Below are 127,092 nucleotides of genomic sequence, written 5' to 3'. Positions count from 1 at the left end.
AGTAGAATATACTTGACTGATCTATGTGAAGCTCTAGCTTAAACCTCCAATAAACAAAGGAGAGAGAGGGAAGGGATGAGATCAGTCTTTAAAAATGATATTATTGATCTCTGTGTGTGTTCGCATATGTGTGAGGACAAAGAAAATCACGGACTGTAATCCTCCGTGGATGGCTCCCTGACTTACCTCCTCCAGACAGAGGATCTCACTGAATCTGGAATCTGTGATTTGCTTAGCTAGGCTGGCTGGCCAAGTCCTGAGGATCCATCTGTCCCTGCCTGTCCCCACCTCTCCTGCAAGGATTACAAGTAAGGAGAGCTGCAGACAACCACACTAAAGAGGAGGCACCAAAGATTTGAACTCCTGGTCCTCATACTGAGGCAGCAAGCATTTTTTTTACCACCTGAGCCATCTCTCCACCCTGAGTCTTTTGTTATCACGTGACCTCGGAAATGATATCCTATGGCTTTCATACATTCTGTCATTTAGAAGGTTGTCTCACCAGGTGGTGTAGTGTGTGCCTCAAGCCAAGCACCCTTAAATGCCCATGATGGCAGTTCTGAGGAATGACCTCTTCTGACCTCCATGACCCAGACACATATGTGCATCTCCTCTTCCTCCCTCCCTCCCTCCCTCCCTCCCTCCCTCCCACCTCCCACACACACACACACACACACTTTGGTAAATTTAAAAATGGAGAGTATTCTAGAGATTTAAGTTCATTTGCTTGCTACCGGAAAGCTAATACTGGAGAGAAATTTGGTTGAAGGAAGTCAGGTTTAAGTGCAGAAGAAGATGACTCTGTCCCCTGTGGGCATGGGGAGGAACCATCTGAAGGGACTGAGTACTGCAAAGAGGCATTTATAAGAGAGAGGAAAAGAGACATTGGACAGAAAAGCTACAAAGATATCAGAGTGTTTCTCTTACTGGGCATTCCCCCACTCCGCTAAGACTCTGTTCTAAAGCTTTCTAGCCCAGCTATGGTTATACTTCAGAGTTCTCGCTCAATCCTTGCTGGGATTATTTTCAAAGTACTGGGGGAAAGCACGGAATTCTAATTCAGCAAATCAAGTCCAAGGTCATTGAAGGCGCTTGCAGGAAGATTTCCACCATCTGGAAATCTTTAGGCAGACACACTGCCTCTCTACAGGTTAAATTACAGTCACTCCCTCAAAGGAACAAGAAAGTGCTATTTCCAAAAAGCAGGAAGAGACAACCAAAGAGACAAAGCAGAAGACTCTACCAGGGCTGAGGTAGAGTCTGTGGTAGCAGACTTGACCAGCAGACGCAAGGGTAAAATCATAGGTGTACACAGGTGTGCTTCTGAGGTCTGTCTACTTTTCTTCTCTTTAAATCAGGTCTCACATACCCTAGGCTGGCCTTGAACACACCAGAAAGCAGAAGGTGACCTTGAAGTTCCGACTGTCCACCTCCACCTCCCTAGTGCTGAGATCATAGGTATAACACTACCATACCCAGTTCATACCATACCTAGCCTTAGCTAGGGACTGAAGTGAGGGCTTCCTGCATGCTGAGAAAGCATTCTGCAATCTGAGCCACATCCTAAGCCCCAGGTCCCGTTTTCTGACAAACTCAGCTTTCTCTTCAAAACAGTCTTCTTGCCGAGCAGTGGTGGTGTACGACTTTAATCCCAGCACTTGGGAGGCAGAGGCAGGCAGATTTCTGAGTTCGAGGTCAGCCTGGTCTACAGAATGAGTTCCAGGACAGCCAGGGCAACACAGAGAAACCCTGTCTCGAAAATTAAAAACAAAACAAAACAAAAACAAAGCAAGCAAACAAACAAAAAACCAGTCTTCTTTTCCATGGGATATTTAATCCAATATTCCCGTGTTTGTACAAAGAAAGAGATGGCTCAACTCTTCCCCAGAACAAAAATCCCAGAAGCTTCCTGCAGGCACCTTCAATGACCTCAGACTTGATTTACTGAATTAGAATTCCGTGCTTTCTCCTAACACTTTGAAAATAATCCCAGCAAGAACTGAGCCAAAACTCTGAAGTATAACAATAGCTGGGCTAGGAAGCTTTAGAACAGAGTCTAAATGTCCAAGGCTGCCCCAGGTCCTTTCAGGAAAACAGCCTATGGAGAGGGAATAGGTGTTATTTTCATACTTGAGAGATAATTCATTGTCATCATTCCATTAATGTGAGTAGAGCTGACATGCCAATATGTCATATTTAAACATAATAGGCATGATGGTTCACACCTATAAATTGAGCACTCAGAAGGGTTACGATAGGAAGATTGCAAGTTCAGGGCCATCCTGGGCTACACTGAGAGACCCTGTTTCCCAAATAAACCTCTTTAAGGAAAAAAGAAAAAAAAAAAAAAAAAAAGACAACCTGATACCATGATCTAATGGACACAAATTAGGATTTGACCACTATAAAACCAAATACCTATTATACTTATTTATCTTGGTTTCTCCTCCTTTTCTTCCTCTTCCTCCTCTTCCTTATCCTCCTCCTCTTCTTCCTCCCCACCTCTTCCTCCTCCTTCTGTATCTCCCCCTATGCTAAAAGTCCCCCAGACAAGGCTTCTTTCTCTGTTTTGTCCGCTGTCTTGACCACTATATAGGTCAGGAAGACAGGATCTAGCCAAAGGGTAGGGACCTAGTAGGTCGATTTTAAATGAATGAATGACTCCTTTAAAAGGCTGCTTTGCATGCAAGTAATAGATGAAAAGCCAAACGCAGTGGTTCACAAGTGTAATCTCTGAATGTGTCCCACCACTTAAGGACATGGCTTGGGATCCCGACGTTTCCCTAGCTCTGCGTCTGGCAAGCTTCTTGCTCCCTCTGCCCCATTGTCTTCATCTATAAATTAGGAAGGCTGCACTACTGACCTAGAAGGCTTAAGGAGGATTAATGCGTGGAGCCTGGCACATGGGCGTGTTCAGTAAATACTCCCTATCGTTACCTTAATCCTCTCCATGGGTGAAAACGAAACTCAGCACTAGGTGAGATTAAAATTGTCCAGAACCAATGGCCTAAAATAAACATCCGAAACTTAACTGATCTGTAATTCAGCAACTATGAGATACATAATTTAAAATGTGATTCCTAGGGCAGAGGCCTAGTGATGGTTTTTGTTCTGTTTTCTTTGGGTTTTTTTTTTTTTTGTTTGTTTGGTAGGTTGGTTGGTTTTGGGTTTTGTTTGGTTCTTTGGTTGCTTTTTGTTTGTTTGTTTGTTTGTTTGTTTGTTTTCCTGAGACAAGGTTTCTCTGTTGTAGCCCTGGCTGTCCTAGAACTCTGGACTCTAGACTGGCCTCGGACTCTGAGATCTGCCTACCTCTGCCTCCCAAGGACTGAGCTCAAAGACATGCAACCACCATGCCGGAATGCTCTAGGTTGTTTGCTTGCTTGGCTTAAAACAGGGTCTCCCTAAGTATCCCAGAGTGGCCTCGAACTCATGATCCTCCCGTTTAGCTTCCCAGTAGCTAGGATTACAGGATACTTTCAGACCAGTATGGTGGCTCAAGCCAGTATTTGGAAAGTAGAAGTAGTAGGGTCAGGAGTTCAAAATCATCTTCAGCCTCATCATGAGTTTGAGACCACCATGGGGGTGCATGACACCTTCTCTCAAAAACAACCAAAGTAAAAGAAAAACCATAACAAAACAGCAATAACAACAACAAAACCTCAGAGAACAGGCAAAACAGCTCAGTGACTGGAAATGACTCCCACGTATACCATGGCATGTGTATACCCACACATATACGCGTGCATGCACATGCACACAATAATAAATAAAAGTAAGTTTAAAAATACTTGCTGGCCAATGGTGGCACACATTTTTAATCCCAGTGCTTGGCAGGGAGACACATTCAGATCTGTATGAGCGATCTGAGGACAGCCAAGGTTACACAAAGAAACCCTGTCTCTCAATAAACCAAAACAAAAAACTCTAGACTCAAATATGGTCACATCAACGTTATACCTGTCATAGAATGATAGAATGCCACGTGATTGTGCAAGATTCTGTTCCCTTCCCTAGGTTTCCAATGTGTCATCCTCAAATCATCTGTTCTAAACTTGGTCATCCGGCCAGCTGTGGTGGCTTCTGTCTGTAATCTCAGCACTCAGGAGGGAGAGCCAGGAGGATGAGAAGTTTGAGGTCATTCTGAGCTACATTGTGAATTTGAGGCCAGCCTGGGCTACCTAAGACCCTGTGCAAAATAAAAAAATAAATAAAATAGTGATCTTATGGGCATTGGTCTCTTCAATCTCCCTGAAACCTAAACTCTTCAAGGTTTATGGAAAAGGCATGGTTCATCTCCCTTTTAAAAAATGATGGAAATGCCAGATACTTTGTTAACCTCAGTTCTGTTGGAGGAAGAAGGTGAGGAGACCCATAGACACTGTGTCTCTACAGGGAAGGAAGATGCCAGGGGCCACATCTATAGTGGGGTTCTGGAGGTGGCAGAGCTATTCAGAGGTAATGTGCCAGCATTAGCTTTTCATCAGTGTGCTCAAAATGCCAGACTTTATATTAAAAAAAAAAAAAAGATTTATTTATTTTGTATATATGAGCACTAGAGCACCCACGTGCCAGAAGAGGGCATCAGACCCCTTTTAGATGGTTTTGAGCCACCATTGTGGTTGCAGGGAATTGAACTCAGGACCTCTGGAAGAGCAGTCAGTGCTCTTAACCACTGAGCTATCTCTCCAGCCCCTCCACTCTGCCCCCAAATGCCAGACTTATTAACTTAAGGGAGAATGCATTCATCCAAGGGTCCCAAGGGTTCCACACATGGCCGCCTAGCCTCATGCTCTTGTGTCACGGCAGGAGGAGCCCACAGTAGAAAAAGAGATTCTTTCTTTAGACAGGGTTTCTCTGTATAGCCTTGGCTGTCCTGGAACTCACTCTGTAGACCAGGCCAACCTCCAACTCAGAAATCCGCCTGCCTCTGCCTCCCAAGTGCTGGGATTAAAGGCTTGTGCCACCACCACTGCCCAGCGAAAAAGAGATTCTTGACTTCATGGTGCCTAGGAAGCAAAGAGAAAAGACAAGACTAAGTTATTGGCATTTTCTTCAAAGGCACACCCCTGGTGACCCTTCATGTGGCTAGACCTCCCTTCTCAAAAATAAGTGGGGACCAAACTCCCAGAAATGTATAAATTACCTGTGTCCTCTGTCTCAGGGTCCCTCACAACACCACAGTCTCAAGGTCCACTGTAGACATACATTTTTGCAATCTACTTTTAATAAGGGTTCAACCTCTCTAGCCCACCACCAAGCAGAGGTAGTAGAAGAGAGAAGTTATTAGGATATGGGGGAAGTGGACCTGTTCCGCAGTAGTTCTCTGGGGGTGAGCGCCATCTTTCTCAGCAGTTCTGTCCTGTAGCAAACACCAAATACAATTCAGCAACAGCAGACCAGTCTTCTAGGCAGGCAGACACCAGCATGAACCAGCAGCTACAGGCCAGTCCTTTCAGCAAGCAGACACCAGCATGAACCAGCAACTGTACTTCAATCCTGAAGAAAATGCCAAGCTCACCACCCGACCTGAGGCAAGGCTGCAAAAGCAGCAAGCTGCCACAGGAACCTCTTGTTCTTGGCGAGTTTCTCTCAATGGCAGCATTATCACAAGTTGAGCTCAACAACACTATATATAAAGTGAACCAATACATTTGTGTGTCTTCATCAAAAAATAGCGAAGTGGAGCAAACCAAACCAAAGCTCACTGCTCATTTCCTACTGTCTATGGAGTCCTATTTATTCTCCTTCATCAAGTGTCCTGCCCCAGCAAAAAAATCATTTGATATAACTAACTTTCCAAAGAACTAGAAGTTTCCATTTCAGCCCACCTGCAGAAAAACCAGGTTCACATGCTCCAGTCACAGCTGCGTTCATTGGATAGTTGTCTCAGGGTTGTGATGGTGGTGGCCATGAAACTATCCCCTCAGTTACTTCCCAAACTGAGGAAGAAACTTGTCTCCTCAGTGTGAGCAAGGCAGGTGGTGGGGTGAAAGACAGACAGATGGAAGCCTCGATCTTTCATAATCAAATCATAGAAATGACATCCTATTCCTTCTAGATATTTTCCCCCTTTCCTCTCCCTCTCTCCCTCTCCCTCTCCCTCTCTCCCTCTCTCTATCCAGCTCCACTCACTCCAGCCCCACTTGCTCTGGCCCCATTCACTTTGGCCCAAGATTTTTTGTTATGTTTATTTATTATATGAAAGTACACTGAAGCTGTCTACAGACACCCCATAAGAGGGCATCATATCTCATGGTTGTGAGCCAACATGTGGTTGCTGGGATTTGAACTCAGGACCTCCGGAAGAACAGTCAGTGTTCTTAACCACTGAGCCATCTCACTAGCCTGGCTTCTGTTTATTTTGTTGCTTAGAGGTGAGTGGGCAAGTAGAGCTGACCTACACCAGTGAAGAAAAGAACACAAGAAAAAGGAACTCCCAGGAGGTAGAGGCTACTGGGAGCTATGTCAGAAGGTGACAACTGCAGGAGAATAGGAAAGGATCAGCACCATGGTTTGGACATGGGCTGTCCCCAAAGAAGGCTCATGTACTGAAGGCTTGGTCTCCAGATGTTAGTGCTAGTGAGAAATGATCAGATCTAATGAGAATACTAACTTTAATAATGGGTTAATCCACTGATAAACTGCCTGGGGTATAAAGAGTTGCAGCCGGCTTGGAGGCTACCTGCTTAATAGGTCATTGGAGGAGTATGTTTGAGGAGTATGGCTTGCTCCCCCCACCCCACTCCCATCTTCTCTCTGCTTTCCCGGCTGTCACGAGGTAAAACAACTTTATTCCATCATGTCTTTCCACCAGGGTGTTCAGCAGCCCCCATAGTCCAAAGCAATGGGGCCATCCAACCATAGTCTGCAACCCTCAAAATCATGAGTCAAAAATAAACCCTTCTTCCCTTAAGCTGGTTTCCTCAGGTATTAGGTTAGAATGAAAAAAAAAAAAAAAAAACAAAAACAAAAACACACACACACACATATGTACATATACATATATATGGACTACATGAGACACTATCTATGAGACCCTATGAAGCAGTAGTGCCTTCAATCCCAGCACTTAGAAGGCAGAGGCAGATGACAGGCAGATCTCTGAGTTTGAGTCAACCTGGTCTACAGAGCTAATTCCAGGTCAGCAAAAGCCACACAGAGAAACCCTGTCTCAACAACAAACAAACAATAATAACAACAACAAAACAGAGAAAAAGCAGGTATGGTAAAATAGAAGACAAGGAAAGCTTCCTTATACCTTGAACTAAGTTGAAGGAGGACACTTTTATTCAAAAATTCTGACCAAGGCAGGAAAGGTGACCTGTGACCTCGTGACCAGCAGAGAACACTTCAGCATTCACATTGTTGACGTTAGTCAAATCTGATAAATCACATTACTCTGCGGGTCACTGGTTTGACTCACAAGACCTGGCTCCAAGCTAAGGTCTCTCTAAAACTCAACTCTAGGCTCAAGAGACAAAAGGCCACAGGGCTAAAAGTATTCAGTTGCTAGATGTGGGGGCACACACGAGTCATCCCAGAATCAGCAAGGGAATAGGCTGGACGATCAGAGCCTCAGGACAAGGCTCTGCTAAAAAATGCAGGTTAGAAGTCAGCATGGATTACACCAGATCCTGTCTCATAAAAAAAGCAAATTAAGGGTCACTGAGATGGCTTAGTGAATAAGGGGGCTTGCCACCAAACCTGATGACCTGAATTTGGTCCCTAGAGCCCACACCAAAGTGTGAAGAAAAGTGACTCTGGCCTTTACATGTGCACTTTTGGCCCACATGTGTGCACACACACACACACACACATTACACATTATACCCAAACATTAATAATAATAACAAAATAGCTCTTAAAAATAAATAACTGATAAAGAAATAAAATAAAAATATTTGAAAGAAGGTATTTAAGGTTATTTTATTTTAGTTTTTGGTTTCTTGAGAGACAAGGTTTCTCTGTGTAGCCCTGGCTGTCCTGGAACTGGCCCTGTAGTTCAGGCTGGCCTCAAACTAAAAAATTTACCTGCCTCTGCTTCCATCCAGGTGATGGTGGCCTTCAGGATTAAAGGACACCACCACCCAGCAGTAATTAAGGTTATTAAAAGGTAATGAAGGAGCCAGCTGTAGTGAAACTGGCCTGTAATCTCAGCATTTGGGAGTCAAACTCAAGATTATGAGTTCAAAGTCAGTTTGGGTGTGGTGGCTTCATTGAGAATGCCATCCATAGGCCTGGGCATTTGAAAACTTGGTACCCAGCTGGTGGTATTGTTTACAGAGGCTTAGGAGGAGATATGTCACTGGAGGCAGGCTTTAAGAATAAAAAGAGGGTCCTGAAGGAAATAGAAACACCACAGGAAGACCAACAGAGTCAACTAACCTGGACCCTTGAGGCTCTCAGAGTCTGAACATACAAGGGCTGGACCTAAGCCTCCCTGCACATATGTAGCAGACGTGCAACTTGGTCTTCATGTGGGTCCCGAGCAACTCGGGGGGGGGGCGAGAGGGAGGGGGCTATCCCAAAAGCTGTTGCCTCTGTGTGGAATATGTTCTTCTAGCTGGGCTGCCTTGTCTGGTCTCAGTAGGAGAGGAAGAGCTTAGGCTCAAAGAGACTTTGATTTGTTTTTTTTTTTTGTTTTTTTTGTTTTGTTTTGTTTTGTTTTGTTTTTTGTTTTTTGTTTTTTGTGTTTTTTTTTGAGACAGGGTTTCTCTGTATAGCCCGGGCTGTCCTGGAACTCACTCTGTAGACCAGGCTGGCCTCGAACTCAGAAATCCCCCTGCCTCTGCCTCCCAAGTGCTGGGATTAAAGGCGTGCGCCACCACCACCCCGTTCAAAGAGACTTTGAAATGCCATGGTGTGTGTGGGGTGGGGGATACCCAGTGGGGCCCCCACCCTCTCAGAAGAGAAAGGGACAGGGATGGGAGAAGGGTTTGAGGAGGGGATGACTGGGAGGGGGGCAGTGAGCCAGATGTAAAGTGAATAAGTAAAAAAAATAATAATAAATTAAATTAAATTAAAAGAAAAGAATAAAAAGAACCACATCATTTTTCCTGTTTGTTCTCTCTGTTTCCTGTATGCAGTTCATGATGTGAGCTTTCAGTTTCTTCTCTCAGCCTCCAGTTCCTGCCTCATGGACTCTGACCCTCCCAAACCATAAGCCTAAATAAACTCTTCCACTTGTAAGTTGCCTTGGTCATGGTATTTTAAAGAATATTTAGCTAGGTGGTGGTGGTGGTGGTTCAAGCCTTTAATCCCAGCACTTGGGAGGCAGAGGCAGGCAGATTTCTGAGTTCGAGGCCAGCCTGGTCTACAGAGTGAGTTCCAGGACAAAAACTAATACCATAAAGTACATAGCAAATTTCAGGCCAGTATATATAGCATGTATCTTAGTATACTATACAAAATACAGTATTTATTTAGTCTGTTAGATTTTTTGAGAATGGGACCTCACTATGTAGCCCCAGTCCACCTAAAACTCATTATACAGACCAGGCTGGCATTGAACTCTAGAGCTTCAGGAGGGCTGAGGTTAAAAGGCATGCATATTGCACCTCTACACACAGCTAAAGCTTGTGACACACACCCTTAATCTCAGTACTTGGCAGGCCAAAGCAATCTGATCTCTGTGGATCTGAGGCCAGCCTGGTCTACATCGTGGGTTCTCTGTGGAGCCAGAACGTTTCCATGGAGTAAGAGGACCACAGAAACACCTAAAACTGAGTCAAACACCCTCCCGCTACCCCTTTTTTTCTTCATCTTTCTTTGTTTCGAGACAGGGTTTCTCTGTGTAGAGCTGGCTGTCCTAGAACTTGCTTCGTAGACCAAGCTGACCTGGAACAGAGAACCACCTGCCACCGCCTGGCCCCTCCCCCGATCAAAGGACTTCTATTATACAGAACGTCTAATTCGCCAAGTAGAGGAGAGCAGTTCTTACGTCCACTGTTACCACAATGACAATCTCACTAGAAGTCTAGTGAGACTGGATCCTGCCTTCGTTTTCAGGATCCTGCCTCGGCTTCCAGAGTTCAGTGGAAACTGCCCCCCTTCGGTGAAATTCCTCCCCTTCAGAGGACGGACAAGTCACCGTGTCCTTTGCCTTTCTTGCACTCTTTCCTAAAGTGCTATTTCTCAACCTTGTGTTTATGCAAGCTCTTGAACGGCCCTGCCTGAATGGGGAGACACTCTGCTTTGGTTTGCAATGGAGGCCAAAGGCTGGAATGGGTTGGCCACTCTCCAAATGGCTTCCCCAGAGGGCCGAGGTGATGGAGGCAGGGTTGGGGGAGAATACTTATTTATTTATTGTTTGTACATTGTAAGTGGAGGCTAGGTTCATCAAGTAAAGATAAATTTGCTTTACTCATTTTTGCCCCTCTGTCTGCCTCTCTGTCTCTGGATACGTGTAGATGTCCCCTCCCCTCCCTCCCTGCTTCCATCCCTGATGTTTTGGAGCAGGATTTCATAGAGTACAGGCTGGTCTCTCTGACTTGCTGTGTAGCTCAGGATGACCTTGAGTCCTGGTCCTCCTCCTGAATCATTCTGCCTCACCTCCGGAATGTTAGGATGACAGGGATGTACCACCACGCTGGGTTGCATTGCTCAGGATCAAACCCAAGACTTTATGCACGCAAGGCAAGCACTCTACCAACTAAGTTAAATGCCCAGCCTCAATTGTCTGGCTCATGATGTAAAAGAACTATTCAAAAGGAAGGGCATTGATTAAAAATATGCAAATAGCCTGGGAGTGGGAGTGTGTGTGTGTCTGTGTGTGTGCACACGAGTGTGGAGTGTGCGTGTGTGTGTGTGTGTGTGTGTGTGTCTTTAATTCTAGCATTCTGGAGAGAGTCAGGTAGATCCTGACAGTCAGGAGACAGAGTTTGTGGCCAGCCTGGTCTACAGAGTGAGTTCCAGGATAGCCAAGGCTACACAAAGAAACCCTGTCTCAAAAAAAAACATCCAAACAAACAAACAAGCAAAAGCAAACAAATAATAATAATAATTAAATCAAAACAATTTATTTTCCTTTTGCTTTAGGAATCCAATAACAGTCAAAGCAGCAGATGACTATTATAGCATTCAAGAGGCAGAGGTAGGATTACTGTGAGCTCATGACTAACTCGAGCTACGTAATGAATACAAGGTCAGACTGGGTACAGTTTTGATAACATGTCTGAAACAATTAAAAAATAAAAGGAAGGAAAGAAGGCAAGAGGGATTGGAGAAGGCAAGGGTGGAAAAGAGAGTCTAAGAAATATGTTCTACACGAGTGATTCTCCACCTTCCTAAGGCTGCAACCCTTTAATACAGTTCCTCATGCTGTGGTGACCACCAACCATAACATTATTTTCGATGCTACTTCATAGCTGTAATTTTGCTGCTATTATAATTTTTTATTTTTGTTAAAAGATCTATTTATTTATTTATTTATTTTATGTATGTGGGTACACTGTAGGTATGTTCAGACACACCAGAAGAGGACATCCAATCCCATTCCAGATGGTTGTGAGCTACCACGTGGTTGCTGGGAATCGAACTCAGGACCTCTGGAAGAGGTGTCCTTAACTGCTGAGCCATCTTGCCAACCAGTTATGAATCTTAAGGTAAATATTTGTGTTTGCCAATGATCTTAGCCTCTCCCTATGCCCCCCATAAGGTTGTTCAACCCTCAGGTTGAGAACCGCTGTTCTACACAAAAGAGAAAATTGGTGAACACAGCAAGAGTGCTTGCTGTAGTAACAGTGAATTGAGAGAACAAAAGAAACAGAGGAAGAGACTGAGATGGACCAACAACTGGAGAAAGCCGGCAGGGCAGGGCTGGGGTGTTCTTCACTGGCTCTTGTCTACGGTGCACCAGGCCCTGTGTTTGATGCCCCAAATCACAGAAGATCAAACAAAAAGACTCTTTAGCCAGGTGTAATTCCGTATGCCTGAAATCACAGCACTCTGGAGACAGAGGCAGGAGGATGGAGACTTCAGGATCATCTCTAGTTTCATGCTGAGCTCAAAGTTAGCCTGAACTACATGAGACCCTGTCTCAAAAACCAAACCCAAACCCAAAACCCTGAAGCTGTAGGAGAGATATGTGGATAGTGGAAAGAAATATGCTCAAGATACATTGAATATATTTATGAAATTGTCAGGCAACAGATTTTAACATTACTATTTGTATTTGTTTTGTTTTGTTTTCAGACAGGGGTTTTTTCTGTGTAGCCCTGGCTGTCCTGGAACATACTTTCTAGACCAGGCTGGCCTCGAACTCAATGATCCACCTGCTTCTGCCTCTGGAGTGCTGGGATCAAAGGGGTGCACCACCACCACCTGGCTAAAAATAAAATTAAAAAAAAAAAAAAAAAAAAAAAGTAAAGAAGAAATAAATTAGGTAAAATTGGGATTGTTATTTGATCACCACCCCCCCCCCCAACAGTAAGAGAACCTAAAAACCAATCAGGAAATTTCAATAGAGCTATAGAAGAATAAATCCTTCATCAAGGGACATATCATATGCCTGTAAAAATTAATACAGGATTGGCTTAGGCTTGGTGCTTCTAAGCTTTTCAACTGGAAAGATAAAGGCAGCGTTTCCCGAACCTTTGCACTTGCGTGCAGGTGATCACGGAGGCCCAGTTCCCGTGGTGCTGGATTATAGGCAGTTGTGTGCTGTTTAATGTCGATTCGGAGAACTGGTGTAGGTCCTCTGCAAGAGCAGCACACACTCTTGGCCACTGAGCCGTCTCTGGGGCCTCCTTAATTTAGTTACTATTTTATTCTGTGTGAGTCCGAGTCCGTGAGGATCGCAGTACAAGTGTGGAAGCCAGCGGATAACTTTCTGGAGTTAGTTCCGTCCCTCCACCACAGTCCCAGGAGCTAAACTGAAGCTGTCAGGCTTGTCCTCGGTTGAGATTGGTTGTGTATTTGTTTTGTTTTTGTTTTTGTCTTTTTGGGTTTTGGTCAACGTAACAGAAACCCAGCCATATATAGGAAGCACGACTCTTCACTGAAGAAATGCCTTCATCAGACAGTTTGGCTGCTCGTTGTGGGTGGTGCCGTCCCTGGCCAGGTGGTCCTGGGATGCTGGGAGCTGAGCAAGTTACCGAGGGCAAGCCAATAAGCAGCATTCCTCCTTGGCTACGGTTAAGGTGCTGTGTTTTACTGTTTATTGTGATGCTAAGTGCTGGCCTCCAAGATTTGGAGTCTACAGGGAGCCTGAGAGACCCTGCCCCCAGTTCATTCTGATTGGTAAATAGAGATGCCTGTAGCCAATAACTGAAGAGAAAAAACAGCTGGGGGTTTAGGTTTCTTGGGCTTGGGACCATGAGGAGGAGGAAGGAGAGGGAAAGAGAGACAGAAGGGCTGCCATGGGATAGAGGGAAAGAAAAAGCGAGAGCCACCATGGGCTAGGAGGGGCCCAGAGATCGTGGCATAGAGGGCTGCCTCACTGGAGCTTAGAGCAGCCCAGATGAAACATACTAAGTAATAACTTGGGTTATGAATAGGAGGTAGATTCTAACAGCACGGAGGGGAGGGTCGGCAGTTGCCCAGCTATTGTGCTGTCTAAGGCATAGTAAAATATAAAGGCTGTGTGTGTGTTTCATCCGGGAACATAAATGGTCAAAGGCAGAAAGGAATCCCGCAAAGGGATTTTTTAAACTCTTTAAACAAACAAACAAACAAACAAACACCAATAGCTTCTGCCTCAGTTCCTACCTCCAGCTTCCTCTGAACTTCTCTCCCTAGTGGACTTTAAACTGCAAGGTGAATTAAAGCCTTTCTTCCCCAAGTTGCTCCATGTCTCATTACACCAACAAATACTCTGACTAAGACACCAAGGAGGCATTTTTACACACTGAGGCATCTCCTTGGTCCCATAAAAAAAAAAATTATTTTAGCAGAGTAGTGGTGGTACATGCCTTTGATCCCAGCACTCGAGAGGCAGAAGAGGCAGAGCTTCAGGTTCGAGGCCAGCCTGGACTACATAGTGAGTTCCAGGACAGCCAGGGCTACACTGAGAAACTCTATCTCAAAGCACAAAACATTTTAAATTAAGCATTTATTGAGGATAAACTAAAAAAAAATTAATAGTTGTTCAGTTATATACTAGATATCTTGCATACAATGGATCGTCTGATCTACATATCAGTCATTGAAGTACAGGTTATAATCATTTCCTAGAATAGGAGACTGAGGTTCATGAGTATTTATTTATTTTTTGTTTGTTTGTTTGTTTGGTTGGTTTTTGGTTTTTGGTTTTTGGTTTTTGGTTTTTGGAGACAGGTTTCTCTGTGTAGCCCTGGCTGTCCTGGAACTCACTTTGTAGACCAGGCTGGCCTCGAACTCAGAAATCCGCCTTCCTCTGCCTCCCAAGTGCTGGGATTAAAGGCGTGCGCCACCACCGCCTGGCTCATGAGTATTTCTTTAAATTTTTAAAAAATTATTTTATTATTTTATGTGTATGTTTTGTCTACATGTATATCTGTACACCATGTGTGTACAGTGCCTTTTGAGGCCAGAAGAGGGTGTTGGATGTATCTGGCATTGGAGTTCTAGATGCATCTATTGGGTTCTAGCCACAATGTGGGTTCTAGGACCTTGTTCTCTGAAATAGTAGCCAGGGTTCTTGATCACTGACCCATCACACCGGCCCTCATGACTACTTCTTAATTTTCTGATCACACTGTAAGTAAGGGCAGAGTTCAGACTTTGCTTGGGGCCCAGACCTCCTGCCAGCTTCATTAAGTTCAACCCTCATGTGTATGCTTCTGTGCACTCATGTGCCTTACCCACCTCTCCACAGTATCACTTCTGCCCAGGGCAGGAACTAGCTCCGGCCAAACAGATAACCATACCCACCCACTTCCTGACCCAATGTTACTCAATAGCTCTGTGTTTGGCAAATAGCTGTTGGATTCCACTCTGACGATGGTCTTAAAAGGAAGCAGTTAACTGCAGGGCCTCTTGCTCTGCGTGGAAGGATATGACACTCAGGCATTCCAGCCCTTTGCTCTGCTGGAAGGTGAGCAAAAGGCAAAGTCCTATTGACTCATAACTTCCTTCAGTAGCCTTTCATTAGTAACAGAACATTCTCTTTACTCAGGATAATCTCATTCTCAGTAGTAACAGTACATCAGACTTAATTAGTTTTGGTTTTGTTTATGTTGTTTGTTTGTTTTAAGGCGAGGACTTACTCACGCTGTAGCTCAAGCTGGCCTGGGACTCACTACTGAGCCCAGACTGACCTCAGATTCATGAAGTCCTCCTGTCTCAGCCTCCCAAGTGCTGGAATCATATATTTGTGCTACCACATCTGACTGTTAATGTTTTTGCTGATAGTGATTTCAAAATCCCACGGGAATGTATCAGTCTTGCTATGTGTTTAAATATCCTGTTACAATGGATATATAGTGTGTGTGTGTGTACATATATATGTATACACACCTACATATGCATGCACACACATATATAAAACCTTCCTTCCTCCCCTTCGTCCCTTGTTATCCATGGGGGATGGGTTCCAGATCAAAATCTACCGAAGTTCAATTACCTTAATAAAGTTGGAATAGTGTCTATAAAATTTGGGCCTACGGGATGGCTCCATGAGAAAATGCACCTGCCAATAAGCGTGACGACCTGAGTTCAGTCTCTGGAGCCTTCATCATAGAAGGAAATAATTGAATCCTGCAAGTTGTCCTCTGATCTCCATAAGCATGCCATGGCACACATGTAGATACACACGCACACACGCACGTGTGTGCAAACACACACACACACACACTTACACAATTCTGTTGTATCTCATGGTACTGGGATTAGAGCTGCCAGGCAAGTACTCTACCACTGTACTACATTGTCAGCCATGTTTCAGACTTTGAGATTGGTTCAAGCTAAATTGCTCTGATCGTGGTTCATCTTGTCAACTCAACAGGGTTTAGAATCAACCTGGGGTGGGGGCTGGGGTTGGGCTGGGGTTGCTGAGATGCCTCAGAGGTTAAGAGCACTGTCTGTTCTTCCAGAGGTCCTGAGTTCAATTCCCAGCAGCCACATGATGGCTCCCAACCATCTGTCATGCGATCCGATGCCCTCTTCTGGCGTGTCTGAAGACAACAACAGTGTACCCACATACATGAAATAGAATCATCCTGGAAATATACCTCTGAGGGTATCTATGAGGCTATTTCTAGAAAGGGTGAACTAAGGACTCAACCTGTATGTGGACAGTATCATCCAAGAGCCAGGATCCTGTACTGAATTTAAAAAAGGGGGGGGGGGCATGTGTCAAATATTCATCTTGCTCTGCTTCTTGACCTATAGACCTGCCTTCCCCACTGGATGGACTATTTCTTCAGACTGTGAACCACAATCAAGTCTTTCTTCCTTCAGTTAGTTTTTGAAGGCCTTCAGCCATAGCAATAAGAAACATGACTAATAGCTGGGTGGTGGTGGCGCACGCCTTTAATCCCAGCACTTGGGAAGCAGAGACAGGCGGATTTCTGAGTTCGAGGCCAGCCTGGTCTACAGAGTGAGTTCCAGGACAGCCAGGGCTACACAGAGAAACCCTGTCTCGAAATAAACCAAAAAAAAAAAGAAAGAAAGAAAGAAAGAAAGAAAGAAAGAAAGAAAGAAAGAAAGATGACTAATATAGTTATGAAGACTGGTCTTGAATGTGACATCCTCATGCTTGAGACTCCTAAGTAGCTGAAATTACAGGCACACATATGTACCGTGCCTGATCCCACCTATGTACTTTACATCACCTCTAGATACCTACAGAACTTGGTACCATCAGAAGTAATTTTTTAAATTATCTTTATTATATTGTTTAGGGAGCAATAAGAAAAAATATTCAGTACACAACTCCCCTCAAAATAGATACATAATATTTTTGAAGATTTTTTAATCACGTATACTGTGTATGAGAGTGTATGTCATATATGTACATGTATGTGTGCTCCCTCAAAGGCTAGAAGTGTTGGAAGTTGGAGTTATAGGCATTGTGAGCTGCCTGAGAGGGGTGCTGGGAATTGAACTCAGGTCCTCTGGAAGAATAATATGTTCTCTTAACCACTAAGCCACCACTCTAGTAAATATTTATTTACATTTGTGTATATGAGTATGTGATTATCAACATGTAGGTATACCATGTAAGTGCTTGCAGAGGCCAGAGAGGGCATCAGATTCTGTGGAACTGAAGTTACAAATGGCTATGAGCCACCGTGTGGGTTTCGGGAACAAATCCTGAGCCCTCTGCAAGAGCAGCAAGTGCTCTTAACCACTGAGCCATCTCTCCAGCTCCTTCCCAAACACTTTATTTTTTTATTATTTGTTTCCATGTATGTATGTATGTATGTATGTATGTATGTATGTATGCCTGCCTGTGTGTGTGTGCCTGTGCAGGTGCCCGAGAAGGCCAGAAGAGGGCATTGGCTACCCCAGAGCTGAAGTCAAAGGGTGTCTGTGTGTTTTGTGGGTGCTGAGAATTGAGCTCTGGCTCTCTGCATGAGTAGGAAGTGCGATCAACCACCGAGCCCTCTCTCTTGCCCCGGTCAGGATTATTTTTTGATCCATGTTTGATTGCATTTACAGATGCAGGAGGAGGATAAAGAGAGCCACATACGTGCACTCTGACTAGTAAAAGCTTAAGCCACAGATAATCCGGAAATATCAAGCGACAGTAAAGGCAGAACCCACATCTCCCGAAACGCCAGTGCTAGGTCAGAAGTCAAAAATGAGGACCCAGTCATAATCATAAAGGAATGTCATTGGTCCTGTCTCCATTGTACTGACCTTCTAGAAACACACTAGGGCATGACTCACACATTTCTTGGCTGTCCCCAACTGGATCTTCCTCAGATATAGCAGTTCCCTTTTCTTTTCTTTTTTTAGATTTTTAGATTTTTTTAGATTTTAGTCTGTGTATACACTGTCACTCAGTCATGAACTACCATGTGGTTGCAGAGACCTGAACTCAAGACCTCTAGGAAGAGCAGTCAGTGCTCTTAACCACCGAGCCATCTCTCCAGCCCTATAGCAGTTCTTTTATTTATTTTTTGTTTTGTTTTGTTTTACTTTTTTGAGACAGGGTTTCTTTGTATAACCCTGGCTGTCCTGGAACTCACTCTGTAGATCAGGCTTTCCTCGAACCCAGAAATCCACCTGCCTCCGACTCCCAAGTGCTGGGATTAAAGATGTAGGTCACCACTGCCCAGCATAGCAGTTCTTTTAAATTACATTTTAACTTATTTACTTTTGGAGATGATGCACACATCATGGCGTGTGTGTGTGTGTGTGTGTGTGTGTGTATTCTAGTGTGTGTGTGTGTGTGTGTGTGTGTGTGTGTGTGTGTGTGTATTCTAGTGCCCTGGAGGCTGGGGCAGGTGTCTCTCTGTGAGTTTAAGGCCAGCCTAGTCTACATAGAGGGTTCTAGAGCAGCCAAGACTACAGACTAAGACCCTGTTTTAACAACAAGAATATGGCCTTTTCAAGAGACAGAGACAAGGCTAGCCTTTGTAGGTTTGAGGCTAGCCTTGTCTGCATAGTAAGCTCCAGGCCAGGGCTACACAAAAATAAATAAATAAATAAATAAATAAATAAATAAATAAATAAGAAAAAAGAAGGAAATATAGCCTTAATAGCCTTAGAGCTTTAAAGTAGACAAGTAACACATATGTTTATCATCTCAGCATTTCAGGAGTCAAAAGAAGATAAAAAGGTTTGCCGAGGATGTGCCTCAGATGGAACACTCATGTATTAGACCCTGGGTTAATTTCCAGAGCCACAAATTAATTTTTAAACACATGCATCTACGCCAGTGTATCTCAATCTTCCTAATGAGGCAAGCTTTTAAGACAGTTCCTCATGTTGTTTTGATCACCCCCCACCTACAAAATTGTTTTTGTTGCTATCCCCTAACTGTATTTTGCTGCTGTTATAAATCACAATGGAAATATCCGATATATAGAGTACCTAATCTGCAAGCTCTCTGAAAGGATCATTTGACACAAAAACAGGGTCGCGACCCTCCAGGTTGAGAACCAGTGATTTATGCTCCTACAAGAAGCAGCTATTGTTCCTAAACTGAGAAAGAATGCCCGGGAAGAGATTCATCTCGCGGAGATGTCCACATCACCTTGGGGAGGACTCAGCCCTAAGGATGTCGGAGAAGAGTCACTATGAGTCAGGGAGGTCATCCACCCTGTGAAATTTTACCACAAGTCTGCTCCCAAAGATGCCAGATTAAATTGTGCAAACTGTTCTTGGTTTTGAGACAGCCTTGGCTGGCCCCATCTTGCTATTACAGCTGAGGATGACCTGGAAAACCTGATCCTCCTGCCTCCGGAGCTCTGGGATTGACAGATATTTGCTACCACACCTGACTTCTCTCTTGCAATTTTTGGCCTTGAATGTATCTATTACTATAATGTTCCCTTCTGTTGTAACCAAAGGCCAGGAGGAGGTGGGGGCGTGGCTTAGCGGAAAGACCTTGCCTAGCCTATTAAAGATGTTTCCAGCACCCGGTGTGTGGATGTGGGAGGGGATGCAGGTCCTCCCCCGGGGGTCTCCTCTTTCTGTGCCTTCTCCTATACTCACTAGTTTTTCTTTCTGCTTTATCTTTAAGCACCCCCTCCCCACCCAGTAGTTCTTTCTTGCCAGCATTTAAACTACGCTTGTTACTTCACATTTAAAAGCCATTCCTAATCCCAGCGTACTCCCGAGGTCTCCAGCACACACACTGAGCCATCTGCTCCTGATGTCTTTCTCACACAGCCTGAGTGAGGAAAAGGAACATATCAGTCCTCATCGAAATAGCAAGAGGGAAGAACTCCAAACTCCTTATCCATCTCTGCTCTGCCCTGACTTCATAAGAGCGCGTGTGAGAGACGGCCCAGCAGTTAACAGCACTTGCTGCTCTTGCGGAGAGACCAAGTGCAGGTTGTGGCACACGCTCTTATGATGACCTAAACTTCTACCCCCGGGGGTGGGGGTGGGGGTGGGGTGGAGCCGACGCCCTCTTCTGATTCCCTCGGGAACTTTCACATATTTGCCTAGACACACCTACACATGAATTAAAAATAAATCTTAGGCCTAGAGAGATGGTTCAGCAATTAAAAGAACTGGCTGCTCTTCCAGCGGACCTAGGTTCAATTCTTATCATCTACATGGCTGCTGCTCACAACCCTCGGTAACTCCAGGCCTTATTTCATAGACCAGGCTGGCCTCAAACTCACAGAGATCTACTTGCCTCCACCTCCAGAAGGCTGAAGTAAAGACCTGCAGCACCAGACCCGGCTGAAAGATACAGTAGAAAAGCGTAGTAGACTGGTCTAGAGACGAATAGAGGAGCAGCCGTGTGGGTCTCAGTTCCTAAGACCGCCAGAAACATGTGTTTTCTAATAGTCTTAGGTGACTTCTGTGAGAAAAAGGTCATTCACTGCCCAAAAGGGGTTGAGACCCACAGGTTGAGAACCTGAGAACCACTGCCCTTACACGTTACAAATAAGGATACACACACACATACACTCACACACACACATATATCATATATCATGTGTGTGTGTGTTTATATATAATTACTGACGTGGAGTATCACAGTGCTCAAAGCTGAGAGCAGAGATGGGTTTTGTTGGCACTTCCAGAGCTTGAACCTAGGGCCTCACAAATGCTGGGCAGATGCTCTGCCACCTAGTGCTGTCCACAACTCCTGGGATTAATTTTGGTTTTATTCTTTGCCATGTGAATGTGTTTCCCAACATGTGTGGGGAACAGAGATCAGAGTTGAGTGTCTTCCTCAACCCACACCTTATATATTGAGGTAGGATCTCTCACCTGAACCCAGGGCTTGTTGATTCCACTACTCTAACTAACCTACCTAAGCTAACTCTAAGCTAACCAGCTAGCTCCCTCCTAGCTGTCTCCCATGCACTGGGGGATAAGAGGAAGGCCAGTTTGCCCATCAGGAATTTATGTGGATACCGGGGATCAAAACTCTGGTTATCAGGCATGCAGGGCAAAGATTTTAGTTTCCACTCTAAGTACTTTTAAAAATAATATGGATTCTGTAAAATAAATTCACACAAAACAGTTTTAGGCCTAAATTTGGAGTTATATATGTGTTTCTCTTGTCTGTGGATGCAGTTTTAAAGTTAAATTAAGACAACTTTCATCTATCACGACCGTTTTAGTTCCTCTTTCAACACAGGGTTTTGTGGAGAGCTCTTGATGCCGCTTCAAGAATATTGGCAAGAATTTGACATGGGGGGGGGTGGCTCAGAGGTTAAGAGCACTGTCTGCTCTTCCAGAGCTCTTGAGTTCAATTCCCAGCAACCACTCGGTGGCTCACAACCATCTGTAATGGGATCTGATGGTATGTCTCTTCTGGTGTGTTTGAAGACAGTTACAGTGTTCTCATATACATAAAATAAATCTTTTTTAAAAAAATAATTTGACATCAGGCTGGGGGAGGAAGTAGACTGGAGGTCTTCATCATCTTGATGAGTCCCTGAATCCCCTGGGACATTTGTTTAAGCCTTGCTTATTCCTTGACTATTTTGTCCTTGACCTGGAACTGACCCTATTCTTCGCACGTACCGAGAATGATATAAAAGCAGACAGGGTAGGGGGGAGGCCTGGGGTCATAGTATAATGTTGTGTAATTGTCTTTCTTCTTTAATCCTCAACCCCCACCCCCTCGAGACCCTGTTGATTTGAGCTGGCTTGTTCAGGATGTGTGTTTCCAGTTGAGCTAGTATCCATTGATAATTTTAGAAGTTTACTAAAGTCAGGTGTGTTTGTAGTGCATATGTGTAAATCCAAGCCCATGGAAGGCAGATACAAACCCTGTCTCAAAAAACCAAAACAAAAAAACCAAAACAAAAACCAAGGCAGATACAGTTCACTACACGTTCAAGGCCAGCCAAGGCTATATGGTAAGCCCCTGTCTTAACTATAAAAACTTTTATTGGATGGCAGCTGTGATGATTTCGAGCTACAGCAAGCAAATAAAACAAGATTATTCCTATACAATTTAAATTTCAAGGTAGGATACTGTATGATTTTTTTTCCCCCGTAGGAAGTCTGTGTGTCCCAGATAGAGAACGTAATGACATGGTTTGGTGAACTAATCGGTTTCCTGGAGTCACCTGGAGGAGTATAAATGAGACATAAGAGGGACGGACAAACCATGACACAAAAAGCCCACTGTAGCCGGGCATGGTGGTACACGCCTTTAATCTTTAATCCCAGCACTCGGCAGAAGCAGATGCATCTCTGTGAGTTCGAGGTCAGCCTGGTTTACAAAGTGAGTCTAGGCCAGCTGAGGCTATTACACAGACAAACTCATCCCCCCAAAAAACAAACAGAAAATAAAAAGCCCACTGCAGTGCGAAGGGTGGTATAGGAAAGCTAAATTTCTGGGATTCTCCGAACAACTTCCTGGCATCTCCTCCACCCAAGATATCCACCACATTGTTTTTCTAGCCCCCAAGTATTGACTTTTTTTTGTTCCAGATAGGGTTCCCTTTGCCCAGGGTGGCCTCAAACAAGCATAACCTTGAGCACTGGATCTTCTGGCTCCCAGCTGCAAGCACTGGAAGGAAGGGGGATTATTAACCTCAATTATTAACCTGTTGAATCTTGTGTTTGGGCTGCCTTTCATGAGACTTGTAAACTTCCCTCCTTCCTCCAGGAGGGGATGCTTTAGTTCAGAGGAAACAGCTTTGCAAGGGGGTGACAAACGCTGACATAAATCACATGGTGATGACTTGGAGAAAGAGCTGCTTGAGGTGAAGCTTTTTTTTTTTTTAAATAGATTTATTATGTATACAATGTTTTGCCTGCAAGTATGCCTGTACTCCAGAAGGGGGCACCAGACCTCATTATAGAGGGTTAGTAAACCTCCATGTAGTTGCTGGGAATTGAACTCAGGACCTCTGGAAAAGTGCAGCCAATGCACTTAACCACTGAGCCGTCTCTCCAGCCCGAGGTGGAGACTTAAGAGAGTAAGCCAGGGGGCTGGATGTTCTTCCAGCGGTCCTGAGTTCAATTCCCAGCAACCACGCGATGGTTCATAATCATCTATACTGGGATCTGAAGGCCTCTTCTGGTATGCAGACAAAATAGAGTATACATAATAAATAAAAATTTAAAAGAGAGACAGAGACAGAGACAGAGACAGAGACAGAGACAGAGACAGAGAGAGAGAGAGAGAGAGAGAGAGCGCAGGTCAGGACTCTTAAAAATGTTAGCTGTAAGCCAGGAGGTGATTGTGTATGCCTTTAATGCCAGCACCTGTCGGCAGGTGGCTCTCTGAGTCACGCATGTGTAGACAGTTCTTGTGGATGTCATTCAATCATGAGGGTTCCAGGGATTGACCTCAGGCCATCAGGTTTGGCAGCAGGCACCTTTTTCCCCTGAGCTGTTCATACCTCCCCAGGGCAGGACTCTTCAACAGGACCATTTGAATAGAATCCTCGAGAAGCAAGCCACGTCTTTGCTTGCTTGCTTTAGTTTGTTGTTGTTGTTATTGGTTTTTTTTTTTTCCAAGACAGGATTCCTCTGTGTAACAGCCTTGGCTGTCCTGGAATTCACTATGTAGATCAGGCTGGCCTCGAACTCACAGAGGTCCAACTGCCTCTGCCTACAGAGTGCTGGGACTAAAGGTGTGCACCACCACTGCCCAGCTTCCCAGACTCCCTTTTGAGGCTTATTTTTATTTTATGTGTATGAGCAATCGTTCTAAACCTGTGGGTGGCAAACACCACTGCCTGGTTGCCATGTTGTTATTAAGGACTTGAGCACTTTAGGGAGAGGGAACACAGGTTATAAAGACTCCCAAGGGTCTGTGATTTAGTAGTGACAACTGGGATGAAATGCTCGTCCTGTTTTTGGTTATGTGGTATTGGGGATTGAACATCAGGGACCAAGCACATATTAAATAGCACCATACCTACCGGCTGTGTTGTAACCTTGATTCCGGTGATATGCTTTTAGCATACCCACAGCTTGAGAACCGCTGCTCATACACATAAAAATAAATAAGCCTTGTGGGAGTTGGGGGGTTGCGGGGGGGGGGGAGCAGGTGAGATAGCTCAGTGGCTAAGAGTATTGGCTGCTCTTCCAGAGGTCCTGAGTTCTACCACATGGCTAGCCATGACCAACTATAAAGGGATCGAATGCCCTCTTCTGGCAGGCAGGTGTACAAGCAGACAGAGCATTCATGAAAAGTGTAGGAAGCCGGGCGGTGGTGGCGCAGGCCTTTAATCCCAGCACTTGGGAGGCAGAGGCAGGCGGATTTCTGTAAGTTCCAGGTAGCCCAGTCTACGGAGTGAATTGCAGGACAGCCAGGTCTACACACAGAAATCCTGTTTCGGGGGAAAAATAATCTTGAAAAGGGCCACATTACCCACTCACCTGTTGGCATGAGAAAAATGAGCCTCTGTTAAAATTTTTCATTTTCAAAAATATTGTTAAGCCCAGCCTGGTGGTGCATGTCTTTAATTCCAATATTTACTAAGAGATAAGTGGGTCTCTGTGAGTTTGAAGCCAGCAAGGGTTACGTAGGGAGGCGTGGCCTTAAAACAAAACAAAAAGTGAAAAGTTGTTAAAATATGGACTGGCTTAAGCATACTTTTTATCATACGCTGAAGATAAATCCTAGGTATAACTGAACATGAAATCATCACTGTTTCCCTGAGAACGGGAGTGTAACTGCTACATCATTGCTAGGACCAGGTCACTTGGTTTACTTCTGGCTGACCTCTGCGTGTTACTTACACCGTATTTGTTCTAGTTTCCTTTCTGTTGTGAAAATAATCTGGAAAAAAAAAAGCAACAGGAAAGGGTTTATTTGGGTTACACTTACAGGCCACAGGTCATCTCTGAGGGAAGTCAGGGCAAGAACTCAAGCAGAAGCTTGATGCAGAGGCCACAGAGTAACAATGCTTGCTATGTCACTTCAGCTACCTCTTTGTTACATTTGAGGGTTTCACTATGTAGCCTTCGCTGGCCTGGAACTCAGTATGTAGGATAGCCTCAAACCCATAGTAATCTTCCTGACTCTGCCTCCAGAGTGTTGAGATGAAAGCCATGAAAGACACCAAGACAGGTTCAGCTAGTTTATACAGTTTAATGCCACCTTCCTGGGGAATGGTATCGCCCATAGTGGACTGGGTTCTTTCTACTCAGTTATCAAGACACCTTCCCACCACCACCCCCACTGCCTTTGTTGGTGAGACAATCTTACCCTAGGGATTCCTCGCTTTCTTTCTCACCTAACTCTAGAGTGTGCCAAATTGAGAGTTAAATCTAACTAGAGGACTGGAGAGACAGCTCAGGGGTTAATAACACTATGTTCTATCCTTTCAGATGGCTTGCCCTTGGTTTTGAGCATCCACAGCAGACAGCTTATGACTGTAATAACTCCAGCTCCAAGGGATCCAGCATTCTCTTCCAGCCGCTGGGGTTACCAGAATACACATGACATATAAACAGACACACACTTTTTTTTAAAAAAAGCTAACTTGGATATTAATTAGAGTATCTTTTTTAAAGATGGGAATAGCAGCACCCATGTCAAAGAACTGTTGTGAAACAACAGAAGAGAACCTAGTAACTGCTGAATATAGCCTACTGTTAGTGTTGGCACAGGGTCTCACAAACTCCAGCCTGGCCCTCAACTCACAATCAATGACCATACACTTCTCATCTTTGGATCTGTAACTCCCAAGACCTAGAACTACAGGCACATGCTACCTTCCACATGCCCAATTCATGCAGGTTCTGTGGCTTGAATCCAGAGCATCATGCACGCTAGGCACGTACTCTACCAACTGAACTACAGCTCCAGTTCCCACAATATCTTATTGTAATGCATAGTAAAACCTTCAGCCCGATGCCAGGCAGTGGTGGTGAATGCCTTTAATCAGAGCACTTGGGGGGCAGAGGCAAGGGGATCTCTGAGTTGGAGGCCAGATCCAGTTCCAGAACAGCCAGGGCTACACAGAGAAACTCTGTCTTGAAAAAAACAAAACAAAACAAAACAAAACAAAAAAAACAAACCCCAAAACAACAACAACAAAATAAACCTTCAGTCTGGCGTGGTGGTGCACACATTTAATTTCAACACTCAGGAGGCAGAGACAGAGGCAGAGGCAGGCAGATCTCTTGAGTTCTTGGCCAGCCTAGTTTAATAGCAAGTTTTAGGACAGCTACAGCTATATAGAAAGACCCTGTCTCATCCCTCCCCTAAACCAAAATAAAAACCAAACTTTCAAAAATGACATCTGGGTAGAATTCTTTCTTGTACAATATCCTATCTCAGGTCTCCCCATTTCACTGGTGGTGGTGCTGCTGCTGCTGCTGTGTGTATGTGCCCCTAAAGTGTTATGTATGTGTGTGGCACCTCCCCCCCGCCCCCGCATGCTCCCCCGCCACGTTCAAGTGCATGAGGGTGCACAAGTAGAGGCCAATATCAATTCAGGTATTGCTTCCTTAGAACACATCTATCTTAAAGGCAGTGTTTCTAACTGACCTGGAACACATAAATTAGGCTATGCTGTCTAGCCAGTAAGCCCCAGGAATCTGCCTTTACCTCCCAAAGGATGGGATTATAGCGTGGACCATTACACCCAGCTTTTCAAAAACATGGCTTTTGTAAGGATCGAACTCGGGTCCTCAAGGCTTTTTTGTGGCAATCACTTTAGCAAACCAGTTACCTCCTGAGCTTGTGGTCTCTTCTTTATATGTCAGAGCCCAGGTACTTGTGAACTGGAGACCAGTTACGTCTACAGTAACTTGGGGGTGGGGTGGGGGAGGGGAGGGAGAAAAAGTCAGAAGAGTTAAATTGCTGTTCTCTTTTAATTGAAACACCCTAAAAAGGCATACCCTCTAGGAAACTATTTACTTAATAATTAAATTAGTGAGGAAAAAGACTAGAGCAGTAAACTTAAAACACTGTCAAAAAGTCCAGTTGACCAACACGGAGGACCGAGGTTACAGTTGGAAAACACTTTTTAACAGGTCTTTCAGGTTTCCTGTAGGGAATAAGACAGAAACAAAAATCAATGATCCTCCCAAGTCTTAGGAAGAGCACTAGACACTAGAAGCCATTTGTTTTCTCTCCTCTGGAGATAAGGTGTCACTCTAGCCCACGGGATTCTGAAACTCACAGTAATGCCCAGGCTGGACTCCAACTCAAGATCCTCCTGTCTCAGGTTCCTGAGTAAAAGGAAAAGAGGTCAAAGTCACTAGTAGTTTTATATATATATACACGTATATATACGTATATATACACGTATATATATACGTGTATATATATGTATGAGTACACTGTTGCTGTCTTCAGACACACCAAAAGAGGGCATCATATCCTATTCCAGATGGTTGTGAGCCACCATGTGGCTGCTGGGAACTGAATAGAGGACCTCTGGAAGAACAGTCGGTGCTCTTAACTGCTGAGCCATCTCTCCAGCCCATTTTGTGTGTGTGTGTGTGTGTGTGTGTGTGTATTTTTTTTTTTTAAGACAGTGTCTCCAGTAGTCCAGGCTGGCCTCCAACTATCCTTACTAGGGGTAAGGATAACCATGAACTTTTGGCTCTCCCTCCTCTATCTCCCTAATACTAAGGTGTGGGTCCTATTTACACAGTGCCAGTGATTGATCTGAGTCTTATGTTTACTTAGTATAAGTAAACACTATCAACTGAGTTGTGATCTCAGTCTCCTCTTTCCTGTCTCCTGTAGCTCAGGCTGGCCTCATAGTATGTAATCAATGATCCTGAACTATGCTTTTCATTTTTATGTGTATAAGTGTTTGCCCAAATATCTGTGTGTGATGTGCATGCAGCGTCCTCAGAGGACAGAATAGGGTATTGGAGCCCCTTGAACTTGAGCTATACATGGTTATGGGGCATCTAATACAGGTGCAGGGACCCCCTGCAAGAGCTGCAAGTGCTCTTAACTGCAGAGCCATCTCTCCAGCCTCTGACCTTGAACTTCTGACCCCCCTCTTCCACTTTGCTAGTTTAAAGAGACAGAGGTGTGCACTGTCATATCCAGTTTCTGTCTGCTGGCTTTTGGTTCTGTCAACTGGAAACAAACTACAGTCATCTTCGAAGATATCTCTATTGTCAGATTGGCCTGGAGACAAGTCAGTGGGGGCATTTTTCTCAATGGCTGGTGTGGGAAGAGTTCAGCCCCGCTGTGGACGGTATCACCCTTGGCTGATGGTCCTAGGAGGTACAAGAAAGGTAAGTGAACATGAACCTCGGTGGACTGTGCTTCTTTTCCTGCCTCTAGGTTCCTGCCCTGACTTCAGGAAGGACTGTTGCATTGTTGTTGTTGTTCCGGTGTTTATTACAGCAATTGAAAGCAAACAAAGAGGGGGCATTTTTTGTTTTGGGACAGTGCTTGGGAGGGTGTTCCTGGTTAGCCTCAAACTCCAGCAGTCTCTTGAGGCTAGAGGCTGGAGATGGATTACAGGTGTGAGCCACCAAGCCAGGATGTATCTCCTCAGACATTTCCCTGTATTTCCAATGTAGACCTTTCTCACACAATTGCAAACTTCCAAATGGTAGAAACTTTCACCAGCAGGCAGGAAAACCCTGGGTCGGAGTGGAGGAGCCTGTACAGTCATAACTAATGCTAGGAAGTCTCAGAAGCAGATGACAAGTGAACATGGTGGTACAGACCTGTCATCTGGGACTAGAGAGGTTGAGGATTGCCACAGACACCATGGCATCCTGGGCTACACCGGGCATCATCAATAAAACAAAACAGCAACACAGCCCGAGCTTGAAATTTCAGCATTTGGAAGTAAACACTGGAGAGTGACGAGGTCAATTTTAGGAGATAGTGAAAGAGAAGAGAAGAGAAGAGAAGAGAAGAGAAGAGAAGAGAAGAGAAGAGAAGAGAAGAGAAGAGAAGAGAGAGAAAAAAAAGAACTGATCATTGTGGCGCGTGCCTTATCATCCCAGCCCTTGGAGGCTGGACAATCTGGGGTTCAAGGTAATCCTCAGCTAGGCAGCGAGTTCGAGGCCGGCCTGTGCTATACAGTCTATACTCCCTATCCTCCTACCAATGGGCTCGGACTGCCCATACCGGCTCAGGAGAGGCTTGTGCTCAGGCGAGGCGTGTGCGCGGTCGCGGTTGCAGTTGGCGCTGGCGCCGCTTGCGCTGCCCGTTGAGTAGTATCTGCGCCACCTTGCGCTCGTGGCCGCCGGGCACCGGATAGTTGGTGCGGAGCTGCTGCTCGCGCCGCGTCCGGCCCTTGCTGCGTCCAGCCCCGGAGGCCGGGAAGTCACGCAGGTAGTAGTAGTCCAGGCAGTCGTACAGCTCCTCCTCGAAGCTGACAGTGGGCAGCACCTCCGGCGGCGGCGGCGGGCGGGCTCGAGTCCTTGGGCGGGAGACAGAAAGACGAGCTGGAGGGTCCATCGCCGATGCGCTCCGCCCGCCGCCGCCGCTGGCTACTCCGGCCGGAAGGCCCCGCCCACTGCTCCTATTGGCTCCGCGGCTCTGTGACCTCACAGGGGCGTGGCTTCCAAGCTTTCTTTGTTCCAGATCAGGAATTGTGTTTCTGCGGGGGTCCGAATTGTAAACAAGTATAATAAACTTTCTGGTTACGTTGGTTAAAAACCTGAAGAGACGGAACAGGGGAATGTGACTCAGTGGGTAGGATGCTAGCATGCACAAAGGCCTGGGTTCCATCCCCAGCATTGTGTAAATCAGATGTGGTTGTGCACACCTATAATCCTAACACGGGTATAAAAGACCAGAACCTTTGGACAAAAGTATTTGCTAGCCCAGTTTGGGCTCATTTTTTGCAAAAGAAAACTGGCTTGGTGAATTACTTTCGCTTTGTTCATGAGACAAGAAAATTCTCTTCTCGACATTACTTTTTCATTGCTATAACCAAATGCTTGGCACTAATCCGTTTAGGAAAGAGTATATTTGGCTCACAGTTTGAGAATACAATCAGCTGGGAAGGCGCGGTGGGCAGGATCCTGAGGCTACTTAATCATATATGCACTAATCAATCAGGAAGCAAAGAAAGGGGAATTCTAGCTTCTTGCTTGCGGTTTTTTCTTTTTTTTTTTCTTTTTTTTTTCTTTTTTGTATCCCCTCCATTTTTATTCAAGTTCCCAGCCTACTGGATGATGCTGCTACATTCAGAGTGGGTTGTCCCACCCCAATCTATAATCTCTGGAAATTCCCTCAACAAATTCATCCAAAGGCATACAAGTTGAGAAGACAGACTTATTAGACATCACAAGTAGTGTCTTAGAACCAAGGGACTGAATAGGGTTCTTAGTGGTTATGCCCACTGCTATCGTAGAAGATCTGAATTCTACACCCGACACTCCCATGGTAGCTCACATATGTCTACAACTCCAGACCCAGGGGATCTGAAGTCCTTTTCTGGCCTCCTAGGGCACACATACATGTAGGTAAAACACTCACTCACACAAATAAATGCATGTAAATTATGCAAAAAATGCATGTATGTGAATGTCAGAGGATAGGTTTATGCAAATCTAGTCTCCTCCCTCCCTATGGATCCTATGGGTCGAACTCAAACCCTCAAGCTTGGCAACCTACACCTTTATCTGAGGAACTATCTGAATGGCCCCCACATAGCTGTTTTAAAGAAAAACAATCATTAATAGATGTCACCCTTAAAGAAACATGGCTACTGGACTTAACAGACAAAGCATTTTGAGGATTAATCCCACAATCTCAAACGTACTAAGTACTACCACTTTGCTAATCCTCAGGCCAACAAAGACCAGCCAGGTTTAACAGTGTACAGCTATAATCTCAGCATTCAGGAAGCAGAAGCAAAGGCAGGCAGGTCTCTGTGTATTCAAGGGCAGCTTTGTTTACATAGTGAGCTTCAGGCCAGCAAGGACTACATAAATGAGACCATGTCTCAAAACAAACAAACACATAAATGATATTAGTTAGACTCAGTGTGGTGGTGGTGGTAGTACATGCCTGTGGTCCTAACTCTCAAGTAGTTGACACAGGAAGATTACCTCAAGTTCCAGGCTAACCTGGGCTACAAGGTTAGATATTGTTTCAAAAAACAAACAAACAAACAAAATGAACAGTCCTCTACACACACAATCAAACCCCAAGAATGCTGACAAGGCTAAAGTGAAAACGTGGACAGAGAGTTACAGGTGGAGCACTGAAGAGGGAGAGGCAAGTGTGTGTCTGTGAGTTCAAGGCCAGCCTGGTCTAGAGAGTTCTAGAACATCCAGGCCTACACAGTGGAAACCCTGTCTTGAAAAAAAAAAAAAAGAAAAGAAAGAAAACAAAGAAATGACAAAAAGTTAAAGGGAGACCAATGTATGAGTTTCTGTGAGGTCCATGACAGCCAGGGATACACAGGAAAACTGTCTCAAAAACCGCAGTGAAATGACACGTACCTGTAATCTCCAGCATGCATGTCAAGAGAATGAGTTTAAGTCATTCTTAGCTACATATCTTGAAACAAGTCGGCAGAGATGGCTAAATGGGTAAGTGTATTTATTGTTAAGCATGTCTGTGTGTGTGCGTACACACACACACACACACACACACACCCCAAAAATAAAAACAGCTGTTCAAGGGCTAGCAAGATGGCTTAATGGATCTGGAAGCACTTCTATGCAGATGTGATGACCTGAGTTTCATCCCCAAAATCCCCAGATGGCATATGGTGGCAGGACACACACCCACACCTATCAAACTTGTTTACTCTAAGTGGTACTTTGATTTGAATGAGATTTTTAACTCCCAAGAGCTTTCCTCAGAGCTACAAACACAGGTGCACAAGTACGCAGACTCACTTATTCACGGTAGTTAAAGTCTTTCAGTACAAGTTTGTCTTTTTTGTTTTTTTGAAACATGATTTCTCTGTGTAGCCATGGAACTGGCTTTGCAGACCAGGCTGGCCTTAAACTCAGAGATCTATGCCTACCTCTGCCTCCCAAGTGCTGGGATTAAAGGTGTGTACTACAATGTCCAGGCCTTTTTAAAAATTTTGATACAGGGTCTCACTATGTAGCCCTGGCTGGTCTGGAACTCTATAAGACATGTCATCACATCTGGCCCTGGAGGTGGCCTTTGATTCCTGTCCTTTCTTGGTTTACTGCCTCTGCTTCCTACTCACTGTAAAGGCTGTGAGTTCTCAGCATCCTGATCTAGGCACTCTGCCTACTGCTTGCTGCTCCCAAGTCATGACGAACTTAACCCTTTGAAACTGTAACCCCTAATAAAGTCTTCTCTAAGTTGCTTGGTCATGGTGTTTTATCAGAGCAACGGTACGTAGCTAATACAGTTGTCTTCTAGACAGGGTCTCACTGTACGGCTCTGACTAGACTTGAACTCAGAGGCCAACCTGCCTCTGTCTTCCAAGTGCTGGGATTAAAGATGTGGAACACCATACCTGGCCCAAATAAATGAATAAAAAAAATTAAAACTCAGCTGTTTAAACAAACAGTGTGGTTACAGTTTTTGATGGGATGTGACATATACAAGGTCCTCCCAGTGCAGGAAAGAATCAAGGCTGACACAATGTGCTAGCTAGTTTTGGTCAACTTGACACCAACAAGAACTATCTGACACAATTGAGAAAAATGTCTCCAAAAGATTGTCTGTAGGAAAGTTTGTAGGGCAAGATTTATTCGGATTTATCTGCTGGAGAGATGGCTCAGTGGTTAAGAGCACTCAGAGATCCTGAGTTTAATTCCCAGCACCCACATGGCCGCTCAGACCTGTCTGTGGCTCCATCTCCAGTTCTGACACTTTTACACAGACACAGATGCAGGCAAAGCACCAATGAACATCAAATAATTAAAAAGATTTAGTTCATGTGTTTTGCCTGCATGTGTATGTGTGTAGCACGTGCAAAAAGATTTAGTTATTTCACATGTATGACTGTTTTGCTTGCATGTGTACATGTATAATACATGCATGTCTGCTGCCTGGAGGTCAGAAGAGGACAGCAGATCCCCTGGAACGGTCATGACAGATGGAACAGTGGTTCTCAACCTTCCTAATGCTGCAACCCTTTAATACAGTTCCTCCTGCTGTGATGTCGACTTCTAGTCCTAAGATAAGTTTTCAGTGCTACTTAGTAACTGTAATTTCGCTATTGTTATGAATTGTGTCAATATGGTATGCAGGATGTATTTTTGCTATTATAAATTGAACATAACCAAAGCAGCACAGTGGTTAATCACAAAAACAATTATGTACTTCTATATTGTAAAAACCTTTTTCTGTTTTTTTTTTTTCTTTTTGAGACAGGGTTTCTCTGTGGAAATATTTATTACTAATAACAAATACGTGAAATTTTGTCTTGAAGCATGGTGTGGCACGGGTAACAGTCTTATTAAAATGTAGATGGTAAACTACATTGCTACGTTTCCGGACAGCATTCTTAGTGTCAGAGTGAATGTCAGTGGGAAGGTTGAGACTGCTTCTTTCTCACCAGATCAGGAATTCGAGGGGTGGTCTTTGCAAGGGCACAGCGAAGATCGTCCTCCACGACGAGCCTACTTCTGTATTTAGACTTGATAACTAACAAGCTGGAGAACCCAGTTTCACAAAGATACGTTGTTGGGAATGGAAGGAGGAGGCGCAACACCATCTCAGACAGAACGGGGTACGACTGCAAACACTTGACCCAGAACTGCGTGACTGTCATTGTGGAGAAATCGGCTCTCGCCACAGCGCTGTTAGTAAGCTCAATGAACTCCCCCTGAGCTGTCTCGGGAACATCTTCAGCTTTGACCGTGAATGGGCTTCTGGCAAGTGCAAATGGAACCTCGGGTAGATTTGGAAAGTACCATGAAATTTCACCTGCAAGCATGTCCAAGTGTTCTTTCACGGAGATTACTGTTGTAATCCTACTGTGCGGTTCAATGTCATGTTCCTCAAAGAAAGCGGATAAGGTAGGCAACATGTACATTTTATTTTCATCCAATTTTTTCTGCCAGAGCTGAAGTTTCATTTGGAATGACTGGATCTTTTCAGACACATCGAGGCATGTTGAGTTTGGTCCTTGCAGCGATAAATTCAACTCGCTCAAGATGGTAAAGATATCGACCAAATAAGCGATCTTCTGCAATTCGCTTTTATTGCTGAAAAGTGCTTCGAACTGCCGTATGGCTTTCTGATTGAAAAACGTTTTGAGTTCATCACGCAGCTCAAAGATACGTTTCAGGACTTTTCCTCGTGACAACCATCTCCCTTCAGTATGAAGTAGCAGGGCTTTGCTCGGAGCATCTAAATCACTGCACAGTTGCACAAACAGTCGACTGTTCAAAGAGCTCGCCTTTATGAAATTGACAGAACCCAGGACACTCTTCATTGCTTCCTGTAAGTCTTGTGGCAGCGTCTTCATTGCTAATGTCTGCAGATGAAGCATACAGTGAGCTCCAATGGCTTTTGGCGACTCATTTAGGACCAAACGCTGAAACCCAGACTGACATCCCAGCGTAGCTGGAGCACCGTCTGTACAAACACCGCAGATGCTTTCCCAAGAGAGCTTATGCTGTTTCAGAAATGAGCCAACTGCCTCAAATACATCAAGGGCAGTAGCTGTCCTTTCAAGAGGTTTGCAGAAAAGAAACTCATCTTTCAAGTCGCCATCGTTAATATACCTCACATAAACCATTAACTGTGAACAGTTTGCAACGTCTGTCGATTCATCGAGCTGGATACTGAAGATTGGAAGCGGAGCAGATTTAATTTCCTGGATTACCTGATCAAGAATATCAGCAGACATGTCATGTATTCTTCTTCGGACAGTGTCATTAGATAAGGAAACCGCACTCAATTTCGTAACAAATTCGTCTCCGATCATGACTTGAACACTGTCTTTGGCCACAGGGAACAGTAAATGCTCTGCAAAGGTGTGAGGTTTCATATCTCTGGCGATTCTGAGGGCCACCAAATAGGAAGCTTCCACGGCTGCCACGTTCTGTTTGTAGGACTTGCTGCCAGTGTCAAGTCTGGCTTTCTTGAGTCCATCAGCTTTACTTCTGAAATAGCTGGTATCCTTGCCGGCGAAGCTGGAATGCTTGCTTTCAAAATGGCGTTTCAGTTTGTTTGGCTTCATAGATTCCGCTGACAGAACCACGCCACAAATGACACACTGCGGTCTCTCAATTCCTACTGTGATGGTTGAGGTAAAGCCATACTGTAAAAACCCTTCATTATATTTTCTTCGCTTAACGTTCCTCACTCCATGATCCACTGTCCTGGGATGGTCCACTAATGAAAACGATACATAATGAGAGCTTTAATAACAAAAAAGACGACACATAGCATAGCTCAGCCAGTGCAGTACATTAAAGTTTCCTATGATTCACCATTTTCTCTCTATGTGTTTCTGTGGTTTTGTTTACACAACTGTTATTATCACAGGGGGGATGTATTCAGCAACCACAGCTGAATTTTTTTTTTTTTTTTTTTAATTTGTGCCAGGTAGTGACGGCTACCTTTAATCTCAGCACTCAATTCCAGAGGCAGGCTGAGCCTAAGGCCAGCCTAGTCTACAGAGTGAGTTCTAGGACAGTCAAGGCTACACAGAAAAACTGGGTCTCAAAAACCAAACCAAACAACAACCAAGAAAACTTCAAACAATCAGCATCCAGACTAAGTTCCTGTGACATAAATTGTTTTTTCTGCAATACTTGATGACTTTACATTTACCCAGTAATTACAATTCAGGAAGTGTCCTTTTACCTCCAATATTCCTGCTTTCAACACAAGTAGCTGCTCTGTACATGAGGGACTGGTCCACTTAGCACATACAGGGCCAACCCTGTCACATGCACCTGTATGTGACAGGCTGATGAGCTGATGTCACCTCACTGCTGAGGTAGATCAACTCCTATGAAAAGGTCTTTCAACCCCAAAGAGGTCTCAACCCACAGGCCGTAACCCAACCACTACCCTACAGGGTTCAGGACCATCACAATGAGCAGAGGGACAAGTCACCTACTGTTTGCAATCCTGCACTGCCGCAGCACCTCGTTGAAGCCCTCACAGAGCTTCACATCACTCTGGTTCTGGGCACACTCCAGAAACTGCTTGATCTCCAGAGAGCAAGGTCCAAAAGACTGCTGGTTCTGCAGCTGGGCTCCCTGCGGCTCCTGCAAAGACACCACATCTTGTCTTGAGATGACAAAGCACAGGGCACCACACAAGGGCAGGGCTCACACACTGGGAGCTGGGAAACAACTGGAGAAGGGTGTGAATTTAGTGCCACCCAGGAGCACGGCAATGAAAATGACTTAAAGAACAAAGATGTCCCCTCCAACTCAAAAACAAAAGACAAAACAAACCAACAAATGACAAATCACACCATCTGGAGCATACTCAAGGCTCTGAGCTGGGTCCTAACATTGTAAACAGAAGACCAAAACTTTAAAAAACAGGCTAGGAACTCCATAGTTAGGTCTGTGTTCCTTGCCCTGGGTTTGATCCCAGCACTAAAAACATATGTATATACAGAAACATACGTAATAGTGAACCATTCCTAAGGAAAACTGGATTATAGGAAAGGATGAGAAAGTGAGAGATGAGAACTTCAGACACACCAGAAATACAAGAGAATACATGCTCCTTAGAAAATGCATCTATCCTAGAGAAAGAAATGGAAACAAACAAACAGAAGCCCACCAAACCAGGAAAGGGGTCATAAAACTGCAAAAGGGACTGTGATTATGTAAGGACAGCTGACTTGAAAGGCCAGGCCTCAGGGCTCAGCCTGTGACACCAGCACTTGAGAGGCCAACCAAGAAGATTGCTACAAGTTGGAGGCCAGTCTGGGTTTGAGACTTTGTCTTCAAAAGCAGCAACAGAAACCCAACTGAGTGTATCCAAGATAAGTACTGAAAGCCAAGGCAGGAGGCTTGCCAGGAGTTCAAGGCCAGCTTGAGTGACATCCTCTCAAAAACAAATATCACCTAAAGGGAACATGGCTCTTGTACAGTAAGGCAGACTGTCCTGTTGTAACTGAGACCAGGCTATATGGCTTTGTGTGTGATGCTCCCACATGTGTGGACAGATGTGTCCACGGGGAGACTGACCAAGCATGGCTGGCTTCCCTCTCCCACTCTCTCTTATTTCCTGGAGACAGGGCTTCTCTCTCACTGAACCACAAACTAAAACTACTTAGTTTATCTCAGCAGGCCAGCCAGCCCTGCTGTGGGACCTGCCTGTCTCCACCCCATAATGTAGGAGATACAGCTATGGATGGCTATGCCTGACTTTTTGTGGGTTCAAGGGATTTGAACTCAGGTCCTCATGGTATCAGAGGAAATGCTTATTCATCAAAGATGCTTGCCAGCCGGCAGCTCATCTCAGAAGAATAAGAGCACAGGAAGGAGAAGCTGCCCCAGATCTCACCTGGTAAGTGATGTCAGGCTTTGCAGGCTCAGCATTCCCACCTCCGCTCAAGCCCCCAGTGATGGCGTGACCCAGGGTGTGCCCCACTGCAGAGCCCACAGCCACACCGGCTGCAGTGGTAGCCATCTGGGCCATCAGGCCTGGCTGCCGGGGTGCAGCAGCAGGTGAGCCGACTGCAGATGGTGCAGCAGCTGCTGGAGGCTGAGCTGCAGGAGCTCTTCTGGGAGCAGGCCTCATCTGAGGGGCCCGGCTGGAAAAACAACAAAACTCATCAGTTCCCAGACAGGCCAGGGTCAGAGGCACACACCTGGAAATCCAGCACCGTGAAGGCAGAGACAGGAAGAAGCAGCAGGTGAAGGTCACCCTCAGCTACACAGTGACTCTTCCACGTGCTGTATTAGTAATTTATTGAGAATATGGTAACCACAGCACCTTTTCCTTTCCTATCATCCCTCCAAACCCCTGCGCATATACCCCTTCTTGATTGTTGATTTCAAATTCGTGGGCTCTTTTCTCGCTGTTATTAAATGCCTACATGGGTATACATACACATTCCTAAATGCAATCTGCCTCAGTGTGTATGCTATTTGCATGAGTATGTTTTCAGGGCTGACCACTGGGTATTAAATCACCAACTGGTGTGCTCTAGCTTGGGAGGACTATTTCCCCTGCTCTGGCGGGGGAAGCCTTGTTTTCTTTATGCAGGGCTGAGGGCTCTGGCTTTCTACTGTATACTCTGGCATATCTCCGCTCACACTTGTTCTCCTACATAGTCATTTTAAGGCCAGCCTGAGAATCAATACCCTGGTTTCAAAACAAAACAAGAACCAACCAACCAAAACAATACCTTTGATACTAGGATTCCTACGTCAGCCTCAACCAGTGCTGAGATTACAAGCCATTTGTCACCCTGTCTGGCTTAATTTTAACTCTTTTTATTTTATTGTCTTTTACGTGCTTGATCATTTGCCTGCATGTCTATCTGTGTACCACTTGCATTACAGAAGAGGGCTTTAGATCGACTGAAATTGTTGTTCCAGATGGTACTGAGCTGCCACGAGGGTGCTAGGAATCAAACCTGGGTCCTCAGGAAGAGCAGTCAATGCTCTTACTGTAGAGCCAACTTTCCAGCCTCGTTTTTGTTGTGGTTGTTGTTGGAGATGGGGTTCCTCTGTGTATATTTGGCTTTCCTTGAACTCACTCTGAAGACCAGGCTGTCTTGGAGATCAGAGATCCTCCACCTCTGCCTCCCAAGTGCCCCAGAAGCCTGTGCCCTTAAATGTCTGTGCCACCACCTCCTGCACACACACACACACACACACACACACACACACACACACACACACACACGCAGATATACACATCTTTAATCTTTTAAGGTTTTAACAACCAAACACAAACTATTTTGGCTTTTTTTTTTTTTTTTTGTAGCTATTTTCATGACTCCACATGGTCCACAGCATCTTTAGAGGACAGTTATTCCAATACTTCATAAAACCATAGACTATTAAAAGTTAGAAAGGAAGATGGAGACTTGGCTCAAGAGTTAAGACTGGATACTGGCTTCCACTGGGCCTATGCTCAGTTCCCAGCAGGTCTTAACCACCCATGGCTAGCTCCAGGACCTCTCTGGCTTTTTAATAATGACATCCCCACTTCATTTACACATACCCTCTCACAGACAATAAAGCTGGAAAGATCCCCAGAGGGTTTTTTTTTTTTTTTTTTTTTTTTTTCGATATTAAACAGCTACTTTGTGTACCAGAGTATTTGAGGCCACAGGAGGCAGAGGCAGGTGGACCTCTCTCTGTAAATTCAAGGCTAAACCTGTCTACAGAGTGAGTTTGAGGACAAGAACTCCAGTGTGAGCAAACAGCTTCATTTTATTCCTCTATCGGTATCAAATACAATGGCATGGTATTAAAGAATTATCAGACAGGTACTGCCATGGACTCCAGTGGTTCTCAACCTTCCTGGTGGTAAAATTCCTTTAATACAGTTCCGTAGGTTGTAGTGACCTCAATTATAAAATTATTATTTTTCTACTTTCAGAATTGTAATTTTGGTACTGTTATAAACCATCATGTAAACATTTTTTTTTTTTTTTTTTTTTTGGAGCCAAAGGGGTAGCAACCCACAGGTTTACACCAAGGAGTCTCCCCAACCTAGTAATCGTTGGAATTAACATTTAGGGCTGGGGGAAGGGGAAGAGGGATGCTGCTGCTGCAATGTCTCACTACAAGTGTCCTTGCAACCACTCCTGACAACCTGAGTTTGATTCTTAGAACTCACAAGGTGGAAAGAAGCAACCAACTCCCATAAACTGCCCTGTGACTTTCACACAGGCTCCTAGGTGGGACATCTGGAATCTTGACGCTGTCAAGAATTTCCTACTTATCTTCCTGTGAACGAGAAAGATGGAGATGGCTCAGTGGAGCAACGGTTCTGAACTTGTGGGTCAGGACCACTTTGCCGGTCGAACGACCCTTTCACAGGGCTAGCCTAAGACCAAATTTACAAAATTACATTTATGATGTAACAACATTTTCTCCCAAGGGTCACCACAACATAAATTGTATTGAAGAGTCGCAGCATTAGGAAGGTTACAACTATCCATTATTATCCATTGCAATAACGTGTTTACAACTAAGTGGTAGTAGCTATCTTGGACCCGAACGCTGGGGAAAAAAAAAAAAGAAGAAGAGGAAGAAGAAGAGGAAGAGGAAGAGGAAGAGGAGGAGGAGGAGGAGGAGGAGGAAGAAGAAGAAGAAGAAGAAGAAGAAGAAGAAGAAGAAGAAGAAGAAGAAGAAGAAGAAGAAGAAGAAGAAGAAGAAGAACTATAAACTCTCGACCCTCCACACACAAATAACGGGTATTTTCTTTCTCTCTCTCTCTCTCTCTCTCTCTCTCTCTCTCTCTCTCTCTCTCTCTTCTTTCTTTCTTTCTCTTTCTTTCTCTCTCTTTCTTTCTTTCTTTCTTTCTTTCTTTCTTTCTTTCTTTCTTTCTTTCTTTTTTCTTCTAAAGACATTCAAAACCTGTAATCCCAGCTCTGAAGAAGCGGAGTCAGGAAAGTCAAGGAAGGCCAGCCAGGCCCTATATGAAGTTCAAGGCTAGCCTGAGAGCCTCAAAAACACAGTAAGAAAAAACAAACAAACAAAAAACACCCCCAAGAGCTTGACACCTATCATTCATTCTTTCCCTGCCTCTTGGTAGACTATGTCCTCTAAGGTCCTTCCCCTACCCGGTCTAGGGAAAAGGCCGCATTTCAGAGTCCTCTCCCGGAGTGCACAGAACGTGTCCCCATTCTCAGGGAGTCTCCCCAGTAGCGGATCCCTTCCCTACCGCTCGCTCCATCTCACCAGCGGTCGCCTTCACAGCCCTCAAGCTGTGGAACCTTGCCCTGGCCGCCCGCGCTCGGTTCCCAGCCCCGAGGGTCTCACCAGGTCAGAGGGGTCACCCGGGATGTGCGGATTCGGCTTCCACGTGGCATCCTTGGTGTCTGTGTGTTCAGTGTCCAGACACAACAAACTCGGAAACGCCCACGGGCGTCCAGCAAGGAGGGAGGAAGATGGAAGGCGAGACCTACGCGCGTAGCCAATCAGAGCTCAGGAGATGCACAAGTCCTGAAGGTCATTGGACGAACAAGACATCTGTAACGGGGAATGCAGTGCCGCTGAGTCCCACGCCGGGAAGTTGCTTGGCGACGGGGCACTGTAGCTAAGGGGAAGATCCTGAGTTTGCTCTCTCAAATCTTGTCCTTTGATTCTGGGATCTATGGTTAGGTCTTATCTTCCGATGGACGACTAGCTTCCTCCACTACCAGGCTGTTCTTTGATTTTGAGATCCTTCTGCCTCAGCATCTCAAGTGAACTGGATTGAGAGATTACCTGCATGTGCCACCACGCCCACTGTGTTAACACGTGTTAAATCTGAAAATTGCGTGGATGAAGACTAAGTTCACTATTGTCTAATCAAAAGCAAGTTTTATTTTAGAGGTGCACTCGGTACTGGTATCCGGCTGTCTCATCCTGAAATGGGATTTTAGAGAACAGGCCCTTACTGGCCTTTTGGGGTTCCTTTTATGGGGATAAAGAGATAAAAGATTAATAAAAAAAAAAAAAAAAAAAAAAAAAAAAAAAAAAAAAAAAAAAAAAAAAAAAAAAAACAGCTGTAAGCGTGTTTACAGGGGCCAGAGTATTGACTGTTAGAGATTGTTAGAAAAATGCAATGAAACAGGAAGACAAGGATATACATCATATAAATGAGGTCACTTTTTTTTTGAGATACAAGAAACAGAAACTTAAATAGAAACCTAGTTTCATAATGTATAGGGGCTTAACATACTGGGTTCCTTCATTTTCAAGGTATGGGGAACTTAATACAATGTGGTCCTTAATTGCAAAGATATATGGACCTGACACAATGGACCCCTTCATTTACAGGTCTTATAGTCTCCTCATCTTGGCCTGTTTAACCCTTTCAAATCTTTGACAAGAGAGCAAGCATGGCTTGATGTTGTAGTTGGATGAACAGGATTCTGGTATGAAATATCTGGAGGGTGATAAGGCTAATAATACACTGAAAACATAGAGCTCAGATATTATGATTAATAGGAGAACCATCAGCAGCCAATGAAGGGAGAGACCCATCTTAACCGGGAGGGCCAATCAACCTGTGCCTTGGAGATATCATTTCTCTATTTTCTTTTTTGTTTTTTGTTTTTTTTGTTTTTTGTTTTTTTCAAGACAGGGTTTCTTTGTGTAGTCCTGGCTATCCTGGAACTCACTCTGTAGACCAGGCTGGCCTCGAACTCAGAAATCTGCCTGTCTCTGCCTCCCAAGTGCTGGGATTAAAGGCGTGCGCCACCACCGCCCGGCTGGAGATATCATTTCTCAATGTAAGTTGTTGATTTGGTCATTGATGGTGTTGGAGAAATCTGATATGTTAACACATTTCAGGAAATTGTTGACATCCAATATTGTTTCAGCAATAGAAAGACTATGTGGTACCTCTATTTTGTAGGATTGTCATTCTTTTTTGTTTGGTTGGTTGTTGTTGTTGTTTGTTTGTTTTTGTTTTTGGAGACAAAGTTTCTCTGTGTAGCCCTGGCTGTCCTGGAACTCACTCTATAGACCAGGCCAGCCTCCAACTCAGAAATCCACCTGCTTCTGCCTCCCAAGTGCTGGGATGAAAGGCGTGCGCCACCACTGCCTGGCTGAGGATTGTCATTCTTAATTCTTTAATTTCTTGGTTAATTTCTGTCAATATCTATAATGTTAGTAATTTTAGCTAGTGAGCCAGCTATTTTAGAAATCTCACTTTGCATCCCCACAACCCATGAGGGGCAGGTTGTGATCGCAGGCAGGTCTAGCAGGTGTAGGAAGACTCCACAGTTTTCAGCTCCCTGACCTCTTAATCTTATGAAAAGACTTTAGAGACTTTCAGAATAAAGTAGGTGTGACTCTTCCTGACCCACATATGCCCTTATAAAGGGGTGGGAGGGCACAGGAGAAGTGTTATTCTCACAGAAAAAAAAAAAAAATCCACCACAGCGGGTAATCGTTTTCCTTTGGGGAGTGCATGATTGGACATAGTGTTGCAGTGGGGAAGGAAACCAGTACAAACCATAGGCAGTGACAGAAAAAGGCATTATTTAGAAGGCTATCAACTCTAATCTTGGAAATGTTTATGCTGGGCAGTGGTGGCGCATGCCTTTAATCCCAGCACTTGGGAGGCAGAGGCAGGCGGGTTTCTGAGTTCGAGGCCAGCCTGGTCTACAGAGTGAGTTCCACGACAGCCAAGGCTAACAGAGAAACCTTATCTTGAAAAAACAAACAAACAAACAAAAAAAAACAAAAAAAGAAAAAGAAAGGAAATGTTTATGGAGGCATGTTCCGTTGAGTTCCCTGTTAGGTTGGTATACTGTTATAATGTTTATACAAGAGTTATTTATTTATTCATATAGATGAGTTCACTGTATCTGTCTTTATTTTATTTATTATTTATTTATTTAGATGAGCTCACTGTATCTGTCTTCAGACATGCCAGAAGAGGGCAACAAATCCCATTACAGATGATTGTGAGCCACCATGTGGTTGGTTGCTGGGAATTGAATTCAGGACCTCTGGAAGCAGTCAGTGGTCTTGACAGCTGAGCCATCTCTCCAAACCTATGTGTGACTTCTAGTCCATCTAGGTTTTTTGTTTTTCCCAGGAACCCAGGAATTGAAGGAGGGGATACTTGATGCTAGGCATCAGATTGGTATCAAATCAATTATCGACAAACAGTGGCATTGTAGGCTTGTTAACTTCAATGGAAGTGACTGGGAGTACTTTTCTATCTCAATACATTTGTAATTGCCATTGTTGGATTTTGTCAATGAACAGTTAGTCATGCTGAGGTCTGGATGTTCCCCTGGGACTGGTCAGTCAAATTAGACTATCCCATTTGCCTTCCTTCTATTTGGGTAAAAATATTTGTTATCCTTCTTTCAATGAATACTGGAACCTGGCAGGAGGGACTAGTCCCTGGCCTTACAAAGTAATATTAAGGTTTTTCCTATAACAGGTGTATTGCCCCAGTTAAAATGACAGTCAGGATCAGATCCAAAGGCAAATTGTAGCATAATTCTTTTTTTTTTTTCGGAGACAGGGTTTCTCTGTATAGCCTTGGCTATCCTGGAACTCACTCTGTAGACCAGGCTGGCCTCGAACTCAGAAACCCGCCTGCCTCTGCCCCCCAAGTGCTGGAATTAAAGGTATGCGCCACCACTGCCCGGCGAAATCTTAACTTTTAAGGGGCCACAGTCAGTCAATGTCCACCTCTTTTATTCTTCTTTCTTCTTTTTCTTTCTCTTTTGTTTCTTTGTTTATTTTTGGAGGCAGGCAGGGTTTCTCTGTGTAGTCCTGGCTGTCCTGAAACTTGCTTTGTAGACCAAGCTGGCCTTGAACTCAGAAATCTGCCTGCCTCAGCCTCCTGAGTGCTGGGACCCAAGGTGTCCACTGCCATCATCAGGCTTTCCTTTTCTTTTACTTATGGAAGTCAAAGGACAACTGTGCAAGCAGATTCTCTCCTACCATTCCTGTGAGAAGTCATGAGATGTTTTTCTGGAAACCATCTTATGAGAAGATGCTTTTGCTGAAGCAGATAAATGGGAGGGTGTTTTGCTGAGAACAGACATGTGGTGTTTTTCTGGAAGCAGCCTGGAAAAAGAGCATGTGACGTTTTCCTAGAGCAGATGCTTGAGAGAACATATGATGTTTTGAAAGGGTATAAATATAATCCAACAGAAAGTGGATAGTGTCTGGTACTGGTTCACCTTGTGACTCTTTGCTGTCCATCCTTTGTCATGACTTTGTAGACAAAAATGCACCAAAAAACTTCTGGTGGTGTTCCAGCAGCTTTTTTTTTTTTTTTTTTTTTTTTTTTTTTTTTTTTTGGTTTTTTTCGAGACAGGGTTTCTCTGTGTAGCCCTGGCTGTCCTGGAACTCACTCTGTAGTCCAGGCTGGCCTCAAACTCAGAAAGCCGCCTGCCTCTGCCTCCCAAGTGCTGGGATTAAAGGCGTGTGCCACCACTGCCCTGCTTCCAGCAGCTTCTTGCTGCTTTTGCAGAATAGGGCTGATTGGCAGAGCCTCTCAGTTTCTTCTGGATCAAACTGCTGTTGCTGATTGATTCATGAATGGAGTTTGCAAGTGGATCAAGCGACCACTGCTGACTTGTGTGACCTGAACTGCTGAGTCACCCTAAAGAACTCTAAACCCTGTTTAGAACTATTTCTAAACAGGTCCACATTCTCTTTTGCCCTGTTAACCTTTCCTTTCCACTAACTCTGGTGGGTGGTGGGCTCAAACTCAAACCCTTGGGATTGAGACAGGGTTTCTCTGTGTAGCCATGGCTGTCCTGGAACTCACTCTGTAGACCAGGCTAGCCTCGAACTCAAGAAATCCACTTCCCTCTGCCTCCCAAGTACTGGGATCAAAGACGCCGGGACACCACAGCCGGGCCACTTCCAGGTTTCTAAGGGCTTGTCAGAATGACCAAAATATCTGAGCCTACTTCCTTGTCCTAGCACACAGTCACATTCATGCCTGAGGCCTACTTCTTTGTTCTAGCCTAAGATGTAAATTCCTGACTGAAATTACTTCCCTGCTTTAGTCAAAAGTTAGATTCCTGCCTGAACTTACTTCCTCGTCATGACCCAACATCAGATTCCTGCCTAAAGCACACTTCCTTGTCCTTGGCCAATGTCAGATTCCTGCAGAGCAGCCCCAAAAGCTCTCCACACTCTGGAAAAGCAGCCGATGCTCTTAACTGCAAAGCCATCTCTCCAGTCATTCCACAGTATTTTTTGAGACAAGACCTCTCAATGGGAGATGAAGCTCTTCCATTCATAGGCTAGCCAACCACCCCCAGGATCTCTGCCCCATAGCATTAAAGTTACAGATGCATGCCACTATGCCTAGCTTTTATACAGTTCTGAGGATATGAACTTGGGTCCTTATGCTCAGAAAGGTGAGCCATCCCCCCAACCCCTGAACCCCAGTTTTGATGAGAAGGGAAATGAAATTGAGCCAATCACAAGAGCAAATACAGGTGGTGTGCTTAAGTAAAGTCAGGGAAGGGCAATGGGAGAGCATGGGCTCCAGTGGCTCTGTAAGACTCTTGCAAGCCTTAGCTTACCGAGGACCCCCTGAGTGAACCACGCAGAGCCGGGAATTGATGTAAAAAACAAGAGGAATTTATTGTTCCAACGTGTGGGGGGTCATCCTATACAGAAGGTGAAGTGGTGACCCCATGCAGGTCATTTAGTGAACTTTTTATACAGTTTTCAGGGCAGTAGCTATTAGGCACAATGTGATTGGTGGAACAGTTTGACTTTTAAAACTGATTGGTCCAGCCAGTCGGTGGTGGCGCAAGCCTTTAATCCCAGCACTTGGGAGGCAGAGGCAGGTGGATTTCTGAGTTCCAGGCCAGCCTGGTCTACAGAATGAGTTCTAGGACAGCAAAGGCTACACAGAGAAACCCTGTCTCAAAAAAAAAAAACAAAAAAAAAAAAAACAAAAAAAAAAACCTGATTGTCTTTAGGGAATGAGGTGGCAAGGACTTTCGTTGTCTGTTAGTGGCCAATGGTCGGTCCTGAGGAAAGGAACTTGTCACCTCAGGCACGTCTGTTCCCCTTCCTGTGGTCTGAGGAATGTTAATTAGCCTCTCCCTTCCGGAGGGACAAGTGTTCCCTGACCTTTCCAAAGTTCCTGAGCTGACCTCTCCAGGTCTTCCCTAGTAAGGGATGGAAGACCTGGATGGGTGGAGACAGTGCTCTTTCCAAAGCACCTTGGAAGGGAACTTGAGGTCACTGTCCTTCCCCCGTAAAGCAGCAGAGTAGAGTGACCCTGGTTTTCCTCTGGACAGGAGCACCTGCCTTGGGGCAAGCTGATAGATCTTTGACTTTCATTGTCCTAGTCAGGGACTGTTCCCTAAGGGTGACAGAGCTGAAGATGGTTTCCATGGACCATCGCCAGGGATTGCTTCCCACCCTACCCCCCATCCCAGAAAAAGTACTATGGTCAGACCTCCTTTCTGACAAAATGAAGGAGGAAAATTCTTCCCCGGCCCCCCCCAATCCTCCCCAGGGCATTCGGTGGATATGATAGAATCTCCTGCTTCTCCATCCAATGGCCTACTGTTACTCTGTAGGACTACACGACCTCATGGGCAATGTGTGGGAGTGGACATCGTTCATATACCAGGACAGGAGTTTTCTCCATGAAGCATCATAGATTGACACAGCAGATGGCTCTGCCAATCACTAGGCTCAGGTCATCAACAGCCTCTGCTTATGAGACCACAAGCCTCTGTGGCCACCGTTGAGGAGACATCTATATTCATTGATTTCCAACTTTCCTAATGCTGTAACCCTTTTTTGTTCGTTGGTTTGTTTGTTTCAAGACAGGGTTTCTCTGTGTATCTCTGGCTGTCCTGGAACTCACTCTGTAGACCAGGCTGAGCCTCGAACTCAGAAAACCCGCCTGCCTCTGCCTCTGCCTCCCAAGTGCTGGGATTAAAGGCGTGCGCCACCACTGCCCTGCGTTGCAACCCTTTAATATAGTTCCGGATACTGGAATGTGGACATCTCAGCATTTGGGCAGTCTTACATGGAAAAGAGCAGTCAGTGTCTCTGTTCCTAAATCAGTATCCAAAGCCCACAGGTTGAGAACCACAGCTTTAGAGACCTGTTGTTTGATATGTAAGTGGGTTTACTGGGTAGTATTAAATCAGGGTGGTGGTCTTTTATTATGGAAATAGCACCTAATTGAAGGCGAGCCGTGGTGAATAAACAATTGAAAATTTCCCCAGCTACAGAAACTTGAATTATGTGCAGAATTTTTCTTTCTCATAGTTTCTAACAAGCCACTTTAGTTTTACTATTAGTCTTCCAGACATGTTGGAAGCAGCGCTCCTTTATCTCAAGTCTACTTGTGTAATTTAATATTTCCAAGCACGTTTATTAATAAATCCTTTGTAACAGAAACTTTTTTTTTTCCTGCATGACCCCTACTATGAGGCTGAGACGTGAGATCCAGGCCAACATCTGTTACCTGAGGCCTGCCCCAAAACAAAACAGAGAAAGGTTAAGAAAACAGATTTACTTAACCAGTAAACAGGAACAGACGCCAGTAAACCCCTAATCCAAGCCGGGGAGTGGTGGCGCACGCCTTGTATCCCAGCACTTGGGAGGCAGAGGCAGGCTGATTTCTGAGTTCGTAGGCCAGCCTGGTCTACAGAGTGAGTTCCAGGACAGCCAGGGCTATACAGAGAAACCCTGTCTCGAAAATCCAAACAAACCCTAATCCAGTTTACTTCAGAGGCTGAGGCAGGAGAAATTGAAAATCAAGGTCAGCCAGGTAGTGGAGGGAGCCAGCCAGCCATCGGAAGCAAAAACCTAACCTCCACTATTGAATCGGAGGACAAGATTTGAGAGTGCAACCGCAGGAACTTCCGGTTAGCCTCAGCACCTCCTCTCCGACTCGTAACTTCCGGGCGTAGACGCTGAGCCAAGGCCTTTACCCGTTACTGACGTCTACTTTGTCCAATAACCTTTAGGCCCTAGCTTCTCCTGAGTTCTGATTGGCTACCCCGTGAGGTCCCGCCTCCAGTCTTCCTTTCTCCTTGGTAGAAATTGCTGGACGCTTTTGGGAGTTTCGCAGTTTGTCTTCTCTGAACGCGGAGACTACATAGCAGTTAGGATGCCGCGTGGAAGCCGTAGCCGCACTTCCCGGGTGACTCCTCCGGCTAGGTGAGACCCTCGGGGCTGGGGACCGAGCGCGGGCGGCCAGGGCGAGGTTCCGCAGCTTGAGGGCTGCGAAGGCGACCGGTGGTGCGACAGAGCGGGCGGTCCGGAAGGGATCCGCTACTGGGGAGGACTCCCCCAGGACAGGGCCACATTCAGTGCACTCCGGGAGCGGACTCTGAAACGTGACCTTTTCCCTAGACTGGTGGGGGAAGGGCCTCACTGGGCGTAGTCTACGAAGAGGCGAAGAAGGAAAGATACATGTGAAGCCTTCTTACTGTGTTTTGTTGGATCAAAGGCCGGCCTTGACCTTTATATAGTCTTCTCTGGCCTAGATTTTCTTAACTACGTTTCCCTAGGGCTGGGTTTACAGGCTCTATAGTTTTCTTTTTTAAAAAAAAGAAAAAAGGCGAAAGAAAATTACCCGTTGCGCGTGGAGAGCCGAGAATTTTGAGTTCTCTCCTTCCACCCCTTGGGTCCAAGATGTCTACCAATTTGTGGTAAACGATCTATTGAAACATCTTGCCGGCCTACCTAAAATCAAATAGGAAATTGTTGACAGCATCCAGATTCCAGAGGTCCCACTCTGGGGTAATAAAATCGTACAAAACTAAAGATTGGGGTCATAGTGGGAGGTAACCTCGGGACTGTATGTCGTAGCGGATGCCTCACCTTACCACCAAGATAGTTACTCGTGCCTCTTTCTCCCCGAAGGCAAGAGGGGGGGTTGCCACCAATTCAAGTGTAGAAAGATTACCCATGGAGAGACCCTGTTGCAGTTCATGTTACTTTCCCTAGCTTTTTCTTTTTGGATTGGAGTGGCAGTTTCCTTGAAGGGAGGTTTCATTGTGGCCCTGGATGACCCGGAACTCTAAAGAGGCCACCTGCTTCTGCTTCCTGAGGACTGATTAAAGGTGTGGCCCACCATGCCTGGAACTCAAAACAGGCAGGCCACCTCCCTCTGCCTCATGAGGACTGGGATTCAAGGTGTTGGCCACCACACCTTACTCAGGGGACATAATCCTTTCTAAGTAGGTAAAATGAAGGCATTGGACTACATTCCTAACATAACCTCATGATGTTTAGATTTTGTTGACTTGTAACTGTTTCTCCATTGTCAACACTGGTCCTAAATCCTTCTAAATGGGTCTTGTTCTCTAACTGAATAGCTGGCACTGCTGGTATGTTTATGCCTGTGTGTGCTGGAGAACTTGGTACCTGTGTGAAGGTCCAAGAGCAGCTTGTGGGAATTGGTTGTTTCTTTCTACCTTGTGGGTTCCAGGAGTCAACTTCTGGGTGTCAAGCATCCTTATACATTGAGTCCTTTCACCAGCCTCCTGCCCCACCCCCATCCCCAGCTCTAAATCATAAGTCGGATACTCACTAGATTAGTCCTTAATTGTTGTAAAATTTAATACTCCATGGTAACACCTGTCTGCTGTTTCTTATACTTATAGACTTAATAAAATGAAAGCTCAGGCTGGAGAGATGGCTCAGTGGTTAAGAGCACTGACTATTCTTCCAGAGGCCCTGAGTTCAATTCCCAGCAACAACATGGTGGATCACAACCATCCGTAATGGGATCCAATGCCCTCTTCTGGTGTGTCAGAAGACAGCTATAGTGTGTGTGTGTGTGTAATGAATTAAAAAAATAAAAATAATAAAATGAAAGCGCTTTGCTCATTCTGTAATTCCTAATGTCTTGGAGCTCAGAGGTCCAACTATCGTTTAAATAAGTAAACCCTTAGGGGATATTTTTAACTTTAATTGTCCTTGAGTGGATATGCAAATGAATAGCCCTGGAAAGTCAGAGTTGTCAGATAACCTGAACCTGAGTTTCCACCTGATTGCTTCCTGGTTGTGCACTACCAGGCCCAGCCTTGCTCATAATCTTAAGACAAGGGTTTTGATTCTTAGGTTGGCCTTAAAATTGCTGTATAGAGTAAGGATAGTAGATAAGTCAAACTGTACACTGAAAAGCTCACAAGACCTTAGTCCCACATAAAGAATACAGCAACTAAGGAGTGCTGAGGGTAGGAAGCAGGAGAAATATTCCTCCTTGAGAGCACAGAGTGGTCAGCCCTGAAAACATACACATACAAGTAATGTGCAGACTGGCAGGTTATTTAGAAATGTGTGTGTACACATGTATGCATCTAATAAAAATAATGAAAAAAAAAACCTATGAATTTGGAAATAAATCAAGGAAGGGTACATGGGAAGGGACTAAAGTAGAAGTAACTCACTTAATGGCTGAAGATGGCCTTGACATGGTTCTTTCCAAGGGTGTGCCTCCGACCCTGGCCTGTCTGGTCTCTGCAGTCAATTCCAAAGCCATTTGTCTGGGAACTGATGAGTTCTGTTGTTTTTCCAGCCGGGCCCCTCAGATGAGGCCTGCTCCCAGAAGAGCTCCTGCAGCTCAGCCTCCAGCAGCTGCTGCACCATCTGCAGTCGGCTCACCTGCTGCTGCACCCCGGCAGCCAGGCCTGATGGCCCAGATGGCTACCACTGCAGCCGGTGTGGCTGTGGGCTCTGCAGTGGGGCACACCCTGGGTCACGCCATCACTGGGGGCTTGAGCGGAGGTGGGAATGCTGAGCCTGCAAAGCCTGACATCACTTACCAGGTAAGATCTGGGGCAGCTTCTCCTTCCTGTGCTCTTATTCTTCTGAGATGAGCTGCCGGCTGGCAAGCATCTTTGATGAATAAGCATTTACTCTGATACCATGAGGACTGAGTTCAAATCCCGTGAACCCACAAAAAGTCAGGCATAGCCATCCATAGCTGTATCTCCTACATTGTGGGGTGGAGACAGGCAGGTCCCACAGCAGGGCTGGCTGGCCTGCTGAGATAAACTAATAGTTTGTGGTTCAGTGAGAGAGAAGCCCTGTCTCCAGGAAATAAGAGAGAGTGGGAGAGGGAAGCCAGCCATGCTTGGTCAGTCTCCCCGTGGACACATCTGTCCACACATGTGGGAGCATCACACACAAAGCCATATAGCCTGGTCTCAGTTACAACAGGACAGTCTGCCTTACTGTACAAGAGTCATTTTCCCTTTAGGTGAAATTTGGTTTTGAGGGGATCTTACTCAAGCTAGCCTTGAACTCCTGGCAAGCCTCCTGCCTTGGCTTTCAGTACTTATCTTGGATACACTTAGTTGGGTTTCTGTTGTTGCTTTTGGAGACAAAGTCTCAAACCCAGACTGGCCTCCAACTTGTAGCAATCTTCTTGGTTGGCCTCTCAAGTGCTGGTGTCACAGGCTGAGCCCTGAGGCCTGGCCTTTCAAGTCAGCTGTCCTTACATAATCACAGTCCCCTTTGCAGTTTTATGACCCCTTTCCTGGTTTGGTGGGCTTCTGTTTGTTTGTTTCCATTTCTTTCTCTAGGATAGATGCATTTTCTAAGGAGCATGTATTCTCTTGTATTTCTGGTGTGTCTGAAGTTCTCATCTCTCACTTTCTCATCCTTTCCTATAATCCAGTTTTCCTTAGGAATGGTTCACTTATTATGTATATATCTGTATATACATATATTTTTAGTGCTGGGATCAAACCCAGGGCAAGGAACACAGACCTAACTATGGAGTTCCTAGCCTGTTTTTTAAAGTTTTGGTCTTCTGTTTACAATGTTAGGACCCAGCTCAGAGCCTTGAGTATGCTCCAGATGGTGTGATTTGTCGTTTGTTTGTTTGTTTTGTCTTTTTTTGAGTTGGAGAGGACATCTTTGTTCTTTAAGTCATTTTCATTGCTGTGCTCCTGGGTGGCACCAAATTCACACCCTTCTCCAGTTGTTTCCCAGCTCCCAGTGTGTGAGCCCTGCCCTTGTGTGGTGCCCTGTGCTTTGTCATCTCAAGACAAGATGTGGTGTCTTTGCAGGAGCCGCAGGGAGCCCAGCTGCAGAACCAGCAGTCTTTTGGACCTTGCTCTCTAGAGATCAAGCAGTTTCTGGAGTGTGCCCAGAACCAGAGTGATGTGAAGCTCTGTGAGGGCTTCAACGAGGTGCTGCGGCAGTGCAGGATTGCAAACGGTAGGTGACTTGTCCCTCTGCTCCGTTTGATGGTCAGTTTAAACTTAAGTCCTCCAGTAGGACTATTTTTGAGTTATTTTGAGGGCAGGGTTTCTCTACATATCATTCGCTGTTGTGAAACACACTGTAGACCAGGTTGGCCTCCAGAGATGTGCTTGCCTCTGTCTCCAGAGTGCTGGGATTAAAGTCGCACACCATCTCTGCCCTGCCCTACAGTATTTACAGTTAGGAACTGGTCCAAGGAAAATCCATTTCTAGGACAGGGTTGTTGAGTAGAGACAGGCAAGGAGACAGTGTTGAGTTGGGAGCTGTTCAGAACCATCACAGCGACCTATGATGAGTTCATCATGCAGTAAAGAAGATTGCCACAGTGGTATTTGCCAAGGCACAGGTGTACAGGCATAAGAGGCGACCAGCATCAAAGCTCAGCATTCTGAAGTATCCAAGGCAAGCAGCAGAATAAGGGATAAAGTTGACCTTGGCTGTTCCAGATCTGCCACAGGGAGCCATTGTGTTCTAATGGAGGGTCCCTCAGCACCACTTCACTCTACACTGCCGTGCCCCTAGAGGAGACTCCTTAGCCTCTGATAGAGGGCTAGTAAACTTGTTGGTTTTACATCTACCAAGTTGGCTGTCTGTTTTAGGACTTTGGTAGACACAGGTACTGTGTCTTTCTGTGGCAAGGATAGTTGAGGTTTGAAGGAACCCTGAAATGGCATTGTTGGATCTTCTAACTTAACCTTTAACCTTTTTTTTTGTTTTTTTTAAACAGGTCTCATCTAAGCAAGAAGTTCAAGCTGAAGAAATGTAAAATTGGTTCTGTATAATTGATAGTATAAGTGTGGACTTACTTCTAACAGCTCCATTGCTTCAGAATGGCTATGAAAGGGATCTGCCTAGAGATGTTTACTGAGGCTTGTAGTGTTGGTTACTGGGCAAATATTTGGCCTCCTTGAACTTGACTGTATTGTGGTTGTGAGTTTAAAAAAATAAATTGGTTTATTCTGAAATGTGTAGTAGTGTCCTTACTGTGTGTGCCTGCTGAACATAATGGAGGCCTAGGAGAAACCATTTGGTGTGCCTTTTATTCATAGTCCAGTGCTTCTCAACCTTCCTAATGCTCTGACCTTTTAATGCAGTTCCTCATTAAACACAGGGTTTTGATCCAGATCTTGGTATAGAGTCTACGAAAAGCTTAGGCCCAGGAAAGGTCATATATGCCTTTAATCCCAGGAGACATAGGCAAGCCTATCTGAGTTCAGGGTCAGACTGAAACAGTAAGTTTCAAGTAGGCTGGGTGCTACACACTTTTAATGTGGCCATACCTCCTGGAGGCCTACATAAGGACAATGGCAGAAGGAAGGATTCTTCCCCTGCTTGCACTTCCTGGCACATCTGTTGGAACCTACTTCTTCAGGATTTCTTCCAGCTTCTACAGAAGACCAGCTGAAACTACTAGCCTCATGGGACTAATGAGTAGAGTCTTGGACTTCCCATTCACAGCTGCCTGTTGTTGGGTTAGTTGGACTGCAGACTGTCATTCCAATAAATTCTGTGGCTAGAGAACCTTGTCTAGTGTAACCATATTGCTTTTTTAAATGGTTCTAGCTGCTCCAGGCCCAGGGTCCTACAGAAGAGGGTGCATAGCAGTGCAGACTCCTTCAGGCAAGCGGGTCCAGCTTGTGGTTTTTATTTGCAAAGGGGGTACTGTGCCCCATTGTGGTCGGAGCATGGTCTCATACTGTTAAAAATGAAATGGAGCAGGGTACAACCTTGAGCATATTTTTTTGAAAGTACTATTTCTCAAGGGGTTTTAATTTCTACCAGATGGCTTCTTTACAAGAAATTTTTAATGCTTTATTTTCATCGGATGTGTGTATTTTGCCTAGATGTATCTAAGTGTGCGGAGTTGTGTTTGTAGTGCGATCAAGATACCAGAAGACATCAGATACCCTGGAACGAGTCTAGTTGTGAGCAACCATGGGGATGCTAGAAATAGCCCTAGTCCTGTAAGAACAGCCAGTGCTCCTAAACACTGAGACATCTAGGCCCTCCATTTTCATATGGGGTCCTGTAGTGTTTTCGTTGTTTTTCAAGGCAGGGATTTTCTATGTAACAGCCCTGGATGACTTGGAACTGAGATCCCCTTGCCTCTGCCTCCCAAGTGCTGGGATTGCAGGCTTGTACCACCATGCCCTGCTATGTGGGGTCTTTTTTTTTTTTTTTTAATTTATTGTATGTGAATAGTATTTATTTAATGTGAGTTAACTTGCTGTCTTCAGACATGCCAAAAGAGGGCATCAGATCCTATTACAGACGGTTGTGAGCTACCATGTGTTTTCCTGGGAATTGAACTCAGGACATCTGGAAGCACAGTCTGTGCTCTTAACCACTGAGCTGCCTCCCCAGCCCCTCTAGCTATGTGGGGTCTTAACCCTTTGATTTTTTTTTTTTTTAACTTTTACCACATGTTAATTAAGATGTGTCAGGAGTTGGTGGGAGCCTCTGGGTCCATGCCACCAAAACAAGAGGGTAAGTGGTAAGCAGGTAGACATTTCTGAGGCCTGCTATGGCCACATGACACTGTGTCTTGCATGGAGGCAGCAGGCAGAAGCGTTTGGGTCTCCCTATATAGTCCAGATGTGTGTAAACGGCCTATCCTGCATCAGCTTCCCAAGTGCTGGGTACAGTTTTAAAACTATCCTGTAGCAAGGCTGTAGTGCACACTTTTAATCCCAGCGTTCAGAGTCAAAAGGCAGTTGGATCCCTGGGAGTTTGAGGCTGGCCTGGTCTACAGAGTGAGTTCCAGGACAGCTGAGGTACACAGAGAACACTGTCACAAACAATGAAACAACACAAACAACAAAAACATCCTGAGTTCAATTTCCAGCAACCACTTGGTGGTTCATATCAATATATAAAGAGATCTGGTGCCCTCTTCTGGCCTGAGGCATGTGTGAAAGCAGAACACTATAGTATTTTTGTTGTTGTTGTTTTTTGTTTGGTTGGTTGGGGGTTTTTTGTTGTTTTTTGAGACAGGGTTTCTCTGTGTAGCCCTGGCTGTCCTGGAACTCACTCTGTAGATCAGGCTGATCTCAGACTCAGAAATCTGCCTGCCTCTGCCTCCCAAGTGCTGGAATTAAAGGCATGTGCTACCACTGCCCGGCCCTTTTTTTTTTTTTTTTTTTTTTTTAGATTTATTTTACTTATATAAGTACACTGTAGTTTTCTTCAGACACACCAGAAGAGGGCATCAGATCCCATTACAGATGGTTGTGAGCCACCATGTGGTTGCTGGGAATTGAACTCAGGGCTTCTGGAAGAGTCAGTGCTCTTAACCACTGAGCCATCTCTCCAGCCCCTATACATTAGTATTTTTTTAAAAAACAAAACCATCCTCTATACAATTGTTTTCCCTGTTGTATTTGGATATTTTTACTTCTTGCAAACCAAAGCTAAAACCAACCCTTCTATGCTTGGAGGTTGGACCCTAGCACCTCAGGAAAACCTTATCACAGTGCTCCAAACTCTACCCCTACTCCCTCAGGGCTTATTCCAGGTTTAAACCAAGCTGGGCATAGAGGTACCTGTAACACCAATATTGGAAAGCAGGCAAGAGGATTTCCACAAGTTCAAGGCAGTCTGTCTCACACATGGGTGAGTCAAATATAGCTGTGAATCAGGAGAAATAAAAGCTCATTGCCATGCTTGGCTTTTCACACTTACAGTGCCAACACCCAGGCAGAGGCAGGAGCACAAGTGTGATGTCATCCTGGTCTGCATGGTTTCTGGGTAGTCAGAATTGTGTAATAAGATGCTTGCCTTCAAAAAAATAACAGTGCGGCCGGGCAGTGGTGGCACATGTCTTTAATCTCAGCCAGCACTTGGGAGGCAGAGGCAGGCAGATTTGTGAGTTCGAGGCCAGCCTGGTCTACAGAGTGAGTTCCAGGACAGCCAGGGCTACACAGAGAAACCCTGTCTCAAAAAAACCAAAAAAAAAAAAAGAGTTGCCTTGGTTATGGTGTTTGTTCACAGCAGTAAAATCCTAATTAAGACATATGCACTTGAATACATAATTAAAATTTTGTTTTTTTCTTTTTTCTTTTGTTTTTTTTTCCAGGCCAGATTTCTATGTGTAACTCTGGCTGTTGTGGAAACCATTCAAACTCAAAAGATCTACCTGCTTTTGCCTCTCGAATGCTGGAGGCACTCAGTTCAGCAAAAGCCATTATTTTAAAAAACAACAGGCTTTGCCTCTCCTGAGCCATTTGCTGTGTCCCATGCCATGTGTGCTTTCCCCAGCCTCCTCCAGGTGGCACCACTGATGTAGTTTTTGCCCCAGGCCTATCCCTACTGGGCCTTGGCCTGCATCCTAGGTTTGCAGTTGTGATTTATTTTTGGCAGGCTGGCCTTCCATCACCAAGTACCAAAGTCCCAGAAGAGGAGCAGGATAGCAACTCTAACAAGTGTCTGCTCAGGTCACGGCTTAGGTCCTTTGTGGTCCGCTGTCTCCCAAGGGCTCCAGAACCTTTGGAATTCTTGTCACTTCCATTCAAGGGCCTACAAGGACCTAACGGTGAGTAGCCAGGCAGTAGTCGGGAGCGATGGGGTTGTGAGGCAAAGACAGGAACCCCTCCCCAGGTCTGTTTGACCCATTTCCCCTCAGATCTGGGAGAGCACGGATTCTCAGAACACCTGTCAGTTTCTACAGATCATGCATCTGGCTGTGTTCTCTAACTAGCTTTCTGGGATATCAAATTCCAAAACACTGGACCATCTACTCTTATTTAGAACACCCCCACACCCGAAGGGAGTCTTGGCGCTAATGGATCAAGGGGCTAACGGAGCCATAAATTAAGATCCAAGATTGATTCAAGTCAGGCCTTAAGACCAGGGAGATGGACACATATATATTTTGAGAAAAGGTGAACACACAGCCAGAATTTGACCAGCCTGGCTTAGGATGGCATCCTGGTATAGGCCAAGAATTGCTCTGTACCCATGCAAGGGGTCTGGTGTGGCTGGCTAATAGGTGAGGGGCATACGTGCCCATCTTGGGCTTTTGGAATGGCCTTTCAGCAAACAGCCCTGTTTTTTGATGAGCACTAACACCTTTGGGTTCTGTTGGCTGTTGATTCCGTCAGTACACAGGCCTGGTTCTGCTATTGGCAAAGGAGACAGTTGTTATTCTAAACCTTCCTCGGGTAACCAGGCACCCAGTCGATGGACACCAGGCTTCCTGCAAAGGCCAGCTTGAGGCAGCCAGAATTGCTGCTTGGCTGGTCAGCAAATTGGGCCCCTCGGGAGACCAGGCTTTCTTGGAAGTGGACAAGAAGCATGTGCCTTTTGCCTGCTTGCCTTCTCCCTATTGCTGGGTTATTTTCTGCCTTTCTAAAACTCTGGATCTGAAGGAGGAATTCAGTTTCCTGGCAGGAGCCTCTATGTTCCTGGAACAAGATGGGCCAGCTTAGTTTCTCCATGTCCAAGCTTGAGCACCCTGACTCAGGGCTGGGGGTGTAGCTCAGCCCAGTCAGTAGCAGAGTGCTTGCCTAGTGTACTCAGTACCCTGGGTTCTATCCCTAGCACCTAAAAATAAAAATAAGACGGGCTGGAGAGATGGCTCAGTGGTTAAGAATACTGACTGCTCTTCCATGAGGGCCTGGGTTCAATTCCCAGCCTCGCCCCCATGGCAGCTCATTACTGTCCTTAGCTCCAGTTCCAGGAGAGCTGACACCTTTACAGGAACATACATGTAGGCAAGACGCCATGGCACATAAAATTAAATTATTATTGTTTTTTAAAGTAAAACAGAAATAAGAGTAACTGACTCATGGCAGGCATGGAGACACATGCCTTTAATGCCAGCACTGGGGATGCAGAGGCAGGTGGATTCATTTCTCTATGAGTTCTAGGCCAGCCACAGTGACATAGTGAGACCCTGTCTCAAAAAATAAATAAAATACAAACACCAACCAACCAACAACAAAAACTTTACTGTGTTGTCTACTCTGCTCCAGGACTACCGTACCTGCGTTGCTAGGTAGGATCTAGGGTATTCCATCGGCTAAGGCTCTACAGTGCATCACCTATCACCTGTCCATTGAATCATACCCGGCACTTGCCACACACCTGTGCTGGGCAGAAGGCCCAGAGACGCCTAAGCATCACAGTCTAATCGGAGGTAAGAACATAGGCTGAGGCCAAGAGCCACTCATCCAGCTCTGGTACAGTGCTTGGCTTTCTTTTGTAAGACTTATTTTGATTTTATGCGTATGGCTGTTTTGTTTGTGCACCGCTTTTTTTGTGCACCGTTTTGTCTGTGCCTGGTCCCGACAGAGGCCAGGAGAGGACACCTCATCCCCTGGAACTAGACTTATAGACGGTTGTGAGCTGCTCTGTGGGTGCTAAAACAGAAAAACTCCATCTTAGGAAAAAAAAAAAAAGACGGAAAGAAGGAAAGAAAGGAGGAAGGAAAAGAAAAGGAAAGGAAAGGAAAGGAAAGGAAAGGAAAGGAAAAGAAGGGGGGCCGGGCAGTGGTGGCACATGCCTTTAATTCCAGCACTTGGGAGGCAGAGGCAGGTGGATTTCTGAGTTTGAGGCCAGCCTGGTCTACAGAGTGAGTTCCAGGACAGCCAGGACTACACAGAGAAACCCTGTCTCGAAAAAAACAACAACAACAACAAAAAAAAAAACCCAAAAACAAAACAAAACAACCCCCCCCAAAAAAAAGGGGGGGAGGAGGGAGGCAGGAGGGGTGGGAACTTTCCTGCTTCTTTCTGTGCCCTTTTCAGAGGTCCTTGGGATCCTCCTGAGACCCACCTGACCATGACCCGGGATGAGGCCCTTCCTGACTCCCATTCCGCACAGAGTTTCTATGAGAACTACGAGCCCAAGGAGATCCTGGGCAGGTAAGACCTGGACCGCCAGTGGAAGTCCTGCCCTCAGCTCCTGCTCGCATCACAGATTGGCTCCACCCTCCGCACTAACCGGGTTTCTTATCCCTTAGCTCCTCCCTATAGGTTGAGAAGCAAAGCCCATGTTACAGCTCAGGTCCTTTGATTCCCTGATTGATTTAATTTCTGTTTCCTGAGTACAAGTGTTTCGGCTGTATGCATGTTTGTGCAGCACATTCGTGTCTGGTGTTTTTAGAAGTCAGAGTAGGTGTCGGATCCCCGGGAGTTCCAGACAGTTGCTAGTGGCCATGTGGGTGCCGGGAACTGAACCCAGGCTCTCTGAAAGAACAAGTACTCAATCTCTGAGCTTTTCCTCCAGTCCCTGTACTGTATGTAGCCTTTGGTAAGGGACTCGGCTGGAGTATGGAGTCCCGAGGCCATCTGTTCTCTGCCCACAAGGGGAGTCAGCAGCGTGGTCAGGCGCTGCATCCACAAACCTACATGCCAGGAATACGCAGTCAAAATCATTGACGTCACCGGCGGAGGAAGCTTTAGCTCTGAGGAGGTACAGGAGCTTCGGGAAGCCACCCTGAAGGAGGTGGACATCCTGCAGAAGGTCTCAGGATACCCCAACATCAGTAAGTGTATCCTCCAAACTTCCCTACTCCCCCGGGCACAAGCCATGGCAGGATGCTTCATAGTGAGTGATTCTGCCCTAATAACCCAAGTCAGGGTGTTAAGAGCCACCTTGTGACCAGCTCTATCCATTCAAGGGCATCCTGCTCAGTGGCTCTGCCAGCCAGCCTGTTATTGGGGCTCGAGATGCCTCCCTCATTGCTTAGAATGGGTACAGCCAATGTTGGAAGCTGGGAGGGGCTGGTGGGAAAGCGGAGTATGAAGTCCCTGGTCCTTCCCACATCACAACGATTGCCTTGGAACCCCATCACATTCTCACCCCTGCCTTTGAAGCCAGCCTGCCTGGTCTCTGTGCCCTGTGGTCCATATTAAGGTTCCTCTGCTCCTTGAGACCAGCTAGCCTTTTCCGTTTCAGTACAGCTGAAGGACACTTACGAGACCAACACTTTCTTCTTCTTGGTATTTGATCTGTAAGTACCCAACCCTGGAGCCACCATTATCCTGGGGCTTATGAAGCTCTCCAGCAGTCCTCCCCAGTCTGTTGGGGACCAACCAACATCAGCCCCAAGCAAAATAAAGAGCTGATTCAGGTTCAGGGCCATTCCAAGTTTCAGATTTGAAACTTGGAATACCACCTATGGGTAGATTAAATATATATATATATATATATATATATATATATATATATATATATATATATATATTTAAATATTAAATATTATATATATATTGTGTGTGTATGTATATGTGTGTGTGTGTTTTCTTTTAATTAATTTTTTTTGAGACAGGGTTTCTCTGTGTAAAAGCCCTGGCTATTCTCGAGCTTGCTCTGTAGACCAGGCTGGCCTCTAACTCACAGAGATACTCCTGCTTCTGCCTCCCGAGTGCTCGGATTAAAGGCATGCACCACCACCGCCAACTTTATGATTAGTTTTTATTAGAAAGAAATTTCCAAGATGGGTGTAGTGACCTGTGCCTTTAGTCCCAGCACTTGGGAGGCAGAGGCAGGCAGATAGATAGCTCTGTGAGTTTCAGGCTAGCCTGGTCTACAAAGTGAGTTCCATCAGAGAAACCCTTTAAAAAAAGAAAAGAAAAGAAAAGAAAAGAAAAGAAAAGAAAAGAAAAGAGGAAAATATTCCTCCAAGTGAGGCCAGGCATGCCTTTAATTCTAGCACTTGAGAGACAGAAGCTTGGTGAGTTCTGAGCCTGCCTGGTCTACACTGTGAGTTCTAGGCCAGCCCAAGTGTATAGAGAGACCCTGTCTCAAAAACAAAGGAACATAAGAAGGGGATGGGCAGGTGGGGAGTGAGAACTTGAGGGAAGAGGAGAAGGGAGGGGAAGAGAGACCTGAACTTTGAAGCTTGCCTGGGTGGTTCACATCTGCAGTGCCAGCACTCTGGAGACTGAGGCAAAAGCATCAAAAGTTTGAAGCCAGTTTGTGCCACATAGCTGTGCCTTGTCTCAGAAAACAAAAACCAAAAAATAGTCAATTCAATCTTTTTTCCCTTCCTCATCTAGAACGTGGTCTCTGCTAGAGCAATCTAGTTTTACCCTGGAGGGCTTCTCGGGACACCGGTAAAAATAGCTTCTCCAAGCCACCTCGCTAAAGGTTAAAGACATTTGAGCTGTCCCCAAAGGTTACACAGGACAGAGCCCTGTGGATACAGCAGAATGGCTCCCACTGGGCAGGGGAGGGGGTCTTTCTAGGGTGAGTCTTGTGGTTAAATAGGAAAAGATAAAACTGGGCAACCTTGGTACAGGCCTATAATCCAACTCAGGAGAGTAAGGGAGAAGAATTATTGCCATGGTTTTAAGGCTAGCCTGGGCAACATTGTGAGACCTTGCTACAAATTTTTCTTATATAAATAATGAGAAAAGAGGAATCAGAAAATATTGGAGGGTTCAGCAGGTAGGTACAATATGAAATGTTTCAACACTACAAACCTACTGTCATAGTTTTCTTGAGTAAATTCTCTCCTTAAATTAACTGTAATGGGGGCTGGAGAGATGGCTCAGCGGTTAAGAGCACTGACTGCTCTTCCAGAGGTCCTGAGTTCAATTCCCAGCAACCACATGGTGGCTCACAACCATCTGTAATGGGCTCCGACGTGTCTGAGACAGCTATAGTGTACTCATATGCATAAAATAAATAAAAAATTCTTTTTAAAAATTAACTGTAATGTGCTGGGTAGGGGGAACACACCTTTGATCTCAGAACTCAGAAGGCAAAGCCAGGTAGATCTCTGTGAGTTTGAGGCTAGCCTAGTCTACAGAGTGAGAGAGAAACCCTGTCTTGAAAAAAAAAAAAAAAAACCCAACCAAACAACCAAACAAAAAAACAAACCACATACATAAAACAAAACAAACAAACAAACTTAATTGTGAGGTATGGAGAAGTCAAGACTCCCTGTGTTGGCTTGTTTTATGTCAACTTGATGCAAGCAAGAGTCACAAGTGAGGAGGGAGCCTCAGTTGGGAAAAATGCCTCCATAAATCCAGATGTAGGGGCTGGAGAGATGGCTCAACAGTTAAGAGCACTGACTGCTCTTCCAGATGTTCCGAGTTCAGTTCCCAGCAACCACTACAGTGTACTCATATACATAAAATAAATAATTAAAAAAAAAAAAAAACCCTAGATGTAGGCGAGCCTGTAGGGCATTTTCAAGTGCTGGGCCTGAAGGTGTGTGCCACCAGATCTGGCCTGTGTCTTCATTATTTAAGCCATTTATTTTTATTATCTTTAGTGTGTGTGTATGTGTCTGTCTGTCTGTGGGTATGTGCGAGTGAGTGCAGATTCCTGTGCAGACCAGAGGCTGTCTTGAATTCTGTGGAGCTAGAGTTATACACAATTGTTAGTGCCTTGACATGAGTGCTGGGAACCAAACCCGGTTCTTCCAGAAGAGCAGTCAGTGCTCTTAACTGCTGAGCCATCTCTCCAGCCCGTTTCTGTTCTTTTTTTTTTTTTTTTTTTTTTAAGATTTATTTATTTATTATATATATAGTATTCTCAGGACCTCTAGAAGAGCAGTCAGTGCTCTTAACCTCTGCACCGTCTTTCCAACCCCCAGTTCTTTGTTTGTTTGGTTTTGGTTTTGAAACATGATTCCATGTAGTTCAAGCTAGCCTCCAACTCACTATGTAGAAGAGGCTGGCCTTGAACTCCTGATTCCCCTGTGTCCACCTCCCACTCGGATTACAGGTATATGCCCGTCACCACTGGCTTTTAAACGTATGACAGGCAAACTTTGCTTCCCCAGCACTTACACTGTTGTTCTTTCCATCTGTTTCCTGGCAAAAATTCCCAACTCCTCTATATCTGGTTTTAGGGGTCCTGGGCCAGAGACTCAGATGCCTAACTTCCGCCCCCAGCGCAAAAGGATCCCAGGGTGCCTTGTATTTTCATAGGCAGGGACATCATATATTCCCAGCTTCTTGTTTTTCTTCCAATTCTTCCTGGACAACTCCACTTCCTCCCCGGGTTTCTTTCTTTCTTTTTCTTGTTTGTTTGTTTTTCAAGACAGGGTTTCTCTGTGTAGCCCTGGCTGTCCTGGAACTCACTCTGTAGACCAGGCTGGCCTCGAACTCAGAAATCCGCCTGCCTCTGCCTCCCAAGTGCTGGGATTAAAGGCGTGCGCCACTACCGCCCGGCCCTCCCCTGGTTTCTTAACTCGAGGAAGAACCTTTGATAGCAGCAGGGTGGGAATACAGGTCTGGGGCAAGTAAGGAGCTGGTGGTCTTGGAAACGCTTTGTTCCCACAGAATGAAGAGAGGGGAACTTTTTGACTATCTGACTGAGAAGGTCACCTTAACGGAGAAGGAAACCAGGTAAGGCGCCTGTGCTTTCTCCAGGAAGTCTCCCAGTACTAGCAGCGACGCGGTCCAGTGGGAAGCCTGGCTTGCATGTTTTTAGTTGAGGTCATGCTGGCTTCTGGGATCTCCCAGCTCCTGGGCTCAATCTACACTCTAGATGCTAGACTGACTGTCCCAGCCTATCCTAGCTCCAGCTTCGAATGCGGTGTGGTTGGCATGGGGGCTTTGGCCTCCCTGAATCTTCTCTCTGCTGAGTGGAAGAGGAACATGTAGAAGAATACTCAATTCTGTGGTATGGAAAGTTTTGCCTAATTCTAGAATCAAAAATTAAGCCAATGTACCTAGAGAGATGGCTCGGCAATTAGAGCGCTTGTTAGTCTGTCTGTCTGTCTGTCTGTCTCTCTCTCTCTCTTTTTTAAAAAAGATTTTATTTCTGGGCTGGAGAGATGGCTCATTGGTTAAGAGCACTGACTGCTCTTCTGGAGGTCCTGAGTTCAGTTCCCAGCAACGACATGGTGGCTCACAGCCATCTATAATGGGATCTGATGCCCTCTTCCCGTGTGTGTCTGGAGACAGCTACAGAGTACTCATATAAATAGAAATAAATAATATTAAAAGCACACACCTTTAATCCCAGCACTTGGGAGGCAGAGGCAGGGGGATCTCTGAGTTCGAGGCCAGCCTGGTCTACAGAGTGAGTTCCAGGACAGCCAGGGCTACACAGAGAAACCCTGTCTCAAAAAACCCAAAAAACCAAAACCAAAACCAAAACAAAAGGCCGGGCAGTGGTGGCGCATGCCTTTAATCCCAGCACTTGGGAGGCAAAGGCAGGCGGATTTCTGAGTTTGAGGCCAGCCTGGTCTACAGAGTGAGTTCCAGGACAGCCAGGACTACACAAAGAAACTCTGTCTCAAAAAAAAAAAAACAAAAAAACAAAAAAACAAAAAAAAACAAAAAAACAACAACAACAAAAAAAACCCCACAAAACCCAAAACAAAACAAAAAAACAACAATAACAAGCCAATGCCTTGCATCTCCCTCCAGAAAGATCATGCGGGCCCTGCTGGAGGTGATCTGTACCTTGCACAAGCTCAACATTGTCCATCGGGACCTGAAGCCAGAGAACATCCTTTTGGATGACAACATGAACATCAAGCTTACAGACTTCGGCTTTTCCTGCCAGTTGCAGCCAGGAGAGAAGCTCCGAGGTCTGGTACCATGGCCTTGGCCCCGTAGAGGGGGCGTCAGGGATGGAAACTGCATGATTTTTTTTCTCCCCAGATTAAAATCTCTAGCATGTCAGTGGCTAAGGAGATGGTTCCATGGGTCAAATGGAATACACAAGCATGAGGACCTGAGTTCGAATCCCCAGAGCCCATGTAACTTCAGCACTGGACAGGCAGCTAGGAGGATTCCCTCCGGGTTGCTGGCTGGTCTACCTGAATCAGTCAGCTCCAGGCCTGTCTCAAAAACAAGATGGAGGAGGCTGGAGAGATGGCTCAGAGCTTAAGAGCACTGGCTACTCTTCCAGAGGTTCTGAGTTCAATTCCCAGCAACCACATGGTGGCTCATAACTATCTATGATGAGATCTGGTGCTCTCTTCTGGCCTGTAGGCATACATGCAAGCTAAACTGTGTATACATAATAAACAAACAAAAAACCCCCAAGATGGAGAGCAATCACTCACACAATTATTTCTCATATGTATGGTGCTAGGACTCAAATTCATGTCCTCTGGAAGAGCCCCTCCCCCCCAATATTCTTAATCATAATAAATGACTCATCTCTGGGGTGTGTGTGTGTGAGATTGTGTGTGTATGTATGTGTGTCTGCCTGCCTGCCTCTGCCTCCCACATATCCCACACGGATTCCTAGGTCCTTAAAAGAGCATGTATTTATGTAGAGGACCCAAGTTTCAGTTCCCAGCATCCACATAGGAAGGGAGACTTTCAAAGTCACTTACAGATCCAGTTCTAAGGGATCTGACTCTTCTGGTCTCTGTGGGCATTTTTACCTATGTGTACTGCCAACATATACATATCCACTGAGTCAGGTTTCCACCTGAGTTCTATGCCAGGGTGCCTAAAAGGACCTAGGAATCCACGGGTGGCCCTCTGCGCCTGTGTATTCCGCCGTTACTACTGAGTATAAAATTGGAGAGCCCTACTCAGCACTGTTTTGTCTCTGGGCTTTCTTGGGTAACTTCTTCCAAGAGAGGGCCCCTGGTGGCCTGTCCTGATAGCGGCTGTTCCTGCAGAGGTTTGTGGGACTCCTAGTTATCTGGCCCCTGAAATCATCCAGTGCTCCATGGACGAAGGCCACCCTGGCTATGGGAAGGAGGTGGACATGTAAGTGATATGGGTAGTTGGGGGGAGGTGGTCACAACCACGGCCTGACCCCAGGGAAGCTAGGAACGATGGCCAGCCACTCCTGCATGGCTCCCCTACCCATGAGGCTAAGGGTGACACGAGGCCCTGTCCACCCTCCAGGTGGAGCACAGGAGTCATCATGTACACGCTGCTGGCTGGCTCGCCGCCCTTCTGGCACCGGAAACAAATGCTAATGTTGAGGATGATCATGGATGGCAAATACCAGTTTGGCTCACCAGAGTGGGATGACTACTCAGACACGGTGAAAGACTTGGTGAGAGGGAAAGAAGAACACCCCAATACAGGGAGCATGCCCCAGAGTGGAGGAATCTCCAGGAGGGAGCACTGTCTGTCTCAATGGAGTTAATAAGGAAGGAAGGGTTTGTTCCGGCTCCTGCTTCATGGCTACAGGTGTGCGGAGGAGCATCCACGGTCAGGAAGCAGAGGGAGATTGATGCAGGACCCCCAGCCCATGAACTGGAACCACCCACATTTAGGGTGTAGCTTCTCACCTAAACCCATGTAAACAATTCCGCACAGACAGGTCCAGAGACCTGTTGTCCGTGATGCTTCTAAATTCTGTCAAGTTGGCAATCAGGACTGACCCTCACACCCCCGAGTTTTCCAGAACGCTGCTCTGGTATCCTCAGGTCCCTCCTGTTCTCACAGGTGTCTCGCTTCTTGGTGGTGAAACCCCAGGACCGCTGCTCGGCGGAAGAGGCCTTGGCACATCCTTTCTTCCAGGAGTACATAGTAGAGGAAGTTCGGCACTTCAGCCCCCGAGGGAAGTTCAAGGTACTGAAATTTAACCTCCCCAAGGCTGTTGAGGGAGGTTGCTGTTGGCTCCTGAAGCACTCTATACCTGCTGGCACCAGGCTCCCAGAACCTTAAACTATGGGGGGGGGGGGGGAATTCTAGAATTGCCCCTCTTCTTGTGCCCCACTGTTTGACTCTCTGGTTGCAGGGATGTCAGCTAACTGACCCTGTTAGCCTAAATCCCTGTAGACGCTTATAGCCTGGAAATAGGAGGCATTATGAAGGGCACCCCCAAAGCCATCTAAGGTTTCCCGACAAGCTCCGCTGTCGGCTGAGGGTTCTCAGTGCTGCCCCTGCAGGTGATCTGTCTAACTGTGCTGGCATCAGTAAGGATCTACTACCAGTACCGTCGGGTGAAGCCGGTAACCAGGGAGATCGTCATCCGAGATCCTTACGCCCTACGGCCACTACGGAGGCTCATCGACGCTTACGCTTTCCGCATCTATGGCCACTGGGTGAAGAAAGGGCAACAGCAGAACAGAGCTGCCCTCTTCGAGCACACGCCCAAGGCAGTGCTCCTCTCCTTGGCTGAGGAGGAGGACTTCTGAGGGGCGGAGGGGCACAGGGGAAAGCAGAGAGGTTACTCCCCCGGAACTGTGAGAAGCGGATGCCCCAAGTAGGCTTCTGCAAAGGAGCAGGTGGCCCTACTCTGCGCTCTCAAAGGCTTGCCGCTAGATGCGCAGGGTGTTCCCAATAAACAGCAGTAATAACAGCTGGAGCTGGGTGTGCCGTTGCATGTGCCTGTTGCCCCGAGACAGTAGAATCCCAGGTTCTAGGCCAGCCTGGGCAGCTTAGTGATCATTATTTCAAAATAAAAATAGGGCTGGGAATGTAACTCTGTGGTGAGTGTAAGGTCTCTAAATTCAACCTCTGGTATGGCAAAAACAGATAACAAATCCAATTCAGTGAGGACCCGTCAGGCAGGAATGGAAGGGTAGGGAACGCGTGTGTTCTGGGAACTATAAGCCTTCTGGCTTCTCTATTATGCACGCTTGTCAATGTCTCTAGGGTTTTTTTTTTTTTTTTTTTTTTTTTTAAGATTTATGTATTCTATTTTGTCCACATATGTATTATGTATACCACATGCATGCAGTACCTGTGGAGGTCACAAGAGGGCGTCAGAAACCCTGAAACGAGTTGCAGCTGGGACCACCTTGTGGTTGGTAGGAACTGAACCCCTCCTCTACAAGAACAAGAACTCATAACCGCCCAGCCTAGTCTCACTTTCTACATGGGCCCAAGGTTATCGATAGTTGAGGAAGTGGGAGCAGGATGGTCAGGAGTTCAAGGTCGTTCTTGGCTACATAAGGAGCTTGAGGCTATTATGGGCTACATGAAACCCTGTCTTAAAATATACTGGACTTCCTGTCGGGCAGTGGTGGTGCACGCCTTTAATCCCAGCACTTGGGAGGCAGAGGCAGGCAGATTTTCTGAGTTCAAGTCCAGCCTCGTCTACAGAGTGAGTTCCAGGACAGCCAGGGCTACACAGAGAAACCCTGTCTCGAAAAAACCAAGTATGTATGTATGTATACACACACACATACTGGACTTCCTGATATACATAAGAATTTATTGACCTCACAAGATCCTGTTCTTCAGGGACATGTTTGCAGGGTACCCAGATTAACTCTCAGAGAAGTTTCTGGCATTTGTCTTCCTAGAGGAGCACGGACACTGGTTCTCCCACATTGCACAGCTTCGCCTCGTAAATCATTTGCTCTGCCTGAGCATTTTACTAGTGGGCCCTGTGTGTGATGCCAGCAGCACTCAGGAAGCCGAGGTAGGAGGACTGAGAGTTCGAGAGCCACACACCGAGTGTCCCGTTTCAGAGGACAGCGAGGCTAGGTTCCGGCGGTTAAGGCTTTGGTGCCACCTCACAAAGGAAGCATCTCCCTTCTACAGAATTTCCCAGGAAAAGTGAAAGCTGGATCAGACAGGGAGAAAGCAAAAAGGGAGAGATTTTAAAATGCTGTCTTTTGGAGAACTGCTCCAGGTATCGAAGCATTTGGTTCCTTTGTCCTTAATACTGTACTTAAGAGACAGCCAGGCCCTCATCTCCCAGGCTACAGCAGTCCCTTCTTGGGGTTTGAGTGTTCTTCTGCCCTTAGGTGTCTGTCAGAGGGGAGGGGCTCAAAAGGCCCTGAGCTTGGTATCCAGCTGCCTCTGGAATACGGTCAGGGAGAAACAGTCCTGAGGGGGTGCTTTCTCCATCTCTGTCTGGCTGCTCACAGATCTTCCTTCAGTCTGCCTGCATTGGAAGCGCAGCGGAAGCCCAGGTTGTCTGAGGCTGAATCCGGAGTGTTGCCCATCCTGGATAGAGGAGGGAGAGACAGTGTTGGGGATGGGAGGGGGCTGTAGTGGTCTGAATGAGAATGGCCCTCAAGTTTGAATGTTTAGTCATCAGGGAGTGGAACTGTTTTAGAAGGACTGGGAGGTGTGGCCTTGTTGGAGGAGCTGTCACTAGGGATTAGCTTTGGGTGTTTCTCACTGCTTGCTGCCTGTGGATCAGGGTAAGAAGCTCTCAGCTCCAGCTCCGACTCCACGATGCTCTACTTCCCACCATGCTCTGCTTCCCACCATGATGATCATGGACTAGCCCTCTGAAACTGTAAGCAAGCCTCCAATTAAATGCTTTCTTTCATAGGAGTTTTGTTGGTCATGGTGTCTCTTCACAGCAACTGAATTGTAACCAACACAGTTGGTCTGAGGGCAAGTCCAGCCAGTGTGCCACAAGGGGGGGAAGGGGACAGAGTGGGGCCGTGGGTGGCCACAAGGGACTGCAATAGAGGGTGATCTTAGTGACCACTGATGAGTAGCTCTTACTCTGAGTTTGGCATAACAGCTCAACATACGTGAAGGTGAGAAATGAGTCTCACAGCACACGATGGCTATTCTCGGTCGTCACCTCCACTGCATCTGGAATTAACTAAAACTCAAAAATGGAAGAACACACCTGTGAGGGGTTTTTGCTCGATTTTAAGTAGGAAGACCCACTTCTAATCTGAATCTTTAAAGTGGGAAAACACTTTTTTTTTGTTTGTTTGTTTTTGTTTTTGTTTTTGTTTTTCGAGACAAGGTTTCTCTGTATAGCCCTGGCTGTCCTGGAGCTCACTCTGTAGACCAGGCTGGCCTCAAACTCAGAAATCCACCTGCCTCTGCCTCCCAAGTGTTGGGATTAAAGGCATGTGCCACCACCGCCTGACGGAAGACACATTTTTAATCCAAACCTTTTGAGGTGGGCCCTCTCTTCTGGGCCACACCTTCTGCTGGAAGCTCACATAAGGACATGGAAGGAGGAAGCTTTTGCTCTTTGCCTGCTTGCTCTCGACTTGTGTAATGGCTATTCCTGGCTATCAGCTTGACTATAATCTGGAATGAACTACCATCCAGAATTGGAGGCTTACCTGTGATCCAGATCTTGAGACTGGAAGACATAAGTTTCTGACCTGGATCTTGGCATGGAGATTTTGAAGCACAGTGGCTATGAAAAGCACAGCCCTTGGGGGCTGGAGAGATGGCTCAGTGGTTAAGAGCACTGGCTGCTCTTCCAGAGGTCCTGAGTTCAATTCCCAGCAACCACATGGTGGCTCACAACCATCTGTAATAAGATCTGGTGCCCTCTCTGGCCTGCAGGCAGAATGCTGTATTTATTAAATAAATAAATCTAAAAAAAAAAAAAAAAAAGGGCTGGAGAGATGGCTCAGTGGTTAAGAGCACTGACTGCTCTTCCAGAGATCCTGAATTCAATTCCCAGCAACCGCACGGTGGCTCACAACCATCTGTAATGAGATCCGATGCCCCTCTTCTGGTGTGTCTGAAGACAGCTGCAGTGTACTCATATAAATAAAAAATAAATTAAAAAAAAGAAAAAGAAAAGCATGGGCCCAGGCACAGTAGTACATGCCTTCATTACCAGGAGACTAAGGCAAGGGGATCTCTGAGTTCAAGGTCAGCCCGGGACAAAACAAGGCCAGGTGTGGTGGTGCACACCTTTAATCTGGGCCACATCTTCTGCTGGAGGCCTACATAAGGACATTGGAAGAAGGAAGATTCGCTCTTCTTCACCTGCTTGCATTTACTTGCCAGCACATCTGTTGGAAGCTACTTCTACAGGAGACCAGCTGAAACAACCAGCCTCATGGGACTGAGCAACTACTAGATTCTTGGACTTCCCATTCACAGCTGCCCATTGTTGGGGAGTTAAGACTACACACTGTAAGTCATCACAATAAATCCCCTCAATATAGAGAGGCATTCCATAAGTTCTGTGACCCTAGAGAACCCTGACTAATACACATACACCTTGCTTTGCTAGTAAGTCCATTCCTTCACTGTCATTAGAGCTTACTTCTTTGGGATTCCAGCATCTACTGAAGACTAGCTGAGACATCCAGTCCCATGGACTAAAGAATTACTGGTTTCTTGCACTGTCCACTCCTAAGCAGCTATTGTTGGATTAGCTGGACCACAGGCTATATTAGTCATTCCAATAAATCCCCTTTCTATACATAGAGAGAAATTCATTCTGGAAGTTCTGATATTCTAGAGAACCCTAACTATCACACCAGTTATAGTCTGTTCTGATGAGCAGGGGCCTCGCCATCTTCCAAACCTATAATCTGAAACTGCAAAGCCTGAGGAGTCCTGGCCAAGGCCCACCAAATTAAATCTATGGAGAGTGAAACAGAAACCCTCAAAGACCAGAAGTCAACAATGGGGGGCGGGGGGGCGCTACCACTGACCACCATATGAGCAGCCTCAGCACCTCCCTGACACAATGACTCTAAGAAGTAACCTTTCTGCATCCAGCAGCTCGATGAGTCTGTTAACTCAGATCTCCTGGCTGTGACCGACTGATGAGCGACTCCTCCTTCCTCTGCCTGGCTAGGGAGCCTACAGCAGGAGGTTGCCAGACCTCCCTCTGTCCCCTTGGTGCTGCTGAGTCTCAGGAAAGGGTCTCCAGGCTGTTTTGGGGACCCCTGTCTACGTCCCACGCTCAGCAGCGCTAGCCTACTTCTCTTACAACTTTGAGTGGGGGGCTGACTCTGCAGGAAGGCTGAGGGGGGTGTGAACTGGATACAGAAAGAGCTTGGTGAGGAAGGGCTTGTGGTGAAAAGACGGGATGGGGTGCAGAAACAGCTCCTGCCCCAACTCTGGGCCACGGCTGCAGAGGCTTGTGGTCCCCGGACCCTTACCTGGTGGTGACCCGAGCCCGGTGATTGGCAGAGCCATCGGCGGTGTCGATCCACGATGCCCCCCGCAGGACACGCATGTCCTGGCCAGAAGCTTGGTATGTGGACGCTGTCCATTCCCACACATTGCCCATGAGGTCATACAGTCCTACAGAGTAACAGCAGGCCATCAGATGGAGAAGCAGGAGATTCTCTCCTCTCCACCAAATGCCCTGGGGAGGACAGGGGAAGAGTTTTCCTTTGTCATTTTGTCGGGGACTGTGAATGACAAGAGGTCTTACCGTAGTTGTTCTGTGGGGGGAAAGCGTTCACTGGTGACAGTCCATGGAAACCATCTTCAGCTCTGTCACCCTTGGGGAACTTTCCCTGACAAGAACAATGAAAATCAAAGATTTATCAGCTTGTCCCAAGACAGGTGCTCCTGTCTGTCCAGAGGAAAACCAGGGTCACTCCACTCTGCTGCTTCATGGGGGAAGGACGGTGACCTCAGGTTCCCTTCCATGGTGCTTTGGAAACAGCACTGTCTCCACCCATCTAGGTCTTCCATCCCTGGCAGGGATGGAGCCACCAGAGCCCATGCTCTCCCATTGCCCTTCCTGACTTGACTTAAGCACACCACCTGTATTTGCTCTTGTGATTGGTTCAACTTCATTTTCCTTCTCATCAAAACTGGGGTTCAGGGGCTGGGGAGATGGCTCACAGTGTAAGCATAAAGACCCAAGTTCATATCCTGAGAACCGTATAAAATCTGGGCATGGTAGCATGCATCTGTAACCCCAGTGCTATGGGGCAGAGAGAGACAGATCCTGGGGGTGGTTAGCTAGCCAGTCTATAAAAGAGAGACAGCTCCATCTCCCATTGAGATGTTCTGTCTCAAAAAACACTGTGGAGTGGCTGGAGAGATGGCTCTACAGTTAAGAGCACTGGCTATTTTTCCAGAGGACTTGGGTTCAAGTCCCAACACCCACATGGCAGTCCACAATTGTCTGGAATTCCAGTTCTAGGGAATCTGGCACCATCACACAGACAGACATGCATGCAAAAGACCAATGCACATAAAAATAAGTAAATCTTTAAAAAAAAAATAGCATGCACTTTGCTTGCAGAGGACTCAAGGGGACCAGATTTCCATTCCCAACACCCGTGTCCTGGAACTTGGTCCGTAGACCAGGCTGGCCTTGAACTCAGAGATTTGCCAGCCTCTGCTTCCTGAGTGCTGGGGTTAAAGGCGTGCACCACCACTATATATTTTTTTAAATTTATTGATTTTTATTTTATGAGCATTGATTGGTTTAAATCCTAAAATGATAAAGTGGAGAAGCAACTGAGAAAGAGACCATATGAGAACTGCTGACTTCCATACACACGTGCAGAGACCACACACACGTCTAACAAACCGCAGCCACTACACAAGCTTCTCCTATCCAAGGGAAGATGATTGGGCTGTGATTTACCAGCCATATGTGAAAGTCTGTTACACTTATTTCTGTCTGTCTGTCTCTCTTTTTGTTGTTGTTGTTTTATTTTTAGAGACAGGGTCTGTCTAGCCTAGGGTGTCCTCGAACTCGATTTGTAAACTGGGTTGGCCTCAAACACAGAACGATACCCGCCCCCCCACCTCTGGCTCCGAAGTAGTGGGATTAAAGGTGTGTGCCACCACCACTTGTCTGTTTTAAGTGAATGTTTAATAATGTCGTAAAGGTATTGTTGGTGAGATGAATGGGTCCGCTGCTAAGGCCTAGGACCTGAGTTCGATCCCCTGACCAGCATGGTAGGAAGAGAGGACCAACTCCCATAAGTTGTCCTCTGCCTTCTACAAGTGTGCCACGGCACGGGCACACCCACATTAACATTTTTTTCTTTTTATTCTGAGACAGGGTCTTGCTACTGTACGCTCATATTTAAATTCTGGGTCAGGGTCAGCTATTCAGAAAGGCCTTGAACTTGTGATTCCGCCAGGGAGGACAAACTTGTCTCACCAGGCCACGCTAAGCACTGTCCTCTGTCCCCTTGGCCTTAGCAGGGTTCCACTGAGAACTTGGAGTGCCGGCAGGGAAGGAAAACAGCTCCTTAGGCCTTACCTGCCACAAGTTGGTGCGGTTTGGCTGGAACCGGTTCCCCCATGGATAAACCTGACCTGCAGGATGGCAAAGAGACAAAAAATAAAAGAACTGTGTATGTGTGGGGGTGTGTGTGGGGGGGAAGATGGAGGAAACCTGAAAGAAAGCAGGAGGTGGTGAAGACAGGCTGACATCACTTCCTGTCACTCCATCGCAGCCCCGCCCCCCACCCCTGAGAAGCCAGGTTTCATTACAGTACTGGACACCACGTACTGTGAATCCCGAGTGTGGGAGATGTACACACAGACGGTGGAGACAGGGTGAGGAACCTGTTAGCTGGACTTAAAGTGCAACCACCAACAGGTAGGAAGCAGCCTCATCTGTCCTAGTTCAAAACGACTAATGATAGAACCTGTGCTCAACAAGCGTGTAGAAGTGCTTAGGTCGGGAAATTGGTTTCCGCTCTAAGGACAGTTTATATAGTCAGGGCTTCCTGATGACAGACTTACGAGCAAAGTCAGAGATGGATCTATCCGTGACTCTCCTTTCCACTGTGGTGATGCTCCTGCCTCAGCCTCCTGAGTGCTATAAACCCAGATATGGGCTAACAGGTCTAAACGGTAACAGGGTTTCTCCGTGTAGCCTTTGCTATACTGGAACTAGCTCTGAAGACCAGGCTGGCCTCAAACTCACAAGAGATCTTCCTGCCTCGGCCTCCTGAGTGTTGGGGTTTAAGGCTGGTACCACTATGTCTGACTTTCTAAGAATATTTTTTAGGGCTTCAAGATGGCTGAGCAGTTTAAGCTTGCTTGCTGTTTTTTCATAGAATGTGAATTCAGCTCCAGTACACACACACACACACACACACACACACACACACACACACACACACGGCAGCTCATAACCATCCATAACTCCAGTTTCAGGAGAACCAGTTTCATCTTCTGGCCTGTAAGGGCACCTGCACACTTTACACATGCACAAATAAAGAGGAAAACGATCTTAAAAGAATAAAAATTTTAATGTACTTTTTAAATTAAAGATGTCGGAATTGCTTTATGTGTATGAGTGTTTCGTCTGCGTGCGTGCGTGCGTGCGTGCGTGCGTGCGTGCGTGCGTGCGTGTGTGTGTGTGTGTGTGTACCACTGCATGCAGTGCTCATTGAGGCCAGGAGAGGGCGCCTGTTTCCTGAACTGTAGTTAGAGATGATAGTAAGCCATCATGTAGGTGCTGGGAATCGAACATAGTTCCTCTGGAAGAGCAACCAGTGCTTTTAAACGCTGAGCTAGCGCTCTCTCTCTCTCTCTCTCTCTCTCTCTCTCTCTCTCTCTCTCTCTCTCTCTCTCTCTCTCTCTCTCTCAATGAGCAACTGGCCCCTATGGAAGTGTACCAGCTCTGAAGGGAAGTTTCCCCAGGGAAAGTGAAACAGTTCTGATCTGGCAGGGGCAAGTTTTCACTAGAGAAAGCTCTGCACAGGCAAAAGTGTTACAGTGTGGGACACTAAAACCATGCCAGGAAGCTTGGTAAGGTAGAGCAGGGTCTGAGACCTGGAGACTCACTCGGTGAGCACACACCAGAAACTTAGGTGACTCCCTGTTCCCTGCCAGACTCCTGGCCTGGAACACGTGCCATGCTCCTCACGTTGGTCACAGAGCCCCAGAGTTCTCCATGCACATGAGGTACCCAGAGACCCTGAGGGTTTAGTCAATAAGCTTCCCTTCCCAGACATTCAGACATTCCTCCCTGCCAAAGGTATTTAACCTTGGGACCCACCCTGAGAAGTAGCTATGCATCCATATTCCACGATGAACAATAAACGGTTTAGAGCCATGGAGTGCCTCTTTCATTTACCACCGCCATGGGGAACATGGAAAAGGCTTCGCCTACAGGGCTGCAGCTCCATCTCCTGCAGAAGGCCCATCCGCATTCCCAGACAAACGCTGCAAAGCTAAGGATGATCACCACTAAGCTAAGCCAAGCCAGAGCTCCCCTTTCCCCTGGCCCTGGGCTAGGCACTGTCCTCAGCCTGTGGCCCTGACTCCACTCCCAACGCCTCTCGACTCAGCAACGCCTAGATGTCCACGGATTTTGGAGCCACTGGTCCCAGCCTCCTTGCAGGCCCATGGACTGTACCCTTTGTTCGTTACTCCTCTGTGTGGCACCCCAGGGATGACTAGGTGCTGGGGGTCTGAGAACCCCAGCTTTGGCTTCCCGACAGCCCAGCATCCGCCCAGCAGCAGCGCTGGGGGAAATGCAGTCAAGTTCCCTGAGTTGTAGCTCCGCTCCGAGAGGCATCCTGGCAACCAAGAGGCAAGGAATACCACAAAATCACACCGCACAACCAACCTCACAGGAGAGATTGGGAGGGAGAACACAGGAGCGTGGATGCCTCTGCTGGGAGTGGGGGGGGGTGCGAGAAGCTTGAGGGAACAGAGCAGAAGGCAGGCTTTATATACACCATTTCTTTGGGGGTGGGGTGGGGTAGGAAGGGTTTTCCAGGGTGAAGATATCCAGGGTGAGGATTGGTGAGCTTTCAATTCCTGGGCTTGGGTGAGCTCAGGGGATTGATGGGTTTTCTTTGTCCTTTTATCTTACACTGTCACTCATCTTTTAAAAAAAAAAAAATCACTACTATAGCTGGACAGTAGTTGCTTTATCCCAGTGCTCAGGAAGCAGAGGCAGGCAGGATCTCCTTGAGTTCGAAATCAGCCTGGTCTACAGAGTGAGTTCCAAGACAGCCAGGCCTATACAACGAAACCCTGTCTCAAAAAATAAAACAAAAGCTGGGCAGTGGTGGCACACGCCTTTAATCCCAGCACTTGGGAGGCAGAGGCAGGTGGATTTCTGAGTTCGAGGCCAGCCTGGTCTACAGAGTGAGTTCCAGGACAGCCAGGACTATACAGAGAAACCGTGTCTTGAAAAACCAATAATAATAATAATAATAATAATAATAATAATAATAATAATAATAATAAAAAAAAAAACAGAATCCCTGTGAAAGGGGACTCGAAAATCCATTTGGGACTCAGACCAGCCCCATCCTTTTAAACCAGTGCAGGGCAGGTTGGGAAGATGATCCACATACCCTTCAAGCCTCCTCGGGCTGCAAACTCCCACTCCTCCTCTGTGGGCAAGCGTTTCCCCCGCCATGCGCAGTAAACACCAGCGTCGTTCCAACTCACGTGTACCACCGGAAACTCCAGTTTCTCTCGGATGCCGGAGCCGGGACCTGCGGGCTGACAGGCAGGGTGAAGTGAGACAGGTTTCTGGGATCTAGGCAAAGGCTGAAAACAAGGTTTGGCTTGGGGTGACTCAGTTCAGCTTTTACATTAGGTAGAGGGAGGGAGAAACAAAAGAGACAAGAACAGCGGTTGCACACACCTGGAATTCCAGCACTCAGAAGGTTGAGGCAGGAGGAACCTGGGCTACAGAGTGGGATGCCGTGAGATAGGAAGCAGGAGGAAGACAAAAAGATGGATTCTTCAGTAAAAAGAGCAGTGGGAACTATGGAAAAGACTTAGAGCAGTGGGAACGGGGTTACTCCTGAAATGTCTTACCTTATCCTTCCTGGCTGGGCAGAAGTGATGCATACCTTTGACCCTAGCACTCTGAAGCAGAGGCAGACAGATCTCTTGTGTTTGAGGCCTCTGCCTGCCTGCTCTACAGAGCCTGTTCCAGCCCAGTCACAGCTACACAGAGAGACGCTGTCTTAAAAAATAAAACTAGGGCTGGAGAGATGGCTCAGCGGTTAAGAGCACTGACTGCTCTTCCAGAGGTCCTGAGTTCAATTCCCAGCAACCACATGGTGGCATCCCATCACAATGGGATCCGATGCTCTCCTCTGGTGTGTCTGGGGACAGCTACAGTGTGCTCATATACATGAAATAAATAAATAAATATTTAAAAAAAATAGCCAGGCAGTGGTGGTGCACACATATATATACATATGTATATACACATATATATATGTGTGTGTGTATATATATATGTATATATACACATATATGTGTGTGTGCGCGTGTGTGTGCGTGTGTGTGTATATATATGTGTATATATATATATGTGTATATATATATATATGTATATATATATACACACACATACACACACGCACACACGCACACACACACACACTAATCAATACACTTCAGTAGTCCTGGATGAGTTAGGGGTTTAGGGAAGTCAAATTTCCAGAATGAAACTCAGCAGTGTTAGGAAATGAGGCAGAGGAAGCAAAACTCACCTGCCTCCAAAATGCCTTTTGCACTGGTAGCCACCAGAGAACAGCCTGCAAAGACAGAACGCAGCATCAGGGAAGACCATCTGACCCAGCAGAGGATCCCTTCTGACTGGACACTGAAGGTGGAACCCAGACTGTGGGCTGTGGTTATTTTTGTTCTGTTTTTTGAGACAGGTCTCACTATGTAGTCATGGTGTTTCTGGAACTCACTCTGTAGACCAGGCTGGCCACAAACTCAGAGATCCTCCCGCTTCTGCCTCCATAGTACTGGAATTGAATGTATGCACCCTCACACCTGGCTATAAAAGGAATCTTTTTAAAATTTGGGTTTTTAGGTCAGTTGCCAGAGTGCTTGCAAGAAACTCTGGGATCCATCAACAGCATGGCATAAACCCAGCCCGATAATGTACACTGGTCATCTCAGGACTCAGTGGCTGCATAGTGAGTCTCAGAAAGCTAGAGTGAAACTGGGCAGTGGTGGCACACCTGTTTAATCCAGCACTTGGCAGGCAGAGGCAAATGGATCTCTGTGAGTTCAAGGCCAACCTGGTCTGTAGAGTGAGCTCCAGGCCAAGATCCAGGGTCTACATAGTGAGACCTTGTCTCAAAAAACAAGAAAGATGGGCTGGAGAGATGGCTCAGTGGTTAAGAGCACTGACTGCTCTTCCAGAGGTCCTGAGTTGAATTCCCAGCAACCACATGGTGGCTCATAACCATCTGTCATGGAGTCTGATGCCCTCTTCTGGTGGGTCTGAAGAGAGCAATGGTGTATTCATATACATAAAATAAATAAATCTTAAAAAAAAAAAAGAGAAACCAACCAAACAAAAAACAAAACAACAACAACAAGCCTCCCATAATACCCCTGTATAAACCTCAAAGCCAAAGTAGAAAGAGATCTGTAGGAGGAGCTAAGGTGGGAGGAGTAAAGAGAGGAAGAGGAAAAGGTGAGCCAGGGAGGAAGAGACGTAGGAGCTATGGAGAGCCTCGTAGGTATGGAGAGCAGTCGCGGGTAACAACTTTTATTTAGGTTAGCTAATTGGGAAACAACTCTGTTTGTGTGGGCATATTGTTATAGATCATTACCAAACATATAAAGCCTTTGATTAGTCTTTAAGCATTAGAGTCTCATGTTCTTACTGGGCCCTCATGGATGGCGGGATGGCTTGGGCAATGCCCAGCCTTGTGAAGACAGTGTGGAAGATTGGCAGAGCCATCTCCCACGCTGGCGTCTCGTGGGTGGCAGGGCTGGTTGTTTCTGGTTGGCCGTTTCTAGCTGCGGTGCGCACGTGGCCTCTGGCCACAGAACATGGAGGCTGAGCTAGGCAGAGCCGATACAGCTTAGATATTTGGCTTCGCCAGTGGCTGATTTTATTTATTTATTTATTTATTTATTTATTTTTGGTTTTTGGTTTTTGGTTTTTGGTTTTTCGAGACAGGGTTTCTCTGTGTAGCCCTGGCTGTCCTGGAACTAACTCTGTAGACCAGGCTGGCCTCAAACTCAGAAATCCACCTGCCTCTCTGCCTCCCAAGTGCTGGGATTAAAGGCGTGCGCCACCACCGCCCGGCACTGATTGTAAATAATTACAACAACAGAGATCTTTTTCCGGTTTCCTGTCCTTCACCTGGACTCTTCACATGCTACTGGGACAAGCCTTCTGCCACTCACCCACAGCCCTTTAAAAAAAAAAAAATCCATTTTGAGACAGGGTCTCTCTGAACTGTTCAGGCTAGCCTTGACCTTACTACTCTGCCTTGGCCTTGCAAGTAACTGCTCTTACAGGATGCATCACCAGGCCTGGCTTGTTACCATCCTGGCTGGTCTGGCTAACTGAGCAGTGTGTCTCCTCTGTTGCTTCCCAAGTCAGCTCCTCCAAGATGGCTCCCCAAATGGCCTCCCTCCCTCAGAAGACTCTGTCCAGCTCCCACCTCCATCCCCTCTGTGACCAGGCTCTCTCACCGGCATCTGACTGGCTTGCTTTCTGAGGTCAGGAGAGACAAAATCCTCAAAGACGAAGCTCCACCCGAATGCCTCGGCTTCAGTCTGGTACTTTCTCTTCCTGACAAACTCCCTGGAAAGAGAGAGTTCACTTGGCTCAATGGCTAGGATTCCTTCCACATCCCATCCCTGATGTCTGTCCTCTGTTCCAGGGAGCCTCGTGTGAAGACTCTCTCGAGTTTTCACACGCTTCAAGAAATTAACCAGGGGCTGGAGAGATGGCTCAGTGGTTAAGAGCACTAGCTGTTCTTTCGGAGGTTCTGAAGTTTAGTTCCCAGCAACCACATAGCAGCTCTCATCCATCTATAATAGGATCTAATGCCCTCTTCTGGTACACGGGTGTACATGCAGATAAATCACTCATACATAAAATAAATGAATCTTTAAAAGAAATTACCTCGATACACATGAGAAACAGTTTTTTTTTTTTCTTTTTTCTATGAAAGGTATGGTTTTTTAAAAAATATTTATAACAGGTAGTTAGGTTTTTATTATTGTTTTGGTTTTTTTTTTCTCCCCCTATCACAGAAGTTATGCCTACAAGGTCTCAATTCCTCAGTCTTCACCTTCCAGCTGATTAGCCAATCCTGTCATCGTGTAAGGTCCACCTCCTACAACAACGTGCATGAGACGCAGTTATGGCCAACGAACAGCAGGGATAAAGGACGGAAACCATCTTGGCCAAGTGCACTTGACAGCTTGGTTTGGGGCCTGATGTACCCTTTTCACAACAATAATTAACTTGCCAAACTACCTCTGATGTGTGTCTTCCTTTGGGCAACCACAAGATTATTCTTTATTTCTAACACACCTGACCAGATTTTCTATAAAACTAGAATATATGTTAGTAAAAATCTCTTTTGAGTATATAGTTCTGTGAGGCTTTGTTGTTTTGTTTTGCGAAGATGGGGCCTCACTGTACAGCAGTGGTTCTTAACCTTCCTAATGCTGCGACCCTCAACCATAAAATTATTTTTGTTGGGCTGGAGAGATGGCTCAGCGGTTAAGAGCACTGACTGTTCTTCCAGAGGTCCTGAGTTCAATTCTCAGCAACCACATGGTGGCTTCACAACCATCTGTCATGGGATCTGATACCCTTTTCTGGTGTGTCTGAAGAAAGCAATGGTGTACTCATATACATTAAATAAATAGATAAATAAATAAATATTTTAAAAAAATTATAGTTGCTACATCACAACTATAATTTTGCTACTGTTAACAGTCATCATGTAAATGTCTGTGTTTTTTGATGGTCTTTGGTGATTCCCACAAAAAGACTGTTTGACTTGCTAAAGGGGTCACAACCCACAGGTTGAGAACCACTCCTGTGTAGTCTTTTCTAGCCTGGAACTTGCTGTGTAGACCAGACTGAGAAAGAATGTGTAGTCTTTTCTAGCCTGGAACTTGCTGTGTAGACCAGACTGAGAAAGAAAGGATATTGAATTCCAGGCTAGCCCGAGACACATGCTGGGCTGTCACTAAAACAGATAAACAAGTACACAACTGCTACTATATTATACTTCAAGAAACAGCTGGAGTGACCACTTGTGAACTTCCCCACTGTCCTGGCAATCATTTGCCTTTCTGGAAACGTCTTTTAGGTTTCTGTTTATTCATTTATTTTTGAAAATAAGCCCTCTCGTACTTGGGAGGCAGAGGCAGGTGGATTTCTGAGTTCGAGGCCAGCCTGGTCTACAGAGTGAGTTCCAGGACAGCCAGGACTACACAGAGAAACCCTATTTTGGAAAAACCAAAAAAAAAAAAAAAAAAAAAAAAAGAAAAAAAAAAAAAAAAAAAAAGAAAAGAAAAAGAAGAAAACAGGCCCTCTCTGTGGATCAGGCTGCCCTGAAACTTACATAGGCAATCTCATCTCATCTTCAACCTGTATTTCTGCCTCAGCCTCCCTAGTGCTGGATTAAAAGACCTGCAACACCACTCCCTGCTCCAAAGATGTCACATACATTAAATCGTTCAGCAGAGTCTGAGTCTGGCTTTTCTCCATTAGCACTGTGCAATGGATTCAGCTTTCTTTTCTTTTCTTTCTTTCTTTTTTTTTAAGACTTATTTTTATTTTATGTATGTGAGTACACTGTTGTTGTCTTCAGACACACCAGAAGAGGGCATCAGATCCATTACAGATAGTTGTGAGTCACCATGTGGTTGCTGAAAATTGAACTCTCAGCCTAGTTTTTTAATATTATTATGTGTGTATGTGTGTGTGTGTGTGTGTGTGTGTGTGTGTGTATGCATGCATGTGTGTGCACATGTGCCATGGTGCTTACATGGAGGTTAAAGCCCAAATTAAGGATTTTAAAAGTTTAAAATCTTTAAATTTAAAGACTGATTTTTTTTTTCCAGTGCTAGGGATTGAACCAAAGGCCCTGCTAGCGAAGTTCTCCATTGAGAGACACCCTCAGTTTGCTCCTTTTAAAGCTACAAAAGCAATGTGCCAAACCCACTAACTAATGCAGTCTGTCCTTCAGGCTTATGTATTACACACTTCTAAAAACTGGGATCAGGCTGGAGGGATGGCTCAACAGTTAAGAACACTTAAAGAGGACGTGGGTCTGGGGAGGTGGCAGCCCACACCTTTAATCCCAGCACACAGGAGGCAGAGGCAGGAGGATCTCTGAGTTCAAAGACAGTCTGCCCTACAGAATGAGGTCCAGGACAGCCAAAAAGAGAGGACTCGAGTTTGATTCCCAGCACCCACATGGCAGCTCACAACCTTCTGTAACTTGTTTTCCAGGGGATCCGATGACCTCTGAGGGCACTAGGTATGCATGTGGGTACACATACTAAATGCATGCAAAACACTCATGTACCATAAAATAATAAAACAAATATCTAAAATTTTTAAAAATAAAAGCAGAGAGCCTATCTTTCCTCATTTGTAAGCTATGTTTCTATTCAACCTCTCACAGCTATCTCTTTTGTCAAGATTAATTTAGTTTTTGAGACAGGAATATTAGGAATAAAGATTAGAATTAGAAAAGATTAGAAAGAACCTTGACCCCTGCACTGAAAAACTTGAAATACCTGAAGTCTTTATTGGTGACTGGAAATACGTCGATGGCAAAGGGTTTTACTGTTACTTCCCGGGCAGGCCCTTCACCATCTCTGCCATCTGGAGCATCTGTCCCCATCAAAAATCGACCACCTGGCAGGTGCACCATGGCAGGATCCTGGGCATGTCCTACAGAACAGGATAAGCACTAGTAATGCATACAAATATATGTTACACATGATAGGATTTGATTCACCTCATTATTTGTTTTTAAAATTTTTACTATAATTATTGCTTTTTGTTTGTTTGTTTGTTTTTGAGACAGGGTTTCTCTATGTAGCCCCTGGCTGTCCTTGAACTCACTCTGAAAACCAAGTTGGCCTTGAACTCACCCAAATCTGCCTGCCTTTGCCTCTTGAGTGCTGGGATTAAAGCTATGCATGCGCGCGCGCGCGCGCGCGCACACACACACACACACACACACACACACACACACCCTGCTTCTTTTTTATTGTGTTGACACAGGGCCTCACCATTTGGACCTGCCTGGTCTGGAGCTATGTAGACTGGGCTGGCCTCAAACTTACAGGGTTCCACTTGCCTTTACCTCCTGAATGCTTAAGGCGTGCACTAACACACCCTACTTTCTAAAAATATTTTTATTTTCTGAGTGTGTGTGCCTGGCACCCATAGAGGCCTCTGGAACTAGACAGATGCTAGCTGTCTGGGTGCTGGGATGTGGGTGCTGGGAATCGAGCCTAGGTCCTCGTCCTTGACAGGAACAGCAAGTGCTCTCAACTGCTGAGGCATCTCTCCAGATCACACCTCCTTATTTACACGCCTCTCTTGGCTCAGCTAGGTAAACTTAGAAACTGTAATCTCAACTATATTTACATTTTCACACACATTTCCTTTATCTCCTGCTCCATAACAAGATCATACTATATAGCTCAGGCTGGCCTTGAACTCACAGAGATCAGCCTGTCTCTGCCTCTGGTGCTGGGATTAATATGTACGCCACTACACTTCATGCTGTTTCTTTCTTTCTCCCTTTGTATTGTTGAACACTTTACTGTTTTTTTTATTAGATATTTTCTTTATTATTGTTTTATTTTTGAGATGAGGCCTCATGTAGCCCAGGCTGGCCTAGAACTGTGTATCTGAGGATGATGCTGAAGTCCTGACTTCACTGCCTTAACTTCCTGATGCTAGGGTAACAGGTGTGTACCACTTGGCCCAGTTTACGTGATGCTGGGGATGGAAATCAGGTTTCATGTTAAGCAAGCACTGTGCAACTGAATCACACCCATGATTTGTATGCATAAGTGTTAGGGATTTTTCTGATTTTTAAAAAATCTTTCTTTGTTTCTCTCTTTCCTTCCTTCCCTCCTCTTCTTCCTCCTCCTCCTTCTCTCTCTCGTTCTTTTTGTGGGATAGGGTTTTTCTGTGTAGTTTGGTTGTCCTAGAACTCACTCTGTAGACCAAGCTGCCCTTGAGCTCACAGATCTGCCTGCTTCTGCCTCTGGAGTGCTGGGTTTAAAGGCCTGCACCACCATTGCATGCTAAGATAACAGGCATATGGCACTGTGCCCCAGCTCAAGATCTTTGTGTGTGTGTGTCACAGGAGATTTGCACCAGGGTCTTACACATGCTAGGCGGTGCTCGACCCAGCCTCTCATTTTAAAATTAGATTTTTTTTTTCTTATTTTAGTTTTTGATGACAAGGTCACCCCCTTCCCCAACCCTCCTCCAACCCTGGGCTGACCTGAAAATCACTTATGTAGATAGATTAGGCTGCCTTGGCAGTCACAGAGATCCGCCTACCTTTGTCGCTCAAGAGAGTAAACATGTAAGTGACCATACCCAGCCTTTCAGGGTCTTATATTTAACCCTCTTCTCATTCTGAGACAATTCTACCCATCTCAGGAATAATTCCAAGGCGGGGGGTGGGTGGGGGGGTGGGTGGGAGAAAAAAAACAAGTAAGCAGGGAGATCTCAAATTAAAGGGGAATGAAATATCAAACTGCAATATAAACTGTAGCTTGATTCTAATTTAACAAGGAAACTAACCATATATATATATATATATATTAAATATATATATATATATATATATATATATATATATATATATATATATATATATATTTAAGGGCTGGATGGTGGTGGCCCTCTAATCCCAGCACTTGGGAGGTAGAGGCAGGCATTTCTCTGAGTTTGAGCCCAGTCTGATCTACAGAGTGAGTTCCAGGACAGCCAGGAATACACAAAGAAAACCTGTCTCTAAAAGTCAAAATTTAAAAAAAAAAAAATGTTTAGGGACCAAGTTAAGTCTTCCATTGTTTGCCAGGATCTGTAAACTCATGCATGGCACACAAACACATAAATGAAAAAAAAAAATTTTTTTTTCAGGTCATGCTTGGTGGTGCACATCTGGAGGCAGAAACAGATGGATCTTTGTGATTTTGAGGCCAGCCTGGTCTACATAGTGAGATCCTGTCACACAACAAAATATAATCTAAGACCATATTTTATGCCTTATAATCCCAACCCTAAAGAAGCTGCGGCAGGAGATCACAAGCTCAAGACTAGTTTAGGCTACACAGCCAAGACCTTTATACCAAAAAACCCTAAACAAGGGGCCTCTGAGCTGTAGCTCGGCTGAGAGAGTGCTTGCCCAGGAGGAATTTGAGGTGAACCTGGTGTATGTTCCAGGCCAGACAAGTTGAGACTCTGTCTCAAAGATAAAATAGGGTGCAAACATATAAGAGCATCTGTTGCTCTTGAAAACGCCCCATGTTCAGTCTCCAGCTCTCACTCAGTGATTTATAACCATGTTTCTTCTGTTGTAGGGATCCAACCTGACCTCGGCAGGCACCAGACATGCTCGTGGTGCACATACATAGGAGGAGGCAAAACACTCATACACATAAAATATTCTAAGAAAAACGTAACAATCCAAAAGAAACAAGAGATAAAAGGTGCACTTAAACCGACAGTATTGAGTACTGTTAGTTGTAAGGTGGGAAATGGCATCGGGTTTCTGTGAACGTGACTTAAGGGGATCTTGAGCTATGTATCACACGAATGCACCAGCTCAAGGCAGGGAAGTGAGAAAGGAAGAAAAGGAAAACCAGAATGCCTCTCAACGCCCCAGGCAGGGCTGCACACCAGAGACCATGCTTAAACAAACAAACAAACAAACAAACAAAAAAAGCGCAGTTTTATGGTGGTCAGCCCCAGACCCCACAACCTCCCCCGCCCCCAAGGCGGGAGCATCTAGAACCTAGGATACAGTCACTTTCAGGTGCTCAGAGATGGGGGATATAGGAACAGGGCCACACACTGACCTAAATGAAGCCTGGGGCTGGACAGGAGCCACAGCGGCAACAGAAAAGGAAACGGGGAACCCATTCTGAAGAGCCAGAAGTCAGAGCGCGCATGCGTCTTCTCGGAACTTCCTCGCGCCTGCGCTCTTGCCTGATGCTGAAGCACCCTATTTAGTGACCAATGGCATGGCTCTCCTTGGGAAGTTGCCTGTAGGGCCCGCCCACGAATGAATTAGACACAGGCCCACACCCTTCCCGCTCACTCAGATTTTATCTGTTTTGAACATTTCCGTGACACTGAGCCCTTGCACGCCCACCCGCGCTGCAATCTCGGCTGGTTAGCTGATGGTGTTGGGAACTGAACTGCCAGCCTCGGTGAACAAGTACTTCTAAATAACTGAGCCATCTCTCAACTCAGATGAACTTAACACAAAACCAGCTTTTCAAATTTTTATTTCGCTCACGGTGGAATACTGAGACAGCCCCTCTTTCTCCAGATATCAAGCACATAAAAGCGGGGCTGGTGAGATGGCTCAGTGGCTAAGAGCACTGGCAGCTCTTCCAGAGTTTGAGTTCAATTCCCAGCAACCACATGGTGGCTCACAACTATCTATAGGGAGATCTGATGCCCTCTTCAGGCAGACCGATATATTATGTAGCAGAGCACACAGACATTAAATTAAGAAAAAAAATAAAATAAAATCCAGGTGAGAAAAAACTATGAAAGGTATGATGCAGAAGAAAATAGCCTAAAAATCTCATGTTTCACCCAAGCCCTTATTCTTCAACCATCTTTCTTTCTGGCTGTTATATTTGTTTCTGCCTCTTGTGTTTCCAGGCTGTCTGGAGAGGTTGGGCTGCAGAATTCTGATCCTCCATGTACCAACTTGGCTTTATTAGCGTTTCTGAACATGTTAGCAGTTATAGTTATTTCAAGTGTGTATGATCCAGTAGTCACTCTTAAGTATTTATTAGAGACACTATGAAACCCATAAATTACCCAGATGTGTTTTACACTGGCAAGAATCTTACATGTTTAACAAGGGGTTGGTTGGATAATACATCCACAACAACAAAATTCTTTTGAGCCATGGTCTCCTGCAGCCTGAGTTGGCATAGAACTTCCTGACTCTATTTCCAAAGTGGTAGGCTTACAGGCATGCATCACCATGCCTATTTAGGAGAAAAACATACAAATTTTCAAAGAACACTTAAGGAACAAGGTAGACAACACACTTATGTAAAATTTTGTATCACTGTAACTAAAACATCTTGTTCAGTGGGTTTAAAAAGACCTGCTTTGAGTGTGTTCAGACACTCAATGCAAAAAAAAAAAAAAGTAAAATAAAATTGTACAGTATTATAATTTGAATAGGTGCCAAATGTCCTGTTCCTTTTCTCCAATCGGGAAGAGAAAATTCTTTTCCAAATCACTTGAAGCTTGGATAAAAATCACCATCCCCAATATTCTGCAGTGCTGCAGGCCGGTCTTCACCCCTTCAGAGAGGACATCCCAGCTCTCATGATCTCGTCGACCAGGAGAATGTTGGTGGCGATCACAGTACTGAGGGAGGAAAAGAGGACAGCTCAGATTTTAACCCAAACTGCTGTCTTACCAAGAGCCATCTTGTGAGTTCAAACTCACCAGGAGTGAAGCAGCTGCTTCTTCACACAGTAGTTATCCCACACACCCATCTCTGCAGCCACCATCGGCTCACCTGCAAATAACCAGAGCACCAAAGGATTTTTTTCAAGAAAAACACTGTTTTATGGACCCTACCAATTCTAAAACAGAAAACACAGGCCAACTGAGACCATTTTTTAAGACAGTTTTCTATATACAGCCCAAGACAGCATCCTGGCTGCAGCCTACAGGCTGCACCATGCCACAGTGTGGCTGACCCCCAACCACCCATCCATCAGTAACCGAGAGTCCCCCAATCACTGTTCCTATCCAGTCTGATCTCTTCTGCACAATGACTTACAGTCAAGAAAAGCTCACTGCTTACCAAATGTTTGTTGCACACTCTCTGCTGGGGACACATTGCTGCTGCACACATTTTTGGCTTCCCTCATTCACAAATATCTTCTATTGAGTTACTGACATAGGTGTTCTGTTTCCACTAGTACCAAGATGCCTCCTGTCATCCACCATCTCCTCCCCAGCTTCACCCCATATAGTTTTACCTCACAAAGGAGCTGCAGTGTTCTCACCTGTGCTCAGATCCACACCTACAAGCTGACCGGATTCTGAATGTTCAGCTTGAACTTTAACTAATGTTTCCTGAAGGTCAAAACCAGAGTTCTGCGCAAGAACCTAGAGAACAAATTTAATTCTTGAAAGATACACTGAGAATTGAGGGTTAAGCCCGAATAAACGAACAGTATTTCCAATTTTTAAAGTTTCCTAGAAACAGTCTTCTGACCATACATATGCTATAGCATACCCCTTCTTGCCCCTACCAAACACACAGGGGTGGGGCTGCATGCCTTGACTGAAGCTAGAACCATTATTCATATTCTTTTCTCAAGAACAGGCAGAGGTATAGTTGACCAACTCTCAACCCTAAGTTTTACTGAGTATCTAATATCAACCAATAACAACTGATCTAGGCAGTGGTTTGCTGGTGCCATGCAGCTGCGCAAATCTGTCCACTAAGCCTTCTTTCCTGCCACATGGTCCTTAATCTGTGTCTGGCCATAGTCTATGCTGGTTTCCTCTTTTTTCCAGTTTTCTCTCCTGTACAGCTGTAGAGATTTCCTGCATGCCTGTCGCGTAGGGTGGCTTTTCTTTTAAATTCTACCCACTCAGGGCTGAAGAAGTATTATCTTGCTATAAATACCTTGGGCTGGCATAAGATTCACTATATAGAGCAGGCTGGCTGAAATCTGCCCGCCTCTACCTCACAAATGCCAGGATTAAATGCATTTGCCACCACAACTGGCTAATTTTCTGCTGTAGGAACTAACATTTACAACTGACCATAGTAGCTACGGGCTGTCAGCAAAACTAAGATTTAAGTAAGTATTCAAACCTTGGGAATGATGAGCAGGGCGTCTGCAAACGCCTGGACTCCAAGCTGAGCCCTGCCCTTCACACTGGGCTTGTATTTAATCAGAGCTTCTGCCAGTGCCACTTCTACTGCACCCGCACCTGGGACAACACAGCCTGTGGGCAGGGGAAGGAGAAAACACTGTTACAGAGACAAAAATCTACCAACCACAAAATAAAGAGACAACAGTTTAGAACTCATTTTAAGATGAAATATTATTAGGCAATTAACTTATGAATTTGACATGCTTACGATTATACACACACCTGTTTTTTTTTTTTTTCTCGCAGTAACAGAGATGGAAGTAGAGGCCTCAGATATGTTAGGCAGGTGCTATACCTCCAGGCAATAACCCCAGCACAGACTTGCTTCTTAAGCTACAGTACAAGCAATCAATAGCAGAAAGCAAAGGGGTCCAACCTTACCACAAGCCGTAATCAGTGGCCTGGGAGTCACCAGCCATAGCCACTTATTTGTATTCACTTTTAATAATGACATACCATACAACATAGCATATCGACTGCTATCTTAAAGGAAGACTTTACTTTTGCATGGTGTCTGGCTGTGTAAATTACTGATTAAAGAACACAGTATTCAGCCATGCTTTTGTAAGCCTAGCAACAAGAACACAACTCAAATACTGTGTGGTTCTTACCATCATCAATAGCATTTTTGACAGCTCTCAAGCCATCTCTTATTGCATCCTTGATCTGAGTCAGCGTGTGCTTATTTGGTCCTTTAACCAGTAAAGTGACAGAACGGGGATTGTTACACTTCTCAATAAAGGTGAACTTCTCCTCACCCTGTGTAGAAGAGAAATTATTTTCAAAAACAGATTACCCACAGACATGATGGTGCATACCTCTAAGCCCTCCCTTAACTTGGAAGGCAGAGGCAGGTGGGTCTCTGTGAGTTACAAGGCCACATACAATAAAACCTTATCTTAACACAAACCCAACAAATACAGAAAGCATTATATTATCCAAAGAGAACCAGGAGGAGTTATGAAGAGTCAGTAGTATAATAGGAAACCACATCAACCAATTAAAGAAAAGCTGAAGGGGGGAAGCAATTCAAGATGCAAAGAAATTTAAATTAAAAATGTACATAAACATAAAAATGTATGAGAAAAGTCATTTTTAAAATGGTGAAGTCACTAATAAAGGTTGCCCATGTCCAGTGAATAATCCTCCACCCATGTTCCTACAAGTTACCTCGATTCAACTCAGTCAGTGAAAGACTCATACATGGAGTTCCAGGCCAGCCCATGCAGTATAGAGACCCTGTTTAAAAACAACCAACTGCCGGATGGTGGCGGCGCACGCCTTTAATCCCAGAACTTGGGAGGCAGAGGCAGGAGGATTTCTGAGTTCGAGGCCAGCCTGGTCTACAGAGTAAGTTCCAGGACAGCCAGGGCTATACAGAGAAACCCTGTCTCGAAAAACCAAAAAAAAAAAAAAGTTTCCTACTCAACCACTGGTAAACAAAATACTACTTGTCTTAGGAAGGAAACACTACTTACCAGTGTATACTCATAGACAAGCCCTGCATGTCCCAAACAGTCAGGATTCAGGTCATCAAAGGAATTCAGAGCTATCCCACCACAAGCAAGTGTCAGCCTGCAACAGTGAAACACATGGCGGCCAGGTTCAAGAAGACCAACAATCTTTTAGCAAGAAGATTCTCAGAACTCCATGAAAGTGTATCTTAAAGCAGCCCCCTCTGCATTCATCATAACCCAGTGGGTAAATGACCTATTAAATCTCAATTTAAACCCCCCTGCCAAGGCCATCAAAACAGCAATTCAAGCTGGGCGGTGGTGGCGCACGCCTTTAATCCCAGCACTTGGGAGGCAGAGACAGGTGGATTTCTGAGTTTGAGGCCAGCCTGGTCTACAGAGTGAGTTCCAGGTCAGCCAGGGCTACACAGAGAAACCCTGTCTTGAAAACCAAAAAAAAAAAAAAAAAAAAAAAAAAAAAAAAAAAAAAAAAAAAAAAACCAAAAAAACCAAAACCAAAAAACCAACCAACCAACCAACCAAACAAAAAAACCACACCAATTCAAAACCAGAATATGGATGGGGTTCTGTGGGAGGAATATTTCTTAGGAAGCTTCTAGTTGTTAATATCATATGTTTGGTTGACATATGTACACAGGCCAATAGCCTGCCTCTGTTCCCCAAATGGTGGTGGGACTACAGGTTTGTGTACAACATCCAACATACTATCTTCTTGATGTGGCCTCTAGACAAGAGAAATCAGGTCTCACTTATGTGGCTGGGAATGATGATGCACACCTTTCACCCCAGAGTTTAGGAGGCAGAGGCAGGTTAATCCCTGTGAACTGGAGGCCACGCTGGTTTATATAGTAGTGAGTTCAGATTGAGATCCTGTCTAAAAATAAAATGTGTAAATCTCAAAAGAATCCGAGAGCAACCCATAACCCAACCAACAGGACAACACATACACAATGGAACACCAGACAGCTTTCCTTTGATTTCATGTTACAAGTTATGTCAAGCGAGTGAAATATGCCAGACTGTTCCTCCTGGGTCCCTACACCCTCTATTCCAAAAGTGTACTTTTCACTTGAACTCCTTTCATTAAACCATTTAAAACAACGGGCAGAAGAGATGTGCAGCAGTGAGCACCTAGGACTGAGGCTCAAACCACGCTTCCCACATGTTGACTGAACATCTCGAACTCCAGTTCTAGGGGCTCTAATGCCTTAAACTGACCTCCGTGGACACACACACACAAAATACAGATGGCACATGCATCTATCCCAAGCACTCAGATGGCAGAAGTAAACATTATCCCTTTGCTTCTGAGGCCACCTGGACTGTCTTACAAGTCAAGTCATAATAAAACACGAAGTGTGGTGACAGATGATGACCAGTGAAGATCACAGTTAATGCCAATGAACTCTCCTCTGAAGTTTTTCTGGGAGCGTGGGGCCAGAGGGAGGCGGGCTTCTGCACCCCAGCAACTAGAGCTGCAGGTCATTGTGAACCATCCTTTGGGTGCTGGTAACTGAACTCAGGTGCTCTGTAAGAACAATTATGTATTTCTAGTAACAGAGCCATCTCCTCCAGGCCCCTGCACTTTAAGAATGGTTAAAATAATGGCTGACAATGGCGTTGCTTATCTGTAAGGCTGAAGATTGCCAAGCTCAGACAATACAGTGAAACGGTAAATTTGGAGACCTGTCAACACGAGTTAATCCCTGGGATCCACATGGTAGGAGACACTGTAAGCTGTCCTTGGACTTTATGTGCTGTGGTACACACAAGCCTGAATGTACACAAGTTTTTAAAGGTAGTTTTTTTTTTTATTTGCTTTTCGAGACAGGGTTTCTCTGTGTAGCCCTGGCTGTCCTGGAACTCACTCTGTAGACCAGGCTGGCCTCAAACTCAGAAATCTACCTGCCTCTGCCTCCCAAGTGCTGGGATTAAAGGTGTGTGCCACATCTGCCCGGCTAAAGGTAGGTTTTTAAATTTATAGATTGCCACAATAAAAGCAAGTATCTGTGTAATCTAGGTCATTTATTTTGAGACAGGGTTTCTCTGTGTAACATCCCTGACTGTTCTGGAATTAGCATTGTAAACTCAAACTCAAGAGACCCTCCTGCCTCTGCTCCCTAGGTGCTGGGAGCAAAGGTGTGTGCCACTGCGCCCAGCTAAAAACAGACTCTCTGCAAACCGGAGCCAGCAGTAATAGGGACAAAAGGGAACCAGAGCTGCAGGGAGCGTGTGTGAAATGATCAAAGCATATCCTATGCCTGTATAATAAAGAAGCCAATGACTCTGCTCAATTAACACATGCTAGTAAAATGAAGAACAAGCAGAAGTACAAAGTACTCCAACTTCCGTGCAAAGTACTAAGTTGGCTTCACTCACCTTTCCATGTTTCTCCTCTTGGCTCTGCGCAGAGCTACAATACCTTCTTTCGCAAGGGCATCTAAAGAAAAGGGGTCAATCCCCTGAATAAAAACAAACATTTTTCAATAGCCTTCACCTTAAAAATAAGTAAGACTAATTAATTCATAATTTTAAGGTCTTACCTTCTGATTAATAACGACAAATCCTTTATCTGAATCACCACAGACTTTCTTTTTCAGCTCTATGATTTTTTTCACTCTATCTTCAATGAATTTTCTTTCAGCCTTCACTAGCTTTTCTCTCTCTTCTGCACTCTTGTAAAAAAACCCAGAATTCACTTCTCTATTAAAAAAAAAAAAAAGAAAGAAAAGCAAAGGAGAGATTTCCATGTTACCTTAGTTTTCTATGGGGCTTGCACTAGACACATTCTAACCAAGTGCTGCACCAGTGGACTCCACACAACCCAAGCCCCCATGGTTGATTACTGTCGTCACAGCGGGGAAAATGAACGCCAACTTCCTCCCACCCTGCAGGGGCCATAAACTCACGTTTTCTCATACTCTAAGGACACATTGCATGTGAGGATGTAGGCATTTTCTACTCTTTTCTTCATATCAGGATGCCGTGCCCCGTGATCCAAAACAAGCCCTCTGATTAAGCTATAAAACAGGAAAATTTATCCCACTTCTATTAACATACACAGATGTTACACATACTAATAAAATAATTGTTACAGTGCTAATTTTCATACATATCCAGTAGTTTCTAAAGTTATGCAACAACTTTTCAGTTAACCTAAGGTCAAATGTGAAAAGGGAGTGCTCTAAGACACAAGACAGGCCACCAAACAAAGACAAGTGTGCATGTCTACAACCAGCAGGCTGTCAAACTGTGATCACTTTTACTCCTTTAAAGAAATGTTTTCAGAGCTGGAGAGATGGCTCAGAGGTTAGGAGTACTGGCCATTCTTCCAGAGGTCCTGAGTATTGAACTCCCAGCAACCACGTGGTGGCTCAGAACCACCTGTAATGGGATCTGATGCCCTCTTTTGGTATGCAGATATACATATAAAGCACTCATACATAAAATAAACCAATCTTTACAAGAATTTATTTTCAAACTACTATCTTTGAACAAAGTTTTCCGTTCTACGCACTGTAGTCAAGCACATCAATACATGTTCACACTTCAGAATCACACTGACCACAGATGCAGCATTTCCACAGTGAATGCCAGTTAGAGCAAATGCCATACTTAGTAACCTACCCAATATGCACTTCATCAGGACCAGGAGCACATCACTGGTAGGAAGCACTTCTAAGCACTCTCTTACCTACCTTGTGTCAGTTTCAGACTTGTGCTTCATCTCCATGATCTCAACCATGAACAGGTCAATGGGCTCATCTTTTTTCCTAATGGCCAAAATGGAGTCCACCACAGCCTATGAGACAACCATTAATAAATTTAATGTGCAGAGGCCGACACACTTTAGCTGTTAAGAGTATAAAAAGGCTTAAGAACATTGTGTCTAAAACCCCAGCCGGTAACACAAGCACTGTTTTATGGTGGCACAGACCTCCAATCTCAGCCCCCTTTTAAACCCACCCTATCCCTTACAACAATTTAGACTGTATTGTGAACTAGCAGATGAATTCAAGTCCCCCAAAGAAAGTATTAGAGAAGAATGTTCATCTGCCTGATTTGACTTTAACACATACCAAACTACCAGTTCCCTTAAATGTGCAGGATGAGCAGAGATACAAAACCACAGTGACTAGACTCTCTAGAACAGTGTCAATTATCCTTCCTAAGACCAGCCTGTTAACAATTCCATCTTTCCATGTTGAAGACAGATTAGATCATTACCGCACAGGGAAAACCCTAGCCCTTTCCTCTACACAGCACCCCCGTGAAGATCCTATATATGCAAAGCCTTTCCCCATGCACTGTACCACAGGCGCCCAACGATGTTTAATACACACCTCTGTTAAGACATCTGCAAGTTCAGCATGAACTTTAGTCCGCAGAGATGTCCTGGCAACATCGATGAGTGTTTCTCTGTCCATCTCTTTGCTTACTTTGACTTGTTCCAAAAACTGGAGTGCCTTTTCCTTGGCAGCTTCAAAACCTTCAGTTATTATTCTGGGATGAAGGCCCTATAATCCAAACAGTTATAAAAACCACTGCCAACACTTGCATCTTCAACTATATACTGCTAAAATTCACTAAGTCCAGTAATGTTTGAGGGACACCTTGGGCCATTCATACTTACTATAATTAAGATGGTGTGCTGATTTTCTGAATACATTTAAAAGGACACAGTACTCCTTTCAATGCAGAGGAAAAGAACAGACTTTACTCTAGCACAGAGTCAAGGCCAAGGGAACTACAAAGCACACTTGGGTGTTCACTGTGCAATCCACGAACACAGACTTGGCTTCTAACACTTTGCTGTAAGAGCCTGCTTCTCGTCTACATAATCTCAAACTAATTCACATGACTTTGAAATATTATTGAAAAAAAGGAAATCAGAGAGTAGGCTGGGTGCAGGAGCAGTACCAGGCTTATCTCTGGAAGTTTGAGGCTAGCCCGTTAAATACAAATGTGTAATCACTGACACATAACTGACTTTTTCCTCATTCATTTCAGACCAAGCTTCAGATAGGCACAGGCATGCAGATCTAAGCAACCCGACCATTCTATGGTGTGCCCTCAGCTGGCATCACATCAATTTGCACCAATAGCCCACGGAACAACATAGCACAGAAACAAGAATCATGTGTACTTCGGAAATGTAGAGGTCCGCCTGTTTCAGCAGCTCCCCAATGATGAGAACATTGGATGTAGTGCCATCGCCAGTTATGTCATCCTGGGCTGTAGCCACTTTTGCTATCAAAGAGGCTGTTGGGTGTTGAATTTGCTGTAGGTAGAAAAAGAATTATTTCAATGACTTAAAACATATAACAGGTTTCTTTTAAAGCCTTCTACTTAGACTGCATAGCGTGGCCACATTTTGCTTGGATATTCAAGTAATTCCCTTTACTGGGAATTGAACTATAGGACCTGAGAGTTCTGGTAAGGAAATGGGTAGTTGGGTCAATTAGTATGATCCCTGGGACAAAACAGCCCGGTGTGAGATGCACAGCTTCAATCCCAGCATTCAGGAGGCAGAAAGCAGGTAATCATTGTGAGTTTGAAGCCAGCCAGGGCTACACAAAAGGAAGGAGGTTTTCATTTCCTCTGCAGTTGAGTGGGAAGACAAGCGTTTACTTTAGTTTTTTCTTTCCCATTGCCCTGCTTGTGAGATCCTGGTATCTCACTATGAGTCTGCAGCTCTGCTGGCTTTGAACCCAGAGATCTGGCTGAGTACCAGGATTAAAGCTGCGTTACAAAATTTAGCTAACGTAGACATAGCAATCTTCTTTTATACAATTTTTCAAAAACCCAGACTAGAAAGTTGGAAGAAGAAAAAAAAAGAAAAAAGAAAAAAGAAAAAAAAAAAACCAACAAAACAAAACCCAAGGATCCAAACATATGTGTTTGGAGTTCCTCACCCACTAAAAGCACTTCCTATATTTCTGCTTGAAAGGCCTGGTAACTGGATGAGGAATTTTATCCACCTCAGATGAAACGGGAGGTCAAGATTTTTATTTTTAAACCTAGCACAGCAACTCTTACCATTTCGTGAAGCAGCACATTGCCATCTTTAGTAAGTTTGATGTCTCCAGCACCAGACACAAGCCTGTCAAATGGGTAGGAATTGATGAGCGAGAATGTGACTTTTTCCATTAAAAAAAAAAAAAAACGAAGAATTCCATAAAGCAGCCAAGGGGAAGTGATGTATGCCCCAACCCCTCTTGAAGTCTAGTGAATCTCTGGGAGTTCGAGACAACCCGTAACTTGTCAGTCCAGGTCCTACCTCAACTAAATACATAATGAAAAGCCTAACGAGGGAGAAAGAAGTGTAAAGGGGACAAAAGAAAGCTACTTTGACTCCAAAGCAGGCGTTATTTGAGGAACGGATACTAGAGGCGAGGACAGGGAGTAAGAGCATAGTTAAATATCAAAGCGCTATGTCTCAGTGGACTTCATTAATTTGCTAGCTAATAAGGTAACGAAAATAGATCCCCTGAAACTTGGACCTTACTCCTATATCTTAGTAAACTCGCGGCCGCGAGGCTGGGTTCAGGAGGGGTGCACACGCCATCCTCTTCCTCCAAAGGAAGTGAGTGCAACCGGCAACCCCGAAAGGCGCGAATCCGGGTGGTTTGGATGGGATGCAGCACAGACATTGTAGAAAATGCCAGCGCGAAGGCCTGAAGGCAGCGACTGGAGTTTGCGGCCATTGACCTGCCAGGCCCGCCCTCCCGCCAGCCCAGGCTTACATCTTCATGGTGCCTTTAGGCCCCAAATTGGTCCTTAGAACATCCTGCAGGCCCCGTGCCGCACTGATGTTCACCGCCAGCGCTGCCTGCGCCCGAGCCACCTCGGCCTTAGGATTAAGGGTCTTCACCGCCGCCATGGCTGGCCTAGCTCAGGGAGAGGCCGAGAACAACGTGCTCTATGCGGGTCTTCTCGAAAAGTCTTACGCATCTGGCCCGCCCTCAGCGTGCCCAAAGGGCACCTCCATTGGATTGCGGCTATCCTGGTGCCCGCTGATTGGCTCAACTCGACGCCGGTCTCTCTAGGCTCCGCCCATCACGCCCAGTTGCGACGTCATTGCGCATCCGAGAAACTTGTTCTCTGGTAATCAGCACTCCGAATCTTAAGGTTCCGTTGTGCTCGCCGCCCATCGTTGCGGTTCCGCTATTTAAGGATTGCAGCGTGGCGGTTTCGCGGCCAGCTTTGAAGGAAAAGCCCTACAGGTCGTGTGTGAGGGATGCTTCGGCCTCAGCACTCGACTGGGCGTGACAGGAAGCAGAGGCGTCGGCCCCTATTTCTGGGGTGTCTCTAGCTACTGGACTCCGGGATGCTTCCCTCACACTCTCGCGAGGTTTCCCAGGTTCATTTTTCTTGCCTGTTTTATCCGTAAAAGTGGGAACACAGAAAATGGACCCTTCCCCTGTATCCTGGTCGTTTTAAGACCCCAAGGGTTGACGGGAGGAGTATGCTAGGCAGAAAGTACTAGGTGGCTTTAGGAGTGGTGCGATGGGTGTTGAGGAGACTGAACAATCAGTTTGTTCGTAGGGCCCAGGTCATTGAGGCAGGTTTAAAGACCCGGGGTGCTTTTTTGTTTTCTTAATTTAATTTTTTTTCCTAATATGAAACAAGGATTCACTCTGTGTCCTGGCTAGACAACTCACTGTGTAGGCCGGACTGGTATCTAACTCGTAGCAATCCTCCTGCTTCAACCTCCAAAGTGGTATGAGCTACTAAGCCTGCCAAAAACTCAACCATGGCCGGACAATGGTACCCAGTCTTTGAAAGCATTCTTTTAAACATTAAAAGAAGAAGAATATTAAGCATATAGGTGTTTTTCCTGCCTGTATGTCTGAGCACTTCAATATATAGATACATGCTGAATATTTAAACATGTATGTGAATATGAAGCGCTTCTCGACACAGATGACAATTCATAATGCCATTGGATGTATTCTATTGATTTATTGAATGAGAATAAGAAATTCTCGTTCTCAACATCTGTGTGATCCTCATTACAGGAATGATACAGAGCCAGGCATAGTGGCACATGCCTTTGATCCCAGAACATGGGAGGCAAGCAGATCTCTGTGAGTTCAAGGCCAGCCAGGTCTGCATAGCAAGTTCCAGGCCAGCCATGACCACCTAGGGAGAGCCCTGTCTTAAAAAAACAGAACTATAGGGTATGTAGCCCAGTGTTTGAGCGCTAATTTAGCAGGTGTAAAGGTCGTGAATACAGGAAATTTAAAAATGAAAGAGAACCAACCTATCATCTGGCTGACATTTATTTATTCCCAAACCTCCGCTGTTCTGCCTGCAGTAAGCATGCTAGTATAATGTTTTTAAGTAGGGTTGTAGATTTGAAAAATCACAAAGGCCATACATATGATATGTGGCATGCAGAAGACTCACGTTTACTTATATAGACCACTGGTGGGCATGCAGTTTCATTATTGCTGCTGGTGAATGATGCAGAGGAAGACTTTCAGAGTTGGTTATCCGCTTACAGAGTAAAGAACAGGACACGTAGGTGTTGGATTGAGTTGGAAAATTCAAGACTGCCCAGGAAAACTCAGTGCTGACACTGGTAATACTTAATATAATATTTCTTAAACATTAGTGAAGAATATATTGGAGCTGTTTTTTGTTTGAGGTTTGTTCTGTTTTTGAGACAAGGTCTTACCATGCAGACAAGGCTGGCCTTGAAGTCCCGATCCTCCTGCCTTTACTTACCTCCTATTTGTTTGTTTCTTTGGTTATTTAATGTATATGGGTGTTCTGTCTGTGTGTGTATATCTGCATACTAGTAGAGGGCATCAGACCCCATAGGGCTACAGTTGTGAGCTGACACGTTAGGTGTTGAGAGTTGTATGCAGGACCTGTGGAAGAGCAGCCAGTGCTCTTATCCTCTTGAGTCACCAGCTCCATCTACCTACCTCCTAAATGCAGGCTGTTCAGCCTGCACCACCAGACCTAGCTTACACGTTCTGGGCGGGAGCTTAACCTCTGAAGTATGTCCCAGTGACTGTCATTCTCAAAGGGAATATCACAGCATCACCACATCTGGCTAAACTGTTTTTGTTTGTCCTGGAACCCAGTCTGTAGACCAGGCTGGCCTCGGATTCAGAGATCCACCTGCCTCAGCCTTCTGAGTGTGGGGATTAAAGGTGAGCCCTACCACATGGCTTGTTTTTTTTTTTTTTGTTTTTTTTTTTTTTTTGTTTTTTGTTTTTTGTTTTTGCTTTTTACAGTGGCATAATTCACTAAATGACTGCATCATAATTTATTTCACCAACTTCCCATTGGGCCAGATTTATTCTGATATTTTGCAACTAAAAATTTCTGTGACATTTCACCTATATGCTAAGATGTCTGTAAGATGTATTCAAGATATGTGATTGTCCCATGCTTTGGTCTACCCCCACAACAACTGCTTCCCGGCCTTTTTAAAGAGTTTGGTTATTGTTTAAGACAGAGTCTCAAAAAGGTTTTATTACACTCATTTGTGTATGCATAGGTGTCTGCATCTCTGCTAGGGTATATTTAGAGAGGTCAGAAGACTACCTTTTTATGTGTGTTTTTGAGTCATGGTTTTCCTGCAGAGACCTCCCTGACTGTTCTGGAATTTGTTCTGTAGACCAGGCTGGCCTTGAACTCATAGATCCACTTGTCTCTGCCTCCAGAGGCTGGAACTAAAGGCATGTGCCACCACCTCCTGGCCAGAGGACAAATTTTAAGAGTTGGTTCTCTCCTTTTACCATGTGGGTCCTTGGGATCAGATTCAGGCCACCAGACTTGGGAGCAAGCACCTTCACCATCTGAGCTTTCTCATCCCCAGACAGGGTCCCATATAGCCAAAACTAGCTTCAAACTCACTAAAATCCTGATCCTTCTGCCCTCATGAAAGTACTAGGTAGGGTTTGCCTGGCCATCATGCTTTTAATATCAGCCTTCAAGAAGCAGAGGCAGGTAGATCTCTGAATTTGAGATCACCCCGGTCAGTCTACAGATCAAGTTCCAGGACAGCCAGTGATATCCACAGAGATACACAGAGAACCTGGTCTCAAAAAAATTAAAACATTTTTTAAAATTAAAAATTCTATATTTTATGCTTATGAGCATTTTACCTGTATGTCTGTCTGTATACCACTTGCATGTCCGGTCTTCTGTCTCAGAAGGCAGAAGAGAGTGTGGAATCCCCTAGAATTGAGTTACTGATGCCCCTTTCCTTGTCTCTGTGGGCATTGACTGCTTGTAGACCGTCCCTAATGCATAACTAAAAATAGTTTGAAAGTCTTTTTTAAAAAAACACAGACATGCCGGGCGGTGGTGGCGCATAACTTTAATCCCAGCACTTGGGAGGCAGAGGCAGGCAGATTTCTGAGTTCGAGGCCAGCCTGGTCTACAGAGTGAGTTCCAGGACAGCCAGGACTACACAGAGAAACCCTGTCTTGAAAAACCAAAACAAACCAAACCAAACCAAACCAAAACAAAACAAAAAACAAAAAAACAAACAAACAAACAAAAAAAAACCAAAAAGAAAAAAAAAACAAACCACAGACACACAGAGATGGGTCAGTAGTTCAAAGCATGTACTGCCCTTGCATAGGACCCTGGTTGGTTCTCAGTACCCAGATGGTGACTCAAAACCGTCCTTAACTCTAGCTCCAGGGTATCTGAATCCCTCTCCTGACCTCTGAAGGCACCAGGCACACAGGAGATGCTCATATATGCATTCAGGCAAAACACTCAGACATATTAGAAAAGAAATCCAACCCCAAACAATCCTAATTAGTCATCACACAGCCCTAGACCTTCCAGCCATGCCTCTAACGAGTTGCTGCTGTCCTGGGATCTTACCCAGGATTGTATTTAGTGTCCTGCCTTTCAGTTGAACATCCTACCACTGAACTACGGTCCCAAACCCTGACCTTATTTTCTTTTCCAATTTATATCTTAAAAAAATCCAACAAGGTCTCACGTAGCCCAGGCTGGTCTCAAACTTAGTATGTAGCTCAGGATGACCTTGTGCTGATTCTTTTGCTTCTATTTCCAGAGTGCTAGGAGTATGGTTGTGTATCACCATACTAGATTTTGTTTTGAGTCAGGCTTACTATGTAGCCCAAGATGACCTGAAGTTTGTTTGTGTAGCCCAGGCTGGACTCAAACTGGCAGTCCACTCATCTCAGATTCTAGAGTACTGAGATCAACAGATCTGTACCACTCTCCCTGGCTTAAACTTGGCATTAGTATGGAGTGGGTATTTTAAAGACTTAGTTTTGTGTGGTTTGATGTTTTCTAATGATTAAATTTCGTTCTTTTTTTTTTTTTTTTTTTTTTTTTTTTTTTTTTTTTTTGGTTTTTCGAGACAGGGTTTCTCTGTATAGCCTTGGCTGTCCTGGAGCTCACTCTGTAATCCACCTGCCTCTGCCTCCCAAGTGCTGGGATTAAAGGCGTGTGCCACCACCGCCCCGGCGATTAAATTTTTTTTTGGCAATAGTTCAGAGATGGTGTGTCCACGTGGTTTAGGGAGAGTCATGTGATTCCAGTTTATCCCATTGTTCATGTTGTTAACTTAGGTCATTTATTTGAAGTCGCCAGGTTACTGTAAAGCTGTAACTTTTTTTCTTTGGAGCTGGAGGAGAGACGGCTCAGTGCTTAAGAGCACTTGCCTCTACTCTCAGAGGAGCTGGGCTTGGATCCCAGCACCACAGCAGGCAGCTCACAACCACCTGTAACTCCTGCTGCAGGGGACTCCGGCACCTCTGGCCTGCACTCATGGGCACATGCTCACATGCAGGCACGTAGTCCCCTACGTAACTAAAAAATAATACATATAAATCTTTAAAAATAAAGTTGCTCTTTTTATTCAGTCAGTAGCCTGTGGGAAGTTCTCTAAATATCCCGGGTTTCACCATGCTGCGTTAGCCCAGTGGTCCCACCGCTGCGCCCTTTAATCCAGTTAGTCCTCATGCTTAATCCTCATGTTGTGGTGACCCCCAACCATGACATTATTTTCATTGCTACTTTCTAACTGTAATTCTGCTACTCTTATGAATCGTGATGTAAACATCTGATCTACAACCCCTGCGGGGTGGAGACCAACAGGTTGAGAACCACTGTTTTAGCATTTATTAATGAATTTGTTGTTGCCATTTCTATGACACTCTATTTGTATATTTATTTGTTTGTTTGTTTGTTTGTTTGTTTCGAGACAGGGTTTCTCTGTGTAGCCTTAGCTGTCCTGGAACTCACTCTGTAGACCAGGCTGGCCTCGAACTCAGAAATCCGCCTGCCTCTGCCTCCCAAGTGCTGGGATTAAAGGCATGCGCCACCACCGCCCAGCTTGTATATTTTTATGTATGTTTGTTTAGATAGTCTCACTGTGTAGTCCTGGCTGGCTTGCAACTCACAAAGATTGCCTGTCTCTGCTTCCCAAGTGTTGGGACGAGGCATTTTTTTTTTTTAAAAGATATATTATGTGCTGTGCCTGAACATCAACACTGCCATCTTGTGCCCAAACCTTGTGCAGGCATGAGATGAGGCTATAAGGACCAGGAACAGCTGATATTTAAATGTCTGGAATTTATTTGATAAATATGCAAAGTAGGAATAAATAGCACAAATGAACTCATGTAATCACTCATATTTGTAGTAGTTAAGTGTTCCCTTTTGAAATTAAAATTCCCATTGCTGTCTAGATGAAAATCCATATGTTAAGCGTTCCGTATCTTGCATCCTTTAGTATGTATACTTCTTTTAAAGTTGCTACCAAGTGTTATTTCAAAACTCCTAATTTGCCTCTGTCTTCATCTGGTATTGGGGATTGAACATAGGCAAGCACCCTCCCTCCTCAAAGCCATCTTTGAGATCCCAGCACCACAGCAGGCAGCTAGATGGCTCAGCTGGTAAGAGCATTTGTCACCAAGCCTAACGACATGAGTTTTGATCCCCAAGACACCCATGGTGGAGGGAGAAAACTGATTCACTCCATAAAGTTGTCCTCTGACCTCTGCATGCTCACTGTGGGACCCCACCCCTCAATAGTTAAATAAATGTAACGTAAAGGAAGCCCATCTCTAACGGACACAGGGGAACTTGCTTACCCCACTTTTATAGCTGTTTTTGAGCGAGTGCATTCTGGGAATAGTGAGCTTAAAAAGTCACCTCTGATCAAAGACTATGGGGACTTTTGTTACTGGATTGAATTGTTTGATTTTGTTTGTTTGTTGGTTGGTTTGTTTTGAGACGGAGTCTCACAACATAACTGTAGCCTGGCCTGGAACTCACAGAGGACCACTTGCCTCTGCTTCCTTCTTAATGCTGGAATTAAAAATTTGTACCACTGGCTTGAAGTGTGTAGTTTGAGAGCTTCTCTGGCTCAGGGAGTGGTTGTTGTGGCTAGAAGCCTCCCTGTAGCCATGGTACCTCCTCTGTTGGTGAAACAGATGGTCAGCACCGGAGGCTCAGGCGACCTTCGGGTGGACCTCATTTCCTAATGGCGGCCAGCTTCCTGCAATGTAAATATTTGGGAACCTCACTCCTTACTGGGTATGTTAAGATAATGGCTGGACAGGTGACATCTGGAAGGGGACAGGTAGGACAGAACAGAATAGGAGCTTGCTGGACCTGGTGATTCAGGCCTGTTGTTCCAGCATCCAGGAGGCTGAGAGAGGAGGATCACACGGTTAGGAACTGACGAGACTATAGAGTGAGTTGAAGGGCTAGGATTATGAAGCAGTAAGAAGGCTAGGGCTAAATTCTCACTAGTAGAACACTTAACTAGTATGTGTAAAGCCCTAGGCCCATAATTCCCAGTGCTGCTCTTTCTCTCCCCCTCCCTTCCTCCTTCTCTCTTTGTCCCTCAGCAACTTGCTCCCCCCAAACCAACCAAGTGGACAAATAAAACAAACAGACACAGGGACTGAGAAGATGGCTCAGTGGTTAACGTACTTGCCGTTCAAGTCCAGGATCGGAAGTTTAGATTCATGGAACCCACATAAATGCAGGGTGGGAGTGGAGGCCTGTCTGGAATTCACCTCTGGGAAGACAGAAACGGGATCCTCAAAGCAAGCAGCTCGGTGGCTTACTGAACTCTGAGTTCAGTAAAGGGACCCTGCCTTGTGTATAAGGTGGAAAGCAATTGAGAAAGACACCTGCCACCAACCTTGGGCCCTCCAGTGTACACACACATACACACACACACGCACGCACGCACGCACGCACGCACGCACGCACATGTCACACACAGGAAACGCACAAGGGAAAAAATCAATTGCAAAGGTAACAAAAAGATAGGGGCTGGAGAGGTGTCTCAGTAGTTAGGGCACTGGCTGCTCTTCCAGAGGACCTATGTTTGATTCCCAGCAACCAAATGGCAGCTCACAACCTCCTGTAACTCCACCTCCAGAAGATCAGATGCCCCTGTCTGGCCTCAACAGGTACCAGGCATGCAGGAAGTGCCAGACTTCTATGCAGACAAAGCACACATACATATTTATTAAATAAAAATTTTAAGGCAGAGACAGGTGGATCTCTTTGAGTTCGAGGACAGCCTGGTCTATAGAGCAAGTTCCAGGATAGCAGGACTACACAGAGAAACCCTGCCTCCTACCGCCTCCCCCCCCCACACACACATTTAAGTTAAAAAGAATTATTTTTACCTATATGTATGCATTTTCCTGCATGTGTACTGATGCTCCCAGAGGCCAACAGGCATTGGATCTCACCGAGCTGGTGCTGGGATCCAAAACTCCTTAACTTCAGGGCCTTTTCCCAGCCCAAGATTTTGGCTTTTGGGGGGGGGGAGAGTCGAGGGGGGAACTTGAGGTGTGAACGAAGTATTTTTACTTTCTTAGACAGGGGTCCCTCTAGTGGTTCAGGCTGGCCTCAGATTCATAATGTCAAGATGACTGAAGGGATGATTCTTCTGTCTCTACCTTCAGAGTGCTAGAATTCCAAGCATGTGTAATTTGGGTTTATGTGTGCTCCTTGAGACAGGGTTCTCTGTGTAACAGTTTTAGCTGTCCTGGAATTCTGTAGACCAGGCTAGCTAGCCTTGGCCACCTGTCTCTGCCTCTTGAGTGCTGGGATTAAAGGGGGGGCGGGCACCACTGCCCCGACGGAGCCCAATTTTTGCACGCCAGGCAAACACTCTGCCAACTGAGTTACTTTGCCAGCGAGCATGTAGATTTTGTAATTCTCTTGGCACCTGCATTCCTGCAGGGGTAGCGTAGAAAATGTGGCTTTCAGAAAGGGCTCACAAGGAGCTTCGTGCTTTGCAAAATCAGTACAGAGGTCCCTCACTTCTCTCACGTGTAGGGATCTGGCGTTGGAACGCAGCTTCTGAAACTCCGGGAGCTCTTTCGAGCCATCTCAACAAACTAGGGATCACAGATCTCATGGTGAGTGTAAACTTTGTAGACACCGAGCCCCTTGGAAGGAAGGAGTTGGGGGCGGGATCGGGAAGCCCCGCCCCTGGAAGCCCCGCCCCACGGGGGCTGGACCAAGGCGGCCTTCCAACCCGGTTTTGCAGAGCTGAGATCTGGCTGCTCCAGTTGGAAGCACGCATGCCAAACTCCTCTGGAGTCGCCGGAGGCATCTGCTGATCCGAGAGGAACCTTGACTGAGGGTTGTGATCTGCCTTACGGGTCACCTCACTCAGGACTCAACGCAAGCACGTTGCAGCAGCTCCAGACCCCACTGCTACTGGAAAGTTACAGGTACCGGAACCGAGAGGAACAGTGCGGCCCAGGAACCACGGTGAGTTCCCCCGCTCTCACCGGTCTGCCCTGTGTCCAGCTTTCTGATGCACCGGTACTCTCTCTACCCCGGTTATCTCCTCTGATTCTTTATTGGATAGGTAGATTATGTCCTCGGACTTGAAGGCTGGTTCATATTTTAGATAGCTTCACTTTTTTCATACTCCACGGCAAACAGCCTGAATGACTGATGCAATCTGGCATAGGAGAATCATCTGTAGAAGATAAGAAATTTCTCCAAACCGGGAGCTGAAGTGGCTAGACTTGGTCATCATTTCCATTAGAAACAGAACGTGAAATAAATAACCATACACAGTTATAAAGGAATAGCTTTAATTTGGCTGTTAAATCTTTCATTCATTAAATTGTTTTTGTTTTCTTTAAGTGTGTGTGTGTGTGTGTATGTGTGTATGTGTATACTTTCAGAGGCTAAAGGTGTCAGATCTCCAGGAGGTGGAGTTACAGAAAGTTGTGAACTGACCCCTGTGACCCAGGTGGGTGCTGGGAAGCAAACTCCTATCCTTTGCAGGAACAGCAAGCGTGCTTAACCACTGAGCCATCCCTCCAGCCCCAATTATACTTTCTTTATGTGAGTCTTGCATATTATCATAGTATAGTTACTCGTGTGTGTGTGTGTGTGTGTGTGTGTGTGTGTGTGTGTGTGTGTGGCTTCCATTTCCCAAGTGCTTAAAGCTTATGGGTTGGTGGACATTTGGCCAATCATACCCAAAAACCCCCGTGAAAATGTTTCTCTCCCACCAGCCTTCCTTTTTCTTGGCGACTCTTTAAGAGCAGGGGCGCTGGTTTCTTGTCTAACCTACAAGAAATGTGCTGCAGTTTTCGATCCCAGCAGTGCATGTGAGTTCTGCTGCTGTGTCCTCAGTCCTTGTATCTTCGCACAAACTCTCATTACTTACACAGCTTCCTTTTTGAAGGGTGTAGTCTGGTTTTTTGTTTGTTTTTTGTTTTTGTTTTTGTTTTTTGAGACTGAGTGTATATAGCCCAAGCTGCCCTGAAACTTGAAAATTCTTGCTGGTGGCGCACGCCTTTAATCCCAGCACTTGGGAGGCAGAGGCAGGCGGATTTCTGAGTTCAAGGCCAGCCTGGTCTACAGAGTGAGTTCCAGGACAGCCAGGGCTACACAGAGAAACCCTGTCTCGGAAAAAAAAAAAAAAAAAAAAAAAAAAAAACCAAAAAAAAAACAAAAAAGAAAAAGAAAAAAGAAAATTCTTTCTGTAGTCCAGGCTGATTTAAACTTGCAGCCATCCTGCTGCTGTAGCCTCGTATTTAAGACAAGGCTTTTCTTTGTAGCCCTGGGTGTTCTGGAACTCACTCTACATGTAGACCAGAGATCTGCCAGCCTCTGCCTCCCGAGTGCTGGGATTAAACATCTGTGCCACCACTGTCGGGTTGTTCACCTGCCTGGGACTTGCCAGTTAGGCTGAGCTGGCTTAGCTCAGGAGTCTGCCTTTCTCCTAGTTCTTAGCACTGGGATTACAAACCTGTGCACTCTGCTAGGCTTTTCTGTTTGTTATTTTAATGTTTAGTGTGTGTGTGTGTGTGTGTGTGTGTGTGTATGTGTGTGTGTGTACTCCTGTGTACTCTTGTGCACCTGTATGCAAGTGCTGTGGTGCTTGTATGAAGGTCAGAAGACAACTTTGGAATCAATTCTTTTTCTAGGCTATTCTAGATTCTGGGATTTGCACTCTGGTCATCAAATTTGCACAGTGAGGGCTCTCTACTATTGAGCCATTTGACCATCCCCTAGCTTTTTAAAAACATCATTCTACCAATTAAACTTAGGTTGGACTCTTACTGTGTGAGCCATTTTTCTAACCCCCACCTCGGTTTTTTTGTTTTGTTTTGTTTGACAGGCTCCTGTATCAGCAGAGCCTGGGTTTAAATTTAACACCTTGGTGCTTTACTCTCCTGACTGCTGAGATTCTGGGCATGTACTCATGTGCCCAGCTATTTGCAGTTTGTTTGTTTGTTTGTTTGTTTTGAGACAGGGTTTCTCTGTGTAGCCCTGGCTGTCCTGGAACTCACTCTGTAGACCAGGCTGGCTTCAAACTCAGTTATCTGCCTGCCTCTGCCTCCCAAGTGCTGGGCCCCACCACTGCCCGGCTTAAAAATATCTATTTATTGTTATTGTATTTATGGGTGTGCCTTGCTGCACCTGTGGAGATCAGAGACTTTCAGGACTCAGTTCTCTCCTTTCACCAAGGTGTCCAGCGTTAACCAGAGTTTCAAGGCATCTTTATCTTTTTTTTTTTTTTTTTAAAGATTTATTTATTTTATGTATATGAGTACACCATTGCTCTCTTCAGACACACCAGAAGAGAAGAGGGCATCAGATCCCATTACAGATGGTTGTGAGCCACCATGTGATTGCTGGGAATTGAACTCAGGACCTCTAGAAGAGCAGTCGGTGCTCTTATCCACTGAGCCACCTCTCCAGCCCAAGGCATCTTTATCTACAGAGCCATCTTGGCAGTCCCAGAATCATTTTCTGACTCCTCCATTGTCCTTGACTTTGTTGCCCCAACTTGTAATCAGTTGATTAAGTTATTCTGTGGCATTGGCCGTGGCACAGGGCAGTGCGCTCGGCTGCCAGGCCACACCTACACTTTAGCTCCTCTTCCCTTAGTCTCTATTTCCCAGTTTTTGAGACAGGATTTAAACTCAGAGCAATTCTGCCTCAGGCTTCCTTAATTCCTCCAGTGTTGACCTTTCAGGTATGAGGCACCACACACGTGTGTGTCTCATTCTGAAGGCAGCAAGGACTGCTGGGTCTGCCCAGACTCCAGCCGGCTTGTTGTTCTCACTCAGGGTCCTCTTTCCGAACCTTCTCTCTGTAATCTGCTCGTAGGTAAGGTAACTCCTGGATGTGGTAGAGCGGAGCCACAGGCAGGGCCTTAGCTACTTCTCTGCAGTGCTCCAGCATCTCCCAGGGGAAGCAGTTTTGGGTTTGAACCATTGTTGGAACAATATTACTAGGAGGTCAGTTTCAAAAAGACTTACTCATTTTGCCTGTATAGTGGTACACACTTTAATCCCAGCACTTGGGGTGCAGAGACAGGAGGATCACTGTGAATTTGAGGCCAGCCTGATCTACCCAGTGAGTTCCAGGACAGCCAGGGCTACGTAGAGGTGTTGGCTTATTTGTTTTATTTGTTTATTATGTTCTTACAACTATCACCGTAACCCCTTCCAACTCTCCAACACTGCGTAGGAGCAAAGGAGGAAGGTTAGAGTGGGAAGGGCTCGGAGACCTCTGTAGGCTACTTCTTGTAGATTAGGGCTGTTGAGTTCCTAGGGGCAAGTCCAGTATTGTTTGCTTGCTTGTTTCCTTCCTTCCTTGCTTGCTTCCTTCCTTCCTTCCTTTCCTTTCCTTTCCTTTCCTTTTTCTTTTCATTTAAGATTTATTTATTTATTTAATGTATATGAGTACACTGTCTTCAGGCACACCAAAAGAAGGCATCAGATCCTTCTACAGATGGTTGTGAGCCACCATGTGGTTGCTGGGAATTGAACTCAGGACCTCTGGAAGAATAGTCAGTGCTTTTAACCACTGAGCCATCCCTCCAGTCCATCAGGTCCAATCTTTGTCCTTAGGATATCTTTAACTTCTCGTCTTTTTGCTCATGACTGCTTGACAAACCTCAGCAGCAGCCAAGAGTAGCATCAGGAAGTGACAACGGCCTGGCCTTCTTCATCTTCTGAGTGCCTCTCTCCCCTCTCAGAGCTCTGGCATTCATACCCTGTCCTGAGTTCCCAGAGTTAAACTATCTGGAGCTGGTCCTCAGCAAGAACAAACGCTCTTAACTGCTAGGCCATTTCTCTTTTGTAAATTTCTTTTTAAATTAAAAAGAAATTAATTAATTTAAAAGAAATTTACATTTCTTTTGTAAATTTACATTTTAAAAAGTGTGTATGTATGTGTTTGCATGCACCCTTCTAACATCAGGACATCCCTCCGGCTCTGTTTTTTTTCTCCTTAAACATTTACATTGATTGATTGATTGATTGATTGATTGGCTGATTGATGTGTGTGTCCTGTGTGTTGGTAGGTGCACGGTCCATGGTACATTGTGGAAGTCAAAACAGAACATTTGATAGTCAGTTCTCTCCCTCTAGGACATCCGTCCTGGAGACAGAACCCAGGCCGTCGAGCTTGGCTGCAGAGTCCTGTGTCTCCATTGCACCCTCTCGCTCACGCCATAATAGCTGTTTATTTAATCGTAAAAAGGAAGTGACCAGGTGTAGTGCTGTATGCCTGTAATCTTAGCAGTTTAACTAAGGCATGACGGTCTTACGTTCAGCATAGCCTAGGCAGGCTGCTGGAGGAGTTCCATACCAGCCCAGGCTACCTGACAAACTCTTCTGCAACAACAGATAACAACAAAAGCTGGCTAGTAACCTTTCCTCTACTCCAGAGCCGGTCTTTGACGTGAGTCTGGAAGTTTCCCACAATCTATTTTGCGCTGTTTAGGGATCCTGATTTTTCCTGATGTGCTTAGCCTCTATGGCCACTTTAAAGATTTACTTAATTTTATTTTATATATGAAGCCAGAAGAAGGCCCTGGATTTCCTGGGAGTAGAGCTGCCACGTGGGTGCTGAGATCTGAACCTGGGTCCTCTGTAAGAATAGCCACTGCTGCTCCAGGCTGTCTGTGCTGACCTTAACTGCCTTTTAGTTTGAGGCAGGGTTTCTTGTAGCCCCGTTGGCCCTGAACTCATTTATTTTTTTTCTTGAGACAGGGTTTCTCTTTGTAGCCCTGGCTGTCCTGGAACTCACTCTGTAGACCAGGTTAGCCTCAAACTCAGAGATCCACCTGCTTCTGTCTCCTCAGTGGTGCTGGATTCACAATGTGAACCACCACTGCCTGGCAGCCCTGAACCTCTTTTCTCCCCCTTCCACATGCTGGGATGGCAGACTGGCACCAGCACCCCTGCTGTTATCTGTTTTAATGCAGATAAGATCCATCTTTGAAGATAAGAGGTCAGGGTAGCAGGGGGTGAAAGAGGTGATCTTAGGTGTTGAGAGGCTGCCATCTGTTTGAGCAAGGAGACTTTTTCCCCTCTCACCCATTCAGGCCTAAATCTGGCCATGAAGGAGAGTGTTTTCACTTTGGAGCCATGGTTAAGAACACCTTATCAGCACACTTTTAAAAATGAAGTTGAATGGAGCCAAGCTGGAGCCCAGTCTGCACCACAGAAGGTCAAGCAGCACAGACGCTATGGGTGGGCCTGTGTTTGAACACAGACCTTTCTGCCTGAACTCTCTCCAGCCCCTGGGTCCTGGCCTTCCCTTCCCTTCCCCCAAAAGCCAGGTGTGAAGGTTTCAGAGTCCAGTTCCCAGCAGTGACTTTTCTTTCTCTCTGTGAAGGTCTAATGTACACAGTTTACTTTGAAGGAACTGAACTTAGCAGGTTGCTTTCCCTATAGCCGAGGATTTTTTTGTTTAGAGATTTATTTTTTTATATTATGAGTATTTGCCTGCGTGCACAGCTATGTGCACCGTGTGCATGCCTGGTGCCATGGATCCCTGGAGCTGGAGTTACAGACAGTTGTGAGCTGCCATGTGGATGCTGGGAACTGAATCCTGGTCCTCTAGTAGAGCAGCCAGTGCTCTTTATCATGGAGCCATCTCTCCAGAGCCCCCAACCTCCACTTATTTTATTTAATTTTTTATCTTTAGACTAGTCTCACAGTGTAGCACCAGCCTAGCTTTGAGCTCATGATCCTCCTGCCTCAGCTTTCTTAGTGCTGGGAACACAGGTGTGCGTCACCATCTATACCGCTTGTTTGTTTACTTACTCTGTTACTTAGAGATTGTATCTTTAGCCTAGGCTTGCCTTGACCGTATTAACTCAAACTCATCATATACCTAAGGATAGACCCTTAACTCCTGATCTTCTCCTCCCCTCCCTAGTGCCAAGACTGCAAGCACAGACGTGGGCCACCATGCCCAGCATCTCTGAAATACTGGGAACATCTTAAGGGCATTTTGGTTTCCTCCCAGATTCCATGCTGGCGCCTGACCTGGCTTCCTGTTCTCACTGGTTCTGAGGCTCCAGGTCCTATCAGTTACTCTGTCACTGTCTCTCTTCAGCTCTTACGTAAGGCATCTTCCTGGCTCGCTTTCCCTCAACCTGGCCTCATTGTCAGCTGACTCACATGATAGATTTGGGGAGCATGCCTGCCTGCCTGCCTGCCTGCCTGCCTGCTCCCTCCCTCCCTCCCTCTTTCCCTCCCTCCCTCCCTCCCTCCCTTGTGGTGTGAGTAGGGATGCATTGTGTAGCACAGTGAGTGTGAGGATCAGGGGAACTTTTCGTGATTCCTCTGTTCACCTCCACCATGTGGCTTCCAGGCACTGAGGTTTGGCTGCAGGCTTCTTTCCTTATTGATCAACTCCTCACTACCATTTTTGTTTGAGACAGTGTCTGGTGTAGCCCAGGCTGGCCTCAGGCTTGCTATGTAGCTAAGGATGTTCTTAAACTCCGTGTGTGAGAGTGCTGGGACTCAAAGTGTGTGTAAACACTGGCCAGCAACTCTCTTTTTAAACAATTATTTTTTAATTGCTGTTTTTATTTAGGGGTAAACTGCGTGTGCCAGAAGAGGATTCTGGGTCCCTTGGAGCTGGAGTTACAGGTAGTTGTGAGCTGCCTGATGTGGGTGCTGGGAACTGGACTTGGGTCTTTTGGAAGAGCCACAAGCACTGTTAACTGGGGAACCATCTCTTCAGCCCCAATGGTAACTCTTGATCCTCCTGCCTCCACTCCTGAGCTGAGATCACAGGCATACCCCACTGCACCTGACTTAGGAGGCACTGGGGTGAAACTCAGGGCCACACACTCCGCTACGGAACCCCTTTAAGCTCATTTCTCCTTTTCTCTTACAGGAGGAACTCTTCCCAGGATGGTCTCCCACTCAGAGCTGAGGAAGCTCTTCTGTTCAGCAGATGCAGTGTGCTTTGATGTTGATAGCACCGTCATCAGAGAAGAAGGAATCGATGAACTGGCCAAATTCTGTGGTGTGGAGGCCGCGGTGTCTGAAATGTACGAACTGTCTGTAGTCCCTTTATGATATGGTAAAGAGTTCACCTTTAAAAAAAAGAAAGAAAGAAAAAAGAATGATTGGATGAAAGGCTGGGTTAGGGTCCCAGTTCCTAGGTTCTGGTTTTGGCCCAATGCTCAGACGAAGCACTAGGCATCCCCCGGCCCGCCCGCCCCCCCCCCCCCCAGAACTGAATTTGCTAGATTACTGTCTTTATTATCCATCTGCAAACATTCCAGCAAGAACAAAGGGAGCGAAACAGGGCTGTCTCTGAGGATGAGACAGGCCAGGGAAATGATTAATCCAAGAAGACCGCCCCAGGCTCTGAATATCCAGTGCCTTCTGTCAAGGTTGAAAGTGCAGCCTTACTGCTTCAGTGGCAAGAGGTCCAGGCTGGAACCTTCTGTTCTTTCTCTTTGCTGTCCCCACTGTACAGCAGTGACACCTTCCTGAGTGGTGGCTGTCACCTGCTCAGCTGCATTTGCTGCAGGAGCTTTCAGCCTTTGCTTGCTCTCTTGGTTATAAGAGTTCACAGTTTGCAAGCAAGGTGCTTGTGTGTGTATGTGTGCTTTTGTGTGTGTGTGTGTGTGTGTGTGTGTGTGTGTGTGTGTGTGCTTGTGTGTGGGATGTGTGGGTTTCTGACCCGTTTGTGGGTTTGCAGTACATGGCGTCTGAGTGTCAGTGGGATTCCCCAGCAGACCTCCCATCACAGCACACAGCATGTCTGTGTAGAGTTGGGCTGTGGTACTACCTTCTTCCTGATGGTTATCACCTGGCGTGGGAAGGCTTGTCGACTTCTCAAGGACACCTATGATGGCTGACCTGATCCTTGGGTCTTCCTCCTAGGACACGGAGAGCCATGGGAGGAGCGTTGCCTTTCAAAGATGCGCTCACTCAGCGCCTGGCACTGATTCAGCCCTCCAGGGATCAGGTACAGAGGCTCCTGGCTGAGCACCCGCCACACCTGACCCCTGGCATAAGGTAAGCTCAACCTCGGCTCTTAGCACTGGGCTTCTTACCAGCTTGGGGCTTCTGAGGCTCTTTCTTCCTGAGAGGATGCCATTGTTGGGCTCCCTTTCGAGAGGCTGTCTCACTTATGTCTGCTCTGATCTTACCCGCTGGTCTTACGCCTGTTTGTCCTCCCGCCTTCTCCAAGCCTCTCTAGGGTTTCATAATCTATCTTAGTGTTGGTACATCGGTTACCCAAAGCAGAAGAGCTCCACCCACTGGTCTCTAAGTGCAGCTGAAAAAGCACATATAAAGCAGGGAGTGGTGGTGCCCATTTGTGATGCTAGGACTCAGGAAGCTGAGACAGGAGGATCTTGAGTTCAGGGACAGCCTGGGCTACAGAGCGAGACCTTGTCTCAGAACACACACGCATACACACACACACAAGCTGCATGTCTGTGTGACATATCCTTGTCCTCGTAGCACATGGGAGGTGGGGATAGGTTATCACAAATTCAAAATAATCCACAGACACATGAGATCCTATCTCAAAAGCAGCCAGCAAAACGGACGAGCCAACAAAAAAGCCAAGACCAGCAGCTGTGGTGGTTCACATTTGACATACTAGTGAGATGGCTGAGGTAGGATGACTGTTGAGAGTTCAAAGCCAGTCTGGCTACACAGCAAGAATCTGTCTTAAAAACAAACAGCCAAACCAAAGACAATGAAAACGATAGCTACAGCCGCACCACAGTAACAGCCTCCCAACGAAGGAAAGCAAAAGGGGCTCATAAATAAAGAGGTGTTTGATCCTGAACGTGCAGAGAGGTTTCTGACTTCAGAATGACTGCTTTGACCAGCTACAAGTTCAATAATTTTATTTAAACTCACATAACTCAAATGAACAACACCCTACCACCAATCCAAAAAAAAAAAAAAAGGAAACACATATAAGACATTGATCTCATAGGTATGAGATTAATACCTTAGAGACGGACCACCAGCATTGGATCCAGGAACAAAAGCCCTAACATCTTTCTCATGTTTCCTTCTTGTAACTGGTGTGCTTGGTGCCGTGGTTTATTTTTGTAGGGAGCTGGTAAGCCGCCTACAGGAGCGCAATGTCCAGGTGTTCCTCATCTCTGGGGGCTTTAGGAGTATTGTGGAGCATGTGGCCGCCAAGCTCAGTATCCCAACAACTAATGTATTTGCCAATCGGCTGAAATTCTACTTTAATGGTAAGATTTGAATGGTAGTATGTCCCTTGCTTTCCTATTCTTCTATTTGGTATTCTAGGTAATGTCTGTTGGAATGTAACTTAAAGACTGGTGGCCCTGGAGTTAAGAGTTACATGAATAATAACAATAATACTAATTCCTTAAAATTTATTTTTATTTTATGTGCATTGGTGTTTTGCCTTTTTATGTCTGTCTGTGTGAGGGTGCCAGATCCCCTGAAACTGGAATTACAGACAGTTGTGAGCCATCATGTGGGTGCTGGGAACTGAACCCCCTCTGGAAGAGCAGTCAGTGCTCATAACCTCTCTCCATTCATGTGGGCCATCTCTCTAGCCCCACGTGAATTATTCTTTTAAAAACATTTTTATGGGGACTGGAGAGGTGGTTTAGGGGTCAGAGCACCAGCTGCTCTTCCAGAGGACCCTGGTTCAGTTTCTAGCACCCATAGTGGACACAGCTACCTGAACTCTAGTTCCAGGGTATCCTACTCCATCATCTGGCCTCTGAAGGCACCAGGCCTCATGTGGTGCATAAACAAGCATGCAGGCAAAACACACACACACACACACACACACACACACACACACACACATAAATAAAAGCAAAAAAATCTTCAAAACAGGTACCCTTGGAGGCCAGAAGAGGGGGTCAGATCTGCAGCTGGAGTTACAGGCTGTTCTGAGACACCTGATGTGGGTGCTGGGGACTGAACTCAGGTCCCCTGCGGGAGCTGTATACGCTCTGAACTGCTGAGCCTTCTCTCCAGCCCCTTATGAACGGCTCTTTTGATACCATCTGCACTTCGGTGTTCTCTGCTCCGCAGAACAGGCGGGGTTGTCACCTGTCTTGGCTTGACTCTGCGTATGTATTGTCAGCCCTTTACATTTTTTTTCCTACTGTAGCTGGAGCAATTTAGACCGGAGCAGGACTTGGGCTAGTGGGTTTCGGCTTTACCACTGCCCTTGGGTCACCTGCGGTCACAGCTACATTTTACACCATCTCAGGAGGCTCCAGTTAGGCTGCACTCTTGAGATGCTGAGGCAGGAGAATTTCAAGTTGGAGTCCAGTTTGGGATATAGAACAAAATCTTGTCTCTGAAAAACCAAAACCAGGATGAGACACGGCTCAGTGGTTTAGAGGACAGGCTGTTCATTTGGAGGACCTGGATTTGTCTGTAAGCAGAGCACTGGTTGGCAGCTCACACTAGTCTGGATTCCACACATCTGCACTCACATGTACACACACACATATACATACACACATACACATTCTCTCTCTCCCATACAAACACACATACTCTCTCAAAACAATAAAAATAATCATAATAAATAAAGAATAAAATAAACAGCAAACAAAAGCTCTCTTGGGCTGGGCTGGGCTCCTGTGGTAGAGTTCTTGCTCAGCCTGCCTGAAGCCCTGGGTTGACACATAGACCAGGCAGGATGGCTTCTACCTGCAATCCCAGGTGGGACCAGGAAGACCGGGAGTTCAGAGTCTTTGAACATAGCATACATAGTAAGTTCAAGTATAGCCTGGGCTGTGTGAAACCGTGTCTCAAAACACACACACACACACACACACACACACACACACACAGGCTCTCGGCTATGTCATAGCGCAGCTGCTAATCTTTTTGTTTGTTTTTCGAGACAGAGACAGGGTTTCTCTGTGTAGCCCTGGCTGTTCTGGGACTTGATCTGTAGACCAGGCTAGCCTTGAACTCAGAGATCCTCCTGTCTCTGCTTTTCAAATGGTGGGATTAAAGGTGTGCGCCACCATTCCCTACTTGGGTAGCTGGTAGTCTTAAAAATCAAGTGAGGGCCAGTGAGATGGCTCAGCAGATAAAGGTGCTCCCCAAAGAAGCCTGACTGGAGCTCAGTTCCTGGAACCTACATAAAGATGGAAGGCGAGATCTGACTGCTAGCTTGTTGCTGCTCATCTCCACACAGGCACACTCCATGCCACTGATTGAAGAAAGCATGGAGCCTAGGAAGGGAAGAGCCACGTAATCCCAACATCTGGGAAGCAGAGGCAGTAAGGTCAACAATTGCAGGTCATCTTTGGCTACTTAGACTTCATCTTTAAAAATAAAAACAAAGTAAGCCAACAACAACAAAAACCAAACAAACCCGATGAGTGAACCAGACCTGAGCACTGGCTCTTAACACCTGGGAGGTTGAGGCCGGGGGATTGCTTCAAGTCCTCTACCAGCCTGAGCTGCAAAGTGACTCCCAGTCTCGAACACACCAAACCAACCCCAAACCCATTAGTGAATGTGTTCACTCCTGTAAGAACAGAAATAAGGTTGGAACTTGGGATGGAATTCAGTTGGCAAGGTGCTTGCCTAACCCGCAGTCTAGCCCCGCGTTCCATCCCCAGCCCTGCAAAAAACCAGGCATGAGTGCGCATGCACCCCTGGGATCGGGGCACTCCAGACATTCAAACTCATCCTAGGACACGGGAAGTTCAAGGATAGCCTGGTCCACATGAGACCCAATTTCAAAAAAAATTGAGAATAAGTCGGTATTTTCTTTAGGTAACGTTAGCAGTATATTCGTGTGATAAACTAGTGTACTGCTGTGTTATGACGCTCGTTAACAAAGTTTAGAGCGGCTACACCGGAAGCTTAGAAGAGGCAACGAATTGAACTGAAGGGGACCCCCTAGGGGTCAGGTTCCATGCTGTGTGACTGTGCCCAGGGTTGTTTTAGACTTAATTCTGACATTTGAGTCCAGGTATGTAGTATAAACGTGCTAGCCCGAGTGAAATGCCTCTGAATCTAATCGTTTCCCCCACCTCCTCAGGTGAGTACGCAGGTTTTGACGAGATGCAGCCGACAGCAGAGTCAGGTGGGAAAGGAAAGGTTATTCGATTTTTAAAGGAAAAATTTCACTTTAAGAAAATCATCATGATTGGAGACGGGGCTACGGACATGGAAGCCTGCCCTCCTGCTGTACGTATTCAAGAGTGCTGCTTTGCTTTTCTTTACTTTTCTTTTTCTTTCTTTTTTTTTTTTTTTTTTTTTTTTTTTGCTGGTAATTTTGTTTTCCAGGTCTGACTGAAAGTTTACAACAGAAGTTAAGTAAGAACAGCTAAATATCATGATAAGAACACAAAGCAACTAAAAGACATTCAGTCTAGAAATCTTTATGAATAACTACCTTAAGGCACCGTTGTTTTGCTGTGAAGAGGTGCTATGACCAAGGCAACTTAGGAAAGAAAGCGTTTAACTGAAGCCTGGCTTACCGTTTTAGAGGGTTAACTATCGGCATCCATGGAAGGCAGGCAGGCATGGCGATCGAGCAGTAGCCGAGCGCTGACAGCAGCAAGAGAGAGTGAGACTGTGTGTGTGTGTGTGTGTGTGTGTGTGTGTGTGTGTGTGTGTGTGTGTGTATTTTTTAAGTATATAGGTAACTTTCACTTGAGTGTATTTTATGTTTATCTGGGTGTGCCGTTTTGAGACACTCATCTCCCGTCCTGCTCCTTCCTAGGATGCCTTCATCGGTTTTGGAGGCAATGTGGTCAGGCAGCAGGTGAAGGACAATGCCAAGTGGTACATCACTGACTTTGTTGAGCTGCTGGGAGGACTGGAAGAATGAGCTCGACTTCCCACTCACTCAGAACAACTCCACCTTCTCAAAGCTCCACAGTTAGGCTCCTGGGAGAGTCTAGGAGACAGCTGGGGTTTCTACTGTAGTTCCAATATTAATATGACTACTAATTACATGGAGAGTTTTATATTCTGAATTCTTTGTGTATATTCCTACAAATATTCTACCTGGAGCTTTCAGAGGTGCATAGTAAATTAAATGCTTTTACTCTTGCAACATGGATTCAGTAGCTTTAAGTGAATTTTGGGTTTCTTTTTGGTATATAAAGAACATTTGTACTGGATGATGGTGGCACACACCTTTAGTCCCAGCACTTGGGAGGCAGAGGCAGGCAGATCTCTGAGTTTCAGGACAGCCTGGTCTACAGAATGAGTTCCAGGGCAGCCAGGGCTACACAGAGAAACCCTATTTGTTGGGGGGAAAAAAAAGTTTTTCAGAACAGACTTGTTCAGTTTCCTGTTTTCTTTTTTTTGAGACAGCGTCTCATGCAGCCTGGGCTGGCCTCATATTCACAGAGATCCTCCTGTCTCCCAAGTACTGGATTAAAAGTACATGTCACCACAGCCAACTGATTTGTTTAGTTTTTAATTCTGCCCCTTAGGAATTTCTGTGTCTAGCGTTTCAGGAGCCTCGAGTATACAAATACAAACCACCCCCATGGCAGGAAGAGGGTTGTTGGGGTTTCTCCGTTCACAGCACTGTCACACTGCCCTGACCCCACCTCAGTACCAGAAACACTGGCTCAGAGGAGAGGACATCCCGTTTTCCCCTCACGTTGGCTATGGTGGTATATACATGTAATCCCAGCACTTAGAAGCCTGAGGCAGGAGGATGGAGAGTTCCAGGCCAGCCAGAGTAAGAGCCTCTATCCTTGAAAAATAATAAAAAGTGTTATATCTTATTAATTAATTCATTAATTAATAATTTGTTTTGTTGTTGTTTTCGTTTTTTGAGACAGGGTTTCTCTGTGTAGCCCTTGTCCTGGAACTCACTCTGTAGACTGAGCTAACCTCGAACTCACAGAGATCTGCCTGCCTCTGACTCCTGAGTGCTGGGATTAAAGGCATTTGCTGCTCTTATAAAAGACCTGAGTTTAGTTCCCAGCACCCACAACTGATGGTTTATAACTGTCTGTAACTCCAGCTCCAGAGGGATTTGATGTCTCCGGCCTCCTCAGGCACCTGGGTTCATGTGCACGGACCCACCTGCGGAAACACACATACACACAATTGAAAATAATAAAAACAGGGCTGGAGACATGGCTCAGAGGTTAAGAACACTGACTGCCCTTCCGGAGGTCTTGGGTTCAGTTCCCAGCAACCACATCTTCTGGTGTGTCTGAAGATAGCAACAGTGTACTCATATAAGTAAAATAAAAATAAGAAAAAAAATCAGCTTGAAACAAACAAACATAAGTAACAATAGAAGCTTAAATAAAAGTACCAGTCTTTAAAAAAATTTTTGATTTTGAGCCAGAAGTGATAGCTCCTGTCTGTAATCCCAGCACTCGGGTGGCAGAGGCAGGGGGATTATTGGCACATTTGAGACCAATTTTGTCTATTTTACAGCCAGAGCCACAAAGCAAGACTGTCTCAAAAACTAAAACAGGAAATAAAGGCATGTGAGTGTTTGAAAGTTACATCCAATATATAAAGTTTACAAATCACAAAAAGAGGGGGACATTTTTCTAATGACACAGTTCTTGGGCCTAAGAGATGGCTCAGTGGGTAAAAGGTGCTTGCTGCAAAATTCTGGCCACTTGAGTTCAATCCCTGGAACTTATAATAGAAGAGAGAACTCTCTCAAAAGTTGTCTCCTGGGCTGGTGAGATGGCTCAGCGGTTAAGAGCACTGACTGCTCTTCCGGAGGTCATGAGTTCAAATCCCAGCAACCACATGGTGGCTCACAACCATCTGTAATAAGAGCTGATACCCTCTTATGTCTGAAGACAGATACAATGTACATATAATAAACCTTTGGGCTGCAGTGAGGGGGAGGGGAAGAGTTGTCTTCTAACCTCTACATGTGTGATTTGTGTGCACCTGGTCCCCAGACCACATACACCATATGTATGTATACCAGAGAAATACATACACACAAACATACCACACACATACACAGGGATACACACTGAGTTCCTTTCCACAGATAACTTGGGGAGAAAGACCTAAAAGGTTCCTGCTTATTTGAAGCAATATGAAGAGGGCGGTATTGCTTTAAAAGGATGGGAATGTTTACCCTCCTGAGAAGGTAGGCAGAGGAGAAGGACATGGTTAAGGAAGACACATGTAGACACCACTGTTGGCTCATTAAGTAGGGAAGGCATATAGATCTTGGGGGTTTTATTGTTTTTTGTTTTTTTTTTTTTCACTAGTGCCAGGAATGGAGCCCAGGATTTGCAGTTTTTTTGTTGCGAGACAGGGTAGTCTTTTGCACTATGTAGCCCCGGTTGTCCTGGAACTTGATCTGTAGACCAGGGTGACCGCGAATTTACAGAGATTTGCCTGCCTCTGCCTCTTGAGTGCTGGCACGAAAGGCACATGCTGCCACTGCCCTGAAGGCTCTGTGCGGTTGAGGTAAGTACTCTTTCTACCCCAGGGCCTTTTACTTTACTTAATTTTATTTAAAATGGTAGTGTCTTGTGTATCTCAGCTATGTTCCTGAGGCGACCTTAAACTCCCACTTGCCTTGCCTCCCCCTCCCCCTCCCCTCCCCCTTTCCCTCCCCCTCCCCATCCCCCAAGTGGCGGGGTCACAGGTGTGCATCATCGTGTCCCGGGTTATTCAGGCTGAGGACTGAAGCGTCAGGCACGCTAGGCAAACCTCTACCACCTGAGCCCTAACCATAGCCTCCACTGCCCGAAGTTTAACTAGTGTAAATTATTTGAAAAAAAAAAAATTATAACTTAGCTAACTAGATCAAGTGTGTCCAATTACAAAATCGGTTGAAGGTGGCTGATCATGCGACACGCCTGAAAACTTCAGCTCTCAAGAGGCTGAGGCAGGGGGACCAATATATATAGTGAAGTCCTGGCTCAAAAAACAAAACCAAACAACAATAACAAACCCCCAACCCCCCCCCCAAAAAACCCCTCAAAAAACAACAAAACAAACAAAAAACAACAACAATAACAAAAAAAATACCAAAACAACCCCCCTCAGGTTCCGTAGGAGAGGCATGGAGGACTATGTCTGGCAGTGGTCACACAGGCATTCAAACAACAAGGCTGTTGTTCCCCAGTCCTGAACGCTTCCTGGCAGTTCTCCTAGATGCTGCTCTGTGGGTTTTCTCATTTCAGCACAGCAAAAAAACGGGCAGGACCAAACCAGGCTTGCTGGGTCTCACAGAGTGTTCTACAAAGGGTCTCAGTTTCCGTCACCACTTGGAGCACACAAGCCTGAGCCGAGGTGGAGGAGGTGGCCCTGCCACCGAGCTGGTTTGGTGACAAGAGCTCCGCTTTGACAGGGCAGTGACCTGCACAGGTGTGCGCTGAGTTTGCCCCAGAGGAAATCGGATAGAGATGCAACTGAGATTATGACCTGACGGAGAACAGTTTACAATTCTACCCAGAGTTCTGTGGGCCATAGGCTCTGAGCTCAGCTCCCTCCAGCCCCCAACCCCAGTCGTACAACGTCTTCTTTGTTGTGTCAGGGGTGAATATGAATGAGGCAGGAACCGTACTGGCATTTTTTCCCCCATGCTTTTCCAATTGTCAGCTGGCTGGAAGCAGCCAGCAAGTACTTCTCTCAGAGGTAACACCCATGCGGAGATACAACAGGCTGGGTACCCAGAGTGTTAGCAGCACTATACAGCTACTGGGTGGGATGCCATTTTTCAACCTATGAAAACAGTTTCTATACCCAGAGAAAGTTAAGGAATTGAAGTTTGTCTTTGTATTAGGTTGAAGCAATACAAGCCCTTGTAGCTAGGAATAGTGGGATATACTTGTAATTCTGGCACTCTGGGGCCTGAGACAGGGGGATCTGGGGCTCCAGGCAAGAACAGGCTCTGAGGCAAGATACTGTATCAAAAAAAGAAGCAAGTGGGCATGGTGGTGTATGTCTATGATTCCAGTAAGAGGAACAGGACTTCAAGGCCTGCCTTGTTGAGGCCAGCCTGCCTGGGCAGCATGAGACCCTGTCTCAACAGGGCCAGTGGGATTGCTCAGTGGGTAAAAGTGTTTGCCAGGCAAACCTTGTTCCATCCCCAGAATCCACATACAGATGGAGAGAACCCACTTCACAAGATGGTCTTCTGATTTCAACACACACACACACCACACAGACATACACACAGATACACAAATACACACAGCTAAAACACAAAAACATAAACCCAAACATTTTGGGGGGTTAGAGAGATGGTTTAGTTAAGTGTATTTACTGTTCTTAAAGAGAGGATGTAGCTCCTAGGACCCACATGGGCTTGCCTACTTGTAATTCCAGTTCCAGGAGATCCGGTGCTCTTTTCTGGCCTCCAAAGGCACCTGCATGTATGCAGTACACATACCTACACACACACACACACACACACACACACACACACACACACCGAGGAAAGGAAGACAAGGACCAGTGTCATTGCTCAGCACATAAGGGCTCTTGCTATCAACCGATGACCTGACCACCTGAGTTTGATCCCAGGGCCCCACATGGTGGAAGGAGAGACCAGACTCTTGGATGTCCTCTGGTCTCCTCAGGCACTCCATAACATGTTCACTCATACAGACACACAGATACATTTTATTTATTTGTTTGTTTGAGATGGGGCTTCTCTTTCTCTCTTTTTTTTTAAAGATTTATTTATCTTATGTATATGAGTACACTGTAGCTTCTTCAGACACACCAGTAGAGGGCATCGGATCCCATTACAGATGGTTGTGAGCCACTATGTGGTTGCTGGGAATTGAACTCAGGACCTCTGGAAGAGCAGTCAGTGCTTTTAACCAGTGAGCTATCTCTCCAGCCCAAGATGGGGCTTTTCTAACAACTCTGACTGTCCTGGAACTCCCTTTGCAGACCAGGCTAGTCTCAAATTTACAGAAATCCACCCTCCTCTGCCTCCAGGGCACTGTCAGATTAAAGAGATGCACCATCCACCACACTGACTCCATTTTTTTTTAAAGGGTGAGGGGCTGAAGGAGCTGGTTGGGAGAGTGCCTGCCTAGCATGCACAAGGCCCTAGGGGTCCATCCCCAGCACCACGGAACCACCAGCAGATGGGCTTACACAGGCCTGTAATCCTAGCACTGGTTTTCATTAGAACCCTACGGAGTAAGATTTCCTCCCTTGTATTAATGCGTTAACGCTGCGGCCAGCGTTAATAAGTATTAGGCTACGGTGGATAACCCTGGTTTAGGTAAATTGTTAACTCTGGTAATGCATTAGGTAACGAATAAATGCCGTGGAAATGGCGTCAGCTCTGGATGTGACCTGTGGCTGTCAGTAACTAGGGAGCACATCTCTCCGTTGAAGACAGCGATTTTCCCGGACTGCTGATGTCAGAACTATAGGAATTACACAAGAAGTGTGAAAACCCTTTGGAGGCTGTGAGCGGAACTCACGTGGCCTGTGGAAGGGTCACTCACTTGTCCGAATGAATCTGACCATTAAGATTCTGAGGGCCGTGTGGGCAAAAGCAAGCATCCCTCTGCCGTCACTAAGGTGGCTCCTTAAATCTCTGGAATCTTGCTCACTGCCGCTGCTGCTCTTGTGGAATGGGGTGTCCCTATTACCCAGTCATTGAGAAATATGTAGGCATGGGGGGGGGTCATACAGAAGGTTCATTAAAGCATGGGGTTATCTGTAGAGTGCCTGGGAGTATGACGGAATTAAGGCCATAGTTTCTGTTTTATTTTGCCTCTTTTGGAGACAGAATTTCATGTAGCCCAGGCTGGCTACAAACTATTAGATGACCTTGAAGGTGTGCTTCTGGGATTGACTGAACCTAGCGCTTGTGCACTGTGATGGTTTGTATATGCTCAGCCCAGGGAGTGGCACTGTTAGAAGGTTTGGCCTTGTGTGAGTAGGCATGGCACTATGGGTGTGGGCTTTAAGACCCTCATCCTAGCTGCCTGGAAGCCAGTATTCTGCTAGTAGACTTCAGATGAAGATGTAGAACTCTCAGCTCCTCCTGCACCATGCCTGCCTGGATGCTGCCATGCTTCCCACCTTGATGATAATGGACTGAACCTCTGAACTTGTAAGCCAGCCCCAATTAAATGTTGTCCTTATAAGAGTTGCCTTGGTCATGGTGTCTGTTCACAGCAGGAAAACCCTGAGACATGCATGCTAAACAGTCTATCAAGTGACCTGTATCCTCAGCCCTGGTCTTTTTTTGCTTAAAAGCAAAAAAACATAGCCAAACCTGTTGGCACATACCTGCAATCCTATCACTCAGGAGTCTGAGGCAGGAAGATTACTATGATTTAGAGCCAACCTGGGGTACAGTAAGACCCTGTGTCAAACCAAGCAGACCAGTGAGATGATAACTCAGTGAAAAAGACATACTGCCAAGCCTCATGACCTGAGTTTAATCTCTGGGATCCACACGGCTGAAGGAGAGGCCAACTCCACAGTTGTCTTCTGACCTCCACATACTGTGTACCCATGAAAGAACACACACACACACACACACACACACACACACACACACACACACACGTAATTACAATAACAGTTAAAATGTAAAGATTGTTATTTTCACAAAAACTCAAAGAGGCATACAGCAGATTCTCCTCATTCTGAAGATGAGAGAGTGGGTCTTACAAAACTTGGGGGGTGGTGTAAAGGTGTGGGGGCTCATGTACATAATCCCAGCACTTGGGGGAAGGAAAGGCCAGGGGATC

General features: G+C 45.7%; 7 protein-coding genes and 2 non-coding genes across 16 annotated transcripts; 3 read left to right on the top strand and 6 right to left on the bottom strand.

Annotated features, from left to right (window-relative positions):
* Positions 1-26,088: 26,088 nt before the first annotated feature.
* Nupr2 (nuclear protein 2, transcriptional regulator) lies at positions 26,089-29,487 on the bottom strand. Its single transcript, XM_076923029.1, has 3 exons — positions 29,087-29,487; positions 27,159-27,207; positions 26,089-27,023 (listed from the first exon to the last, which is right to left on the bottom strand). Exon 1 carries the CDS (start codon positions 29,417-29,419, stop codon positions 29,108-29,110), a length of 312 nt encoding a protein of 103 aa, XP_076779144.1. The 5' UTR covers positions 29,420-29,487; the 3' UTR covers positions 26,089-27,023; positions 27,159-27,207; positions 29,087-29,107.
* A 3,718-nt stretch (positions 29,488-33,205) lies between these two features.
* On the bottom strand, positions 33,206-37,675 carry LOC143437843 (protein FAM200C-like). Its single transcript, XM_076923028.1, has 3 exons — positions 37,394-37,675; positions 35,985-36,135; positions 33,206-35,251 (listed from the first exon to the last, which is right to left on the bottom strand). Exons 1-3 carry the CDS (start codon positions 37,628-37,630, stop codon positions 33,432-33,434), a joined length of 2,208 nt encoding a protein of 735 aa, XP_076779143.1. The 5' UTR covers positions 37,631-37,675; the 3' UTR covers positions 33,206-33,431.
* A 10,846-nt stretch (positions 37,676-48,521) lies between these two features.
* Positions 48,522-53,714, top strand: Chchd2 (coiled-coil-helix-coiled-coil-helix domain containing 2). The gene is made up of 4 exons (XM_076923027.1): positions 48,522-48,687; positions 51,056-51,305; positions 52,554-52,704; positions 53,477-53,714. Exons 1-4 carry the CDS (start codon positions 48,638-48,640, stop codon positions 53,485-53,487), a joined length of 462 nt encoding a protein of 153 aa, XP_076779142.1. The 5' UTR covers positions 48,522-48,637; the 3' UTR covers positions 53,488-53,714.
* Positions 53,715-57,116: 3,402 nt separating this feature from the next.
* Phkg1 (phosphorylase kinase catalytic subunit gamma 1) lies at positions 57,117-68,646 on the top strand. 3 transcript variants are annotated; one of them, XM_076923017.1, is made up of 11 exons: positions 57,117-57,280; positions 58,722-58,885; positions 59,496-59,612; positions 60,057-60,235; positions 60,649-60,703; positions 63,993-64,058; positions 65,088-65,251; positions 66,302-66,392; positions 66,534-66,687; positions 67,083-67,208; positions 67,529-68,646. In XM_076923017.1, the coding sequence occupies exons 3-11, from the start codon at positions 59,530-59,532 to the stop codon at positions 67,775-67,777; spliced, it is 1,167 nt and encodes a 388-aa protein (XP_076779132.1). In that variant the 5' UTR covers positions 57,117-57,280; positions 58,722-58,885; positions 59,496-59,529; the 3' UTR covers positions 67,778-68,646. The 3 variants fall into 3 exon arrangements, with proteins under 3 accessions (XP_076779132.1, XP_076779134.1, XP_076779133.1); XM_076923019.1 differs by lacking the exon at positions 63,993-64,058; XM_076923018.1 differs by lacking the exon at positions 58,722-58,885 and having other exon boundaries at positions 57,121-57,280.
* A 132-nt stretch (positions 68,647-68,778) lies between these two features.
* On the bottom strand, positions 68,779-87,214 carry Sumf2 (sulfatase modifying factor 2). The gene is made up of 9 exons (XM_076923020.1): positions 87,078-87,214; positions 83,760-83,916; positions 80,682-80,793; positions 78,725-78,769; positions 77,567-77,717; positions 74,503-74,558; positions 72,703-72,787; positions 72,425-72,569; positions 68,779-69,539 (listed from the first exon to the last, which is right to left on the bottom strand). The coding sequence occupies exons 1-9, from the start codon at positions 87,139-87,141 to the stop codon at positions 69,455-69,457; spliced, it is 900 nt and encodes a 299-aa protein (XP_076779135.1). The 5' UTR covers positions 87,142-87,214; the 3' UTR covers positions 68,779-69,454.
* A 796-nt stretch (positions 87,215-88,010) lies between these two features.
* On the bottom strand, positions 88,011-98,709 carry Cct6a (chaperonin containing TCP1 subunit 6A). Its single transcript, XM_076923016.1, has 14 exons — positions 98,375-98,709; positions 97,668-97,731; positions 96,775-96,909; positions 95,972-96,145; positions 95,327-95,430; positions 94,538-94,648; positions 94,172-94,331; positions 94,008-94,090; positions 91,632-91,728; positions 90,765-90,912; positions 90,092-90,225; positions 89,271-89,373; positions 88,702-88,774; positions 88,011-88,620 (listed from the first exon to the last, which is right to left on the bottom strand). Exons 1-14 carry the CDS (start codon positions 98,509-98,511, stop codon positions 88,548-88,550), a joined length of 1,596 nt encoding a protein of 531 aa, XP_076779131.1. The 5' UTR covers positions 98,512-98,709; the 3' UTR covers positions 88,011-88,547.
* LOC143438288 (small nucleolar RNA SNORA15) lies at positions 90,581-90,713 on the bottom strand. The gene has a single exon (XR_013107230.1). It is a non-coding gene; the product is annotated as a small nucleolar RNA SNORA15 (small nucleolar RNA).
* Positions 96,273-96,407, bottom strand: LOC143438290 (small nucleolar RNA SNORA22). The gene has a single exon (XR_013107232.1). It is a non-coding gene; the product is annotated as a small nucleolar RNA SNORA22 (small nucleolar RNA).
* Positions 98,710-98,719: 10 nt separating the features above from the next.
* Psph (phosphoserine phosphatase) lies at positions 98,720-120,461 on the top strand. 6 transcript variants are annotated; one of them, XM_076923023.1, is made up of 9 exons: positions 98,720-98,991; positions 106,950-107,032; positions 107,164-107,390; positions 113,325-113,511; positions 114,294-114,450; positions 115,295-115,429; positions 116,489-116,634; positions 119,439-119,587; positions 120,126-120,461. In XM_076923023.1, exons 5-9 carry the CDS (start codon positions 114,311-114,313, stop codon positions 120,231-120,233), a joined length of 678 nt encoding a protein of 225 aa, XP_076779138.1. In that variant the 5' UTR covers positions 98,720-98,991; positions 106,950-107,032; positions 107,164-107,390; positions 113,325-113,511; positions 114,294-114,310; the 3' UTR covers positions 120,234-120,461. The 6 variants fall into 6 exon arrangements, with proteins under 6 accessions (XP_076779138.1, XP_076779136.1, XP_076779137.1 ...); XM_076923022.1 differs by lacking the exon at positions 113,325-113,511 and adding an exon at positions 113,988-114,043 and having other exon boundaries at positions 98,785-98,991; XM_076923021.1 differs by lacking the exon at positions 113,325-113,511.
* The last annotated feature ends 6,631 nt before the right edge of the window (positions 120,462-127,092 follow it).

This window comes from Arvicanthis niloticus, chromosome 24, assembly GCF_011762505.2.
Source record: "Arvicanthis niloticus isolate mArvNil1 chromosome 24, mArvNil1.pat.X, whole genome shotgun sequence".
NCBI classification, from domain to species: domain Eukaryota; kingdom Metazoa; phylum Chordata; class Mammalia; order Rodentia; family Muridae; genus Arvicanthis; species Arvicanthis niloticus.
The sequence above is the reverse complement of the archived record's forward strand: the minus strand, read 5'-3'. Positions and strand labels throughout refer to the sequence as shown.

What these genes read in the sequence shown, in the direction of transcription:
- LOC143437843 (XM_076923028.1), bottom strand. Translation starts at nt 37,630, where the DNA reads ATGAGGCCTGCTCCCAGAAGAGCTCCTGCAGCTCAGCCTCCAGCAGCT. An exon ending in AGCCTGACATCACTTACCAG is followed by an intron (nt 36,136 to 37,393) that starts GTGAGATCTGGG and finishes GTGTCTTTGCAG; the next exon opens with GAGCCGCAGGGAGCCCAGCT. An exon ending in GCAGTGCAGGATTGCAAACA is followed by an intron (nt 35,252 to 35,984) that starts GTAGGTGACTTG and finishes CGTTTTCATTAG; the next exon opens with TGGACCATCCCAGGACAGTG.
- Chchd2 (XM_076923027.1), top strand. Translation starts at nt 48,638, where the DNA reads ATGCCGCGTGGAAGCCGTAGCCGCACTTCCCGGGTGACTCCTCCGGCT. An exon ending in CGGGTGACTCCTCCGGCTAG is followed by an intron (nt 48,688 to 51,055) that starts GTGAGACCCTCG and finishes TTGTTTTTCCAG; the next exon opens with CCGGGCCCCTCAGATGAGGC. An exon ending in AGCCTGACATCACTTACCAG is followed by an intron (nt 51,306 to 52,553) that starts GTAAGATCTGGG and finishes GTGTCTTTGCAG; the next exon opens with GAGCCGCAGGGAGCCCAGCT.
- Sumf2 (XM_076923020.1), bottom strand. Translation starts at nt 87,141, where the DNA reads ATGGGTTCCCCGTTTCCTTTTCTGTTGCCGCTGTGGCTCCTGTCCAGC. An exon ending in CAGCCCCAGGCTTCATTTAG is followed by an intron (nt 83,917 to 87,077) that starts GTCAGTGTGTGG and finishes CCTGTTCTGTAG; the next exon opens with GACATGCCCAGGATCCTGCC. An exon ending in CGGGCTCGGGTCACCACCAG is followed by an intron (nt 69,540 to 72,424) that starts GTAAGGGTCCGG and finishes TCCTCTATCCAG; the next exon opens with GATGGGCAACACTCCGGATT.
- Cct6a (XM_076923016.1), bottom strand. Translation starts at nt 98,511, where the DNA reads ATGGCGGCGGTGAAGACCCTTAATCCTAAGGCCGAGGTGGCTCGGGCG. An exon ending in TTGCAGATGTCTTAACAGAG is followed by an intron (nt 95,431 to 95,971) that starts GTGTGTATTAAA and finishes GTTGTCTCATAG; the next exon opens with GCTGTGGTGGACTCCATTTT. An exon ending in TTGTCTATGAGTATACACTG is followed by an intron (nt 90,913 to 91,631) that starts GTAAGTAGTGTT and finishes TCTTCTACACAG; the next exon opens with GGTGAGGAGAAGTTCACCTT.
- Psph (XM_076923021.1), top strand. Translation starts at nt 114,311, where the DNA reads ATGGTCTCCCACTCAGAGCTGAGGAAGCTCTTCTGTTCAGCAGATGCA. An exon ending in CACCTGACCCCTGGCATAAG is followed by an intron (nt 115,430 to 116,488) that starts GTAAGCTCAACC and finishes TTATTTTTGTAG; the next exon opens with GGAGCTGGTAAGCCGCCTAC. An exon ending in TGGAAGCCTGCCCTCCTGCT is followed by an intron (nt 119,588 to 120,125) that starts GTACGTATTCAA and finishes GCTCCTTCCTAG; the next exon opens with GATGCCTTCATCGGTTTTGG.
- Nupr2 (XM_076923029.1), bottom strand. Translation starts at nt 29,419, where the DNA reads ATGGACCCTCCAGCTCGTCTTTCTGTCTCCCGCCCAAGGACTCGAGCC.
- Phkg1 (XM_076923017.1), top strand. Translation starts at nt 59,530, where the DNA reads ATGACCCGGGATGAGGCCCTTCCTGACTCCCATTCCGCACAGAGTTTC. An exon ending in TTCTTCTTGGTATTTGATCT is followed by an intron (nt 60,704 to 63,992) that starts GTAAGTACCCAA and finishes TTGTTCCCACAG; the next exon opens with AATGAAGAGAGGGGAACTTT. An exon ending in GCCCCCGAGGGAAGTTCAAG is followed by an intron (nt 67,209 to 67,528) that starts GTACTGAAATTT and finishes CTGCCCCTGCAG; the next exon opens with GTGATCTGTCTAACTGTGCT.